Below are 126,887 nucleotides of genomic sequence, written 5' to 3'. Positions count from 1 at the left end.
GGAAGGAATAAACTGAGAATTTATAAACAATACAAAAAAGAGTTTTCCTCAGTACAATATCTAACATACCAACTCTCCCGTGGCCAAAGAAGTGCCTATGTCAAGTTCCGTTGTGGGGTGGCTCCTTTACGTGTAGAAACGGGGCGCTACGAAAATATACCTTTTAGTCAACGTTATTGTTTTAACTGTACAGATAAAGTCGAAGACGAAATACATGTTCTTTTATCTTGCCCCTTATACAAAGATGTAAGATATTTACTTTTTAAACAGTGTATTCGTACTGTGCAGGGTTTTATAAGTAAACAACCCAGGGAGCAGTTTTTATGTATTTTATCCAGCCCGGACCTTAGCTTTTATTATTCCAAAGCCTGTCATGATATTTTAAGAAAGAGACGCCAGCTTTTACATCAATAGTGTTTTATGTGTGTACATATGTGTTTTAATGTTTTGCATTGTTGTATATATTTTACTTAAGTTTTAAAGTGTCTCTCATAAATCGCTAAGCGATTGGTCGTATACAATACATGTCTTAATTCTTAATTTTATATGCATGTATCCCCACGAATGAGACGTAAATAAAATCTTCTGTCTGTCTGTCTGTCAATCTACAGATGATATGATCAATTCATATGGATTTGACCTAATAGACTTGTGTTGTTCGCTAGGTATTCACATGATGAACGGTAGGTCACAGTCAGACCCGGGTGGTGACTTTACTTGTATTGCTGGTTCGGGAGCCAGTATAGTTGATTATTGCTTATGTTCAAGTAACTTGTTTGATTTGACTTATGATTTTTGTGTATTGACTAGGTGTGATCATTTTCTGATTACAAGTACGTTTTTAAAGAATGGAAATGATAGTTACGTTCCCAATGACATTATGAGATCTACGAAGATAGCTTAATATAAATGGACCGCAGATAAAGCTTCTACTTTTGATAAAGCAATTTCTGAACTATTCTTATCATACATTGTGGACACATTTACAGATGCAATAAACAGAGATATCGATGCGGCTGAGAGGCAGTTAACATCGTGTATTACCAAAGCTGCTGATGTTTGTGGTATGACGCAACATGAATCGTCATCACGACAAAGTGTGGATGCTGTGTGGCATGATAGTGACTGTAAAGAACTGAATCGTGAAAAATATGATACCCTTAATATGTTTAGGATCACCGGTGACTTTACTTATCTTCATGAATTTAGACGTTGAGAAATATGTATAGATATTCATGTCGACAAAAGAAAAGTGATTATGAAGACAGTACTGTTATTCATCTTTTGTCGAATTTATATTACTCTAAGGTATTTTGGAGAATAATATTAAGAATCTCATGTGTCAAAGGGATAATTATACATCAACATCAAAATCAGTCATGTACAATATATTTTGAAAATATTTCAACCACTCATATGTAGATATGGATGATATTGATAATCTAAATACTGCTGAAATATTTAATTCAGAAACTTTTGATGCTGTTTGCACCTCTTGTGATGGCCGCGATATTTTGAATAGTTATATTACATATGATGAGGTTTTGAATGCTATAAATGATTTGAAAGATGGGAAAGCGGCAGGTCCTGACGCAGTTCTTCCAGAAATGATTAAATGTTGTAAAATTATTCTTATTCCATATTTAGTAGTGTTGTATAACACTATATTGCTGAGTGGACAGTACCCCGAGCATTGGACTCGAGGTCTTCTGAAACCACTTCATAATAATAAGAAAGGGAGCAAGGTTGTTTGGTTGGTTGGTTGGTTGGTTGGTTTGTTGTTTAACGCCGCACTCAGCAATATTCCAGCTATATGACGGCGGTCTGTAAATAATCGAGTCTGGACCAGACAATCCAGTGATTGATATCATGAGCATCGATCCACGCAATTGGGATCGATGACATGTATCAACCAAGTCAGCGAGCCTGACCACCCGATCCCGTTAGTCGCCTTTTACGACAAGCATAGTCGCCTTTTACGGCAAGCATGGGTTGCTGAAGACCTATTCTACCCCGGAATCTTCACGGGTCGAAAGGGAGCAAGGCTGACGTTAATAATTATAGGGGTATTACCCTTAGTGATATATACTGAGTCAAATTAAAAACTTCACATTTTTAAAAGTAATCCCATATATGATATAATTTTTTTATAACGGACAAATGTATCAGAGAAGGTAATTTTTAATCATTAATGTCCAAAGAAGGATTTTAATTAACGGTGGTAACCATAATTTGTTCCAAGCACCTACGGTATTCGGTAATAACATCAACAGTTTAAATCATAAGTCCCAAGCACGAGAATTTGATGGCACACAAGTTCAGTAGCGTGTATGGCCACCATGTGCGTTGACATCTGCCATACAACGCCTCCGCATGGACCTTGTGAACACATGATTGGGAAGAGGACGCCATTGTTGCTGCAAAATGGTGCCAAGGTCTTGCACATTCTGTGGTTGGTTCTGGAGAGTGCGCAGACTTCTGCCAAGAGCATCCCAGACGTGTTCGATGGGATTGAGGTCGGGAGACCTTGACGGCCAGTCCATGACGTTGACTCCCGCATTCTGAAGGAAATTCCTTGTCAAAATGGGGTCTGGCATTGTCGTGTTGGAAGATCAAACCGGGTCCATGCGCTGCCATTTAAGGCAGAAGTTCTGGTGCCAGTACCTGGTCGCGGTTAGCAGCAGCGTTGAGGTTGCCACGGTTGACAAGAAGCCTGGAACGTGCATTGCCACAGAAAGCACCCTACACCATGACGCATCCGCCTCGAAATCTGTCAACTTCCTGTACACAACACTGGGCGTAACGTTCATGACGGCGCCTCCACACCCTCGCCCTACCATCAGCAAATCGAAGATTAAATCGGGATTAATCACTGAAGACGACTTGGTTCCAATTCCTCTGAGTCCATCGTAAGTGTCGCTGTGCCCACAATTGACGTTCACGTCTGTGTAATTGTGTCAGAATCGGCCCGCAGTATGGCCGTCGTGCTTGAAGGTGAGCAGTTCTCAGACGGTTTCGAACAGTTTGCGCACTCAGTCTACCCCTAAACAGTTCATTTCTGGTTGATGTAGCCGTCAAAAATCGGTTACGGAGGTGACGTAAGACAATCTGACGATCCTCTGCATGTGACGTCACACGTGGTCGACCTGGCCGAGGGCGATCAGCGGTGGTACCCGTTTGCTGTAGACGCGTCTGTAAATCATAAACAGTCCGTCGACTACAACCCATCGTCCTTGCGACTTCAGCTACGGACGTTCCCGTCTGCAACATGCCGATGGCACGTTCACGTTGCACATTTGAAAGGCGTGGCATGACAAATGGCCGTAAAGACTTTTGTTTTCTTGTGTTTTTTCTATTTTTGTTAATGACTGCTAACAAGTATGGCTGAAGTATGGCACGAGAAAAACCACTTTTGCCACTATAGTGCTGTGCACATGATTTTCATCATTCACCTGCACAAAAACGGGCGTTATCTGAAGACAATACGTGGCCATTACTGTTTAATTACACAATAAGGGCCCACAATGATAACTGGTCAAAATGTAAAAAAAATTAGGATTATGAAGTTTTTAATTTGGTTCAGTATATTTAGTAAAGTTTTTACATTTATTTTGAACAAAAGACTCACTTTGTATTGTGATATATTTGAAAAGCTGGCTTCCGGACTGGATATAGCACTGTTGATAATATTTTTGTTTTGCAGAGTTTGATTCAAAAGTACTTATCTAAGACAAATGGACGATTTTATTGTTTATTTGTTGATTTTAAAAAAGCCTTTGATTGTGTTAATCGTAAACTGTTGTGGTATATTTTGTTAAGAAAAGGTATACATGGTAGAGTTCTTGGGGTAATTAAACATATGTACTCCAAAGTTACATCAGCCGTTAAGTTATCTAATTATGAAATTACATGTTTCTTTGATACTTTAAGTGGCGTCAGACAGGGATGTCCATTGAGTCCCCTGTTGTTTTCTTTATTTATTGTTGAGCCAGAATTTATGTTGCAATCTTCAGGGCAGAGAGGTATTTTTCTTGGACAGGACTTTGTTGATATGTTGTTGTTATTATATGCAGATGACTTATGTTTATTTGATGACAGCGTTATTGGTCTACAGAGAAAGATTGATATATTTAAAACATTTTGCTTGAAATGGGGATTGCAAGTAAACATGGATAAAACTGAAATTTTAGTTTTCAGGAATGGTGGCAAACTTAGAAATACCGAGAATTGGAACTTTGAAACATTAATATTAAAGTTTCTACTTATTACAGCTACCTGGGTTTAATATTTTCAAACCGTTTGTGTTGGATTTTGGGCATCAATACCCTGGTGAATAAGGCTAATAAAGCTCTCTTTGCATTGAAGCAAATAAGAATTCGTTTTAAGAATATTCCTATCTCAGCCTTATTTAAGATTTTTGATATGCAAATAAAGCCCATATTGTTGTACTCGTCAGAAGTGTGGGGTTTTAACAAAATGCCAGCAGTTGAAAAAATTCATGTGAAATTTTGTAAGTTTGTTTTGGGTGTTGGAAATCATGTAACAAGTGCAGCAGTATTAGGAGATTGTGGTAGATATGTATTGTATGTTGATTGCCATAAAAGGTGTATTAAATATTGGTTACAGTTATTATATTTACCCAATACTAGATACCCAAAGCAATGTTATATACTACTGAAGTCTCTAGATGATGCTGGTCGCATTACATGGGTCCCATATGTTAAAAAACCGTTATTTGATTATGGATTGGGATTTGTTTGGATTTCGCAAGAAGTTGGTGATTGTAAAATATTTATTGATACCTTTGTACAAAGACTAAAAAATGGTTATCAACAAGAATGGTATAGTAAAGTTTGTGAATCTCGTAAATTTATATTCTATAAAGAAGTTAAGTTACTTTTGAACGTTGAATTCAATTTAACAAATTTATCTAGCCAACGTTATAGACATATTATTTTTCTATTACGATCTGGTGAGCTACCCTTGATGAAAAATGTTGGTAGACGCTGTGGTGTGGAATATTCTCAAAGACTTTGTAATTATTGTGACATGCAAGCTGTTGAAGAAGAGTTCCATTTCATGTTAGTATGTCCATATTATAAGCATTTAAGAAACAGATATTTCCCAAAATATTATTGTCATAACCCAAGTCTCAAAACAAATCATAGACGAGGCCAAAGGCCGGCCTCGTCTATGATCTTTTTGCGACTTTTTAATTTTTTTATTGTTATAATTAGTCACATGGTTCTGTGCATAGACGTTAAGGATACCTATACTGACGGACTGTAGTGAAAAGACTCGAGACAGATTGTTAATAAAACAAATAGGGGCGAGGGGGGAAGCCTAGTCGGTAAAATGCCGAAGACCCGGGTTCGAATCAATGGGTACCCGGGTACAATGTGAGTCCGGGTCCGATGCTACATCAAGACAGACAGGTCCTACTTCGGGTACGATGCTGCACTAAGACAGCCAGGTCATTGTTCGGGTACGATGCAACCCTAAGACAGCCGGGTCATGATAAGGCTACGATGCTACACTGAGACAGCCAATGGTGGTTCGCGTACTATCATGCTACACTGAGAAAACCAATGATGGTTCGCGTACTATCATGCTACACTTACATAGCCAGGCCATGGTAAGTACAAAGCTACACTGAGCGAGTCATGTTGTTTTCCTGTACAGTGCGATACGAGTGCAATCAGCGCTTGGTTTCAGTAGATGAGCAAAGATTTGGGTACGATGCTGCATTGATACAGCTTGGCAACGGTTCGGGACAATGCTTCAATAACATGACCAGCCCCTGCTTCCGACACGATGCACATTTCCATTCAGGACATGGTTTGAGTACAGCGCATCACTAAGACAGCCAGGTTAGAGATCGGGTACGGTGTTCAGAGCCGGGGCAAGGTTCTGGAATGATGCTGCACTAGATTAGGACAGCCTGGTCAAAGTCCAGGTACGATGCTACACTAACACAGTCAACCTCAGTTACACAGAGGCAACCAGGTTAAGGTTAGGTTTCGATGCTACACCAAAACAACCAGGTTATGGTTCTGGTACGATCAATGGTTCGGTACGATGTTACGCTGAGTGATTTTATGAGTTGGATTGGGCTGTTAATGTCAGCTTAATATGGCTGGGTGGAAAGTCCGAAGTGATGCAGGTATCAGCCGTTTACCAGACTTTTGCTGAGTGCTATGCTAAGACAACTGGGGTAAGAGTTGGGTACAATACTGCACGAAGACAACCAGGTTATGGGTCGGGTGCGATGCTACACTAAGACAGTCGGGGTATGTTTGTTCAATGTTTACTAGTATATAGTATAGCTCCTCCAGTAACTTTGACATGAAAGTTTGACGAAATGTCCTTTGGTGCTCAACAACGACAAGGATTTTATTGTACATAATTGCTGCCGATTCTCTTGCTGCCTTTGTGAATAGCGGGAATGTAGCCCACCATTTGCTAAAAGCTCATATTAGATAGATTAAGTAAGCCCCCATTTCAAGGCGACTAACGGGATGAGGTGGTCAGGCTCCAGTTGTGTAGATCAATGCTTATGTCGAGATTGTCTGGTCCAGACCCCCGTCAAATACCTGGAACATTGCTGTGTGCGGCGTTAAAATGTGCATTTAAAAAGATATATTTATGAGTTCAGTTATGTTTTTCCAACATAAACAGGGGCCCAATTATAATATAGAAATAGAAATAACTTGCTGTATTTTAGACACTTTAATATAACCTTTTGTACAGGACGATCAGGTCACAATTTAATAAAAGCTGATGTGAATTTGAATTGATATTTCAAAACACAACTTTTGCAAGAAAAGATCACAAAAATGTTTTCCTATACATGTTTTCTACAGTGTGATTATATCTATTCAGTAAAACAGGGGTTTGATTATCTTTTTGAGACCCCCTACCCCCTGAAAAGCCAATGGTTGCTCCCTAAGACTTGCAAAGAAACCAAAAACACTAGCTGAATTCAGTACACTGCTTCTCCGGGGGACCGATGGGTTGATTGTTTTGTGAATGGTGCCCCAAGTCGTTCGGATCCAAATTAGGTCCCCGACGGTTGTACTTGATTGGAAGGTTCGATTCTAAGACCTGACTGTCCGCCACGTCACTGTAAACAACATATATAGGGTAATGGTCGCAACACTCGTTAGCACCCAGTCTTTCAGGCAGGACGACTGCCAAGAAGACACAAAGGATTCCCCAAGAGAAACTCTTGAGGCAGAAGAGGTTCAAGAAGTCGTCTCGAGGCAGTTGCACTGCCAAGAAGTCACCCCGGGGGCACACAAGAAGGCTTAAGGGGGCCCAGGTAGGCAACCTTTTCATATGATCGTTTGAAAAAGAACACATCGAAAATAGGCCTGAGCTCGATAGTTCCTTGTGTATAGTGCAGACCATTTCCCACAAAGTAGACAGCTGTGTAAAGAGGGTGGGTCTGGGGGCATGATACACGCAGACCATGAATTCTAATTACTTTTCACAACGCAAAGACATTATCGTCTGTCGACACCGGACATCAAATCCGCCCTGAAGTATGCCAAGGTTAGTCCTGTTATTACAATGTCTGGTTGTAAAAGTGTTCAGTGTATATATGTTGACTTATGGAATCTATTTTATTACAGTTATTCAGGACCGGTGAAGATCCGGGGTAGAATAGCTCTTCAGCAACCAATGCTTGTCGTAAAAGGCGACTATGCTTGACGTAAGAGGCGACGAACGGGATCGGGTGGTCAGGCTCGCTGACTTGGTCTATGCATGTCATCGTTTCCCATTTGCGTGGATCGATGCTCATGATGTCGATCACTGGATTGTCTGGCGTGTTTTGTTTGTTTTAATGAACTATTTTGTGCAAACACAGTGGATCACAACTTGAATATTCCACCTGGGATGACGGAGCTAATTTCAACCGTAGTTACTGACCTTGAAAGTTGTCTCCCTTGCTTCATCTGCTAGCGTAAAAACGAAACAAGCAAAGACAAAAGTTTTGATGCGATGCATCAACACGGCGACAATCTCTGTTCCACAAACTATACATAATAATAATGTCCCCAAATATTTAATCAACACAGGCATTTTTAAGACAGTATGAACAATATTGGTTTCAATTCATTTCCTGTTTTACACTTTAAACTATGCTTTTGGCTAGTATGAAATTACCTCCCTTACATGACACTGAATGACTCAAATTGTTTCCGAATGAGTCAAGAATGTCGTGGCGTATGCCGGAAACAGACAAAAACACGTTCCTATGTCATAACAGAGTGCGATTTGATGTTGAAATACTGCAAAAATAGAAAATATAATAAAAAACTCATATGTAAAACGAGAGATGACATGAGCAAAAATAATAACAAAAGATGCGAAATATCGAGAATTTTCAGAGCATGTAGACCAAATATGACATGTTATATACCGGGGTATTATGTGGGGGTTGCGTGGAGTCTTGCGATCGGGTACAGTTCCCCAAATGGGAAGCCCATTTCTAATGCCCCAACCCCCCAAAAATTATTGATTGATTAATGATCCTTTGCAAACAAAATAGTTGCAAAAGTCAAAACAAAATACTTTATAGTCCATGCTTCCAGTTCATGTTTAACGATGCTTGAAATTTGACAAAGGTACAAATAACAAATAAACATGTCAACATTCAATAAAATATACTTTAAACTGCGCCTAAACTAAGGGAGAATTTTATTCGCACATTTGCGAAATCATGGAAGAATTTGATTAAGTCCTTATGACGTGGTTTACATATATCAAAATATACTGAATCGCGAAAGAAACGTCACCATGGATAAATATATGAGAAACCTTATCTGTCCAAAAACTGTAACCAGACTTTGAGACATATTAAATAGATGAAACTTTGCAAAACTGATCATCAAGGTTGAAATTAAAGTGTCAAATGTTCTTAAAGTGAAACACAACACCAGTCTCTGAGAAAATGGCATCACAAGTCAGTATCTCGTGTGTCCGCTATGTGCATTGATGACTGCCGTGCAACGACGATACTTGGAATGGATGAGGCGGTTGATGAAGACCATAGGCACTTGAGCCCACACTCCGAGGAATGCCTGACGCAGTTTAGCTGCACTTGTAGGCCTTGGTCGGACGTCATTCAGCCACCTTTGAATCTCGTCCCACAGGTGCTCAATGGGATTTAAATCGGGACTGAGGGCAGGCCACTGCATGGTTCTGATGCCATTCTGCTGGAGGAAGTCTCTTGTTGCTCTCGCAGTGTGGGCACGGGCGTTGTCATGCTGAAACTCGTGGTTGCGGCGACGTGCCAAATGAGATATGGCGTGTGGTCTCAAGACTTGATCAATGTACCGAGCTGCTGTGACACCATTGCCTCATCCAGGACCGATGTTCTGGAAGACCACAGGGCTGACCCTCTGTGCAAGACCAAGTCCATCCCACACCATGATGCTCAGACCCCCCCACGAGTCTCTCTCAACAACACAAGCATCCGAATAACGTTCCCCACGACGTCGCCAGACTCTCTTTCTGACATCTGCTGTTGAGATACAGTAACGGCTGTCGTCTGAGAAGAGGACTCTTCCCCACTGCTGGTGGCGCCAATGCTGGTGCTGTGTTGCCAACTGAAGACGGTCCCGGCGATGACGTGGTGTCAGAATGGGTCCACGGTGTGGCCTGTGACAGTGGAGGTGTCTGCTCGTCAATCGTCGACGCACGGTTTCCGCACTAATGTGTCGCTGGTGTGTCCCTGGTGTGTCCCCATGGTCTGTCGAGCAGTTTCCGCAGCAGTAACAAAGCGATCTTGAAGATGCTGTCGGCATAATCTGACGATCCTGACGTCGGATGGTGACGTGGTCGGTCATCTGTAGTTTTGATGATCTGGTACCGTTGCTGGAGCCTGCATATGGTCCTTATGTGGACTTGAAATGCATTGGCTGTTTGTCCAGCTTGCAATCGTCCAAGGGCTTGGTGTCCCTGATTTCTTGTCAATCTTCGCATGTGGTAGCAATTCAATAACGAATGAATGTTATCCGATCTGGGTGGATTTTTATAGGGCAAGAAATGGGGGAACGCATGTGCATTTCAATTTGCAGGGAACTCACGTGCATCGGGTTACCATGGCCGTTTGGGCGATCGGTTTTATTGTCATCTGCTTTTTTATCATTAAATTTCATTTTTCCGGACAAGGTAATGTTAAATTTTAGAAACTGACAAAAATTACCCAGATATTTAAATGACAACTTTTCATGCATTGTTACTTGGGGTGACGTTTCTTTTGCGGTTCAGTGCATATAGAACGAGTACTATTCCTTGTTTGTACACGCGAATTGATCATTCCAAATCCACAGGGCGTTATTTATGATAATCTTCATAAAAAGGGTGTAATATGCTAAGTTTGTACGGCTGATTTGGTCATTCCAAGTCGAAATGGAGCGTCATGTCATTGCCATGTTCAACAGCAATGTGAAACCCAAACACAAACCACACTCTGCCTGACCAACAACTTAGTAGTCAACCCAATCGGCAGACCTCCCACCCCAGCACAGACATCCGTGTTGTCAACAGGCCTCGTTCGTCCCCACACTCAATGGCAACATTGACTACCTCCGTCTCCAGATATCCAAACTACTCAAGAACTGGACCAAGCCAAGACCAAGAAGTCTTCACTACGTCAATCCCTTACTATGCATTAGATGCGTGGCACACCCGTGATTAATAAATATAACCTGGATCTGTTGCAAAAGTATTTTTTTTTACTAATTTTTTTCTCTATCACGACACAAAACAACCTTAGCGCTAAATTGATCGTAAGATTTTAACGTTAGTTACAAACCTAAGAATGGTCTGACTCAACCCTAATTGACACAGTTTGATATATCGTATGTATTTATTCAAACTATTTTTTTTATATAAATGGGTTTATTTCGTAAGCTAAGTATTTATTTTCGAGAAACATGTATTTCTAATCAAACATAACAATTTCATGAATAAACTATTTAAACACAAATCAATCGATTTAATTATTAAAGGTAATACATGAAATTAGATTAAATGAAAACGGTATCCAGTTTTTCACAAACGAAGGCTGTAGCTAAAACATGTGTAATGCCAGTGAATGTACTGCTGGTATCGGATTAGAATTAACAACTTAAGTATAAAGTATGAGTGTTCTGAAGTATATGTAAGATAAGACCGAGTGGATGTGTGTAGTAAATTGATATATATATATTGGTTTTTTTGTGACACCCGAGATTACTAACCGTTTTTGAACATTCTCACCCTCTGATCTGCTATATACAAATATAATTAACACTAACGAGAAATGTATAATAATCGTTCAGATAAACTGTTTAAGGTTTACATAACGTCTTTTCGTCTTTCTGCGATTGGATTAATATTTTGGCAGTTGAGGTAGAACTGCTCCGACTTGTTTACGTCATGTTTATCCAGAATTGGTCGTGCTATATGTTTTACCTTGGAAGAATTAAATAAAGCTCTTAATCATATGTACACATGGATTATGAAATTATGGGTTTTTCGAGTGATGGTTTCACCAGACGATGTCATACAGCCTTACGATCGCAACCAAAGAGCTAAGGTTGACACCGGAGGTAAGGTTGCTTTGTGGAGCTGGTAGCCTGGGTTTGCAACCATTATCTTGAACTGTGAACGATGAGAATATCGTGAATAACCCCATCAAATCTTACATATCTACAATTCACAAAATAACTGATACCTCCCTTAAACAATACTATATCTATTTTATCTTCCCGAGGTAAGGGAGTTAACTGACTATAAAAGTCATGTTTCCGTGTAAACTGGACTTTTATAGTCAGTTAACTCCCTTGCCTCGGGAAGATGTATCTTTTCTAGATGCACTATATATAGAACTGAAATATCAAACAATAGTTTATCATTGTGAATAATTCTAAGAATACTACCTCTATTACATGATTGCCATAATTCCTTTTTATGCTGAGAACCACACTACAATTTTTTTTATAAATTTTCAACAAACGTCCCCTTCACTGCAAACATATCTAATAGTTGTGAGGGAAACCCTATCCCTCGCCAGGGGCGCCACTGCGCATGCGCATGCGTAAGGCGGGAATCTCCTCACTTCTTTCAACCCATTTTCCTCATCAACTAGATGCAGATATTTGGGGAGGTTAGATGGATTAATTCCTGATGTAATAGAGGTAGTATTCTTAGAATTATTCACAATGATAAACTATTGTTTGATAATTCTTGTGAATATCCTACCTCTATTACATCATTGTCAGTATTCACCAGAGGGACCGGTGGGTTCTGGTATCTAGCATCCCTTAGATATTGGCTTTGTGAAGTGGTAACCCAAGGATTGTATGCCAAAAGGGTCTCAAACGGAATATGTCTAGATTTCAAACGTCATATAATGGGTATAATATCCGTGTTTATTACCCACGTGGTGAAGATACAGGTGGTAAGATACTAAATCCGTACGTCACACGTGTGTCGTACAAGGTTGACCTTGTTTTATTCGTTTTGATTGGATAACCGTGACCTCTGTCACACCGGGACTACTTTTTTCATTCATAAAAAAATCGCGAGACGTCATTCATTTTGCGATTACAAGGCATAACTGAAGAAATTCATGAGAACGAGAGATATTTACAAACACTTTATTAAACCAAACAAGATAGTCACACGCATCAAATTCGGTTTGCATTCTATATAAGTTATGCACAGAGCTTCTACAGACATATAATCGAGCTAGATCTATAAATCGATTGACAATGTAAGACTGCCGATCGAGCGCGTCCCTTGAGCGTGACGCACCCGACCACTTTCAATTTAATTTAACGTAAAAGGATAAGCGTGGTGAAATGAAGTCTGTTTAAACTATCTGGACAGATATCTAGACTTACTTGGGATGATCCGGTTGTGCCATCGGTGTCCCCTTTGAAGCGTATATTTTGTGGCGCTGTTTCAGGTGTTGTTCATGAATGAACGAACACGACAGCACGACCAGATCACTTAAAGTTCCCAGTTCCGATACAAATCCTTCGAAAACTCCGTGGAAGTGTGCCTGACTTCTGATTTTGTGGCCCCAAACATCCCAAATGTGAACAATAACATTCCCTATCTCTAGCGTAAAACGCTGTGAGTGGATTGCGGTTGTCTTTTCTTATTCCGGTGGCGACCTTGCCCTTCGATCGTTCGAAGCTGTCACTGACATGCAAGCAGATTTGAGTTTGTTTATTTTCACGTCTTCAGTATATAGGGTGGTACAGTTAACATGAATGTCTTTGGCGAACAGTCTGATTTCCCTCTTCCAAAATGGTACGTACATGATATAAATTCAGCTGATAGATCAAGGAAACCGAACCATTTTGATTGCACAGACGGAACCCCGGCAGTGTGACCGACTGTTGGTCCGATATTCAAAGCGCGGCGCTAATGTGACATTTCAAATTTTCTTATCGGTGTCCTGCGTACTTACAACATGGCGCTTGAATTACCATAAGTTGAAGACTTTCTTCCAAAAGGATCTTGAGCGTCGGTGCTGGTTTGTTTGCAAACAGAACAGCAAGCGCATGTTGTTAATGCGTATGCATAAACATTGTCAACAATGCCCATATTTGGTCATATATCAATATTCATGCGCTCGGTCAGATACCATAGAAAGTCCACTCGTTTAGTAAAAATGGTATCTAACGAGAATGCGTGTAGTATTCTCTATATATATATCCACCATTGTGATGCTTAGACATATTATTACGTCACTTCCGGTGATGACGTCATCTGTGACGTCACTTCCGGTTGTCATTCCATGCCCACGTTGTGGTATATGTCTTCTATGATCTCTTATCACTTAAAATTATGACGTGGTTTTCCGTTATGCCCTTTTGGATAGTGATATTAACGTATTTTGACGTCACTTCCGGTGGTAGTACATCAATACATCCTAGATTATCAGGTAGATACCGTATATCACTGAATCCTTCGATCTCTGATTTCAGTGTTGCCACTTGCCTTATCCAATAGCAAACTAAGTACAAAGGTCAACTTACCCTGAGTTCATGAGGTATTCTGAAATCTTCACACACACACACACACCCCTCTTTTTCCCCTTTCTGGAAGAGGGGGGAACAATGTTACTTGGAGACTATCACCTGGGCTGCCACCAAGGGTCCCAGTGTATATAGTCCATCCAGATCGGTCTGTATGTCTCGTAAGTAAAAGTTTGAGAACGTGATATGGGACTTCCACTGGCAGCTAGCTACGACTTGTTCAATGGATGCTGTATTCCATGTGGCTAGACTTGTTGCAAGGGCTCTGATCTCGTGAGGCCTGCAGTTTCCCCAAGTTGGCGTGGAGACTTGTGCCAGTTTATAGCTATCTGCGATAACCGATCTGAGCTATCCCGCTACAGTACCCTTTGTTATGTCCTTTTGTGTTTGCAAGAGATGAAAAGGCGTTTTCTCTGCTTTTTGTGGGGTTGAGTTGATGAAATGAAGTATCTCAAGGCTCTTATGGGACAAAGTAATCTGTCCGGGAAGTCCACACTTTTACTTAAGGCTGGTATTGTATATTGCCTGTGTCCGAGTGGGCCGAAGGTTGACGACTGGTTTTTGGCAATAAATTCTGGGAGTGATCTGAACTAGAGACCATATAATATATAATTTATTATATGGTCTCTGTCTGAACGACACTGATTTCCATTCTTGGGTATGAGTTACAGTGGGAATGTCAATAGCGTGTAATTCTTATACACGAGCCGCAGTGGCCATGGCTAGGAGAAATGCAGTCTTCCTGAAGACTAATAGTAATGTCGCACTACTCATGGGTTCATACGTGGTTTCAATGCTGACAATACTATAGATAGATCCCATTTTGGAAATGTACGTGGTACTTTAATGTCTTCCAGTGCAAAGGACTTCATGAGTCGATTGAGTACTGGGTGGGTACCTATAGATAGGCCATCGTGTTGTAATACCGATGCCAGGGCTGATCTATAGCCTTCGGTAGTGCCATGTCGTAATCTCTTGTCGTTTCTCCACGTTTAACTGCTTTCTCATTCTCCACTCGACAAACTTGTCCCATCTGTTATTGTATAAGGCAGATGATGCTGGTCTCCATGAGCTTGCCACTCTTCGTGCAGCTGATTTAGAGTAACTGGCAGCTTGCATCTTATTCGAGATAACTTCCAAGCGTGAAGGTGGAGATTGTCGAGGCGGCCGTAAAATATGTCCGTTTTCGGTTGTCTCAGTAGGTCGTGACGTACTGGGAGTTTCAGAGGTTCTTCCACTAGGAGGTGTAGTAACCTTGGAAACCAAGCCCTGTTTGGCCATGCCGGGGCTATGATAATTATGACACAGTCTGTCTCCTCTATTTTCTTCAGTCCTCTGTCTAGAAGAGCCCAGGGGGGGGGGGGGGGGGGGGGGGGGGGTGGAATGCGTACGTATACATTCCCTCCCATTCCATTGAGTGAGCGTCGACCTGGAGAGCTAGCGGGTCTGGTACAGGGCTGACGTAGACTGGTAGTTTGTTGTTGAGACATAGATCTAGGTTTGGAGTATCCCATAGGTGGGTTATCCATTTGAATACTTTGGGATGTAGTGACCATTCCGTGGGTACTATCTTGTTTTTCCGGGAAAGTAATCTGCTAGGATATTTAGCTTGCCCGTATATGTCTTGCTTCGATCCTGCAACTCACTGAGTTTACCAAGGCATATAAACGTGTTACCTCCTTCAATAAAGGCTGTGACTTTGTGCCCCCTTGGTGCTGTATGTAAGCGACCATGGTCGAGTTGTCTGTAGCGATCTTTACTGACGAGTGGTGTAGACGATGTTGCCGTGCTTCTAGGGCTAAATATATCGCTCTCATTTCTAGACAATTGATGTGTAACTCCTTTTCTTGGGAGGACCATTTTCCCTGTATGGTAACTTCGTCCATATGGGCACCCCAACCCTCTCCTGATGCATCTGTGTAGAGTTGATGTAGTGGGGTGGGATTTGTGAGTGGAATACCTGGCATGACATTTTGACGAGTCAGCCACCAATGAAGTTCTGAGATTCGAACTTGTGGAGGTTGGTTTAAGGCTTCCAGCTCTAGGTCTTTGGTGGTATTCATTCAATTCTGCAGGGGCCGTAATTGTAGTCTGCCTCTGTAAGTTAGATCTTGGATAGATGTGAGCGAACCGAGGCAAGACATCCACCAGCGTCTCGATTTGATGGGCTGATCGAGTGCGCTTGTTATCATGTGCTCTACTCTTGCATATCTGTCCTCTGGAGGTGCTACTATGCCCTTGTCGAGTAGAAATCTTGCACCTATGTAGGTGATGTCCTGTGTGGGTACTAGTTCTGATTTTTTAGGGTGAACCAGGAATCCTAAGTGTGTTAGTAGTTGAATGAGGCACACTGTATTTGATCTGATTTGCAATTTGTCCTGATCGGCCGCTAGGAAATCGTCTATATATCCATGTAGCCTGATGAGCTTTATATGGGCGAATCCGATGACGGGATTGGTGATCCTGGTGAATAACCGTGGGGCTATGGATATGCCGAATGGAAGTACCCTGAACTGGTATCTCTGACCATTGACTGCAAAGGGTAGATAACGACGATGACTTGGATGGATAGGGACGTGAAGATAGGCGTCTTGGAGGTCTATGCTTATCATCCAATCTGCTTGTCTTAAGGTGTTCTTCAACTTCTTGATAGATTCTATCTGAAAACTGGGTGTCTTTTCCAGATAATCTTTGTTCAGGACTTTTAGATCTATGATTAATCGCATCTCTGAAGAATTCTTCTTCGGTACCAGGAATACTGGGGAGTAGAATCCGTGAGTGGTGTGTGACTCCTTTAAGATGCTGATAGCTCCTTTTGCAAGAAATTTTTGTATGGCCACTTCTGCTGCAATTAACTTCGGTCCTGATAGCTGGAATCGGGGTCCGGTAGAATGGATGACTAGTCTTGGTCGTTTTAGGAAGTGAAGTTTGTATCCTCTTCTTACTACTTTGAGCAGCCATGAGTCGTCTGTGATGGTCTTCCAGTTGTCTGCATACTGCATAAGATGACCTCCGACTGGTCCCGGGATAGGATGAATGCTGAACTTGGGTCGATGTCTGTGAGTCCGGCTGGTTCAACTGGATTCAATGTGGTTGTATCTTTGATCTTCTGTAGTTCTAAATCGTTGTCCGTTGGGCAGGCAATGTCGGTAGGATCTGAAGGGGTCTGCAGATTTCTGGTTGAGTCATTTCCGGCGGTATCCCCCTCAGACTGCCTCTGCCTCTGCTTCGTTTTCTCTGCGAAGTGGGATGATCATCTTTGGAGTTCCTATACTTGGGTTGAAACGATCTGTCCTTCCATGTAGAGGCTCGAAAAGAATCCAGGCCAGAATTCACATGACGAGATCTGGGATTCTGTTGTTGATGCTGGATATCTGCAGGCCGTCTCTGTATCCTGGATGCCAATGAGATCGTGGATTCTTGAAACTTCTGACTAGTTGACGATGCAATGGCTTCCTTCACTGACTTCAGTCTTCCGTTGAATATCTGTGACGCTGTAATAGGCTGTGACAGCATGGATCTTCTTAATGGTTCTGGGATCATACGATGAACTTGCTGTAGTAGATGTTTTCTTTGCATGAGCAGGAACTGTGCTGACATCCAGATTTGTGCTGATTGAAGATCTTCCTGCATCTTCAGCATGTGGTCCAGTGAGCTGTGAATGAATCCGGTCTGCTGTAGTGTCATCTCCGTGGGGGTGTCTAAGGATAGACCTTCGCTTTGGTTGTTCGGGGGTATGATGTGGCGAACTCCAGCTGCAATCCAGTTAATGTATGAACTGATATTAATCATCTGTTTGTTGATGTAATCTAAGTCCCTGGTTTTTGCCATGTCAACGTGCATTTTGGTGTTAGGTTTCTTAACCAGATCATAGAAATCTTCATCAATACTCGGCTGTTGTGCGAAGGGGGCATCGTGTGTCCTGTAAGCACTCTTATTAATGGCAGGCATACCCAGTCTAACATTATGTGCCGATGAAGCGTTCAATGAATCTTAAATTCACTTGATGACGTCATCAATATATGACGGACATGGGAGGGTATGGAATTCTTCAGTCTTACTGAGAGCTTCTTCATACCCAGCACGTTCTAACAAGGGTTTGACGGGCGTTTTGTGATTGTTATCTGGTTGTAAGGCGGGCATTAGATTATAAAGTTCTGCAATGATATCATTAACTGGTGTGTATTTCTGTGCATACTGCGATGCGATGCCCGTGATTCACGATCTACCCTATGCTGTGCGTGGTAGGGAGGTAATCTATGAGATTCTCGATCTCTTTTTATGACTCTCCTACTGTCCTCATAATGATCTGATTCAGCTTGACCTTGTGCATGTCTGCTGTATGAGGGTGTTCTGCCATATTCAGCCTCTTTTGAATCTCATGATCAATCCCTGTTTAGCCATGCCAGGGTTGTGTGACAGATTCTTTGAGATATGAGATTTCCTGAGACATTGATTGCATATGTTTGTCAATCATTACAGACATTGAATTTGTTATTTTCTCCATGAACTCATTTAAGTTAAAGGGGGAGCGTGGCATAGAGTGGAGATCAGTTGCTTCTTCCAAGCCTAGATTATCCACCTTACCATTCGCTACCGGATGTACGTTACAGGCTACAGTAAAGTCTGAAAGGTACATCGGCTCCTTAACTATATTGGGAGAGTGGGATGAGCGTCAAGATCTCTTCTCCTCACAAGGCGAGACGGCGTCCCCAGGCGACACTCGCTTGTTACCCATGTGATTATCTTTACTAGTCTCAGCAGACTTAATCACTTTTTTTACATGAAGCAGAAGAATATTTAGCTGATGCTCTAGTATTCTTTTTGTCATCCTGATCATTGAGCCATGCCTTGGAAAGTTTTTCAAACTTCTCCTTCGACAAAGGTTCGCAAAAACTGCATCTTGATTTTTGCGTGCAATTGCTTTTCTTGCATGATAGGCATCTAGGGTGAGGGTCACCAGGGTTTTGATGTTGCCCACAGCCTGAACAGACGGGATCTCATCCCACAACACGTTCTCTAACTAATTACTTACTAGATCTTTCAGCCTTCTCATACCCCCTTGTTCTCTGCTTGTAGAACTGCTCACTGCTTGTCTTTAGTGAAGCTTGAGATGGTCTAGTGTTGTAAGTGTGGAACAGCAATCATGTGTACAGATGTATGCAACAAAAATTTCCTTGTCATCTGGACACACAAAAGAGAAGTGATAGATTCCCGCCTTACGCATGCACAGTGGCGCCCCTGGCGAGGGATAGGGTTTCCCTCACAACTATTAGATATATTGCCAGTGAAGAGGACGTCTGTTGAAAATTTATAAAAAAATTGTGGTGTGGTTCTCAGCATAAACAGGAATTTATGGCAATGATGTAATAGAGGTAGGGTATTCACAAGAATTATATATTTACGCCAATAAATGATACAGTGGGTATTTGCCACATTCAGCAAGGATTTGGCTACCAGTATATATCCTTTTCCTACACCGAGAACAAGTTAAGTTAACAGTGAAGAGAGATTTTACATGAATTGAGCGTCACTTTAGAAGTTGCACATATCATATAGTCTTGTTATCACAGATATTTGGAACAGTTTTTGATCCTCATTGGACAGGGAAACAGGAGTCTGAGAGGACAGGAGACTGCAGACAAGATCATTGTCGGATCTTTCTTGGAGTTCCACAGGACCAGAGTTGATGATGTCACACCCCAGCATGTCTCGATACATGCATACAGTCTCACATTGACACAGGGCGTGTGTTAGAGGGTCGTCACTGCGTAGACCACAGAGAAAGCAGCTTCCTTGTACATTGCTGGCTTTCCAGAGGGCACATACAAAACCAATGAACGCACACTGTTTCTTAATGTTTGGATTGGCTTTTATTATGAACCAGGCTGGTCTGAGCTTTCTGGTGGAATGTTTTTCCTGAAATGTTTAAGGTTAGAGTTACTCGGATATTCCATTCCTTCTCTTTGTGGTCATGAATGCATTTCTTTACAATTTTCTTCCAGGAACTTTGCACAGGAAATGTACTACTAATCTTGAAAGCATGTAAGAAGGGTAGAAGAAGATATCTCTCCAGAATGTTCCATAAATTCGGGATGAAGCCATGTGCATTCATAGAACAGTTGCTCTTAAAAAAAGAGTAGACGAGTTAAGACAAGCTGTCCAGCTAATGAGTGAGTGAGTTTGGTTTTACGCTGCTTTTAGCAATATTCCAGCAATATCACGGCGGGTGTCTGGCTAGAAAATGGTTCGGTTACCAAGGAGGAACATTTTCTTTGTGTTGATATGAGATTCCAAAGAATGCCATCGTATTCGTGTATTACAGATGTCAGTCCTTCTTGTTCTAGGCAGGTCTTGGCACATCTTGAGCCAAGATCTTTTCAAGTGAGATTTGTTCACCTTTGGATAAGTTGGTCCAAAGTTCATAGCCAAAGAGTGCCCGGGGAAGGCTGACAGAACGAATCAGACTTGCACTCGTGAGTGGATTAAGACTTTTAGATTGACAGCCAGACTTAAAAAGCATCATCATTGAAGATTTCATTTTTGAGCAAGCATCTATTGTTCTCTCCCAAGATCTGAAGTTGGAATTTAGCTCAACCACTTGAACCAAATGTCCCCAAACCTAAAGGAATACCTTTGTGAACACGTTCTATCCGTTACAGTTCTTTGTTTATCCGCTGGAATACCAAACATCCCTTAATTGAGGATATATTTACTCGCAGAACTGGGTCCGTTTGCTTTTCAGGAATTTATCATTTTCAGGTCTTGGGCTTCCCTGGCAGACATGTTGTTTGTGTCCAGTGCCAAATTATTTACCCCATCATTCATCATTCCTCCTAGTTTAAAGGCAAGATAAAATACTTTATACATTTGGTCTCACATTCAAGAGTATAAGTATCAACACTTTCTGTATTGCTTTAGGGGGATTTGCACCTGCATTATGCTTTCGTGCCTTTACTTATGCACCATGTTAGGATTTGCACCAATGTTCAGTCAGTAGCATCAACCTAGGAAGGTGCTATTACTGTTTGGATATCTTTAACCAGTTCACTTCACCTTCACTTTCCCCCGACTTAGCATCTGATATGAAGGTCGTGTGTTTCTACTGAAGAGTCCAGTGTGGTGCGTCATGAAGGGACTGTTTCAGTGTTTTGCTGTTTTATCCTAATTTTACAAATCAGATCTCAGCTAACTCGCGAGAACTAAGATCTGATTTTAAGGAGATTGATGTTACACGAAAGATTGGTATCAATAACATGATATGTAAGGGAAAAGTTTGGAAAAAGGGCAAATGAGACAGAAATCAAGATATATACAAAGAAAACATGACTGTCTTAGTGAAAACGTAATTTCTGTCCCTTGCTCACCCTTTTCAGTATGTATGTTTAGGAGTTAAACACTGCCATTTCAGATCTGGGTGTTCGATGCTCGGAAATTTCAGCTGGAAGGACACGACAACCAGTGAAGCTCAGCATGTGTCTGCTGTGTAGGAATAACTTCATAGTTATACTTGCCCCTTCCTTACATGTCTGTTATCTGTAGGACGGTGCTGGTGTACAAGTTCTCACTGTCTTACATCCTAAAGTGAGTGAGTTAGTTGGGTTTAATGCTGCTATTAACAGTATTCCAGTTATATCACGCTATGTCAGCTTAATGCAGATCAAAACCGGAAGTGATGCATGTCGCAGACGTTTACCACTTTGGTGAAACCCAGGGCAAATGGTATGGTGCTGACAAACCAAGAAACATATAAAAAAAACCTAAAGATTTCATCACACACAAACAAAGAGAGGAGGCAGTAAGAAACAAAAACACATATTACACAATTTAAATATCTTTTTGAATTGAAAGAGGATAACATTTTCATTTCCTTACCATGAATAGATACAACTTGCGTAATGGTGCTTCATTTTCAGGTTTTCAAAGACCTTGAAATAAGTATTTGGGCTTGGACAAGGATAGCTAAAATTCAGACAATTTAAGATGTGTTGTTTTTTAAAGTATGATTTATTAGAACAATAATGATAACAAATAGTTAAAAGTTAATATGTCATCACAGAAAGGCAGCAGAGAATATATCACAGTGGAAAAGGAGGAGAATCACACAATCGGAAACATATTCATTCAGGTGGTCACTGTGACACACACACACCCACTCACCCACTCACACACACACACACACTCAAACACACACAAACGCATTAACACCCACGCACAAACCAACACAGAGTGACAGACAGACAGACAGACAGACAGACAGACAGGCACTTTTAAAACTCCTGGGACTGAAGTTGAAAATTCAAAATGTGACCCCACTCTCACCCCATAAAGTTACACCCTAACAGTTTGGAATGTCTCCTTTAATCTTTGTAATGGTCTGTTAAAGATTAAAGTTTACAGCTAAGGCTTAGGAAGGCTCAAATCCTTGTGTGAGCTTCTTGAGGTTTACGTGTAGACAAGCTTTCTCCCTTCTCACAGATGGAAATGGAAGTTGGAATTGGGGTCAAGGTGATCACCAAAGAACTTGGCGGCCAAGTCCCGGTTTGGCAGCAGCACCTTCTGTTGGTTCTCCACATTCATCTCACGCTGATGTTTATTTCTCTGTAACTGGGACGGAGTTTTTCTGTAACAATAACATACAGTTCATGAGTAGACAATTAATACCAGGAAAGCAAGACACAATGTACGAGGGCTGAGTGATAAGTTCTGAACCTCACATAGACAGAATTGCATGAAGGGAAAGCTTTGGTTGAGGACATCACATGATGTCATAGACGCATAGCCACAACACATTAAGCATATTGTTATGCTGTGACAAGACAGGTAGAATAAGCTCCAGTCTGTGACCTTTGGAAAATTGGACAAACTTGAGTAATGTGCAGCGATCAAGTACATGCAGGGCTTAACCCCCAAAGTTTCCTTGTGATTTGAGTAGTAACTGGTATTTCAGTTATGGCAATGAAGTAAGGGATGGAAGCGCATTGGCACAGGCCGTAGATGTTTACTACGTTGGTGAAACACACAGGTACAGTGCTGCCATAGAGTACTGAATGAGAAACAGCTGAGGTTTAGACTATCAGCAGACTCGGGTACGGGGATGATGCCTAGCATAAACATCTAAGGGTCATTATTATCATGGTTTCAGCTCAGACTTGATGCTTTTAAGAAAAACATTGTGACAAAAACAGATTAATTTGCTTTGTTTTCAATTATAAGAAAATTTCCTAATGTGTATGTCGATAATGAATCCCTGGGCTAAACATGCTCCTAAAGTGTCAGGTTCATACTTTCAGTCAGTTTCAATGTAGCCAAGTTAAAGTAAACACAGCTGACAGACATTGCAGCAGCATACAATAAGCTGATTGGACTTTGACCCTAGAGAGCTACAGATGTAGTTTGTGAAATGGGCTACTGACTTCATTGGAGGGAGTGGAGACACAAAGGCAGTGGACTTGGCAGCCGTGATGTTTCTCTCCACCCGTGAAGGCTGGTGTGTCCTTTCCCACTCCTTCTTCTCATACTTCTTGTAACACAAGGGACATGGCACTTCATTCTTAACTGCAACCACAGAGACACTGGTTTACCAGTCACAAACAATTTTTTCAAAACAGGCAAGAAGATGAGATGTGTTTTAATATGCTACATACATTTCCAAGTAACAACAGACGATGACAACTGACGACAGCTGAACCAAATGTCCTGACAACTGTGTGAGTGAGTGAGTGAATGCTGTTAACTACCTACCGCCAGTCATCACTATCCCCCCTTTATAACTTGTTCTGCAGCCTGTGAGTAATCTAACATGGACAGGACAAACCAGCAGCTGAAAACCTACACAACACCGGACAAACTAAATCCCATTGTTAGAAAGGGTGGTGGTGACTTGTGGTGACTGGTGATGTCCCTCACCTGCTCGTTCCATGAGTAAGGGGTGTCCATGTTTCTTGGCAGCATCCAGGACCATGTCCCCCCTGATGTTGGGTACCTGCAGGTCTCCCCCATGCTGCAGACAGCAGTTCAAGCACTCCGCCCATCCCCCCTCTGCGGCGTAGTGGCCCGGAGTATTGCCAAAGTCTGCAACAGAGTTATTCTTTTCACATAGCACACTCAACAAGCACTGTAGCTCACTGAGTTAGTACTCCTGACCAAGTCAAGTCAAATACTGACCACATCACTAATGTTCCAGAGAAGACATATATGTATAAATAAACATGGTTAAGAGTAAAATTGAATTTTGAGAAAGCTGATTTATAGAATGTTAATATGGTTAATGATGCAGTCAGCAATATGCCTGTAAATAATTAAGCCTGGAACAGACAAACTCGTGACTGAAGGTATGAGGGATGCAACACTACAAGCATGATTAAAGTTTACAATCAGCCAATTCTGACCATCTGATCCTCTTGAAGTTGGCTATTATGACTAACAAGGGATACAGGGGGTGGTTACAAATACAAAGGATAAGTAGGTTTACGAACATTCCACAAAAGTCAGGCTCAAATTAGTTATTACAGCACTGTTCTAAGTGTCTGAAATTTCAATAGTATTGAAAATTTTACATTTGTAAATCTGGGGAGAGACTAGTCTGTAATGGGATGACTTCTACATGCTGAACTACATCATCCCGTGGGGGAGCGGGGGATAATAGGCGACAAGCAGCTGACGGACGGGGTGCTCCGAGACGTATGGTAGCCGTAATCATCACTGTAGCCGGGGTAGCGATGACTATGGCCCCTACTGTGCGTTTAGCAGATGTAAGTTGTGATACAGGTGCCCTGGTACTTGACGACGACTAGGTTTGGGCGGGAAAATCTCCGTGGAGAAAGGTGTCTGAAACCATCTCGTCTTCTACCAAAAGTGATCTGATGGTAGATGTAGGAAGCTGTTAGACGATTGCCTTGGCTGCCGAAGTGATAACTGTTTTTATAGTGACACGCTTAGGCTTCTTGGATGAATTAAAGACGTCCCTTGTTCTGCATCCCGTGACTTGGATCGTTGACTGAGGGATGTGTCTGACATTTACACAAATAGTGGTTGAAGGCTTCCTCTGAGAGATGTGCACATCAGGAACGGCGGTGACCAGGGTTGCAGATTCCACAGCAGTTGCAACCAAAGTTCATGTGGACCGCAAGGTGTAAAAAGTGCAGACACTTTTACAGGTGGGGCGCTTAATATTCTGATCAGTCACCATGTGGTAGATGTTGATATATATGAGGAAACTTAACAGCTAGTAAATAAATAGCATATGTAGCACAATAAAGACAAGTCAGGGAGGGTAAAATGGTTGTTGTGACACCCAATGAGAAAAATAGAATTCATGCAGTAAGTGTTTGTTGTCTTGATCAGCTAGATCAGTTCTAAATATACTTACAGTCCTGACAGTTTGCATCTGCCCCCTTCCCATACAGCCAGTGCAGCACCTCCACCGACCCATGGCCAGATGCCTGAAACACACACACTGGCTGAACATACATGAAGCCTACACTGAACGATGGCCAGATGCCTGAAACACACAATGGCTGAACATACATCAAGCCTACACTGAACCATGGCCAGATGCCTGAAACACACACACTGGCTGAACACACATCAAGTCTACACTGAACCATGGCCAGATGCCTGAAACACACACACTGGCTGAACACACATCAAGTCTACACTGAACCATGGCCAGATGCCTGAAACACACACACTGGCTGAACACACATCAAGTCTACACTGAACCATGGCCAGATGCCTGAAACACACACACTGGCTGAACATACATCAAGTCTACACTGAACCATGGCCAGATGCCTGAAACACACACACTGGCTGAACACACATCAAGTCTACACTGAACCATGGCCAGATGCCTGAAACACACACACTGGCTGAACATACATCAAGTCTACACTGGACCATGGTCAGATGCCTGAAACACACACACTGGCTGAACATACATCAAGTCTACATTGAGCCATGGCCAGTTGCCTGACACACACACTGGCTGAACATACATCAAGCCTACACTGAACCATGGTCAGATGCCTGAAACACACACACTGGCTGAACACACATCAAGTCTACACTGAACCATGGCCAGATGCCTGAAACACACACACTGGCTGAACACACATCAAGTCTACACTGAACCATGGCCAGATGCCTGAAACACACACACTAGCTGAACATACATCAAGTCTACACTGAACCCTGGCCAGATGCCTGAAACACACACACTGGCTGAACACACATCAAGTCTACACTGAACCATGGCCAGATGCCTGAAACACACACACTGGCTGAACACACATCAAGTCTACACTGAACCATGGCCAGATGCCTGAAACACACGCACTGGCTGAACATACATCAAGTCTACACTGAACCATGGCCAGATGCCTGAAACACACACACTGGCTGAACATACATCAAGTCTACACTGAACCATGGCCAGATGCCTGAAACACACACACTGGCTGAACATACATCAAGCCTACACTGAACCATGGCCAGATGCCTGAAACACACACACTGGCTGAACATACATCAAGTCTACACTGAACCATGGCCAGATGCCTGAAACACACACACTGGCTGAACATACATCAAGCCTACACTGAACCATGGCCAGATGCCGGAAATACACACACTGGCTGAACACACATCAAGTCTACACTGAACCATGGCCAGATGCCCGAAACACACACACTGGCTGGCCATACATCAAGTCTACACTGAACCATGGCCAGATGCCTGAAACACACACACTGGCTGAACACACATCAAGTCTACACTGAACCATGGCCAGATGCCTGAAACACACACACTGGCTGAACACACATCAAGTCTACACTGAACCATGGCCAGATGCCTGAAACACACACACTGGCTGAACACACATCAAGTCTACACTGAACCATGGCCAGATGCCTGAAACACACACACTGGCTGAACATACATCAAGTCTACACTGAACCCTGGCCAGATGCCTGAAACACACACACTGGCTGAACACACATCAAGTCTACACTGAACCATGGCCAGATGCCTGAAACACACACACTGGCTGAACACACATCAAGTCTACACTGAACCATGGCCAGATGCCTGAAACACACACACTGGCTGAACATACATCAAGTCTACACTGAACCATGGCCAGATGCCTGAAACACACACACTGGCTGAACACACATCAAGTCTACACTGAACCATGGCCAGATGCCTGAAACACACACACTGGCTGAACATACATCAAGCCTACACTGAACCATGGCCAGATGCCTGAAACACACACACTGGCTGAACATACATCAAGTCTACACTGAACCATGGCCAGATGCCTGAAACACACACACTGGCTGAACATACATCAAGCCTACACTGAACCATGGCCAGATGCCTGAAATACACACACTGGCTGAACACACATCAAGTCTACACTGAACCATGGCCAGATGCCTGAAACACACACACTGGCTGGCCATACATCAAGTCTACACTGAACCATGGCCAGATGCCTGAAACACACACACTGGCTGAACACACATCAAGTCTACACTGAACCATGGCCAGATGCCTGAAACACACACACTGGCTGAACATACATCAAGCCTACACTGAACCATGGCCAGATGCCTGAAACACACACACTGGCTGAACACACATCAAGTCTACACTGAACCATGGCCAGATGCCTGAAACACACACACTGGCTGAACATACATCAAGTCTACACTGAACCATGGCCAGATGCCTGAAACACACACACTGGCTGAACATACATCAAGTCTACACTGAACCATGGCCAGATGCCTGAAACACACACACTGGCTGAACATACATCAAGTCTACACTGAACCATGGCCAGATGCCTGAAACACACACACTGGCTGAACATACATCAAGTCTACACTGAACCATGGCCAGATGCCTGAAACACACACACTGGCTGAACATACATCAAGTCTACACTGAACCATGGCCAGATGCCTGAAACACACACACTGGCTGAACATACATCAAGTCTACACTGAACCATGGCCAGATGCCTGAAACACACACACTGGCTGAACATACATCAAGTCTACACTGAACCATGGCCAGATGCCTGAAACACACACACTGGCTGAACATACATCAAGTCTACACTGAACCATGGCCAGATGCCTGAAACACACACACTGGCTGAACATACATCAAGTCTACACTGAACCATGGCCAGATGCCTGAAACACACACACTGGCTGAACACACATCAAGTCTACACTGAACCATGGCCAGATGCCTGAAACACACACACTGGCTGAACATACATCAAGTCTACACTGAACCATGGCCAGATGCCTGAAACACACACACTGGCTGAACATACATCAAGTCTACACTGAACCATGGTCAGATGCCTGAAACACACACACTGGCTGAACATACATCAAGTCTACACTGAACCATGGCCAGATGCCTGAAACACACACACTGGCTGAACATACATCAAGTCTACACTGAACCATGGTCAGATGCCTGAAACACACACACTGGCTGAACATACATCAAGTCTACACTGAACCATGGCCAGATGCCTGAAACACACACACTGGCTGAACATACATCAAGTCTACACTGAACCATGGCCAGATGCCTGAAACACACACACTGGCTGAACATACATCAAGTCTACACTGAACCATGGCCAGATGCCTGAAACACACACACTGGCTGAACATACATCAAGTCTACACTGAACCATGGCCAGATGCCTGAAACACACACACTTGCTGAACATACATCAAGCCTACACTGAACCATGGCCAGATGCCTGAAACACACACACTGGCTGAACATACATCAAGTCTACACTGAACCATGGCCAGATGCCTGAAACACACACACTGGCTGAACATACATCAAGTCTACACTGGACCATGGTCAGATGCCTGAAACACACACACTGGCTGAACATACATCAAGTCTACACTGAACCATGGTCAGATGCCTGAAACACACACACTGGCTGAACATACATCAAGTCTACACTGAACCATGGCCAGATGCCTGAAACACACACACTGGCTGAACATACATCAAGTCTACACTGAACCATGGTCAGATGCCTGAAACACACACACTGGCTGAACATACATCAAGTCTACACTGAACCATGGCCAGATGCATGAAACACACACACTGGCTGAACATACATCAAGTCTACACTGAACCATGGCCAGATGCCTGAAACACACACACTGGCTGAACATACATCAAGTCTACACTGAACCATGGCCAGATGCCTGAAACACACACACTGGCTGAACATACATCAAGTCTACACTGAACCATGGCCAGATGCCTGAAACACACACACTTGCTGAACATACATCAAGCCTACACTGAACCATGGCCAGATGCCTGAAACACACACACTGGCTGAACATACATCAAGTCTACACTGAACCATGGCCAGATGCCTGAAACACACACACTGGCTGAACATACATCAAGTCTACACTGGACCATGGTCAGATGCCTGAAACACACACACTGGCTGAACATACATCAAGTCTACACTGATCCAATGGCCAGATGCCTGAAACACACACACTGGCTGAACACACATCAAGTCTACACTGAACCATGGCCAGATGCCTGAAACACACACACTGGCTGAACATACATCAAGTCTACACTGGACCATGGCCAGATGCCTGAAACACACGCACTGGCTGAACATACATCAAGTCTACACTGAACCATGGCCAGATGCCTGAAACACACACACTGGCTGAACATACATCAAGTCTACACTGAACCATGGCCAGATGCCTGAAACACACACACTGGCTGAACATACATCAAGTCTACACTGAACCATGGCCAGATGCCTGAAACACACACACTGGCTGAACATACATCAAGTCTACACTGAACCATGGCCAGATGCCTGAAACACACACACTGGCTGAAAATACATCAAGTCTACACTGGACCATGGCCAGATGCCTGAAACACACACACTGGCTGAACACACATCAAGTCTACACTGAACCATGGCCAGATGCCTGAAACACACACACTGGCTGAACATACATCAAGCCTACACTGAACCATGGCCAGATGCCTGAAACACACTCACTGGCTGGACATACATCAAGCCTACACTGAACCATGGTCAGATGCCTGAAACACACACACTGGCTGAACATACATCAATCCTACACTGAACCATGGCCAGATGCCTGAAACACACACACTGGCTGAACATACATCAAGTCTACACTGAACCATGGCCAGATGCCTGAAACACACACACTTGCTGAACATACATCAAGTCTACACTGAACCATGGCCAGATGCCTGAAACACACACACTGGCTGAACATACATCAAGTCTACACTGAACCATGGCCAGATGCCTGAAACACACACACTGGCTGAACATACATCAAGTCTACACTGAACCATGGCCAGATGCCTGAAACACACACACTGGCTGAACATACATCAAGTCTACACTGAACCATGGCCGGATGCCTGAAACACACACACTGGCTGAACATACATCAAGTCTACACTGAAACATGGCCAGATGCCTGAAACACACACACTGGCTGAACATACATCAAGTCTACACCGAACCATGGCCAGATGCCTGAAACACACACACTTGCTGAACATACATCAAGTCTACACTGAACCATGACCAGATGCCTGAAACACACACACTGGCTGAACATACATCAAGTCTACACTGAACCATGGCCAGATGCCTGAAACACACACACTGGCTGAACATACATCAAGTCTACACTGAACCATGGCCAGATGCCTGAAACACACACACTGGCTGAACATACATCAAGTCTACACTGAACCATGGCCAGATGCCTGAAACACACACACTGGCTGAACATACATCAAGCCTACACTGAACCATGGTCAGATGCCTGAAACACACACACTGGCTGAACATACATCAAGTTTACACTGAACCATGGCCAGATGCCTGAAACACACACACTGGCTGAACATACATCAAGTCTACACTGAACCATGGCCAGATGCCTGAAACACACACACTGGCTGAACATACATCAAGTCTACACTGAACCATGGCCAGATGCCTGAAACACACACACTGGCTGAACATACATCAAGCCTACACTGAACCATGGCCAGATGCCTGAAACACACACACTGGCTGAACATACATCAAGTCTACACTGAACCATGGCCAGATGCCTGAAACACACACACTGGCTGAACATACATCAAGTCTACACTGAACCATGGCCAGATGCCTGAAACACACACACTGGCTGAACATACATCAAGTCTACACTGAACCATGGCCAGATGCCTGAAATACACACACTGGCTGAACATACATCAAGCCTACATTGAACCATGGCCAGATGCCTGAAACACACACACTGGCTGAACATACATCAAGCCTACACTGAACCATGGCCAGATGCCTGAAACACACACACTGGCTGAACATACATCAAGTCTACACTGGACCATGGTCAGATGCCTGAAACACACACACTGGCTGAACATACATCAAGTCTACACTGAACCATGGTCAGATGCCTGAAACACACACACTGGCTGAACATACATCAAGTCTACACTGATCCAATGGCCAGATGCCTGAAACACACACACTGGCTGAACACACATCAAGTCTACACTGAACCATGGCCAGATGCCTGAAACACACACACTGGCTGAACATACATCAAGTCTACACTGGACCATGGTCAGATGCCTGAAACACACACACTGGCTGAACATACATCAAGCCTACACTGAACCATGGCCAGATGCCTGAAACACACACACTGGCTGAACATACATCAAGTCTACACTGAACCATGGCCAGATGCCTGAAACACACACACTGGCTGAACATACATCAAGTCTACACTGGACCATGGTCAGATGCCTGAAACACACACACTGGCTGAACATACATCAAGTCTACACTGAACCATGGCCAGATGCCTGAAACACACACACTGGCTGAACATACATCAAGTCTACACTGATCCAATGGCCAGATGCCTGAAACACACACACTGGCTGAACACACATCAAGTCTACACTGAACCATGGCCAGATGCCTGAAACACACACACTGGCTGAACATACATCAAGTCTACACTGGACCATGGTCAGATGCCTGAAACACACACACTGGCTGAACATACATCAAGCCTACACTGAACCATGGCCAGATGCCTGAAACACACACACTGGCTGAACATACATCAAGTCTACACTGAACCATGGCCAGATGCCTGAAACACACACACTGGCTGAAAATACATCAAGTCTACACTGGACCATGGCCAGATGCCTGAAACACACACACTGGCTGAACACACATCAAGTCTACACTGAACCATGGCCAGATGCCTGAAACACACACACTGGCTGAAAATACATCAAGTCTACACTGGACCATGGCCAGATGCCTGAAACACACACACTGGCTGAACACACATCAAGTCTACACTGAACCATGGCCAGATGCCTGAAACACACACACTGGCTGAACATACATCAAGCCTACACTGAACCATGGCCAGATGCCTGAAAAACACTCACTGGCTGAACATACATCAAGCCTACACTGAACCATGGTCAGATGCCTGAAACACACACACTGGCTGAACATACATCAATCCTACACTGAACCATGGCCAGATGCCTGAAACACACACACTGGCTGAACATACATCAAGTCTACACTGAACCATGGCCAGATGCCTGAAACACACACACTGGCTGAACATACATCAAGCCTACACTGAACCATGGCCAGATGCCTGAAACACACACACTGGCTGAACATACATCAAGTCTACACTGAACCATGGCCAGATGCCTGAAACACACACACTGGCTGAACATACATCAAGTCTACACTGAACCATGGCCAGATGCCTGAAACACACACACTGGCTGAACATACATCAAGTCTACACTGAACCATGGCCGGATGCCTGAAACACACACACTGGCTGAACATACATCAAGTCTACACTGAAACATGGCCAGATGCCTGAAACACACACACTGGCTGAACATACATCAAGTCTACACCGAACCATGGCCAGATGCCTGAAACACACACACTTGCTGAACATACATCAAGTCTACACTGAACCATGGCCAGATGCCTGAAACACACACACTGGCTGAACATACATCAAGTCTACACTGAACCATGGCCAGATGCCTGAAACACACACACTGGCTGAACATACATCAAGTCTACACTGAACCATGGCCAGATGCCTGAAACACACACACTGGCTGAACATACATCAAGTCTACACTGAACCATGGCCAGATGCCTGAAACACACACACTGGCTGAACATACATCAAGCCTACACTGAACCATGGTCAGATGCCTGAAACACACACACTGGCTGAACATACATCAAGTTTACACTGAACCATGGCCAGATGCCTGAAACACACACACTGGCTGAACATACATCAAGTCTACACTGAACCATGGCCAGATGCCTGAAACACACACACTGGCTGAACATACATCAAGTCTACACTGAACCATGGCCAGATGCCTGAAACACACACACTGGCTGAACATACATCAAGCCTACACTGAACCATGGCCAGATGCCTGAAACACACACACTGGCTGAACATACATCAAGTCTACACTGAACCATGGCCAGATGCCTGAAACACACACACTGGCTGAACATACATCAAGTCTACACTGAACCATGGCCAGATGCCTGAAACACACACACTGGCTGAACATACATCAAGTCTACACTGAACCATGGCCAGATGCCTGAAATACACACACTGGCTGAACATACATCAAGCCTACATTGAACCATGGCCAGATGCCTGAAACACACACACTGGCTGAACATACATCAAGCCTACACTGAACCATGGCCAGATGCCTGAAACACACACACTGGCTGAACATACATCAAGTCTACACTGGACCATGGTCAGATGCCTGAAACACACACACTGGCTGAACATACATCAAGTCTACACTGAACCATGGTCAGATGCCTGAAACACACACACTGGCTGAACATACATCAAGTCTACACTGATCCAATGGCCAGATGCCTGAAACACACACACTGGCTGAACACACATCAAGTCTACACTGAACCATGGCCAGATGCCTGAAACACACACACTGGCTGAACATACATCAAGTCTACACTGGACCATGGTCAGATGCCTGAAACACACACACTGGCTGAACATACATCAAGCCTACACTGAACCATGGCCAGATGCCTGAAACACACACACTGGCTGAACATACATCAAGTCTACACTGAACCATGGCCAGATGCCTGAAACACACACACTGGCTGAACATACATCAAGTCTACACTGGACCATGGTCAGATGCCTGAAACACACACACTGGCTGAACATACATCAAGTCTACACTGAACCATGGCCAGATGCCTGAAACACACACACTGGCTGAACATACATCAAGTCTACACTGATCCAATGGCCAGATGCCTGAAACACACACACTGGCTGAACACACATCAAGTCTACACTGAACCATGGCCAGATGCCTGAAACACACACACTGGCTGAACATACATCAAGTCTACACTGGACCATGGTCAGATGCCTGAAACACACACACTGGCTGAACATACATCAAGCCTACACTGAACCATGGCCAGATGCCTGAAACACACACACTGGCTGAACATACATCAAGTCTACACTGAACCATGGCCAGATGCCTGAAACACACACACTGGCTGAAAATACATCAAGTCTACACTGGACCATGGCCAGATGCCTGAAACACACACACTGGCTGAACACACATCAAGTCTACACTGAACCATGGCCAGATGCCTGAAACACACACACTGGCTGAACATACATCAAGTCTACACTGAACCATAGCCAGATGCCTGAAACACACACACTGGCTGAACACACATCAAGTCTACACTGAACCATGGCCAGATGCCTGAAACACACACACTGGCTGAACATACATCAAGTCTACACTGAACCATGGCCAGTTGCCTGAAACACACACACTGGCTGAACATACATCAAGTCTACACTGAACCATGGCCAGATGCCTGAAACACACACATTGGCTGAACATACATCAAGCCTACACTGAACCATGGCCAGATGCCTGAAACACACACACTGGCTGAACATACATCAATCCTACACTGAACCATGGCCAGATGCCTGAAACACACACACTGGCTGAACATACATCAAGTCTACACTGAACCATGGTCAGATGCCTGAAACACACACACTGGCTGAACATACATCAAGCCTACACTGAACCATGGCCAGATGCCTGAAACACACACACTGGCTGAACATACATCAAGTCTACACTGAACCCTGGCCAGATGCCTGAAACACACACACTTGCTGAACATACATCAAGCCTACACTGAACCATGGCCAGATGCCTGAAACACACACACTGGCTGAACATACATCAAGTCTACACTGAACCATGGCCAGATGCCTGAAACACACACACTGGCTGAACATACATCAAGTCTACACTGAACCATGGCCAGATGCCTGAAACACACACACTTGCTGAACATACATCAAGTCTACACTGAACCATGGCCAGATGCCTGAAACATACACACTTGCTGAACATACATCAAGTCTACACTGAACCATGGTCAGATGCCTGAAACACACACACTGGCTGAACATACATCAAGTTTACACTGAACCATGGCCAGATGCCTGAAACACACACACTGGCTGAACATACATCAAGTCTACACTGAACCATGGTCAGATGCCTGAAACACACACACTGGCTGAACATACATCAAGTCTACACTGGACCATGGCCAGATGCCTGAAACACACACACTGGCTGAACATACATCAAGTCTACACTGAACCATGGCCAGATGCCTGAAACACACACACTGGCTGAACATACATCAAGTCTACACTGAACCATGGCCAGATGCCTGAAACACACACACTGGCTGAACATACATCAAGTCTACACTGAACCATGGCCAGATGCCTGAAACACACACACTGGCTGAACATACATCAAGTCTACACTGAACCATGGCCAGATGCCTGAAACACACACACTGGCTGAACATACATCAAGCCTACACTGAACCATGGCCAGATGCCTGAAACACACACACTGGCTGAACATACATCAAGTCTACACTGAACCATGGCCAGATGCCTGAAACACACACACTGGCTGAAAATACATCAAGTCTACACTGGACCATGGCCAGATGCCTGAAACACACACACTGGCTGAACACACATCAAGTCTACACTGAACCATGGCCAGATGCCTGAAACACACACACTGGCTGAACATACATCAAGTCTACACTGAACCATAGCCAGATGCCTGAAACACACACACTGGCTGAACACACATCAAGTCTACACTGAACCATGGCCAGATGCCTGAAACACACACACTGGCTGAACATACATCAAGTCTACACTGAACCATGGCCAGTTGCCTGAAACACACACACTGGCTGAACATACATCAAGTCTACACTGAACCATGGCCAGATGCCTGAAACACACACATTGGCTGAACATACATCAAGCCTACACTGAACCATGGCCAGATGCCTGAAACACACACACTGGCTGAACATACATCAATCCTACACTGAACCATGGCCAGATGCCTGAAACACACACACTGGCTGAACATACATCAAGCCTACACTGAACCATGGTCAGATGCCTGAAACACACACACTGGCTGAACATACATCAAGTCTACACTGAACCATGGTCAGATGCCTGAAACACACACACTGGCTGAACATACATCAAGTCTACACTGAACCATGGCCAGATGCCTGAAACACACACACTTGCTGAACATACATCAAGCCTACACTGAACCATGGCCAGATGCCTGAAACACACACACTGGCTGAACATACATCAAGTCTACACTGAACCATGGCCAGATGCCTGAAACACACACACTGGCTGAACATACATCAAGTCTACACTGAACCATGGCCAGATGCCTGAAACACACACACTGGCTGAACATACATCAAGTCTACACTGAACCATGGCCAGATGCCTGAAACACACACACTGGCTGAACATACATCAAGTTTACACTGAACCATGGCCAGATGCCTGAAACACACACACTGGCTGAACATACATCAAGTCTACACTGAACCATGGTCAGATGCCTGAAACACACACACTGGCTGAACATACATCAAGTCTACACTGGACCATGGCCAGATGCCTGAAACACACACACTGGCTGAACATACATCAAGTCTACACTGAACCATGGCCAGATGCCTGAAACACACACACTGGCTGAACATACATCAAGTCTACACTGAACCATGGCCAGATGCCTGAAACACACACACTGGCTGAACATACATCAAGTCTACACTGAACCATGGCCAGATGCCTGAAACACACACACTGGCTGAACATACATCAAGTCTACACTGAACCATGGCCAGATGCCTGAAACACACACACTTGCTGAACATACATCAAGTCTACACTGAACCATGGCCAGATGCCTGAAACACACACACTGGCTGAACATACATCAAGTCTACACTGAACCATGGCCAGATGCCTGAAACACACACACTGGCTGAACATACATCAAGTCTACACTGAACCATGGCCAGATGCCTGAAACACACACACTGGCTGAACATACATCAAGTCTACACCGAACCATGGCCAGATGCCTGAAACACACACACTTGCTGAACATACATCAAGTCTACACTGAACCATGGCCAGATGCCTGAAACACACACACTGGCTGAACATACATCAAGTCTACACTGAACCATGGCCAGATGCCTGAAACACACACACTGGCTGAACATACATCAAGTCTACACTGAACCATGGCCAGATGCCTGAAACACACACACTGGCTGAACATACATCAAGTCTACACTGAACCATGGCCAGATGCCTGAAACACACACACTGGCTGAACATACATCAAGCCTACACTGAACCATGGCCAGATGCCTGAAACACACACACTGGCTGAACATACATCAAGTCTACACTGAACCATGGCCAGATGCCTGAAACACACACACTGGCTGAACATACATCAAGTCTACACTGAACCATGGCCAGATGCCTGAAACACACACACTGGCTGAACATACATCAAGTCTACACTGAACCATGGCCAGATGCCTGAAACACACACACTTGCTGAACATACATCAAGTCTACACTGAACCATGGCCAGATGCCTGAAACACACACACTGGCTGAACATACATCAAGTCTACACTGAACCATGGCCAGATGCCTGAAACACACACACTTGCTGAACATACATCAAGTCTACACTGAACCATGGCCAGATGCCTGAAACACACACACTGGCTGAACATACATCAAGTCTACACTGAACCATGGCCAGATGCCTGAAACACACACACTGGCTGAACATACATCAAGCCTACACTGAACCATGGCCAGATGCCTGAAACACACACACTGGCTGAACATACATCAAGTCTACACTGAACCATGGCCAGATGCCTGAAACACACACACTGGCTGAACATACATCAAGTCTACACTGAACCATGGCCAGTTGCCTGAAACACACACACTGGCTGAACATACATCAAGTCTACATTGAACCATGGCCAGTTGCCTGAAACACACACTGGCTGAACACACATCAAGTCTACACTGAACCATGACAGAGTGCATGCAGTGTAGTTCTGACAAAGTGTACTCACTGCATGCATTGTAGTTCTTACAAAGTGTACTCACTGCATGCACTGTAGTTCTGACAAAGTGTACTCACTGCATGCACTGTAGTTCTGACAAAGTGTACTCACTGCATGCACTGTAGTTCTGACACAGAGAGTACTCACCACATGTGCTGGTGTTTTGCCATCAACCTGTATGGAGTTTATAGCTGTCCCTTGTTTGATGAGGAAGCGGAGACAGTCGAGCTTGTTGTATCGGGCTGCCACATGTGCTGCCAAGAAGCCACTATTGTCACCCATCATAGTGTCACAGTCTCGCTCCACCAAACAGATCATGCAGTCTAGAGCTAGAAAACATAGTTTAAAGTCTTGTTTAAACTCATTAAAATCAGATCTCAGTTCTTGCTACTGCTAAACAAAGATCTTAGGACATCCCCTTACAGGTCACATGAGAGTGAACTTTGATCGACCAATGAAGTAACTCACAAGAAGTCAACATTTATAGGAAGTTTATTTCTGTTTTTGTAGGCCATCGGCCCATGTACAAAGTTGTTACAATGATCCAGCAGAGATCCAGCTTCTTAAGGAAAGTTGTTCCAACCAGTAGAGACAGCACCCTCGCACAGTCGGCACGTGACCCGGAATCATGACGTCACATCAGAACACATAACTGCTTTAAACATAACATCAGGCAGTGTAGAGAAATGAGGACACTTAGACTTCATAATGCAGGATAAGCATACCAATGTTAAAAATATCTTATCCTTATCTTATCCTGTATTAATCTGTGTTTCATCTTTATCAGATGGCATCTGTCAAACAAGAGTTGATGCAAAAAGGAAAAACCCGAATAGGTGGCAGAAATAGAATGAGGCGGGTAGCCAAAAACTAGAACTTACCTAAGAGCGAATGCGGAATGTAGAAGAGCCCTCTAATCATAAGAGAGTTCGACGGGTCCCGCTCGGGGTATCGAAGATTCAGCGGCATCGGCGTCAACATCTATGACCATTCCCAAGAGTGAATGCAGAATACAGGAGAGCCCTCTAGTCTGGGGGTGATAAACATCAGAGAGGTCGACGAGCCCCACTCGAGGTATCGGAGAATCAGCAGTGTCGGCATCGGCATCACCATCGGTGTCAGCATCTACTACCATTCCTGTTGTCAGGAAACGAGAGTTGATGCAAAAAGTACCCGAATAGGTGACAGAAATAGAATGAGGCGGGTAGCCCAAAACTAGAACTGCTCTAAGAGCGAATGCGGAACGCAGTAGAGCCCTCTTGTCTAGGGTGATTAACACCAGAGAGATCGGAGTATCGGAGAATCAGTGGCGTCAGAGGAATTGGTGACCATCAGGGAGGTATCAGTCGCCAAGAACAGCCTTCCATGAGCGACTGGATGGAGCAGTTACTGTGAAGAGTCATGGTAAATGCGATCACCCTCATCTTCTGTTGGTTGATAGCCTAGGGGGAGGCTCCAATCTGGCAGCTTTATACGTTTGGAGGATGACCGCCCGGAGTATTCCAGCTTACCTCTGACTGCGACGAAGGGAAGACCGGCAGTAAAAGGTGTTTCCTATATTTGCGGCAGGCTTTTGATCGTTGTAGGAAACGCAGGCGATCTGAACATGGCTTTCTGGTCTTAAAGACGGAATGAGTGCAGCAAGGCCTGGAGTTCTCATTCTCCGATCTTCTGGGATAACAAGACGGAGTTGATGGCGACCAGGTATGTGGAGATGGTAAGAGCCATCCTGGTGTTTGTCTGAGCAGAATGCCTGGAATGAGCACCATTTCTCATCATACAGTCCCCCTGTAGACGGACGGTGGGCTGATGCAATAGCCTTGGCCGCTCTAGCTGAATAGCCCCTGGCCCTTTGAAGAACCCTGGGAAGGAGAACTGGAGGAGGAAAAGCATATGTGCGTAGGCCTGGGGAACAGATCGATGTTTGGGTGGAGCTCCCATTTGGTAGGAGACACCTAGTCTGGCCTGGATAGAGCCTGTGCCAGAACATGCTTCCTGGTGAATGCTAAACGGGAAAGAACAGGTCCAGACTGACCGCAAAGTCGAAGAAGCGGAAGGTCTGGTTTAGCAGAGATGGAGAGTTGAGAGTACCCTGGTTCCTCAAATACCACACCATGGTGTTGTTGTCCGTGGACATGATCAACAGGGCGTGACCGAGAATGCTCTGCCAGCAAGTGACGTCCTGGATAAGCTCTTTTATCTCTAGGCTGTTGCTGTGCCAATGGAGTTGATCTGTGGATCACAGTCGGTTACAACATAGGCTGGTGTGAGCAATCCCAGAAACACTAACCACTGACAAGGTGGAAGGTCAGTGGAAGACCGGGAAGTCATGAGGTCGTCTACAAGACTGCAAAGTAGAAAAGTCAGCATCAGGGGTCTCCAATTGTGTCCCGTCGGGGCAATACGGAAAGGTGATACTCAGGCGCTGGAGCATTCGTGACCAACTCATGTTATTCCGGGACAAGCCGAATAGTGACTCGTGCTCCTCTAATGGCATTTGTTTACAACTGGGTTCCGTCTCAGAGCAAACGGGCATAGCGAAAGGAATTGTCAACTCGTTGCGTAATGATTCACCTATATTTTCCCATATATATTTTCCAGATGCCATTTAAAATACATCGATATAATACAGCATGTTTGAAAACATTTAACTATATGTTGGGTATATTTTTAGATGCAAGGCATATGTAAAGTAAAAATTATTCCTGAGGGATTCTTTGACCGAAGTATTTGAAGTCAAACGCTCAGTCTGATTGGTTTGTCTTATTTTTGCACATAACATTCATCGATAGGGGGACGAGTCTTCTCTGCAGGTTATGGAAAGGGGCGAGTGGTGATGAAGGCACCGGGAATCTTGGCTGAGATACTCAGGCGCCGGGAAACTTGGCTGAGATACTCAGGCGCCAGGAAACTTGGCTGAGATACTCAGGCGCCGGGAAACTTGGCTGAGATACTCAGGTGCCGGGTAACTTGGCTGAGATACTCAGGCGCCGGGAAACTTGGCTGAGATACTCAGGCACCGGGAAACTTGGCTGAGATACTCAGGCGCCGGGAAACTTGGCTGAGATACTCAGGCGGAGACGCCGGGGAAACTTGGCTGAGGTACTCAGGCGGAGGCACCAGGGAAACTTGGCTGAGGCGCAGAAAAGCTTGGCTGAGATACACAGGCGCAGGAGGTGCACGGGAAGCTTGGCTTAGATACTCAGGCGCATGGGGTGCCGGCAGCATTGGGAGCACTGGTGAGTGCTGGTGGTGTTGCTTCTCTGGAGCGGCGGGAGTGCCGGTGGCTTTGCATCTCTGGAGCGCTGGTGTTGTTGCTTCGCAAGGGCTGTCGACGTAGATGGCAGAGGAGACGGAAGGCCGATCCCGTTACGGGTGTCACCTGAGGGGACGATGTTGTCGATGAAGGTGACGGCAAGGGAGGTGTAGAAAGACCTCAGTGTCCCAGTTGTAAGCCATATCAGGGGGTCGATGAGCACGAGTGAGGTGTGTCCTGGATACTCGTATTGAGTTGAAGGAACACAGTGACGAAGAATGGCAACAATGGCACTGCGTTGTGAAAGTACAGGGCTTCGTACAATCAAGGCAGAAGGTGCGACCCCGACCGGATTTGTTCCCGCGGCAGCAAGTGCAGCGAGGCAGAAAATCTGGAATTTAAGCAAAAACATAACCATGTGGCAAAACTACAAAGTACAGGAAGCATAATGTAACTCAAAGACTTTGTATTTTATGTAAGTTCATGAGAGCAAACAATTACGCTAAAAGGCAGCAAAAAGGCAAAGCACGCCAAAACAAAATAAACAAATTTAGTGTATAACCCAAGCCAAAGAAAGAATTCAAAACACAGAAGACGAAATTACTTGGCCACGAGGTGAATGGCAAAAATGGTGGGGAAAAAACAAAATGGCGGGAACAACAGTACGCACGTAAATTACTGTGACTAGTGCCACAAACGAGTGATAAACGTTTCAAATTACGATTGGAGAGACCCTAAAGGTAACAGCCCATAAACAGGTAACAATGTAGCAGCATACGATGAATGTAGAAATATGCAAAGTATAGAAACAATAAGCTTTAATTTCCACAAGGGATACAAAGTACGTCCGGCTGTGGAAGTGACAAAGCAGTTATGTGTTTTGATGTGATGTCATTACTTCCGGGTCAAGTGCCGAGGGTGCTGCCTCTACTGGTTGGAACAACTTTTCTTCAGCAGCTGTATCTCACACAGTTCATCTCTCTGTCAAAAGACAGCAGTAAATGCAATACAGAGTAATGCCGGATAAGTTAAAAAGATTACATTTCAGAGCTTCTTTAACAAACTTTTGTTTAGGATTGACACTGCATTAGAAGTTAACAAGTATTTGTCACAGAGTGACGAAATATCCCCCGCCTGTACACCATAGTACCAAATATGAAGACAATCCAGCGATTAGTTCTTGAGATATTGTGGCAACACCGTTTTCCAACTCCAAAAACAGATTTGCCTGCTGTGACCTTGAAAATGGGGTCAAGGTCACCAAATCTGACAGGTGTATGCGGTGTCTGTATATACACTATAGTTCCAAATATGAAGACAATCCAGCGATTAGTTCTTGAGATATCGTGGCAACACCGTTTTCTAACTCCAAAAGCAGATTTGCCTGCTGTGACCTTGACAATGGGGTCAAAGTCACCAAAACCGACTGGTGTCTGCGGTGTATGTATATACACTATAGTTCCAAATATGAAGACAATCCAGTGTTTAGTTCTTGAGATATCGCGGCAACACCGTTTTCCAACTCCAAAAGCAGATTTGCCTGCTGTGACCTTTAAAATGGGATCAAGGTCACCAAAACCGACTGGTGTCTGCGGTGTCTGTATATACACCATAGTTCCAAATATGAAGACAATCCAGTGTTTAGTTCTTGAGATATCGCGGCAACACCGTTTTCCAACTCCAAAAGCAGATTTGTCTGCTGTGACCTTGAAAATGGGATCAAGGTCACCAAAACCGACTGGTGTCTGCGGAGTCTGTATATACACCATAGTTCCAAATATGAAGACAATCCAGTGTTTAGTTCTTGAGATATCGCGGCAACACCGTTTTCCAACTCTAAAAGCAGATTTGTCTGCTGTGACCTTGAAAATGGGATCAAGGTCACCAAAACCGACTGGTGTCTGCGGAGTCTGTATATACACCATAGTTCCAAATATGAAGACAATCCAGTGTTTAGTTCTTGAGATATCGCGGCAACACCGTTTTCCAACTCTAAAAGCAGATTTGTCTGCTGTGACCTTGAAAATGGGATCAAGGTCACCAAAACCGACTGGTGTCTGCGGAGTCTGTATATACACCATAGTTCCAAATATGAAGACAATCCAGTGTTTAGTTCTTGAGATATCGCGGCAACACCGTTTTCCAACTCCAAAAGCAGATATGCCTGCTGTGACCTTGAAAATGGGGTCAAGGTCACCAAAACCGACTGGTGTCTGCGGAGTCTGTATATACACCATAGTTCCAAATATGAAGACAATCCAGTGTTTAGTTCTTGAGATATCGCGGCAACAAACAGGTGGGACGTACGGACGGACGGACGGACGGACGGTCGTGAATACTATATCCCCTGCTTCGCGCTTTCGCGCGGCGGGGGATAAAAAGACATTGCCCAGTCAGAAAGCAGTTTTCTTAAGAAACACAGTACTGGTACTAGTTTCGAACTACGCTTGAAAATATTTTGACGATATTCTCGATTCAAAATTTGAAAACCGAACAAAGGAGCATGCTGGAATGTCCATACATGGTCACGATTTCTTTTGCAGTACTTTCAACTTGCTATGCAACATCTCTTTTGTTCAAGTGTTTATCCCATTTAAGCGAGATATAAGAAGATAGTTTTGACTGATTCAGTAGTACAGACCGTAACTGTCGTTTGAAACATCCTGTGTTTATCTTTTCGAGTTTGCATGGACAGAAAACACATTCTAACTGTTACTTTCCTGATCTGGATACTGATGCTCTGATTGGTTGGATGAAAGGTAGTTCTGATATGACCCGTAATGGGATGTCCTCAGATCTTTTTTAAGCTGAAGCAAGAACTAAGATCTGATCTTAATGAGATTGGATTAGTGTCAACTAATCTTTTGATTTCACATATTCATTTGACATCTTAGATACACCAGATCATGTTTACTTGGGCAATTCCTTCGAAAAGTGAAGCTAGGTCACTGAAGTAACGTGCTCCATTCTGTACAATTTATCACAGTCATATTTATAGTTGGAAAACGTTAATGAATATAACCATGCTTCAGTGTTGTGAAAGACTGCACCTGGAGTAGGTTCTACAACAGCAGGTTCTACTACTGTACTAGGGTTGTGTGTACCTCCATCCCTCAGTGTTGTGAAAGACTGCACCTGGAGTAGGTTCTACAACAGCAGATACTACTACTGTACTAGGGTTGTGTGTACCTCCATCCCTCAGTGTTGTGAAAGACTGCACCTGGAGTATGTTCTACAACAGCAGGTTCTACTACTGTACTAGGGTTGTGTGTACCTCCATCCCTCAGTGTTGTGAAAGACTGCACCTGGAGTAGGTTCTACAACAGCAGGTTCTACTACTGTACTAGGGTTGTGTGTACCTTCATCCCTTAGTGTTGTGAAAGAATGCACCTGGAGTATGTTCTACAACAGCAGGTTCTACTACTGTACTAGGGTTGTGTGTACCTCCATCCCTCAGTGTTGTTAAAGACTGCACCTGGAGTAGGTTCTACAACAGCAGATTCTACTACTGTACTAGGGTTGTGTGTACCTCCATCCCTCAGTGTTGTTAAAGACTGCACCTGGAGTAGGTTCTACAACAGCAGGTTCTACTACTGTACTAGGGTTGTGTGTACCTCCATCCCTCAGTGTTGTGAAAGACTGCATCTGGAGTATGTTCTACAACAGCAGGTTCTACTACTCTACTAGGGTTGTGTGTACCTCCATTCCTCAGTGTTGTGAAAGACTGCATCTGGAGTAGGTTCTACAACAGCAGGTTCTACTACTGTACTAGGGTTGTGTGTACCTCCATCCCTCAGTGTTGTGAAAGACTGCACCTGGAGTATGTTCTACAACAGCAGATTCTACTACTGGACTAGGGTTGTGTGTACCTCCATCCCTCAGTGTTGTGAAAGACTGCACCAGTTTATGTTCTACAACAGCAGGTTCTACTACTGTACTAGGGTTGTGTGTACCACCATCCCTCAGTGTTGTGAAAGACTGCACCTGGAGTATGTTCTACAACAGCAGGTTCTACTACTGGACTAGGGTTGTGTGTACCTCCATCCCTCAGTGTTGTGAAAGACTGCACCTGGAGTATGTTCTACAACAGCAGGTTCTACTACTGGACTAGGGTTGTGTGTACCTCCATCCCTCAGTGTTGTGAAAGACTGCACCTGGAGTAGGTTCTACAACAGCAGGTTCTACTACTGTACTAGGGTTGTGTGTACCTCCATCCCTCAGTGTTGTGAAAGAATGCACCTGGAGTATGTTCTACAACAGCAGGTTCTACTACTGTACTAGGGTTGTGTGTACCTCAATCCCTCAGTGTTGTTAAAGACTGCACCTGGAGTAGGTTCTACAACAGCAGATTCTACTACTGTACTAGGGTTGTGTGTACCTCCATCCCTCAGTGTTGTTAAAGACTGCACCTGGAGTAGGTTCTACAACAGCAGGATCTACTACTGTACTAGGGTTGTGTGTACCTCCATCCCTCAGTGTTGTGAAAGACTGCATCTGGAGTATGTTCTACAACAGCAGGTTCTACTACTCTACTAGGGTTGTGTGTACCTCCATTCCTCAGTGTTGTGAAAGACTGCATCTGGAGTAGGTTCTACAACAGCAGGTTCTACTACTGTACTAGGGTTGTGTGTACCTCCATCCCTCAGTGTTGTGAAAGACTGCACCTGGAGTATGTTCTACAACAGTAGATTCTACTACTGGACTAGGGTTGTGTGTACCTCCATCCCTCAGTGTTGTGAAAGACTGCACCAGTTTATGTTCTACAACAGCAGGTTCTACTACTGTACTAGGGTTGTGTGTACCTCAATCCCTCAGTGTTGTGAAAGACTGCACCTGGAGTATGTTCTACAACAGCAGGTTCTACTACTGTACTAGGGTTGTGTGTACCTCCATCCCTCAGTGTTGTGAAAGACTGCACCTGGAGTATGTTCTACAACAGCAGATACTACTACTGTACTAGGGTTGTGTGTACCTCCATCCCTCAGAGTTGTTAAAGACTGCACCTGGAGTATGTTCTACAACAGCAGGTTCTACTACTGTACTAGGGTTGTGTGTACCTCCATCCCTCAGTGTTGTTAAAGACTGCACCTGGAGTAGGTTCTACAACAGCAGATACTACTACTGTACTAGGGTTGTGTGTACCTCCATCCCTCAGTGTTGTTAAAGACTGCACCTGGAGTATGTTCTACAACAGCAGATACTACTACTGTACTAGGGTTGTGTGTACCTCCATCCCTCAGTGTTGTTAAAGACTGCACCTGGAGTATGTTCTACAACAGCAGGTTCTACTACTGTACTAGGGTTGTGTGTACCTCCATCCCTCAGTGTTGTTAAAGACTGCACCTGGAGTATGTTCTACAACAGCAGATACTACTACTGTACTAGGGTTGTGTGTACCTCCATCCCTCAGTGTTGTTAAAGACTGCACCTGGAGTATGTTCTACAACAGCAGATACTACTACTGTACTAGGGTTGTGTGTACCTCCATCCCTCAGTGTTGTTAAAGACTGCACCTGGAGTATGTTCTACAACAGCAGATACTACTACTGTACTAGGGTTGTGTGTACCTCCATCCCTCAGTGTTGTTAAAGACTGCACCTGGAGTATGTTCTACAACAGCAGGTTCTACTACTGTACTAGGGTTGTGTGTACCTCCATCCCTCAGTGTTGTTAAAGACTGCACCTGGAGTAGGTTCTACAACAGCAGATACTACTAGTGTACTAGGGTTGTGTGTACCTCCATCCCTCAGTGTTGTTAAAGACTGCACCTGGAGTAGGTTCTACAACAGCAGATACTACTACTGTACTAGGGTTGTGTGTACCTCCATCCCTCAGTGTTGTGAAAGACTGCACCTGGAGTATGTTCTACAACAGCAGATACTACTACTGTACTAGGGTTGTGTGTACCTCCATCCCTCAGTGTTGTGAAAGACTGCACCTGGAGTAGGTTCTACAACAGCAGATACTACTACTGTACTAGGGTTGTGTGTACCTCCATCCCTCAGTGTTGTTAAAGACTGCACCTGGAGTATGTTCTACAACAGCAGATACTACTACTGTACTAGGGTTGTGTGTACCTCCATCCCTCAGTGTTGTGAAACACTGCACCTGGAGTATGTTCTACAACAGCAGATACTACTACTGTACTAGGGTTGTGTGTACCTCCATCCCTCAGTGTTGTGAAAGACTGCACCTGGAGTAGGTTCTACAACAGCAGATACTACTACTGTACTAGGGTTGTGTGTACCTCCATCCCTCAGTGTTGTGAAAGACTGCACCTGGAGTAGGTTCTACAACAGCAGATACTACTACTGTACTAGGGTTGTGTGTACCTCCATCCCTCAGTGTTGTGAAAGACTGCACCTGGAGTAGGTTCTACAACAGCAGATACTACTACTGTACTAGGGTTGTGTGTACCTCCATCCCTCAGTGTTGTGAAAGACTGCACCTGGAGTAGGTTCTACAACAGCAGATACTACTACTGTACTAGGGTTGTGTGTACCTCCATCCCTCAGTGTTGTGAAAGACTGCACCTGGAGTAGGTTCTACAACAGCAGATACTACTACTGTACTAGGGTTGTGTGTACCTCCATCCCTCAGTGTTGTGAAAGACTGCACCTGGAGTAGGTTCTAAAACAGCAGATACTACTACTGTACTAGGGTTGTGTGTACCTCCATCCCTCAGTGTTGTGAAAGACTGCACCTGGAGTATGTTCTACAACAGCAGATACTACTACTGTACTAGGGTTGTGTGTACCTCCATCCCTCAGTGTTGTGAAAGACTGCACCTGGAGTAGGTTCTACAACAGCAGATACTACTACTGTACTAGGGTTGTGTGTACCTCCATCCCTCAGTGTTGTGATAGACTGCACCTGGAGTATGTTCTACAACAGCAGATACTACTACTGTACTAGGGTTGTGTGTACCTCCATCCCTCAGTGTTGTGAAAGACTGCACCTGGAGTAGGTTCTACAACAGCAGATACTACTACTGTACTAGGGTTGTGTGTACCTCCATCCCTCAGTGTTGTGAAAGAATGCACCTGGAGTATGTTCTACAACAGCAGGTTCTACTACTGTACTAGGGTTGTGTGTACCTCCATCCCTCAGTGTTGTTAAAGACTGCACATGGAGTAGGTTCTACAACAGCAGATTCTACTACTGTACTAGGGTTGTGTGTACCTCCATCCCTCAGTGTTGTTAAAGACTGCACCTGGAGTATGTTCTACAACAGCAGATACTACTACTGTACTAGGGTTGTGTGTACCTCCATCCCTCAGTGTTGTGAAAGACTGCATCTGGAGTATGTTCTACAACAGCAGGTTCTACTACTCTACTAGGGTTGTGTGTACCTCCATTCCTCAGTGTTGTGAAAGACTGCATCTGGAGTAGGTTCTACAACAGCAGGTTCTACTACTGTACTAGGGTTGTGTGTACCTCCATCCCTCAGTGTTGTGAAAGACTGCACCTGGAGTATGTTCTACAACAGCAGATTCTACTACTGGACTAGGGTTGTGTGTACCTCCATCCCTCAGTGTTGTGAAAGACTGCACCTGGAGTAGGTTCTACAACAGCAGATACTACTACTGTACTAGGGTTGTGTGTACCTCCATCCCTCAGTGTTGTGAAAGACTGCACCTGGAGTAGGTTCTACAACAGCAGGTTCTACTACTGTACTAGGGTTGTGTGTACCTCCATCCCTCAGTGTTGTTAAAGACTGCACCTGGAGTAGGTTCTACAACAGCAGATTCTACTAGTGTACTAGGGTTGTGTGTACCTCCATCCCTCAGTGTTGTGAAAGACTGCACCTGGAGTATGTTCTACAACAGCAGATTCTACTACTGTACTAGGGTTGTGTGTACCTCCATCCCTCAGTGTTGTGAAAGACTGCACCTGGAGTAGGTTCTACAACAGCAGATTCTACTACTGTACTAGGGTTGTGTGTACCTCCATACTGAGCGGTGTAGTGTAGTGGAGTCTTGCCACTCTTACAACGACTGTCGAGGTCCACTCCGTGGTCAAACAACACCTTGACAACTTTAACCTGGTTCCTCATAGCTGCCAGGTGGCTGGGCTGTCTCCCTTTCTTGTCCTCAGCCAAAAGGTTGGCACCTGCATAATAAATGATCAGTTGGTATAGGTGTACAGACACAATATTACTGGTTCCAACTTACATATCTCAGAAACAATCTACTTAAAAACTAAGTTGCATCAACTAGGAGATAAAACAGGGGTGGATGCAAGTAGAAATTCAGACTTTTAGAGGCTATCCTTGTGTGTTTTCAAAATGTACCGCCACAAATACTTTGAAAACTGAAGACTACTATGATCATGCAGTTCATTGTTTCAAAATGCCTGATTGAAACAGAATTGACAATTTCAAAAATAAATTTTATATTTATATTCTTATCCTATCTCACATTATGCATTTCTTCTTTCTTCTTCAGTCCTATGTGGAAACATGATGAACAGAGATTCCAGCCTCTAAAAAATATTCACCCGAACACATGCCAGAATCACAATGGTACAACCCAAACAAATGGGTCACGCACTGTAACCCGGACCTTATCACTTCATTACCCCTGCCACATTATTCTTTTTTGTCAGAGCTAACAGGCTAGAGGAACTGTGATGTGGGGATGGTCTGGAGGGCTTATAACGTATGAGATAGGATAAGTAGGTAAATATAGAATCTATTATACAACTTCAAATTTCTAAACTTATCTCCCTATGCATTTATCCCATGGGTGGATGGGAGGGCGCAGATACCCTAGCCTGTAATAGACTAGACCCGTGAGACATACACGAGGAAGCTGGTGCTAGATAGTGAAATAAAGTCTCTAAAACATTGCCCAGTGTCATAAAAGCTATAACTTGTGAGCGGGAAAACATAAAAACTGGTGATACAATCCCGATATGTTAGTCAGACGCAACAGCATGATATAAAGTATAAAAAGTGTTTTTTTCTGCGAACATATATTGGAAAGTGAATTTTGGACAATGTGCAAATGATGCTACATTTTTACGAGAACCAGAATGAGCATGGGAACCCATTTTTTATTTGATTTGTTGATACGTAAATCTGTGCTTAACTTTTGCTGTCCAAATTTCAGTAAATTACATCTATATGCCGTTAATCACCTGTTTTTAAAGAATGCAATTGTTCAACAGACAGTTTTTAATCACTTTTTGTCAAATATTTGTCTTTCAAGAGGATATAGATAACATAGGTATTGAATTTAAAACGAAACAAATTACAATTACTTTTGCAAGAAAAATATTAAATATTGTATACAAATATTTGATCACATGTATTTCCTTGTTAAGTCAATAAATACTTCACTGTATAGTGAAAATTCAGTTATTAAAACCACCCGTCCCACACGATTTTAGATAAAAAAATCTTATGCGAAACCTTTATGGGTTTTTTTTACATTTGTAGATTGATATAACTTTATAAAATGCGAAAATAAAGACTAAAGCATTGACACAAATGCGATCCAGAAAATATAACTGCGCTTTTTGAAAACTGTAACATTGAGCAAGGTGTCCCGGACGAATACAAAGGGAAACCACTCTCAACTAGAGTTTGAACTAAGATTAGCTCCCCCTGAGTTATCAATAAGGTCACGGTCATTACTGTAGCCTTCCGTTTTTATCCTTCCCAAATTATCAAAAAGGTATGTTGTTCCACACTTCTTCAGCATGCACTTGGATAGAAATGGGTTTTTCAGATTAAAAACGATGTTTTATTGGTCTGTTTTCAGTCGTACAAATGGGTATCTCATACCTCTAGTCGCACGTTAAAAGGAAGCCAGAAGCCAGAATGTAAACAATAAACTTGTTTCCGTCAGGTTGCGCACGCACCTCCCTATGACATGTCACAAATCTCGAAGAATAAGCCATCAAGCAGGACTGGACTGGATTACTTCCCAGTGGGGATGGCTGGGTGGGAACGTACGACTGAAAACAGACCAATAAAACATCGTTTTTAATCTGAAAAACCCATGTTTTAGTCTGTTTTCAGTCATACAAATGGGTAGAATTCGAAGGAACACTGGAAGGAGGGTCGGGAAAGTAATCAGGAAGTGACCTCTTTCACGTCGAATGTACCAAGTTCCTCACCCCTGTAGTGACAATAGATCATTCAACCAGATGCATGGACAAGGCAAATTGTTTATCACGAACGCACAGCATGTTTAATGCTCATCGACACACAACTAAGTATCGATGCGACAGGACAACTGCACGCGTCAGTTGAACTGCGATCGAAGTGGTCGACGTATAGTTTAGTTACAGAGCAATGCTTAGTATACAAGGTAACTAAAACAGCATGTTTAATGCTCTTCGACCCACAAGTAAGTATCGATGCGACAGGACAACTGCACACGTCAGTTGAATTGCGATCAAAGTGTGGTTGGCTTATAAAGTAGTTACAGAACGACTCGTCGTATCCAAGGTAACGAAAAATAGCATGGTTAATGCTCTTCGACACACAACTAATTATCGATGCGACAAGACAACTGCACACGTCAGTTGAATTGCGATCGAAGTGTGGTCGGCGCATAATTTAGTTACAGAGCAACTCGCAGTATACAAGGTAACTAAAAAATACGAGCAGTACTATAAAGTGTGGGAAGACGATGCATACACCGAATAACCATAATAAAACAGCCGGAGTACTGCATGCACCAAAAACCATAAGAATGCGTACATTCACCAACAGTTTTTATTGTAACCTGTTATCTGGCACGAAGTGTCGAGCAAAAAGTCCAAAGTGAATAAAGCACAAATTCACTGTCTTTTCTGGGAGATCGGTTGTGCCACTACGAGTGGACCAAACTGTGTGCTCATGTTGAAGCTATGGCTCGAACTTCCTGCAGATGAGAGGAGGTGGGAGGTGCAAGTCCTTGCGCCTCGTAAGCTCTGAGAATGACCGCTCTCAACCAAAAGGAGAGAGAATTACGTGTAATCTCTTTCTTTGCATTGGTTGAGAGCAGCATGAACAGCCGTCGAAAATGTTGTCGTCGCTGTTCAGATCGCTGCAGGTAAATACGAAGCGCACGAACTGGGCTTTTCTGAGACAATGTCGAACGCGACCTGATCGAAAGGCTCGTAAGTCGAACTAGACAGGTAGCGCAGAACGATATCGAGGTCCCAGGCCGGCAGTCGGAATTAATGTGACTCACCTTCAACCATGAAGGCACGTAGAATTTTCTGCAATTCCGGTATTTTAGTGAGCCTGTCGCCCGTAGGAGATGGCTCGTCTAGGTAGAAGGCGACCCTGATCGCCTGCCGATGGAGCCATTGTACGACCGTCTTCATGATCCGTGTGATGAAGTCTTCCCCCTACCGGTAGCTCGTCTAAAGGTAGTAGACTCCGACGACGGTGATGGCGGGGGAAGGGACCTCACTACCTCCACCGCTGGCTCGCTGTCGACAGCATAGCAAGCGGTTGTAGCTGGTGACGAACAGCAGTGTCCATGGATCCCCAATGCCTGTCTACTACAAGAATCTTGGAGGGCGCTGGTTTCTTGAAGAGTAGCCCCCAATCCAAGTCCCTACTCATGGGTGACGAAAACGGCATGCCGCCGCCGTGATCTGGCCTATCAAAGCCGGGTTGTCCGGGGTCGGGAACGACTTGTAGAGTGGGATCCGTGTTCACTGTCGACCTATCGTCGTTGGTAGGACGAGAGACGGACCGACTGGGGACCGTAGTCCCCTTATGGTCCTCGTCACGAGCTGGTCCCGTCGTAACGGGGGTGGCGGAGTGACACTCCCGATCAACGAAGATCAGTTGTGCGGGTAGTATCATCAGCAGGCGAACGGTCACGTGTCTTGTCGAAAACATAAGTTGACTTAGGCGGGTCGTTATCAACTGATTTCTTGGGTGTGGCCGACACGCCACCCCCAGGGCCAGATGTAGAGGCTGCAGAGTCCAGGGATCCACCAGTTGACCTACTCTGCTTGAAGCGCTGGTCAGTAGCCCAGGTTTAAATTTTAGGGCTACGATCGTTTCGAAAATCTAGGCCCTGGAAGGGGTCTCCAGAAAATTGATTCTACAAAACAGGACACAAAAATATCTCCCATGGACAATGAAGTGCGCCTGCTCGGCATCTCTTTTCACGCTTAGTCAAAGCTATCAATCACGCCCGAGGGACTGAATCATCCAAAGACGAGAAGAGAATCGATCAACAATATCCACAAGAGGATCTTCAAGCCTGCACCTGACAACACATGCTCAAGGCAGAGATGACACCGTCGAAATGGACGTGCCTTGCGACAACTTAGATATTGAAGACCTAAGTCTCTACATTTGAACGAATCCAACTTCCAGTTGGGTACTCAGGCTGGGAGCCTGAATAATAAAAAAACCAATAAACACAGGAGCCAAAGTTCCAAGATTTATTCTGTGTATACACGAAGCGTAGTACGAATGAGCAGTAGTGGGTTCCTCGCATTGGTTATCTGTGCTGAAGGGCAGTCAACAGCTGCTGTGATGAAGGCCCTGGAAGTCTGTAACAGAGATGTCACGAGGATAGTGGGAAGCAAAGACCACATCTGACTTCCAACATCACCCTTTCATAATGGCAGATGGGGTGCAATTGCTGTGCAAGGCCATATTAGAGGTGACGGTGTCGAGATTGGACGTGATCTAGGGCGGCAATCCCACAAAAGTATGGGTCTATAGTATGGTCGACCGGAGCCAAAAGGAGGTGGTGGTATGGGAGACTTTGGATTCGAACGCTTTGGGATGAAGAGTCTAATCTGGGAGTACCTAAGTGGTCTCGCAGCTTCCAAGTAGACTCAATGCAAGTGATGGGTTCATAAACAGCCGATCTCGCTGTTAACATCCAGACAATGGTTCTCACATGCAGCAGTTGCAGGCCATCTTGAAGTGGTTAACTAACATGGAGCTGGCCAAAACAGCGCAACCAAAATCAGTGTAAGGAGTCTCATGGTAGTCACTTTCTGAAGGACCCAAAGTAACAAGGCATAAATGATGAGACCTTCCCATGAGATCACCAGAGCATTGTGGTCCCAAACTTGAGGATCAGGGATTGGAGAGACAAATCAAGATAACTGAGCGATGAACCTTGTTGCAAACAGATTGATTGCTGGGGTCGGTTAGAGTTGGCAAATCCAATAGAAGATCGATGAGTGGAGACACCATTCTATTGGTGACGGACAGTCTGATGGGTCAGTACAGGGAGTCGGATTTCATGTTGATGATCCCCGGAATGTGCCTCGCTTGCACGTGAATGTTGAGGGAGTTGATCAACTGGAAGAAGTAGATGGAGAGCGACAGGTGCGACATCGACTTCCTGGAAACCAGCTTGTTGATACCAGACGACCGAGACATTATCCATCTGGATCATGAGGTGTGCCGCACAAAGAAGCTCGGACCAATGGGACACCACCAGGATGACAGCCTTGAACTCGAGGTTGTTGATGTGAAGTTGCTTCTCTTTGATGAACCAGTGCCCTGCTACCTGTAGATCGTGGAAGTGGGCTTCCCTGCACATGGTCGATGAGTTGACCAGGAGGTATGGCTTTGGGACAAACGTCTGCAAAGAGACTTTGTCGCAAGTTTGATGATACCAGCCACAACTGAAAGTGCAGATGCAGAGGAAGTGGTAGCGAGTTCAGTATCTGCCATTCATCGCTCTGGATGAAGGGCTTGAAGGAGCACTGGCTGAAGGATGGCCAAGGATCTGCTACCACATACAGTGGTTGTCTGAGTGTCAGTGGCACAAGATGCTTGATCTTTGACCATCATTCCGGAGCAACGAACATCGTGCACAGATGGGCGTCTGATAAACTGGAGTGGTTGAATGGGAGTCGTCTCAGACTTGCCTATATTGACGAGACAACTATTGATGGAGAAGACATTGCGTAAACTCTAGATATTGTAGAAGGACGTTTGGATCTGCGTTGGTGTGTATGAACTTCGTAATAGCAGTCTTAACAATGTATGGGTGCCAGAATCCTCCACACAAAGCATGGGTTCAGGGGGTTCAAAGCACTCGGAGATGGGATGATGGGGGAGATGGGATGATCCAAATCTTCATCAGCCAGGGATGATCCATAATCGGAGGAACCGGTGCCAAGAGGAGCTGGCTGTGACAAAGTTGGAGAGAAAGTCAAGCTATCAAGACCAGGAGTTGCCGGTAGCCAGGAACGATGAAGCAGAACGAGATCGGCAATCCTTTACGAGCTGCTATCCGTGATGAACATCTATGAGAGGGAGAAGAACAACAAGATTCTTCATGTTGAAGGCGATTGAAAGTCGGATTCCAATGAGAGCGGTAATATACATCAGGGCAGCGGACAGGATGAAGCAATAGGAATATGAAGGTACAAGTCTAAGTTTGGGGGAAGCTCTCCCATCCAAGTGGGCGGCCCAGTTAGGCGCTGTATCAAGAGGAATCCCAACCATGGTTCCACATAGAATCAAAGAAGAAATGGATAGTGCAAGATAGAATAATTTTAAAAATGTAGTTTTTAGTTTTTAGTTTAAATATTAGCTTCTGTCATGATGTGGTTTTAAAATTGCAGGTAGTTTCAATTAGTTGCTTATTGTGGTTTGAGTATTTTCCAAATTCATGGTAGAATGTAATGTTATCATCAGTATTGCAATATGAGTAACGTTCATTGAGAGCAAATTTCCCAACTGTGAAGTTTTCAACATTTATATTCCCTCACTGTCATAATCTTACATCAGCTTCATACATGTAGATCGTTTTAGAGCCAGTGTTTAGTTCTGAATGATTACTACTATAATCAGTCTATGTTTGACAACACTAAATAGGAAACTGTCAGTTTGTCAAGGAGTGTTCACCTTTGTCGACCAGCAGCTTCAGGCACTTGAGTTCTCCATTATATGCAGCCAGATGTAGTGGAGTCTGTCCATGTGGGTCGCTCATGTCGATGCTGTCAAGATGCTGTAAGAGTATCCGGACACACTCGGTGTGGCCCCCTACACAGGCATCGTGTAGGGGTGTCCGCTCGCCACCACCACCTTGGCCAGGATCTGCTCCGTCCTGAAAAACACATTAGGACTTATCTGACACCTGTATCAACAGATATTCTAGCAACATGTTGAAGAAACAAAAGTTTTTTATGACAATTAGGAAACCATCATGTTCATTGTTACAAAATAAATTTCAAATTGAAAAATAAATAAACCCAGAAAGTTTACTTTTTTATTGTGTTGAATGCCAACCCCACCAAGTGTGCAGGCAAGAAATTACAACAGGGTTGACTGAAAGACATTGGGCTAAAAGAGGGGAAATGGCGAGACAAGCTTACTTCTGTAACAGGGCGGTGAGTGATCCAACATCTGACAAGGTGCCCTACCTCAGACTAGCAGGTTGGCACTCAGTAATGACTGCTACACTAACACCGTACATGGCAACATATTTCAACTTTTTCAAAAACAGAAAAATTACTTATTTGTTTCCCACCTGTAGGACAATTCTTGGATGTTGCCATAGACATATTATATATAGGATACTTGTCACAAATAGTTTCACATTTTTTAATCGCAGGACGACGTTGCCAATTTACATATTTCATAATTTCAACTCTACTTGTCACTTATGTAAACTTTTCCAAAAAATGAAGATATGCATGATTTTGAAAAACGCAATAGACCGGTATTTTCCAAACATATTCTGATCCATATTCATTAGTATTTCATATTGTGGTAAACAGGTAATACTGTGCACCTCGACTGTATGTTACAAACTATTTTGTCCCATGTAACACACTGACCTCAATAAGTTTCATAACTTCGGCAACTTGTCCATAGGTACATGCCAGGTGGAAGGGTGACTTTGGTAATGGGACACCAATACTAGCTGTCTCCATCATCTCCCTCATCTGTTCCACATCTCCCGTGGAACCTGCAATGCATCACGTGATATATGTACACATCCATTTGTCACATTAAGGAAAAGGAATTAACAAGGGAAAAGCTAAGGCAACATCTCAGTGCAGAATTAAGCATGAAAGTCAAGGGTCCTTGTCAGGGCCATAATGTGAAACTAAAACAATTATTGGGAACAGTTGACCTCATCTATCTGGACACTTGCTTTTTCACAAATATTGTCTGGATAAACAAATTTCCGGATATCTGAATCCCTTGTGAGTTACCTCCCCTACCCAAATTCTACAGAGGCAAAAAACCCTCTATTATATAATACATGAGATTATTTGAGTATTGCGCAGTAAAAAAGTGCATTGTATCCCATCAGCAAATTCAGATGACAACAAACTTGGTAAATTAAAATGCGAAATTGGTGATAAAACATCATTAGACATGATTCGTTTGACATTGTGATTACATGATACCTGCGTGGTTGATGTTAGGTGTCGGGTGAGGAATTGCAAAACAAACATTGTCAAGCGTAGTTGCTGTCCGGTAAGTTGGACGCAATACTGCATATTTTGCACTGCTGGTAAATGAAATTCACTGTCCGGATCTGGAAACCGGATTTCCAGAAAAATGAAGCATTTTATGTAGTATTAATTTAGTTTCATGTAAACATGGTAAATATCGGTTTTCAGATATCTGGGGTCCGGATAAGTGGGGTTCCACTGTACCTGGATTCAATTACTATAGGAGCAACCTGAAGGACCCCCTTAACTTCAAACACTGCTTCAGTCTTTTCCAGACTACTTCAATATCTGCAGCATGAGAGTCAAGTTTTACGAGTACATGTTTCCACAATGGTAAGCGTCATTCTACACTTGGCACATTTTACAGAACAAGAATAATTCTCTTGCAAAAAAACAAAACAGCATTTAATATCAGTTGGTGTTCCCTTTCCCTCTTTCTGTGTTGCCATCTGATTGATCGTCTTCACTTGATAGATATGGATGAATATTATGAGTTAGGTAATTGAATGAAATTTCAATGTTTTCATCTGCTACATTGTCTGGTCTGGTGACGCCATGGTGAATGCTAGCAATCTACCAAACACTAGACAGAAACAATAGTAATCTGCCGAACACAAGACTCTCCACTGTTACATGAGGTCATGTGAAGACAACTCTGCAACTTTACTCTCGGCTTTTAACATCTTTTTCCTACTAACATTGACTTTAGAATTTATTTTCGTCAAGATACTTTTTTTAATATGATTTATAAATAACTTAATCCCTTATTTAGACAGTACAACTCTTTCAGATTGATTTCCAAGTAACCATGATTAGTACATAAACGAATAAAAAAGTAAAATAATAGTGTCACACTTTGCGTAAATCTGTTATGCAGATTTACACAGTATGCAAACCAATTTTAATGTTTATTATGCCCCTATAGACATGATAAATACAAAATAATATTGAAGTCAATTCTTAAATGGCTCTAAACAGAACTAAATGGGCCCAACCACATTTCAATACAGCTGCCACTGCAAACTGGATTGGAATTCTGTGTGAATATTTTCCAGGACTATATTGCGTCCCAGAGATTATATACTGGAACAAGCTAATTTACCTAAATAAATCCTGTCGCTGACTTGGTTCATGCATGTCATCGATCCCAATTGCGTGGATTGAGGCTCATGATATCAATCACTGGATTGTCTGGTCCAGACTCGATTATTTACATATAGCTGGAATATTGCTGAGTGCTGCGTTAAACAACAAACAAACCAAACTGTACTTTCAGCATTGTTTTGCATGTTTTGGGGAGATCTAAACTATGAAGTTGAAATAGACACATACTGCCTTGTAGAGACACTATCGATGGGATGTTATATATCGTCAAGTCACACAAGTTCGATCGACATGTAACTTCGATCGGCCATTTTGAATGATATTTCTCGCGAAATGTAACGAGAAATTACGGTACCTGCAGCTTTGATCTTCTGACAACACCGCTTTCGTTCGCTTGGACCGGAAAATGCTTCGTGTCAAGTTACCAAACGTAAGTAATAGCTCATATTCAGCAAACAACTACTTTTTAACCCGAGATCACTAATGTAACTTGATCAGCTCAAATAAAATGTCAATTGTAATAAATGCACACGTTGTAAATCGACGGCACACCTGTCGTCTGCTTGTTGACGTTCATGGTATAAATGTCACGTGATGAGACACGTGATGTGCTCGCCAAAATTTAAAACTATGGAAACAAATTAGGGTCATTTCTTATTGAAAATGTTAGGCTTTTTGAGAACTTCTGTCTCTGGAGTTTTGGTGATATATAAAATAAACCTTTATTTTTACAGGTTTTGACCAATGGTGAACCAACCAGAAGAGGTCAATATAGGCAATATTTGTCTGCAGCCCTAGACAAGGCATATAATGCTGTTTTAGATGGAATGGCAATTAGGAAAGCTGCCACTACCTTTGCTGTTCCATTTGCTACACTGCATGACAGGATGAGTGGGAAGGTTTCTATTGAATGTAGTACCACTGGTAGAGAACCACTATTGCCCATGGAAGAAGAACAGGGACTTGTTTCACATATTGAAGCCATGGCAAATTTTAGGTATGGCTATACAAGGGCTGAAGTTACTACTATTGCCACAGACCTAGCAATATATGTTGGAAAGAAGTCAAAGGATGAACAACCCCTATCACTTCAGTGGTTCTATGGGTTTATGAAGCGATGGCCTGATCTGTCAGTGAAGAAGCCACGATCCCTTGAGATACAGAGAGCAAAAGCTACCTCAGAGGAGACGATCACTCATTATTTTAATGAGCTTGGGCACATCATGGATAAGTACAACCTGAAGACATGCCCTCATCGCATTTATAATGTTGACGAAAAGGGACTTATGGAGCATCATACCCCACCATCAGTTGTTACATCGAGTCAGAGTACTCAAGCTGCAGTCACAACATCAAGATCAAGTACTACAACGGTTATAGGTTGCGGCAATGCGTCTGGTAGTTCTATACCACCGTATTTTGTATTCAAGGGCAAGAGGATGCGGGAAGAACTCCTTTCAGGAAGTACCCCTGGAGCAGCAGGCACTGTAAGCTACTCTGGCTGGTCAAACACGGAGATTTTTCAGCACTATCTGACAGAGCATTTCCTGAAGCATGCTGTCGCCGCGTCTGCAGATAGTCCACTTCTTATTGTGTATGATGGTCATAGATCCCACGTATCTATTCCGCTCATCGAATGGGCACGTCAACATCACATTATTTTGTTTGTACTGCCTGCACACACGTCCCATGTTTTACAGCCAATGGATGTTGGTTGCTTTGGACCTTTTGCTAAAATTTACAACAACCTCCGTCATACGTATATGCGGGAAAATGCCACAAGTTCAGTTGATAAACATTCTGTTTGTGAACTTGGCTGTAGAGCTTATAACCTGTCGCTGACACCAACAAATCTGCAATCCTCTTTCAGGAAATGTGGAGTCTATCCATTTGACAAGTCTTCCACCGCCAATATCAACTTTGCGCCATCAACAGTTTTGAAGTCGACTGAACCTTTGCTGCATCCTGATACTGGTGTTATTGATTCATGTGTGCAAGTTGGAGACAAGGTTGTCACTTCACCTACTGAGGGCAATGATGTAGCAGGATTCTTTAAAGACAAGACGACTGTACTTTTCAAGAAAGCTGTGCCTACTAAAAAGAGAAACGTTCTGAGCGCTGTTGTCGGGGGCAAGGCCATCACCGAAGACGTCATTCTGAATAAAATTATTTCCCACCAGACTGTGACATCGGCACCCAAAAAAAGAAAGCAAGCACCTAAACCAAGTAAATCTATAAAAAAAAATAATACTGTCACTGCAACGAATGCAAGTACTGGAACTTCACGGTCCAACGCGCATCAGGACGATAGTTTTGATAGTGATGTGACAAGTGATGACGAACTGTGCTGCAAATGTAGCAAATTTGTACCTGATGAGGTTCGAGCTAATGTCTCCCTGATCATAACAACCTGGGCACAATGTACCCACCCTACATGTCAGCACTGGACACATTTACGTTTCTGCACGCCAGTTCGTGTTGTGCGTCGACATTCTGAGTTTTGGTGCCCCTGTCACGATGAGCCTGAAGAATAACTCCCTGCATCAACCTTGTAAATAATCTGGATATTTGTGACTTTTCATCGTTTTTTTTTCAATATTAAAACATAAAATGAACGTTTGATGGACAAAGATGTAATAAAACAACTGCGGACTGTTCTAATTCGAATTTTGACACAAGAGATCGTCCATACATGTCATCCCGGTTATGCGACAAGCCAACCAATCAAATGATCGAACTTGTGTGACGTAGCTTTCTGGGTCACTTCTGTTGACAGTAAGAGGGCGGCCATGCCGCGAGTGTAAATTTCAATGGAAATACGTGGATTTGGGAAATGTTTGTCATAAATAAACAAGTTCACAGGTAAGATATTTGAAAAAAAGATTATATGAATGTTACTATGAATATTCAGCGACTTTTCGTAAGTGATCGAACTTCCATGACACGAGGATACATAACATTTTACTTCATTAACTCTATGATTTAGCATAAGGACTCTGTGTTGTTGAAATCATTAGTTAGACTACCAGAAGACAATGTCCTCGTTGGTCTAACTTATCTAATTAATTATAAATGTGACAACAGTCCCAAGACCCTACCTACCCACCCAAAACAAATGTCCATGACCAGTACCTTAGCTAAGTGTTCACCAGACTCGACCTTCGTAAGATCTTCATCGTATCATATCTGAGTAAAAGACCTGGGGCCCGTTCCTCAAAGCGATTTAGCGCTACGATGATCGTAAACCTTTGTTAAAGTATAGGACTTACGATCATCTTAGCGCTAAGATCGCATTGACGAACGGAGCTCTGGTCTACGTTTGAAATCTCTAAAAAATAGCAAAAAACATAGTTGGTCTGGAACGGGTGAAGGGATACAGTGAGTCACCTCAGCTACATTGTGTTCTGCTGCTATCTTAGCAGCAACAAATACATGCATGTGCATCAGCTACCATTTTTATGACCTGAGTGAAATCAACTACCTGAAGAAATTGACTTTGTTTTTCTGTCAACAGCAGATGTCTTTCCGATGGTCGCCATATTGTTTACATCCAAGGAGATTCGTTTGGGACATGTCGTTCAAAAAGACTAATTTACAACTCTTTCATAAAACCATATCAAAGTGTGATTTGGGTAAACAAATAGGTATTTGGGACGGTATGTGCAACATAATTAAGTAAATATTACATAAATAAATATGCGACTGGTAGTAGAATCAAGCTCCTCACAGCGATAGCCCGTTCGCGGAGCTCTCTACACTATCGTAGAATGGTTACCGTTCGTTCCTGCGACAGACTTGGAAGGCAGAGGAAGAGCAGCGACACGAAGCGGAGGACCCGGGAACCAATCTATATGCTATCGCTGATGACTGCTATAGACTAACATTAAGTCTCTGAAATCTTATATTACACAATATCTTTCTTGACTCTAAAAAAAATAAAACAATCCCTATGCTGATTTCAGAGCTAGCTTGAGCTGGCTAGACTTGCTTTTCATAAAATAAATATATTCCACGGTCATGGTGCAGGACTAATGACTGCCTTGACGCTGAATACTCTTACTCCTGCTAAATTATTGTCTTTGTTTGTCTCTGTGAATTTCTGTTTCATTACAACTATCATGCAATTGGAATAGTAAGGGGAATTTGGTTGATTTGTCCCATTCGTGACCATTTTGGCTACTGGGTTCCGCCTGAGCACAAACTGGCGTAGCTAAAAAAATTGTCAACTCGTTGCGTAATGATTCACGTTTATTTCCCCATATATCATATATATTCATGATGCTATTTAAAACCCATCGGAACTTACAGTATCATACAGTACAGTATAATTGAACACACTTAACTGTATCTTGGGTATATTTTTAAATGCAAGACATGTGTAAAATCAATAATTATTCCTGAGGGTTCTTTGACCGAAGTACTTGAAGTCATACGCGCATTATGATTGGTGTGTTGTACTTTCGCACATAACACGAGTCTACTACCAGGTTACGGAAGGGGTGACGAATTGATTCTTCCGTTAGTCTGCAATCTCGAACCAATCTGACCCCCCCCCCCCCCCCCCCCCCCCAGTTTTATATCTTTTCAAAATGAACTATGATGGCATTCCCAAAGACATAAACGAAAGTATAAAGGTCACTACATTTTGGGTTAGAGGGCCTACGCTGGTGGCAGAGATGTTACCGAAGGTGTCATCAAGCTCGAGTTTTCAAGCTCCTCACAGCGTAGACTAGGCTCCTGTCTACCTATATCTACTGAATGCGCTAAACTTGCATCGAGTACCATCTTCCCGAGGCAAGGGAGTTAACTGACTATAAAAGCTAAGTTTTCAAAATTGCAGAACTAGACTGATATTATGGAGTTTCATTTTGGCTGGACTAACGAGTCTATGCATAGTCCAATCAAAATCGCGCAGCGAAATCGAAATCCGTTTCGTAAATTGTCAGGCAGATTTCGGTCGATTGCAGGATTTGCAAAACATGTGCACCGCCAACTCGTTGTCAACAGATATTTTCTAAACCTTTAATGTTTTTAATCAAGGTGTTGAAGTGATTTGATACACTTCGCGATGTAAGACTCGTTTTATCACAATATAGATCTTGATTATCGATCAGATCGTATTGACTGGGCGCCGCCATTTTGTTTGTAGCAAATGCAAGTGATACGAGAGGTGGAATCTGACTGGTCCATAGGAGAGGCATGGACGGGACATAACTCGTAATAGCCACAGATGGCGCTACGGTCGAGCCCAGGAATTCCAGCCTCGTTCGGCAAGGGTGGAAACTGGACTTTTGAAGTCAGTTAACTCTCTTCCCTCCGGAAGATGGCACCCCACTGAATGCTATCCAAACTTCTACGCAGTTTAATCTAAATATGGACATATAATATGGACATATATGTGATCACGTAAATATAACATTTTTTGGGCGGATTCAGATTAATGACATATTGCAAGTGACAAATTCTGCATGAAACAGCCTCGAATCAGTGCTAAAATCACTTATAAAAAATAACTTTAAAACCTATATATATATATATATGTAGATATATTCTATCCTCTGTCATGCAGCCTTGGGCAATCTCATCAAAATCAGATCTTAAGTCTTGGATTGTAAGCTCGAGTACTCAGCAATTTCAGGGAATCTACGAAAATGGAAATAAATAGGATGTTGTGAAAAGTTCCTTTTTAAATAACGTAAATAAGATCCATTGGTGTTTGTGAAGGTCACATGCCATGTACAGCGCCTCAAAGTCAAAACAGGTCCCAAACCTATTATATGTTAATCCACATGCCACAATGTCATACTTCCAGCATATCAAATGTAATAAGCACCGTGAGTGTTCGGGGATGGACCATATCTCGGTAACACGTTGGGCGTAAGAGGCGGCTACATCGATGGGTGCACAGGCTCGGCGACTTGGTTAACTGTGTGCCATCGTACCCTGCCATTGTGGATCATTGACAATAACATCAGTCACTGGGTTGTGCGGTCCAGGCCGCCGTCACAGAGCTGCAGTATTGCTGAATGTGGCGTCAAAGTGCACATTACTTTTTAGCTAAGCTTTTTGTCATATGATTCCCCACATGGGTACATGATGTAAAGCCCATCTCAGGTGTCCCCAGCCGTGATATTGCAAAAAGCAGGGTAACACCATACTCACTCAATGAATCCGATACATCAAACCTAATATATGTATCATTAAAAGTACTGACAAGGCCCACTGTACATAAATCAAACACTCTAACCATTCACCTTTCAGTAAATATGATGTAGTTGAGGAATAATATAGCTACATTTACACGAAGAGTAAATGGGGAAGGCTAGCGGTAAAGGGACCACGTGGTCGGTATTGAATTAAGAGTGGATTCATAATCTACAATGTCATCCCTCCTAAATAAAAAGAAATGAACTAAATAGCTTAACCACTGACGGTGTAGTGCCTTGTCAAAGAATGGTATGATTAGAATTTGAGAAATATGTTTACGTGAGAAAACGTGTGCTGACATTATTGTGTATTTTTTTTTACCATAAAACAATAATTATGAGAAAGTTGCCATGTGTTCATCTGCATATATCTTGTTATTAGCAAAGGTATAATCTTGCTAAATTGAACAAAGTATAACATTGCTCAAAACAACGCGCGCATGCGTAATGGTGGAAGCAGTCCCTGTATACCTAAGACCGTCAGTTTTGTATTAAATGTAATCAACTCCCAATAATAAACCATTCTACTCGCAGTTGTACCATGGTCTGTATACAGCTTGGATTTTAATTACATCATTTTATTGTCAATAAAATGCCTGCTTTTAAGAGGAGTATGCAATTAAATAGACAAACATTTTATCATGTTTTATGATTTTATTATCAAGCTGACCTCAAGAACCTGGACTCGTCACACCACCCAAACTTTCGTCATCATTATTGTAATCGCTAAACTTAAACGTTTCTCACACAAGCAGATACTTATTTAATGTTTCTTTTTAATGATACATGACTTTATCGTTTGAGCGATACATAGATAACTTTGAAATAATTATGAAAACAACGTTTTTTCGCATCACAAACATGTATCATTGACAGACACCTGAGGTATCTGGTATTAAAATTGTGTTTTTTGAATGTTTATTGAAGAGGAGCTTTCTACACGACAGAATTGTATTTTCTTACATAGACAAGGATGCCGGAGACAAAATACATCTTTTAAATTAAAGGGACCAGTTAGTCGTAATAGGCACGTTATATTTAGCTGAACGTTTATTATAAAAACAACAACATTATAGTCCTTTTTTTGGACAATGTTTGAGTTATACATTCCCTTTCTTAACATACAAACGCATTGCCGTCAACATATTGTATTATTCATGTTCAAATGTTGAGTCCCATGAACCTCCACCGGAAGCTTGGTCAGAGCAAATGTAGGGCAGGAGGAAACAGATCGCGATCGCTGTTACGCTGTGAGGAAAGTTGAAAATATTGCGTGTTCTGCAGCGACTCTGTGCTCACTTTATTCTGCATAGTTTCTAAGTGCGTCAGACTATGTGGTACCTTTATGATACCTCTAAACAATTTCAATTCTAAAGGCTTTAATGGACAGATTTAATAATTATAACAGTCCATACGTAACAATTAAGTCTCTTTTTTATTCACACAGCTCACCAAAAAAAATCATGCATTTGTTTACATACACGTACATACATGTTAGCTGATTCCTCCACAACGGTGATTGACCATGTGGTCCATTTACCGGTAGCCTTCTCCAAATATACTGAACAACAAAAGTTCCTGTGACATTGAATAAGACTTAATGCAAAGTTATGTTTTTTACCAAATCTGAAACAATTTCGGTTTGCAACAGATAAAAGACTTCTGTAAGTGTTCAAATCTTTTAATTTGCCATACTGACTTCAGAAAATACGTGATTTCATAAAAAAAACCATCAACATGCCAAAATGTCAATTTACAAATCAATAGCGTGTGTGACCACCTCTGGCTGCGATGCAAGCAACCCATCTTCGTCTCATGGAATTCGTCTCGCACAAATTCCTGTGGGATATCCGTCCATATCTGCTAGAGCATGTTTCCAAGTTCCTCGAGTGTGTGGAACACGTGGTTGACGTCGAAGGCGCCGATCCATCTCATCCCACATGTGCTCGATTAGTGAGAGATCAGGGGAGCGAGCCGGCCAGGGGATGATATTAACGTTGTTTTGTTGAAGAGAGTCCTGTACAAGTCGAGCAATATGAGGCCGGGCGTTGTCATGTTGAAAGGTAATGCCTGGGCCATGACGACGCAAAAACGGTAGAACAACAGGGCTGATGATCTCGTCGCGGTAGCGCTGTCCATTGAGATTTCCCTCTACCACTATCAAACGGGTCCTCTGTCTTGCTTTAACCCCACCCCATACCATAACCCTGCCGCCCCCGAACCGATCTTCTTCCATGACACAATTGTTATAGTGCAAACCATTTCAATACTTTTATTTAAAATTGTGCAAACCATTTCAATACTTATTTAACATTTCATTTATCTAAATACCTAACTGGTTCAATATGTTTCCAAGTGCACCGAAATTCTATGCCCTTTGTCTGTTTAATATATTCAGCAAACATTCGGCGTATCCCCTCTTATCATAAGCCCCTCCCGGCAGGACCCTTAATCTCCAGCGCTATCTATAAATTTCAATCAGCACCTCCTAACGTCGCCGGATCTTACGTCTATACATACACGTGGGACAATGACCTTGCCACACGTTACGTAATACCTCGCTCTACAAAACCCGACTGACATGGTCAGTCAGGAGACAGCCAGAAGGTAAGTGACAGAGCGAGTCTCGACACGGGAACATTGGCCACTCGGTCCCGGTGTGCGTTCTGTCACGTTATTATCAACATGTACATTTTAGACTTATTCCAAACCATCAACAATAAACATGGCTGCTGTCGTATTAAACTTCACCCCCGAGTTTTGTAATCCGTCTCCACCCTGAGCTACCATCCGAGGGCCGAAACCTACGCCCTTGGACACAATGATTAACGTAACGTTCACCTCGTCGTCGGTACACTCGAATCAGTCCCTTGCTGTGGCTGAGATGAAAACGAGACTCGTGAATAGAACTTTCCCCACAGCATAGCCTTCCAGGTAGACGCTGTCTGCACCACTGTAGACGTGCTTGACGGTGGTTTCCTGTCAAAATGGGACGTCTGGCGGGTCATCTGGCGACAATCCCTACACATCTGAGGCGACGACGTACGGTTTGCCTAGTTTTTTTTTATAGAAAACAGTTTTATTTGAATCAAATTGGGGACAAGTGATACTTGTACAAATATCCCCCCCCCCCCCCCCCCCGCCCATCTGTCAAAACAAGTTAACTACGGCTTTGGTTTGTGAAGCTATTCGTGAAAGGCCAGGAATGCTTCTTGCAGTCACTGTTGCTTGCTGGAATCGATTTCGTAGGTGTGTTGTTCGAATCCAGTTGTCTTGTCGATGATTGGCTACGCGTGGCCTGCCACTCCGAGTATGGTCTCTGACTGCATTCGTCAAATAGTGTTTCCGTGGACGTTGACTCGATTCTGCTTCAAGCATACCAATGGCTCGCATACGCTCATTTTTCGGACAGGCGTGGCATTTCGTTATGTTGAATAATTGCGTAATTTTGTTGTGTTTCTGTTTCTGAGTGGTTGTTGTCAGCACGATACTAAACAATGCATATGGAATCCCGTTAACGCACATGTTTTTATACCCCTTCTTGGGTAGTGAAATGCAAGGGGCTTGCATAAAAGTCAACTTTTGCATGGAATGCATGCTTTTCTGTAGCAGTTGCGTTTTTGTGACTTGATTCCATAATGTACTACAATATTGAAAACCAAACTTTTCTTGTTTGAAAAATGCACAAAAATATTGGTGTCACAGGAACTTTTGTTGTTGTGTATAGTTATACATAATTACCCATACGTATGACCCTCTCTGTGACATCATGAGTTAATATGCTGATTACATTTTGAATTTTCAACAAATGACAACTTTATGGTCGTATATACACTGATAACGCCATCGGTAATAACAGAGTTCACATCGAACATTACATACAGCCAGAGACCATATAATAGAGGGTCTATTATATGGTCTCTGATACAGCATAACCTATAGCATGCATCTTATTTTTTTGAGTGATGTGTGTTGGATACCTTGCAAGAAAACGTCCTACATTTGAAGTGTTTAGTACACGTTGCCAACTTAAACATGCCTAAGTTATTTCATAGGAGTATTGTTTACAAGGAACCAAAAAGTTCTTTCCTTACAGGAGGGCGTGTCTTCCCCTAGCAATTGTCCTTACATTAATATCTACATGTCAATAAGCATGGTAAAATTTGTTAAATATTTGCAATATAAACTGATCAACATGTATATATATATGTATATCTTTTTAGACAAGAACTGGAGCTTGATTTCAACGAATATGTCAAGGCAATCACATTGCTGCACGGTATTTAAAGTGTGCCCGAGTTCATGTGCACGTGTGTTTCTCTCCCCCCCCCCCCCCCCCCCCCCCCCCCTCTCTCTCTCTCTCTCTCTCAGGTGCTGCTCAAAGCTGAGGCGATTAAGTACTTGAACAGTCCGCCTAAAACTTCAAAACTTCACCAAGTCGCCTGAGCGTACAGTACTGAGCTGAGTGAAACGTATGGTGGTCACCATCTAGTATGCTCAGTGTTCGTCCCGTATAAGCATTGTATTTAGTTGTCACGTAGGTGTATGCAGCTGGGTTCTGCAACGCTCATATTTTCCTATGATAATATCATACTTTATTGAAAGAAAACATCATTTGAATTAATCACCGAATATATATAGATAACAAACATATAAAGTGTTGTACTTTATGCTTATTAGAAATAGAAAAAAGAAATATATATGCAACTAATTACGTCCTATAAATCTTAACAAAGTAAAAACGTTAAAACAATATTTGATGTGAAAAACGAGTTAGAGATTGTTATTAAATCAAACACATGTTGAATTTCTCTATAAAGTGATCTATTATTTACGGATGTTAGACAGTATTGAAACGCATTGCATAAACTTACTATCACACATTATACACTTCAGACATTATAAAACCGTATACACAGTAGATGACAGTGTCTCATTATAAGGACTACCACACATTACATAATAACATTCACGGCACATTTTTCTTTAAGTCATTATGTTTATCATCTAGTATTAATTTGTATAGTGTTTATGATGTTACAATTAAAAATTCTTTTGTAAAAAAATCTTTTCATTTATTCAGGTCAGCGTGGCGGCAGGCTCGTAGACGATTTGATGTATCACCCCAAACTGGCTCTCTGGGCGATATCGCTGCAATGACATTGCACCACAGGCCATGTGTTTAGAATGCAAACACATACAAGACATGTTTAGATGCAAACATGTTTAGGAATGTGTTTAAATCTTAAACGGAATGCACATTCGGTGTGTTCTATCTGAACACGTTTAGGGTCTAAACAATAGAAATGAGGGATCGTCTCACAAGCTAAACATCACCTAAATATAGCATACCCGTCATCGAAACTCGCTTAAAATATTCCGCAGATTAATATACTGAAAATAGATGTGCAAATTGTCACAGGCACTTGCATAACACATATACCGCCAGGAGTTACAACGGACGTTGTACAATATTGCCATAAACATATACAAATAAACAAAGCTAAGTTAATAGTTACTTTATAGGAACATTGACATTTGCGACGGCAGCAGTCTCCGCAGCACAGCCGAAGTGCTGCACATCAAGAGGTTGTAGGTTCGTATCCCTCCGAGTTATTAAAGTGTTGTGTTCATAAATGAATGAATGAATTTCTTTATTTCCTCCCGAAGTTACATCCAAAGATTTACATTGTTGCTGTATAATTAAGAGCATCTCTGTCATACAAGAACTGAAGCTGACAATGAAAGTATAACAAGGATAGAACTGTAACATGTTTTAAGTTATCCCCATACTTCTATATTCCCATTAAACGCTAAAAAAACCCATAAAGTGCCTTTAATTTTTTTTACCTACAATGAATTTCAAGAGGAGTGAGGTGGGGGATGGGGGAGACGTGTCGTTCCCAGATTTAGTTCCTAGACACAAAATGCGCTGTGGTATCTCAGTGGGCTACCATGAGTCCGGGCAAGTACAGATAGACGCAAGCACGCACGCACGCACGCACACACACACACACACACACATACATACACACACACACGTCTCTCTATGTGTGCAATAATCTTGAAAGCAACGTCAAACCTCATTTCACCTCACCTTACCACAACAATCCAATGACATACCTAAATCTCTCTGCCACTGACGCTGGTTAACCATATTAACTCTACTGTTTTACAAGCTGAGGAGGTTGGAAGAATAATGCTGGATGATAAATAGAATCCCGCCCCTCGTGTCTTTTGACATAAACTATATCAACACTCGAAGATAAAAGTTTGACTGGTGTCGTTGCTGTAACCTTTAGATGGTTCTCACGAGACATTAAAAGCATTGGCAATCATCCGTGCAGTCTGACCAGCAAACAGTCGCCATAAAGCCTGCATGGTTTCTCTGGCCTGTCAGTACAAGATTTCTTATGTTGTATTTACGTTTTTGGGATGCCGATTGTCAGAAAAGGTACAAGGAAACGCAAGTGAAAAACTGTATTGATTTTCACGGAAAGCATTCGGGACTTTGTACCATGGGCGTTTGTTAAGCTGCGTTTTGGCGACCCATTATATCATTAATCGTGTCACTTTTTGGCCGTTAACATTAAATATGGATACAGACTAATGTCAAAAACGAGATACCTCCAGACAATGCATTTATATTTCAATGGGAAACTCGTATAACTATTTTTCATGAAGTGACGTTTCATTTGCGGTTCAGGATAGTGCTATTTCGACTACGTTGCCGTTTTCGCCAGAAATTATTTTGCCTTTTTGTCGCAGTGTCGATTTAGCTTGTTACCGATTGTAAACAGCCGGTTGAATGGCAAACTCCTAACAGCGATGCATCAGGAATTCGATGTAACGAGAAGGCGTCACTCGATGACATTAACCCTGGAAAGTAGCTGACAGAAGTCCCAAAACGGAGCATGCAATTTGGCCAAACCGCCATAGTATCAAAACGGACCAAGAGCAGGTAACCCTGGCGTGTACGTCTTTATACTATTATTCATTTGTAAAATAATCATGAACGCAACATTAAACCCCATTTCACATCATGGTGATCGCCCCACACTATGAGAGAATGTATGTTTACTTAAGAATTGACTTTCACTTTGTGTGAGTTCATTGGAGTATGAACCCTCGCAGAGTGAGGACCTAACAATATGGCCCTCACTCCATGAAGGTTCATACTCAAATGAACTCAAACAAAGTGAAAGTCAATTCTTATAATTTTTATATCACAATTTCTCACCCCAAAGGATGTAGACCAAGATCTATACACAATTTTATTTAGGACGTGTGACTTCGTGTTTACACTGACAGCCAGCTATATCGCGGAATTGAAAGAGAGGTGACATGAGCGTATGGATGCACAACTTCATGCTCTTCAGAAACATCTTACGTAACACATGTATTCAAATAATATCACCATTAGATGAGAAAGGTCTGTTAAGAACTACCTCAGTAAGTCAGTCACAATGACAGCGCGTCGTAATACATTTACATCCATTTTCTTTAAGTACAAGACGTCAAAATGGCCGACACGATAAACCTGACGGGAGAGATTTCGGGAGCTGCTAATGAACCCATGGCGGTTACGTATTTTAGTCATCATTGATCAATTGGCCGATCATTGAAAGGTGATTAAAGATGTGTCAAATAGACACAAAGGTAAAGTCACAGATTTGCTGTAGACAGTCACTGCCAGCCTAGACACGGATCGAGGTGATGCTACCTTAGTTTGGATGTGCATTTCTTCGTTTTGTTCACTAGGACGGGTCGTAGAGAGGATATTCGTGAACGATCGTGCAGTCAAACTCTGACGTTTCTCAATGTATACTAAAACGCTGAGTTCAAGATTAAATAGTCTAAATGATCAGAAAGAACGCTTCTGTGCGTATTCGTGATCGGGAATTCCCAGGGGTTTCCCCATGGATGTGGCAGTAGTCTGTCAGTGTTTACGTCATTTCAAGAACACGGTCTCGTGAAAAACGTACGAACGTCAATTTCGCGGTCAGGTGACTGACCTCTCGTCCAATTTAAAAGCCATATATCGTGTAAACTTCAAATTAAAAAAAATCATATGTTCAAGAACAGACAGAATATAAAGACAGAGTTGTCTTGTGGATCTCAGCTTCTTTTTTCTTTCGTAACGACGTTTCGGCACCGGTGCCAGATCAAGGTACCAGCACCTGGCTGTATTTCGCATTGGAGAAATTATATTTAGTTTCACAATAATGGTCTCTGATCTAAAATGGCTCTTAATTAGATAGCAAATATATAAACGCATATCCCTAAGTGATGATAGGTTTCAGTAGATGATTTTTTGTTGATGAAACATGAAGCTTTGGTCATTGGCACTCGATCCTAACAATGTTGATTCAATTCAGAACCTACTATGTTTATCTGCGCTTTCATGTGACTAATATATCAGACTATATCAGACTCAGTACCACGCCCAGACCAATGCTTTTTTTACTCTTTTTAATCATAATGTAAGCCCGTTTTGTTAACGCCTTTCTCGTTTTGGCGGTTCATCTACCAGGGCGTTTTGGCCATATTTTGCCTAGCCTGCTTTGGTACTGTGCCGTTTTGGCCGGAACAGGCTACGATTGCAACGTGGAGAAGAGTTAGCTGCCTTAGCTACAGAAGGTTGTCTTTATAACTTCGTCTAACGTAACTCGGTGTTGAGGTTCGACTTGAACTAGGCTCCACTTTTTAGCTGCCTTCCTGTATTTAATCTGACTTAACCTGTTATCGCCATGAGAGGAAGAGTCTTGAATAACGCCGTGGTGCTTGTCTTGTTACTGAATCTATGTATGGACGCATGTTACAACCAAAGTCACACGACGGCCCAACTGAGTACATTGTTTCTACAAAGTGTGTTTCGTGGCATAGATAAGAATGGAACACTTTCCTACGACCAGCTGGACACATTTATAGCAGAGGAGAGGAGCCATGCTCATAGACATCCTGATCCAAGGACCACGCCCACTCCTGACAAAGAGTCCAACAGTTTAGGAAACAATTCTTCTTGTATAGCGATTGATAACGAGACCACTTTGCTGGAGTGTATGGCGCATAAGGTATGTTTTGATAATTACAGTCAAACTTGGATGTGTCAAATTCCTGGTTGTCTTGTATGTGTGGCCATCCGGTCAAAAAGTACAAAGTTGAAATAAAGGACAAACGTATGCCACAACAGTAAAATGTTACAAATAAAGAATGAATGTTACAAATAAAGCTAATTATTTTCATACGAATAATGAACTCAAAATGCAAAATGATATAGATAAACAACTCGCAAACAAAAGACGTTGTATGTAAAGATAGAATGTACTAAAGAATGTCAGTGCACAGTGAGTAAGTGAGTGAGTATGGTTTTACGCCGCTTTTAGCAATATTCCAGCAATATCACTGCAGGGGACACCAGAAATGGGCTTCACACATTTTACCCATGTCTGGAATCGAACCCGGGTCTTAGGCGTGACGAGCGAACGCTTAAACCACTAGGCTACTGACTGCCCCGTCAGTGCACAGAAAGGACGTTAAACTGCTAAAGGACAACGTTCACAATAAAGAACGTCAGATGGGCTGCAATTTCTAAAACATTTCAAATTTAATTTGTCTGATTGAGTGTCTAATAGAGTATAAACAAGTCTTTCATGTTCAGGCTGATCACATTGAGTGCCCAGACTGGCCCTGTCCTTTGAACACTTGTCACACTGTCAGAGACGCTTGAATGAGCACTAATTACTTTCACAGAATTTGTTTGATTAACTGGCTTCTCCTCTTTCACATCACTGTCACAGCAACCAATTTGGGACCACCATTGTCTGAATGAACATTTAATTCCAAAGGCGAATTATACCCTGTAGCCATGACATGTAGATGCCTTGAATCACTAAATTGCCTTTATCCATAAGATGCTAATACCAATTGTAAATCTCCATTCTACTTTATTTTGACTGTCTGCCATCCTGAACAAATGTGCAAGTATGTCACTGATTAATTACTGTTGTTTATATTTATGACTTAATCCATGTCAGGTGACCTTGGCTATATAAGCCTTGAGATGAGAATCAAAGTGAGATCTCCTAAAGCCAAGAGATGCAATAGCGAAGGCCAAACTAACTCTATTTCTGAGAGATGGACAGCTACTCGAACGTATATTAACAGAGCAGCCAAGGATAAAAATGAAATCATATCAATATAAGAAAATAGAAATCATATCAATACAAAAACAGAAAATATGTGAATACCAAACTCACAATAGATATGTGTACCCTACTCACACACAGGAGTCCCAAAGAGGGACAGGTCAGTCGAAATTGCTTAGGCAGTAGGCGACCTCATAAACACTTAATGTAACAACAACAACAACAACATCAAAGTGATTACAAAAGAAACCGCAGAACATGCACTCATCCACTGCCCACACTACAAGACACACAGTACAACACTCCAAAACATACTAAACTTAAACTCAGAGATCACTCTTAAACCCACTAAATAACACATCCAACTTAAAAGCCCTAGGCAAATACCTAATCCAAACAAATCTAATTAACCGAATATAACTCCCAAATAATCAAAACAAAACAAAAATATAATTTTTTTTAATAAATATACCAAACAATTCATACAACACTCACACCTCCCTTAGACTCTGTATATGTCGCAAGCCATTAACTCAATGTTGTCACTTCCTACCGAGAACCATATGCGTGTATTAGCAACGTCACGTGTGTGTGCAATGCACATCCAGCTGACGCGTTATCACCATACAGAGAAGTAGCATGTAACCTGGAATATGTGGACACTTTGTGCGTTGCTGACAGTCACATGATCTTTGTCCATCTTGGAGGCATCCAAAACACAAGCACTTCTGCCTTATGAACTCTTTCTGTTCCTGTAATGGCTTGTCCAGGAACAACTTACAGGTTTCAATGTCATGCTCCTTGTCACAAAGGGGACACTTCAATACATTGTCTTTCCCGTGTGGAGGTCTGACCGCTGTGGAAAACATGCTGTTGGTGCACTCTCTGTGAAGTTTCATAAGTTCAAAGCCAGATTTCTTCTTTGGCTTTCTAGTGAAGGAAGAGGTTACAGGTTCACAAGCAATCTTGGCTTCCTGAGCCCCGAAGGTCATAACCTCACAGAATGGAGGACATGAATGTGGTTGCTCCCGCCAGGCGCATACAACCCGACCCCATCTGTAGGTGCCATCCTGTCCCACTGTTTTGGGCCACGCATCTAACTTGTCTCGGAAAGGCATTACCGAACGTGTCAAGAAGCACTCTGGCCTTACCATATGCTTCATCTCTAAATAAGAGAATGTAACCCTCTACTGCCTCTTTGTCAGCGCCACCTAAGTATCGCTTCTAATAGTCGATGCACTCACATGAAGGGAATGGCTCGACCTTCTATAAGTGTCACAAATGCTCCTTTTCCACTTAGGAACATAAGGGGGTCACCCGTGAAGATACCGGTTCAGGTGGGGGTAATCTGCTTATGTTATTCTGCAAGTAGACCTGGGATAGGTCTTGAGTTTTCAGTATCAAGATTTCTACCTGATGTCTGAACTATAGAAGTGTTCTACTGAGGTGAAGAGTTAACAACTTGTGTGTGATTCAGTTGTGTGGGAATATGCTCAACATTGTTGCGAACATAATCATCCATCACATCCTGGGCCTTCGATACGTGTTGATCAACTGGTGAAATATGTTCTGTATTATCCCTGCCATACATAGCTGTATCTTCTAGATCACCCTGAGTAAAGACATGCAATCTAGCTTCTGTCATTGCTAGATTTTTCATAGTTTTAACTCTTTCTAATTCTGATCTTCCTCGATACCAACAAACTGTAACTTCAACTGTAACGCTGCCACCTCAGCCGCCGCACCAGCCTGGGATTTACGACTAGGGATGGATTTCAGACTCATTATCACTGATATCCTATCACTCATTTTGATAGTCATGCACTGTTATCAAACCCAGTCATACATATGCAATAGTGCTGTTATCATGTTCTGGAGTACCACATGACAGTCAGAAATGAAATGAAGTTGAATATGTTACATACAGCAGATGAGTCACTTCAGTCCGGAAACTATCATGTTTACAACCTGAATAATATCCCGCATGTACTCCCCCATAGATTATGGTAATTCATTACACAACTACTCTTCATAACACAGGTGAAGAAATAAGCTTTCGCGTTTACAGAAAATAGTTCACTACAAAGTGTTTGATGTAATTACTCACACCCGATAATGTTTTTACTGTTACGGTTCTTGATTTAAAGATCTTAGCCTATTTCACGTATCTACGAATGTTCCATAATCTTTGTGATTTAACCATGGACGCAACACACTTCATACAGTTTTATGGATTTATTACTGAGACCTGTTGTCGTTTGCCACGTAAAAACATTGTATGGATTCATGAGTACATCACACAGTGTCACAAACATACTGTTTCACTTGACAAGTTCAAAATGTATCCCAACCACAATCACTAAGTTCTGACACATGTCGACCATCGCATTCTTCATCTCATAACATAGCTCTCTATTTCACTTCCGTTAATAAGGGACATAACTTGTCCTCGAATACTGCTAATAATAAAATATGTACTGCAATATTGCAACACTAAAATATCAACCAGCCATTAAATCTACCAGTATATCCTCTGTTCAAGAGATAACACTTGGCTTCTTGGTGGTGATTCCTGACCAGACCAAGGCAACTGGCCATACCTCAAGTGAAAGTTACAGGTAGCCATCAAATGCTCATTTCATGTGCTGCTATTTTCAGTTACAAGGTCTTTTCAACCCGTATGTCAGTCTATGCCCATTGTGTTGATCAACAGTTGAGATCCCTCCGGTCAAAAGCTACCATGTGAAACGTGACTAGAGAGCAATCTGCATGAATTTCACAAATGGGAATACTGTAAAACAGACGTTTAAAACGACAGCCAAAATATCCCCCAAAACGAAAAACCTCACTGGGCGTTAAAATGGGTTCACAGTGTTTGACGCGTGGCACAATTTCAGTGATCAGGCTGGCCCCCAGTACTGCTAGCCGCAGATTTGTTTATTGAAACACATTACGGCCTTTTCTGTCTGATCAGTTTGCAAACTGTGTCCACAAGTTATGTTAACATATGCCTTATTAGTAACAACACTGCGGATGCCTTCAGTTGTCTACTCAGGGGTATATTCCCTGAAAGATACTCTTCTTGTGGAATGGGACCGAGGACAGAAAGTGATTGTTGGTTCCCAAACAGGATCCTAGTTAGAACTTGTGACTGATTAATAGTGTCATGATCAAAGGTTGTTTCACATGCTCAACAATGTATGCAATGTTTTTTAGTATTAACAGAAATAACAGAAACAGTATATTTATAGCAGCTAAGATTTACAAGATAAATAAACGTGGCAAGTAAGTCTGCATATCAGCCAATGAAAACATTTGTCATGTACCCCTGTGCTCATAGCTTTAGGGAACACCCCTAAGTAAACTTCTTTTGGAATTTGATTTTCGAATATGTGATTTGAGCACTTTCAATTGGAATATGATGAATTTTTCTCCCTCTCTTGAATTTGACTTAATTTAACACCAAAATTTATATTTACAACAAAAATCAAATCAAATCAGTTTACTTGTCCTTTAGCAAGATCCATCAGTCTCAGCATGAGCAGTATACCAGCAGTGTTAGCAACGAGCAGTATACATCAGTCTCAGCTACGAGCAGTATACCAGCAGTGTTAGCAACGAGCAGTATACATCAGTCTCAGCTACGAGCAGTATACATCAGTCTCAGCTACGAGCAGTATACATCAGTCTCAGCAACGAGCAGTATACATCAGTCTCAGCAACGAGCAGTATACATCAGTCTCAGCAACGAGCAGTATACATCAGTCTCAGCAACGAGCAGTATACCAGCAGTCTCAGCAACGAGCAGTATACATCAGTCTCAGCTACGAGCAGTATACCAGCAGTGTTAGCAACGAGCAGTATACATCAGTCTCAGCTACGAGCAGTATACATCAGTCTCAGAAACGAGCAGTGTACCATTAGTCTCAGCAACGAGCAGTATACCAGGAGTCTCAGCAACGAGCAGTATAGCAGCAGTGTTAGCAAGGAGCAGTATACATCAGTCTCGGCAACGAACAGTATACCAGCAGTCTCAGCAACGAGCAGTATACATCAGTCTCAGCAACGAGCAGTATACATCAGTCTCAGAAACGAGCAGTATACCAGCAGTCTCAGCAACGAGCAGTATACCAGCAGTGTTAGCAACGAGCAGTATACCAGCAGTCTCAGCAACGAGCAGTATACATCAGTCTCAGCTACGAGCAGTATACATCAGTCTCAGCTACGAGCAGTATACCAGCAGTCTCAGCAACGAGCAGTATACATCAGTCTCAGCAACGAGCAGTATACATCAGTCTCAGCTACGAGCAGTATACATCAGTCTCAGAAACGAGCAGTGTACCATTAGTCTCAGCAACGAGCAGTATACATCAGTGTCAGCTACGAGCAGTATACCAGCAGTCTCAGCTACGAGCAGTATACCAGCAATCTCAGCAACGAGCAGTATACCAGCAGTCTCAGAAACGAGCAGTATACCAGCAGTCTCAGCTACGAGCAGTATACATCAGTCTCAGCTACGAGCAGTATACATCAGTCTCAGCAACGAGCACTATACCAGCAGTGTTAGCTGTCTGGAGAACAACACTTGTTTGTTATTTGCCCCTTACAATGTTTTGATGTTGTTATTATTATAGGACTGTTTACCCACAATGAATGTTTAGTTGGAAAGTTTCAAATCACCTCAACTCATCTGATTTTGAGATTAATTTCCAGACAACTGATTATGTCAAAATTATGGATTCTCACTGTTTCAATATACATGGTATTTTGCTGTACCTACATTGGATGATACTGATATCTCCAACTACAGCAAGGTCAGTGACCTAACCACACTGAGGCTATGTGGTCAGTGACTGTTGTGTGCCTTGTGCTTTTCATACATCTGTTACTTTAACAGAAGGTGACAAAGACAGATGAGCATCTTCGCCAGATACAGCCCAGTGACCTGATTCAGTCGTAGGGGAAACAACAGTCAAGTTTGAAAGTCTTGAAATATGGACGGGTATTTGCATGGGCCGCTTATTATTGATTGCGACTGGTTCGACTTGTGTTAGATACTATTCTCGCTGCGCGAAGCGACACCTATCAGAGGATAAAGGAATGAGAAGCTGTATATCAAAACAAAGGTATACCATAAAGAACTGCAGCTAAATTGACAAGATAGTATCCTTTCAGAGAATTATATAAAGATTACCTTGTGTATTTTCTTGTAAACTAAACTAAGCCGGAAATAGCAATCAGCTGTATACACATTTTGTTCCAATCTACCGGTTAAAATATGCACAAAAAGTTGAACTTCAAAGAATTTTGATGCAATGATGAGATCAATAGTATCTGAAACTATTATTTTATAAGATATAAAATATTCCAACATTGAGTTATTTTAGTTGCAGCTTTTTACTCTATACATGTAAATTAATAATAACCATAAGTGTAGTAGTTTGGAACAACTGATTGCTATAATCGGGTGTCTTTTATGTCTGGAACAGTTTGATCAGTTACTGATAAGGCGACCTGTGAAGATCCGGGGTAGAATAGGCCTTCAGCAACCCATGCTTGCCCTAAAAGGTGATTATGCTTGTCAATCGAGGCGACTAACAGGATCTGGTGGTCGGGCTTGCTGACTTGGTTGATGCACGTCATCGATCCCAATTGTGTGGAGCGATGCTCATGATGTCAATCACTGGATTGTCTGGTCATATAGTTGGAATATTGCTGAGTGCGGCGTTAAAACAACATACAAACAAACAAAACCTTTCATGGGCCTACGACTCTTCCGATGACAACATTCCGTTCTTCTACGTCGACAGCGCTGGCGCCAGGGCTCCTCTAACCTTCTCTAACACTAGCGTTCCTCATAGAGCCTCTCCTAACTTCTCCAGTGGCTCCTAGCCCTTCCACAGCACCAGCGGCACCTTCAGTGTTCCTCACCTCTTACATGTTGCCAGCGGTGCCTTCTGGCTACGGAACTTTACCTGGTCTTCCAACACAGTTATGGTCTTTCGAAACAGCGCCTCTCCTGTTGTCATCAGCACTTGCCTCACCGGCACCACTGGCGCCTCCATCTACTACGGACTCTCATCGGCCTAGATCGTCTCATGCCTCGTCCTCTCCTATATCCTGACACAGCTCCACAGCATTTCGATCTACCGCTCCAGTAGCCTAACCTGTACCACAGCGGGATCGTCACTGTCGTTTGGATTCCTCTGAGGGATCCTTCCAAACCAAACAACATTTTGGTCTGAATCAACTTGCCGACTGGATGGCTGATCTCTTGACCTCTGTTGGGCCGTCACCAGGCCCTGATGTTGATAGGGCACCCGATCTGGTCATTTCCCACGTCCTTACTTCCAGACCATGGTTATGATGTGTGATGCCCATTTCTGGTGTCCCACGCCATGATATCGCTAGAATATTGCGAAAAGCTAAAACCATACTCACTCACTCCTTACAGACCCAATGCTGACCGTTCTCACTTCGGCACTGGACAAGGATTTTGCAAAACTCTCCTTAAACCTGTTGTTTAAAGCTTCCCGCTATAGGGGAGGTGACTTTCCTGTTCACCCCTTTGATGTGGCTGATAGAGCTCACATTTAAGTTGAAGACCTGAATCGCATGACCAGTTCTTCAACGATCCGCTTGGATGATACTCGCTTGGCTTTCATCAAATCGGAAATTTGTCGCTCTACGTAAGCTAGGCCTCATGGTTAGGGTGTGATGAAAATTCCCGCCTTTTCTCTTGTTTCATTGGTAAACGAGCCCACGGAGAGGGTGATAGTTCTCTCGTTGAACTGTGTTCATGTGGCTGCTGGAAGACGTCATCTGTACCAGACCTTGCAGATCATTACTTTTCACGCTCGTTTTGCCTTTTGACATCTTCATCACAGACTTCGTCAAAGACTACATATCGGGTACCAACCTCTCGCTTATGTGACGCTCAAGGGATGAGGGGGCACGGGTGGCCCAGTCGTCTAAGGCGCCGCGATTCACGGTGGTAAACGTCTGAGACCTGCATCATTTCGGCCTTTCCTCCCACATTAAGCTGACACGCCACGATATAACTGGAATACTGTTAAAAGCGGTGTTAAACCCAACTCACTCATTCACTCACTCACTCAAGGGATGAAAACACTCGCCTTAATTTGTACAGGACAATCTTTCAGACCAAGAACTTCTATCTAATCAGCTTTATCTACTAGATAACAGCTTTGATTTTATGGTTCCTCCCACGACCGTTCCGTCTATCTCTGATGACTACACGCAGTGGACAAGGCATCTCCGTCATCACCTCGATATAAGAACGGGAGTGCTTATATAACATCCAGGGGATGGAAATGGTAACCTACTTAGTACGATGTGATCTTTCAGAACCACAGTTTTACAGATATTGAAGCCTTATCTTTTGGATACAGCTTTGATTTCCCACTAATCAGTTACATCCATGCCTCAGTGACCGGTTGAGGAGCAGGATTATTTCGTCTACATGGGGTTTGGCATTGGTTCACAGGTGAACACACTTTACCATGTTTCGTCAAGGCATGACACGACTGGAGACCCCCCTCCCTTCCCCCCCTGCTGTTGATCTTTCAACTTTACAGTCTTGTAGACAGCTTCATCTAACATCTGCTACCCACTCTTCTACTACTGCTTCCACTTCTTGAGTGGTAAGTGTTCCTGAGATTGTCCCAGGATGTGATGAGTTGAGGTTGACTACACTTATGTCCGATCCAACAGTTCATGTGACCTACCTTAAGATGGTGGACGGTGGAATGGTATATCTTCGGCGTTGTCTCATTGACCGCGCTTCACCCCGCGCTCCAGCAGGGCTTGCAAGATCACCTGGTGACTCAGACGGTCGCAGGGCTGTGGTCCCGAGAGCAACAATGCTGGCACAACACCAACCTTGACCTAGAGGCTCTTATTATGGCCATCTCAGTCTGGCAGAGTATTTTGCATCACGCCCAGTTGACATCTCCATGGACAATATCACCGTGGTGTGGTGTTACCGAAATCAGGGTACACTCTACTCTCTATCCCTGCTAAACCAGACCTTCTGCTTGTTTTACCTGGTTGACAGTCTTGACCTGCAATTCATCATTAACACCTACCGGGTTGCGAGAACGTTCTGGCGGATACTCTGTCCCGGCCGGACAAGGTAGCTCCCACCAAATATGCCCGTAATATTACTGCCAAACGAGCAAGAAAACGTTATTATATTTGAATGGGAAAACCATAAAAGGCACAACACACAACAGAATACAACACATAAGCAAATGATGGTGTGTTAGAAACAATAACATTTATTCCACCCAGGATACATGTCCATTCGTGGAGCTAACAAAGCAGTGATGTGCTCTTATGTGACGCCATGGCTTCAAGTGACGTGCCGACTGCGTAAGGCTACTGCCAGTCAACTAGTTGGAACACCTTCAGCAGCTGGATCAAAACCAACAGTTAATGCATTAAGGAGTAATGTAGGAAAAGTATACAAATGTATAAAATATTTAGATTTTACTAATTTAAGTGAAACTTGGATATGGTCTCTGACCATGGCATGCTTACACATTATAAAGGGAGCTGTCCATACTCGTTACGTTGAAGATAGTGAACACACAGTATCTATATTATTTCAGCACTAATTTCCCCCACTAATCCATCCAACCATTGAAAACCTCCATATGTTGCATAAAACATACATTGATTTACAGACATTTATTTTGTTAATAATTGTAGACTGTGAGATAAATAAGTATGGCCTTATTAAGCTCCCTGCTTCAGTATCCAGCTGCACGCTACAGCTTAATGTCAGAAATTAGCACTGGTTCACTGCTGGTGCTTATGGAAACTGGATCACCAGGTCTTCGTATATCGAAATTGAGAAGGCTTGGAGGTCAAATTGTGCAATAAATTATCAGAGCTTGACACAATCTTAGTTATTGTACTGTTTCAGCAGGAATATATGCTAAATTCCAAAATAACTGGACCTGAGATTTGGTGGCGTTGGCGCCAGTAAAAATTGATGATAAACCTGTGTTGACGTGACAAGGGGTAACACGTGGACGTTGGCTGTGTAGGCAACTCAGCTCACTGTTTGTTTGTGCGTTACAAGAAAAAACCCGGAAGATCATAATGCTTAGTTTTGTGTTGAATGCAATGTTAAGATACAGTTTTATGATACATGATTAAAAATAGTCCCAATTTTGAACAAAATAAGTATGTTTTCCCTATGTACGTGCTGAGGCCGCTTAGTTTGCATAGATTTATTCTGATAGAGAAATGTACTTGTCAGAGATGTTGTGTATTTCTAGACAGATGATAGACAGCAGGAGATAATGATGTTGTAAACACTTCAGCATGTCACTGGGTCAAGGCTTCAATATAATATTCACAGTATGCCCAAGCATTGTTATTTCATATTTCAGCAAGGACTGTTTTAAATTAGTTGGTTTGTGAATTATTTTTTCTCAAAAGATGAAGCCTGTGGTTGAAAAAAACAACAGAAAAAGGCTTTTTATTTATTTATTTATTTTTTTAATGAAAATATAGGGTTGGTTGCAGAATCGAACTAATTTTAAATATTTTGTGATAATTCGATGTCGGGACATGCATGAAAACAGTGTGTGATATATTTTATTGCTAAATGTTGTCCGTTGACAAGTTACCATAGTTACAGCGTCTTGGAAGGAAGATCAATACGTAGACACTCGTTGTTACGTAATGGGGAAATCATGCCCATCTGCTGATCTACTTCCAGAGTCAATAGATTCAAGTTATTTCTATGACAATGCTTTATTACCCACAAGGGAATTCTTTTTTTAGAAGTGAAAGTGCATGAACTTTATGATATATAAGCAGAGACCATATATGGTCTCTGATATAAGTTAAGATACACAAAACCATGTGTAAAGAAACACACGATACGCACAGGACACAACGTTATGAAATATTAAATGACAGAGTTTTGCAGCACTAACAACCATTTAGAAGCTGAATACTTGTGTGGCTAAAAGTGTTTTGGTATCTGTTTCTAAATGTGGCTTGAGATATGCCCATCTAGAAGGTCAAGGTAAATATTCTGAACTTATGTGGCTGGGTCAGATAAAGTTATATTGAAAGACTGAGAACGTAGGTGTCGAAAAGGAGAGATAAATGATCAAACAGAAGACTGGAAGTTTTACAAGCTATTAAGACAATTTTGCTGAGGCAAGCTTTGTTTTTGACATTAAAAGAGCAATACTAAAGTTGAAAAGAAAAGGTTAAAATGCTTCTAACAAGACATTCTATTTTCGCTTACATTGCAAGACTTAATTTATTCGTAAAATGTAATCTTGTCATCTCCTAAAAATACAATCTGTGTTAGAAGTCCAAATACAGTTATTGTCCATGATTGTACCTCGATACTTGTATTCAGCAGCATTTTCCACGTTTTCACTATTTATCTCAGCTGGTGCAACAGCACTTCTCATGCTTCTGAAATTACCAGTTAGTTCCTTTGTTGTGTTCACAGATGACTGAGGGTAATTGTCTTGAAGCCAAGTAACCAGACTATTGTGTCATGTCTGTTATGTTGTTCCTTGTCTGTAATCAGACTGACCAAAGCTGCATCCTCCGCATATTTCAGTCAGGCCATCTGAGTAACGGGTTATGCAATCATTCGTATACAGAATGAAGAGTATGGGCAACTGCAGTGTTCAAAAACACAGAAAATGAATTGGCATGAATCACATGTACGATTGGTGGCCTGTTCATCAAGCAAGTTTTGATCAACAATAAAAGATTTGTTATCATTCAGGGCTATAATAAAGTTCAGTAAATTGGGAGGAAATCAATAAAAAATAATTTGTGTGTAAGATTTGGACACGTTTATTTGTTTGTAAATATATAAGTTATATATTGTGATGGCTGATATATTAATTTGCCCATTATTTTGCAAATCAGATAAGAAATAACAGTACGTCATCATACTGGTTTAATGAGATATAATATATTCCTCCATCTCAGTCACATTGCAGTGCAGTTTTAATCTGTATTTGTTTAAAAACTTACTACTTAGGCTTTATCATTGACTTTCAATTAGAAGATAAACCTACTGTGCCTTGAAATTTGATGTAGTCCCACTGTAGAGTAGATGCCTCTTTATTTTAAGTTGGAACCTCGCGCTAAAGCACTAGGTTCAAAATTAAAATAAAGAGGTATCTACTCTACAGTGGGACTACATCAAATATCAAAACACAGTAGATTTATCTCCATTCTACCATGACGGCAACAACGCTTTGAAAACGGTGCTCTCTTGCAAGGTGTAACAACATAGGTACACAGGTCTGCAGTCTTAGAACATTCCGAAAAGTGGTCACAGGTAGTTATATATGAAAAATTATTACTAAAGTTCAAGATTAAAAACACCATAGTCGTGAGTAGTTCAAAATAACTGTTCAAAAGTCATAGTATTTCAAAAGAAGTTGACAAATAACACTCCAAACTTTGTTCAAAGACAGATGTTTTAATTTCTTCCAACCTGTTGGAATTTAGCAAGAGAGGTCATTTCTTGCAAATCGAACATGATATCATTTCTATTATAGGGGTGACAGGTTGTAGCAAAAGGTTTTAAAATGCTAAACGAATATATTTCAACAACAAACTTTATGAATAAACATTCTATTATATATTTAACATGTGTAAGTGTTATTAGTTAGTTAGCAATTACCCCCAGTAAACAATAATAAAACAAAAAAATGCCTCTCTTTGATGTGCCAGAACTTGACCTCCATGACGGTTACTCAAACCACACAGCTGTCAATGGCTGACAATCTTGTGTTTACATTCTCCGTAACTAGTTAAAAGAAGCAAGATGAGGTTCAACATTAACCTGTAGATTTTCTGGGATTGATCGAGCCTGCTGGCACAATATGATTACCGATAGAACTGAGTATGACTGAACAGCCGCTTTTTAGCCTGCAGACGAGCCGGACATTTTGACACCAGGCGGGGCCTATCTTAGTATCTGCATGAGTGTGAATGGCATAAGACATTTGTGGCCCAGAAATAGTGGGTCGTGTATGATTTTCTTAATTGTGCTTGTTCTGAAAAGAAATTTGTGACTTCAATTTATGTCGGGACATTGTTTTCGTGGATTTTTGAATGGACAAGTGTTTTCCTGAGATATGGACTTTCAAATCCTCTTCTGCCAAATCCTTACGATGGTGGTTGACGGAGATGGTAATTAATATAGATCATAAAAAGGTTTGTAAACAACATGTTGGCATGAATAAAGTTTTTTCAAACAATTTTTATAATGTTATATTTTACTTTCATTGTCGGTTGTTTCAATGAGGAAATAGCTTAAATTGTCACAGAACATTTCCCAAACAGTTTCATAAACATTTCATCTGTATGCAAAAGATATGCCTTCGGTAAATCTTTTAATGCCATCATCGACGCAGTCAGGGTTGCATCCAAGCCAACGCCCAAAACATCCGATATCAAACTACCATATTTCCTCTATTTGATGCTATGCTGTCTATTTATTTCGTGAGAGCCCTTGAGTCAGCGTGTATTAGAGGAAATATGGATACGTTTTATAGTTCATATGGGGTGATCGATCGGCAGCCATTTTCTATTAATCGATTTGTAGGCTATCTATGTATTCATACGCACGTTTTTTGTGAAAAGGCTTAAATATTTGAGAGGGGTTTCCGTAGCAAAAAGGAAAACTCTTTTTAACCAATCAGAATGAAGAATTCATCAATGTCATGGTAGAATTTGGCTCTTTTAATTTTCTTCAGGGACCTTAACCTTTTTCCATCCATTGTTATTTTGATTTCAGTGTCTGACAGTGAAAGATGTGCTTGCGTTATATGGCTTTCATCCAACATTCTCGTTCAACATGACCTCCATCCAAGCTATGGCACCAGGCCTGCTGTATATGGTCACACAGGACTGTAGCAAGATCCTTGACAGGCCAGACCACACCAGTACAAATTCACAAGCAGCAGGTCAGTATGTTGGGATTCCGGGATAGAATCCATTCCATGGAACTTTTACTGGCAAGAGGTGTCCTTTTCCTTCTGCTCTGATAGTGTGATCCTCAGTTCATTGTACCAAACACTGGTTGGTCAGATAAAGTTTGGACCAACTGACATTGGGCAACATTTACTCACACAATACATTCCACACCAGCATCAGGTCAGTACATCACACACCAGCAGCATCAGGTCAGTACATCACACACCAGCAGCAGCATCAGGTCAGTACATCACACACCAGCAGCATCAGGTCAGTAAATCACACACCAGCAGCAGCAGCAGCAGCATCAGGTCAGTACATTACACCAGCAGCATCAGGTCAGTACATTACACACCAGCAGCATCAGGTCAGTACATCACACACCAGCAGCAGCAGCAGCATCAGGTCAGTACATTACACCAGCAGCAGCATCAGGTCAGAACATTACACCAGCAGCAGCATCAGGTCAGTACATCACACACCAGCAGCAGCAGCAGGTCAGTACATCACACACAAGCAGCATCAGGTCAGTACATCACACACCAGCAGCATCAGGTCAGTACATTACACACCAGCAGCAGCATCAGGTCAGTACATCACACACCAGCAGCAGCATCAGGTCAGTACATTACACCAGCAGCAGCATCAGGTCAGTACATCACACACCAGCAGCAGCAGCAGGTCAGTACATCACACACAAGCAGCATCAGGTCAGTACATCACACACCAGCAGCATCAGGTCAGTACATTACACCAGCAGCATCAGGTCAGTACATCACACACCAGCAGCAGGATCAGGTCAGTACATCACACACCAGCAGCATCAGGTCAGTACATCACACACCAGCAGCAGCAGGTCAGTACATTACACCAGCAGCATCAGGTCAGTACATTACACCAGCAGCATCAGGTCAGTACATTACACCAGCAGCAGCATCAGGTCAGTACATTACACCAGCAGCATCAGGTCAGTACATTACACCAGCAGCATCAGGTCAGTACATTACACCAGCAGCATCAGGTCAGTACATTACACCAGCAGCAGCAGGTCAGTACATTACACCAGCAGCATCAGGTCAGTACATTACACCAGCAGCATCAGGTCAGTACATTACACCAGCAGCAGCATCAGGTCAGTACATTACACCAGCAGCATCAGGTCAGTACATTACACCAGCAGCATCAGGTCAGTACATTACACCAGCAGCATCAGGTCAGTACATTACACCAGCAGCAGCATCAGGTCAGTACATTACACCAGCAGCAGCAGGTCAGTACATTACACCAGCAGCAGCATCAGGTCAGTACATTACACACCAGCAGCAGCATCAGGTCAGTACATCACACACCAACAGCAGCATCAGGTCAGTACATTACACCAGCAGCATCAGGTCAGTACATTACACCAGCAGCATCAGGTCAGTACATTACACCAGCAGCATCAGGTCAGTACATTACACCAGCAGCAGCAGGTCAGTACATTACACCAGCAGCATCAGGTCAGTACATTACACCAGCAGCAGCATCAGGTCAGTACATTACACACCAGCAGCAGCATCAGGTCAGTACATTACACACCAGCAGCAGCATCAGGTCAGTACATTACACCAGCAGCAGCATCAGGTCAGTACATCACACACCAGCAGCAGCAGCAGGTTAGTACATCACACACCAGCAGCAGCAGCAGCAGCAGGTCAGTACATTACACCAGCAGCAGCATCAGGTCAGTACATTACACCAGCAGCATCAGGTCAGTACATCACACACCAGCAGCAGCATCAGGTCGGTACATTACACACCAGCAGCAGCATCAGGTCAGTACATCACACACCAACAGCATCAGGTCAGTACATTACACACCAGCAGCAGCATCAGGTCAGTACATTACACCAGCAGCAGCATCAGGTCAGTACATTACACACCAGCAGCAGCATCAGGTCAGTACATCACACACCAACAGCATCAGGTCAGTACATTACACACCAGCAGCAGCATCAGGTCAGTACATTACACCAGCAGCAGCATCAGGTCAGTACATTACACACCAGCAGCAGCATCAGGCCAGTACATCACACACCAACAGCATCAGGTCAGTACATTACACACCAGCAGCAGCAGCAGGTCAGTACATTACACACCAGCAGCAGCATCAGGTCAGTACATTACACCAGCAGCAGCATCAGGTCAGTACATTACACCAGCAGCAGCATCAGGTCAGTACATTACACACCAGCAGCAGCATCAGGTCAGTACATTACACACCAGCAGCAGCATCAGGTCAGTACATTACACACCAGCAGCAGCATCAGGTCAGTACATTACACACCAGCAGCGGCATCAGGTCAGTACATTACACACCAGCAGCAGCATCAGGTCAGTACATTACACACCAGCAGCAGCATCAGGTCAGTACATTACACACCAGCAGCATCAGGTCAGTACATTACACACCAGCAGCAGCATCAGGTCAGTACATTACACACCAGCAGCAGCATCAGGTCAGTACATTACACACCAGCAGCAGCATCAGGTCAGTACATTACACACCAGCAGCAGCATCAGGTCAGTACATCACACACCAACAGCATCAGGTCAGTACATCACACACCAGCAGCAGCATCAGGTCAGTACATCACACACCAGCAGCAGCATCAGGTCAGTACATTACACACCAGCAGCAGCATCAGGTCAGTACATTACACACCAGCAGCATCAGGTCAGTACATTACACACCAGCAGCAGCATCAGGTCAGTACATTACACACCAGCAGCAGCATCAGGTCAGTACATTACACACCAGCAGCAGCATCAGGTCAGTACATTACACACCAGCAGCAGCATCAGGTCAGTACATCACACACCAACAGCATCAGGTCAGTACATCACACACCAGCAGCAGCATCAGGTCAGTACATCACACACCAGCAGCAGCATCAGGTCAGTACATTACACACCAGCAGCAGCATCAGGTCAGTACATTACACACCAGCAGCAGCATCAGGTCAGTACATTACACCAGCAGCAGCATCAGGTCAGTACATTACACACCAGCAGCAGCATCAGGTCAGTACATTACACACCAGCAGCAGCAGCAGGTCAGTACATTACACACCAGCAGCAGCATCAGGTCAGTACATTACACACCAGCAGCAGCATCAGGTCAGTACATTACACACCAGCAGCAGCATCAGGTCAGTACATTACACACCAGCAGCAGCATCAGGTCAGTACATCACACACCAACAGCATCAGGTCAGTACATCACACACCAGCAGCAGCATCAGGTCAGTACATCACACACCAGCAGCAGCATCAGGTCAGTACATTACACACCAGCAGCAGCATCAGGTCAGTACATTACACACCAGCAGCATCAGGTCAGTACATTACACACCAGCAGCAGCATCAGGTCAGTACATTACACACCAGCAGCAGCATCAGGTCAGTACATTACACACCAGCAGCAGCATCAGGTCAGTACATTACACACCAGCAGCAGCATCAGGTCAGTACATCACACACCAACAGCATCAGGTCAGTACATCACACACCAGCAGCAGCATCAGGTCAGTACATCACACACCAGCAGCAGCATCAGGTCAGTACATTACACACCAGCAGCAGCATCAGGTCAGTACATTACACACCAGCAGCAGCATCAGGTCAGTACATTACACCAGCAGCAGCATCAGGTCAGTACATTACACACCAGCAGCATCAGGTCAGTACATTACACACCAGCAGCAGCATCAGGTCAGTACATTACACACCAGCAGCAGCATCAGGTCAGTACATTACACACCAGCAGCAGCATCAGGTCAGTACATTACACACCAGCAGCAGCATCAGGTCAGTACATTACACCAGCAGCAGCATCAGGTCAGTACATTACACACCAGCAGCAGCATCAGGTCAGTACATTACACCAGCAGCAGCATCAGGTCAGTACATTACACCAGCAGCAGCATCAGGTCAGTACATTACACCAGCAGCAGCATCAGGTCAGTACATTACACCAGCAGCAGCATCAGGTCAGTACATTACACCAGCAGCAGCATCAGGTCAGTACATTACACACCAGCAGCAGCATCAGGTCAGTACATTACACCAGCAGCAGCATCAGGTCAGTACATTACACCAGCAGCAGCATCAGGTCAGTACATTACACCAGCAGCAGCATCAGGTCAGTACATCACACACCAGCAGCAGCATCAGGTCAGTACATTACACCAGCAGCAGCATCAGGTCAGTACATTACACCAGCAGCAGCATCAGGTCAGTACATTACACACCAGCAGCAGCATCAGGTCAGTACATCACACACCAACAGCATCAGGTCAGTACATTACACCAGCAGCAGCATCAGGTCAGTACATTACACCAGCAGCAGCATCAGGTCAGTACATTACACACCAGCAGCAGCATCAGGTCAGTACATCACACACCAGCAGCAGCATCAGGTCAGTACATTACACACCAGCAGCAGCATCAGGTCAGTACATCACACACCAACAGGATCAGGTCAGTACATTACACACCAGCAGCAGCATCAGGTCAGTACATTACACACCAGCAGCAGCATCAGGTCAGTACATTACACACCAACAGCATCAGGTCAGTACATTACACACCAGCAGCAGCATCAGGTCAGTACATCACACACCAACAGCATCAGGTCAGTACATTACACCAGCAGCAGCATCAGGTCAGTACATTACACACCAGCAGCAGCAGGTCAGTACATCACACACCAGCAGCAGCATCAGGTCAGTACATTACACACCAGCAGCAGCATCAGGTCAGTACATTACACACCAGCAGCATCAGGTCAGTACATTACACACCAGCAGCAGCATCAGGTCAGTACATTACACACCAGCAGCATCAGGTCAGTACATTACACCAGCAGCATCAGGTCAGTACATCACACACCAGCAGCAGCATCAGGTCAGTACATTACACACCAGCAGCAGCATCAGGTCAGTACATTACACACCAGCAGCATCAGGTCAGTACATTACACCAGCAGCATCAGGTCAGTACATTACACCAGCAGCAGCATCAGGTCAGTACATTACACCAGCAGCATCAGGTCAGTACATTACACACCAGCAGCAGCATCAGGTCAGTACATTACACCAGCAGCAGCATCAGGTCAGTACATCACACACCAGCAGCAGCATCAGGTCAGTACATTACACCAGCAGCATCAGGTCAGTACATCACACACCAGCAGCAGCATCAGGTCAGTACATTACACCAGCAGCATCAGGTCAGTACATTACACACATCACACATCATGTCACCAATGTCCACTTACCACCTCAGTAATGTGTTCTTCATATTTTCATCAACTTGACATACTCTCTTCAACATGGAGGTAATGGTAACAATATAGAAAGATCTATTTCTGTGTTGCAGTGTGGGGCTACGGCTTTTTGTTTGTGACACTCATCAACCTGTGCTCACTGGTGGGAGTGATTGTGCTGCCATTCATGAAGATGGCGGCCTACAAGCAGATCCTCATCTTCATGGTAGCCCTGGCTGTTGGCGCCCTTGCAGGAAGTGGGCTGCTCTTCCTCATTCCAGAGGTGGGCAAAATCAGCTTTTAGTGAAAAGTCTGTCAGTTTGTCCACACCTTGATGAGTCTGTATTGAGTTGTCTCCCTTCCATGATGATCCCCAGGACATTTCTGTACCATTGCTTCATAGTAAGCCTCATTCCACATGATTCAATGATACAATACTAAGAATAGCTTTCAAATGTTGAGTCATTTCATATCAGTTCATTTGTGGGCCTTTAGTCTTGTTCCACTAAACAAATGTTTTCCTTAATTGAAAGTTATCCAAAAAGTTAATTAGGTAGAGGCAATAGACAATTTGCATTTTAAGTCTTTGTATAAAGTTGGTGTCTTCAAGATCTAGACTGATGTGTCATGTCATCTGCTTAACTTCCTGTGTATTCCTTTGAATCAAGACCAAAAGGCATCAAACTTGAATATATTGGTGAGTTCTGCTATTGCCTAATTGGCTGAATTCTGAATGCTCCATAATACAGTGATACCTTGCTATAACACTACCTTTGGGGGTCCAAAGAATTATTGACCGTTATAGACAATCATCTGTTTAACCGAGGTGGTGTTGTAGGGGGTAGATGACCAACACCTCACTACATGCTCTGCCTACCTCAAAACGATCTATGCCAAATGTTTCAGAGTTTGAGTAAAGATTAGAGTAGTAGTTGTTTATGATTATAGTGTAAACAAAGATTTGTCCAGTGTTATGACCAATTACAAAAAACACATTGTATCTTGGTTGAATTCAGGTGAACAAACACTTATAGTTTGATAATGAATATTGAATAGTCACAAGGTAAATGTTTGAAATTAGACACATTGATTATAGTTTGTTTTGGTGCATGGGTAGCCAAGTCATCTATGGCACGACAGAAACCTGTCATTGCGTGTTCGTATCCCGGTTTGCCCGGTATGTTTCTAGGTCTGTCAGCACCATACCCGTGCTCCTGGGTTTCACTAACTTGGTAAGTGTCTGAAAACGGCATCACTTCGGGCCTTGCTCCCAAATGAAGCAGACACACTGTGATATGACTGGAATACTCTTAAAAGCGGTGTGAAAACAAACTCACTCAATCTCTAACTATTGTTTGTTTAGCACTCCTTCAATGGTTTTTTCATCCAAAAACAATGAGTTAGATTAGCGAAGGGAATATTAATTTACTTTTTCAGATAAAACTGATTATTATTTTCTGGAAAAAAATGGGAATTGTAGAATATCTAATAGCAGACATTATTACCCATACGGGCAGGAAGAACTCGTGTAATAACTTTTGGATATTTGCACATGTGCATTTTAATGATTCTCGGTGTTCATTGGTTTGTTAAAGTTCTACGCTATTTCATTGGCTGACACTGACTGCCGGAACTACTTTTGAGCTTTCACATTTCATTCACAAACCACACATGCTTTCATTCATGAATTATATGCTGATGTTGTTCTCGCAAATGCGTGACTTTGACTTGAACAATATACAGTATCTTTTTCAAAATAAAAACAAAGTACCAATATTGTATTACTTTAACATCTCTTTAATGCACAATCTTTTAACAATCGATCAAATTTCCATGCACAACTTTGATACGTCTGCTTTGTTTGTAAACAAACATGGCTGCCCACTTGACACTGATAAAGGTCAGTGACCTGATCAAAGTTGATGGCGATCTCACTGGACGTGTAGTACAGATAGTTCAACCACTTAATACCTTCAATGTCTATGTGGTGAAGACTATGTTCACCACTATGTGCAAGTTCCCCGATTCCGATTGAGATTACTACCAGAAACTGTGTCAAATGCACCACTGTCATGTCCGTCAAGTCCGTCCTTTGGTCTACCCCAAGCAGTCGTGGATGACTTAATGAGTGATGACTTTTTCGATCCCCCCACATAAAACAATTCTACAAACTTTGCAATAAATGAAATTGATATTGATGACTTTTTGGCAAGTAATGAAAATGAAAGTACCATGAAGAAAACAAAACTTGTCATGAAGTTTGTTCACAATTTTTTTTAGCAAAGTTTGCAAGAAACAAGGAAAGTTGAAGAAATCCCACCCAGTGAACTCAATATTCTCTTGTGCAGGTTTTTCATCTCCCCGCCAAAAAGTCGGATGGAACAGAATATGAACCATCGACATTAAAAGGGATAAAGGCCTGTGTTGAGCATTATCTGAAGAGACATGACTATAAACACTCGTTGTCAGACTCCATGCATTTCATTAAACTACGAGAAGAATTAAAATCTAAACAAAAATCCCTGAAAAAGCAAGGTAAAGGCAACTTACCCCAGCGGGCCGATCCCGTGTCAAATCTTGAACTAAATAAACTCCGTGAATCTGGACAACTTGGCACAAGTACACCTGATGCAATCTTAAACACGTTATGGTGGAACAACACCATCTACTTTGGTCTGCGTTCTGCCACCCCTCACAGGCGCATGCAATGGGGCGATGTCATTCTCAAAAAAGATACTGAAAACAATGAGTATCTGCAGTATATTGAGAGACGATCGAAAACACGTCAGGCTGAGGCATGGGCACAGCCTAGTGATTTGTGCTGTCCGGTAGCTCTTTATAAACGGTACCGTGATCTGAGACCCGCAAATTACTGTGATGATGATCATCCCTTTTACCTTGCAACCAACACACAATTTGGGGTCAAATCTGGAGACACATGGTTTAAACGCCAGCCTGTTGGTCCTAATAAACTGGGGTCCATAATGAAAAGGATGGCTGTCAGGGCTGGGTTGTCAGCTGACAACAATTAACAAATCACAGTGCAAGGAAAAGGATGATTCAAACTCTCTCTGACAATGGCGTTCCCGCACATCAGATCATGCAGGTGTCTGGTCACAAAAACATCAAGTCCATCAATCATTACTGCAAAATAAATGAGCACCAGCATCACAATATAAACAACATCCTTGCACATTCCAGCACCTCAAACTCCACTGTAGCCATGAGAAATCCCCAAGTTCGTGAATCACATGTTGATAGATCTCACGACATGCCACAAGCCCACCATGTGTCACTTAGTACATCACAACAGAACCGAGTTTCACATGACACGAAATGTGAAGCAGTTCACACACTTTTCGCTGGGCCGATCTATGGTGGGGTATTTAACATTACAATTTCCCCAAATGACACTGGGGCTACGGCAAGACAACCAAGTCCAAAACGACGAAGAATTAAGGTCATTCATTCCGATTTTGATTCCGATTAGTCCCAGGTTATCATACATCCAGACAGATTCTGCATAGAATCGATGATAGATGTAAACATCCTGCTCCCAGTTCAGCAATGCACGCTCTGAAACTTCGGCCGAGATCTAGGTCAAACATCTCGCACTGCGACTGAGTTGATTCTTCTTGTATGACATTCCCACCTGTTTTCGTGACACACATGTCCTTTAACTATTGACTTTGTGACTTTGTTTAGCCAGTTTTCATTGTTGTTGAAGATGACAGTTTAAATTACTGACATATCGAGCGAAATTCGTCGGTAACAGCATCGGTGCATTCTCGGCACCTCTTGCTTCCCAGACTGTTTGCAACGGTCTTACCTAGCTTTGACTGTTTTGTAAATTTATTTGTCTCTGATAACTAAAAGTTTTATCAGTAACATGTATTATCAATTGTTATAAATATAAACAAAGTCATGAGTTTGCAGTTTTTAATGAGAATTCTCCATTTTCTTGTACATTGTACTACATTGCATATCGTTTGAATTTGACTTGGTAAGAGTGAAGTGGCTAGCAGTAAAAAGCCGCTTGTTTTCCTGCGGATGAATACATTGGAGATGGCCGGGTGGAGCTCGCTTATATAGCAACACGATGCAGCATATTTTAACGACGTAAATCATCAAAATTGAGTATGGGTAATAATTAGAATAACCCACTCGATACGGGTGATTACGGAAAATATGTCCCTCGTGAAATTAACGTTCTCAGGTCCTCGCTTAAGCTCGGAACTGGGAACGTTAATTTCACTCGGGCCATATTTTCCGTAATCACCCGTATCGAGTGGGTTACCCTCTAAATATTTTATGATTGTAATTCTGTTTTGCATGGCATATTTTTAGTTGAATATGTTTTGAACAACATTCTCTTGTCTAGGCGTTCGGGCTGGTCCAGGAAAGTCATGGCAACATAGATTACATCTTTAAGGCCTGCACAATCATGGGAGGAATCTACTTGTTCTACTTGACAGAGAGAGTCATGCGTATGCTGACAGACTGGAAGGAGGTGAGTATATGTCCACCTAACAGAGAGAATCATGTGTTTACTGTAAGATGGAGAAAATCGTGTGTTTACTGTGAGACAGAGAGAGTCATGCGTATGCTGACAGACTGGAAGGAGGTGAGTATATGTCCACCTAACAGAGAGACTCATGTGTTTACTGTGAGATGGAGAGAATCATGTGTTTACTGTGAGATGGAGAAAATCGTGTGTTGACTGTGAGATGGTGAGAATCATGTGTTTACTGTGAGATGGAGAAAATCATGTGTTTACTGTGAGATGGAGAGAATCATGTGTTTACTGTGAGATGGTGAGAATCATATGTTTACTGTGAGGTGGAGTGAATCATGTGTTTACTGTGAGATGGTGAGAATCATGTGTTTACTGTGAGATGGTGAGAATCATGTGTTAACTGTGAGATGGAGAAAGCATGTGTTTAATGTGAGATGAGAGAATCATGTGTTTACTGTGAGATGGAGAGAATCATGTGTTTACTGTGAAAGGGTGAGAATCATGTGTTTACTGTGAGATGGAGAGAATCATGTGTTTATTGTGAGATGGAGAGAATCATGTGTTTACTGTGAGATGATGAGAATCATGTGTTTACTGTGAGATGGAGAGAATCATGTGTTTACTGTGAGATGGTGAGAATCATGTGTTTACTGTGAGATGGAGAAAGCATGTGTTTAATGTGAGATGAGAGAATCGTGTTTACTGTGAGATGGAGAGAATCATGTGTTTACTGTGAGATGGAGAGAATCATGTGTTTACTGTGAGATGGAGAGAATCATGTGTTTACTGTGAGATGATGAGAATCATGTGTTTACTGTGAGATTGAGAGAATCATGTGTGTACTGTGAGATGGAGAGAATCATGTGTTTACTGTGAGATGGAGAGAATCATGTGTTTACTGTGAGATGGAGAGAATCATGTGTTTACTGTGATTGAAAGAATCATGTGTTTACTGTGAGATGGAGAGAATCATGTGTTTACTGTGAGATGGTGAGAATTATGTGTTTACTGTGAAATGGAGATAATCGTGTGTTTACTGAGTGACAGAGAGAATCATGTGTTTACAGATTAATGGAGAAAATCATGTGTTTACTGTGAGATGGTGAGAATTATGTGTTCACTTAGTGACAGAATCATGTGTTTACAGATTAATGGAGAGAATCATGTGTTTACTGTGAGACAGAGAGAATCATGTGTTCACTGTGAGATTGTGAGAATTATGTGTTTACTATGAGATTGTTAAAAATTATGTGTTTACTGTGAGATGGTGAGAATCATGTGTTTACTGATTGACGGAGAGAATCATGTGTTTGCTGTGAGATTGTGAGAATCATGTGTTTAATTAGTGACAGAGAGAATCATGTGTTTACTTGAGACTGAAAAAATCATCTGTTTACTGAGAAACAGACAGAATCATGTGTTTAAATACTAATTAAGAGAATCATGTGTTTACTGTGAGACAAAGAGAATCATGTGTTTACTGTGAGATGGTGAGAATCATGTGTTTACTGTGAGACAGAGAATCATGTGTTTAATGTGAGACAAAGAGAATCATGTGTTTACTGTGAGATGGTGAGGATCATGTGTTTACTGTGAGACAGAGAATCATGTGTTTACTGTGAGACAGAGAGAATCATGTGTTTACTGTGAGACAGAGAATCATGTGTACACTGATTGATGGAGAGAATCATGTGTTTACTGTGAGACAAAGAATATCATGTGTTAACTGAAAGATTGTGAGGATCATGTGTTTACTGCGAGACAGAATCATGTGTTTACTGTGAGACAGAGAATCATGGTTACAGTGAGACAAAGAGAATCATATGTTTACTGGGAGACAGAGAGAATCATGTGTTTACTGTGAGACAAAGAGAATCATGTGTTTACTGTGAGACAAAGAGAATCATGTGTTTACTGGGAGACAGAATCATGTGTTTACTGGGAGACAGAGAATCATGTGTTTACTTTGAGATGGTGAGAATCATGTGTTTACTGTGAGACAGAATAATGTGTTACTGTGAGACAAAGAGAATCATGTGTTTACTGTGAGACAGAGAATCATGTGTACACTGATTGATTAAGAGAATCATGTGCACGCTGATTGATGGAGAGAATCATGTGTTTACTGGAAGACAGAATCACGTGTTTACTGTAAGAAATGAAAGAATTGATTGTCGATACCGCCGTGATGATGTGGAATATGTAGCATTGATAAGCATCAAGGAATCTGTGTAGGTAGCTGCCAGGAGTATGTGGGATTCAGTGTAGGAAGCAGCCTGGAGTGTGTGGGATTCAGTGTAGATAGCAGCCAGGAGTATGTAGGATTCAGTGTAGGTAGTAGCCAGGAGTATGTGGGATTCAGTGTAGGTAGCAGCCAAGAATGTGTGGGATTCAGTGTAGGTAGCAGCCTGGAGTATGTAGGATTCAGTGTAGGTAGCAGCCTGGAGTATGTAGGATTCTGTGTAGGTAGCAGCCTGGAGTATGTAGGATTCAGTGTAGGTAGCAGCCAAGAATGTGTGGGATTCAGTGTAGGTAGCAGCCAGGAGTATGTGGGATTCAGTGTAGGAAGCAGCCAGGAGTGTGTGGGATTCAGTGAAGGAAGCAGCCAGGAGTATGTGGGATTCAGTGTAGGTAGCAGCCAAGAATGTGTGGGATTCAGTGTAGGTCGCCGCCAGGAGTGTGTTGGATTCAGTGTAGGTAGCAGCCAGGAGTATGTAGGATTCAGTGTAGGAAGCAGCCAGGAGTATGTGGGATTCAGTGTAGGAAGCAGCCAGGAATGTGTGGGATTCAGTGTAGGTCGCCGCCAGGAGTGTGTTGGATTCAGTGTAGGAAGCAGCCAGGAGTGTGTGGGATTCAGTGTAGGTAGCAGCCTGGAGTATGTAGGATTCAGTGTAGGTAGCAGCCAGGAGTATGTAGGATTCAGTGTAAGCAGCCAGGAGTGTGTGGGATTCAGTGTAGGTAGCAGCCAGGAGTATGTAGGATTCAGTGTAGGTAGCAGTCAAGAATGTGTGGGATTCAGTGTAGGTAGGAGCCAGGAGTATGTAGGATTCAGTGTAGGTAGCAGTCAAGAATGTGTGGGATTCAGTGTAGGTAGCAGCCAGGAGTATGTGGGATTCAGTGTAGGTAGCAGCCAAGAATGTGTGGGATTCAGTGTAGGTAGCAGCCAAGAATGTGTGGGATTCAGTGTAGGAAGCAGCCAGGAGTGTGTGGGATTCAGTGTAGGAAGCAGCCAGGAGTGTGTGGGATTCAGTGTAGGTAGTAGCCAGGAGTATGTAGGATTCAGTGTAGGAAGCAGCCAGGAGTATGTGGGATTCAGTGTAGGAAGCAGCCAGGAATGTGTGGGATTCAGTGTAGGTAGCAGCCAAGAATGTGTGGGATTAAGTGTAGGTAGCAGCCAAGAATGTGTGGGATTCAGTGTAGGAAGCAGCCAGGAGTGTGTGGGATTCAGTGTAGGTAGTAGCCAGGAGTATGTAGGATTCAGTGTAGGTAGCAGCCAAGAATGTGTGGGATTCAGTGTAGGAAGCAGCCAGGAGTGTGTGGGATTCAGTGTAGGTAGCAGCCAGGAGTATGTAGGATTCAGTGTAGGAAGCAGCCAGGAGTGTGTGTGATTCAGTGTAGGAAGCAGCCAGGAGTGTGTGTGATTCAGTGTAGGAAGCAGCCAGGAGTATGTAGGATTCAGTGTAGGTCACCGTCAGGAGTGTGTGTGATTCAGTGTAGGTAGCAGCCAGGAGTATGTGGGATTCAGTGTAGGAAGCAGCCAGGAGTATGTAGGATTCAGTGTAGGAAGCAGCCAGGAGTATGTGGGATTCAGTGTAGGAAGCAGCCAGGAGTATGTGGGATTCAGTGTAGGAAGCAGCCAGGAGTATGTGGGATTCAGTGTAGGAAGCAGCCAGGAGTATGTGGGATTCAGTGTAGGAAGCAGCCAGGAGTATGTGTGATTCAGTGTAGGTAGCAGCCAGGAGTATGTGGGATTCAGTGTAGGAAGCAGCCAGGAGTATGTGGGATTCAGTGTAGGTAGCAGCCAGGAGTATGTGGGATTCAGTGTAGGAAGCAGCCAGGAGTGCGTGTGATTCAGTGTAGGAAGCAGCCAGGAGTATGTAGGATTCAGTGTAGGTCACCGCCAGGAGTGTGTGTGATTCAGTGTAGGTAGCAGCCAGGAGTATGTAGGATTCAGTGTAGGTCACCGCCAGGAGTGTGTGTGATTCAGTGTAGGAAGCAGCCAGGAGTGTGTGTGATTCAGTGTAGGAAGCAGCCTGGAGTATGTAAGATTCAGTGTAGGTAGTAGCCAGGAGTATGTAGGATTCAGTGTAGGTAGCAGCCAAGAATGTGTGGGATTCAGTGTAGGAAGCAGCCAGGAGTGTGTGGGATTCAGTGTAGGTAGTAGCCAGGAGTATGTAGGATTCAGTGTAGGAAGCAGCCAGGAGTATGTGGGATTCAGTGTAGGAAGCAGCCAGGAGTGTGTGGGATTCAGTGTAGGTAGTAGCCAGGAGTTATAGGATTCAGTGTAGGTAGCAGCCAAGAATGTGTGGGATTCAGTGTAGGAAGCAGCCAGGAGTGTGTGGGATTCAGTGTAGGTAGTAGCCAGGAGTATGTAGGATTCAGTGTAGGAAGCAGCCAGGAGTATGTGGGATTCAGTGTAGGAAGCAGCCAGGAATGTGTGGGATTCAGTGTAGGTAGCAGCCAAGAATGTGTGGGATTCAGTGTAGGTAGCAGCCAAGAATGTGTGGGATTCAGTGTAGGAAGCAGCCAGGAGTATGTAGGATTCAGTGTAGGAAGCAGCCAGGAGTATGTGGGATTCAGTGTAGGAAGCAGCCAGGAGTATGTGGGATTCAGTGTAGGAAGCAGCCAGGAGTATGTGGGATTCAGTGTAGGTAGCAGCCAGGAGTATGTAGGATTCAGTGTAGGTAGCAGCCAGGAGTATGTGGGATTCAGTGTAGGTAGCAGCCAGGAGTGTGTGTGATTCAGTGTAGGAAGCAGCCAGGAGTGTGTGGGATTCAGTGTAGGTAGCAGCCAGGAGTGTGTGGGATTCAGTGTAGGAAGCAGCCAGGAGTGTGTGTGATTCAGTGTAGGTAGCAGCCAGGAGTATGTAGGATTCAGTGTAGGAAGCAGCCAGGAGTATGTAGGATTCAGTGTAGGAAGCAGCCAGGAGTGTGTGTGATTCAGTGTAGGTAGCAGCCAAGAATGTGTGGGATTCAGTGTAGGAAGCAGCCAGGAGTGTGTGTGATTCAGTGTAGGTAGCAGCCAGGAGTATGTAGGATTCAGTGTAGGAAGCAGCCAGGAGTATGTGGGATTCAGTGTAGGAAGCAGCCAGGAGTATGTGGGATTCAGTGTAGGTAGCAGCCAGGAGTATGTAGGATTCAGTGTAGGTAGCAGCCAGGAGTATGTGGGATTCAGTGTAGGTAGCAGCCAGGAGTATGTGGGATTCAGTGTAGGTAGCAGCCAGGAGTGTGTGGGATTCAGTGTAGGAAGCAGCCAGGAGTGTGTGTGATTCAGTGTAGGTAGCAGCCAGGAGTATGTAGGATTCAGTGTAGGAAGCAGCCAGGAGTATGTAGGATTCAGTGTAGGAAGCAGCCAGGAGTATGTGGGATTCAGTGTAGGTAGCAGCCAGGAGTATGTGGGATTCAGTGTAGGTAGCAGCCAGGAGTATGTAGGATTCAGTGTAGGTAGCAGCCAGGAGTATGTGGGATTCAGTGTAGGTAGCAGCCAGGAGTATGTAGGATTCAGTGTAGGTAGCAGCCAGGAGTATGTGGGATTCAGTGTAGGTAGCAGCCAGGAGTGTGTGTGATTCAGTGTAGGAAGCAGCCAGGAGTGTGTGTGATTCAGTGTAGGAAGCAGCCAGGAGTATGTAGGATTCAGTGTAGGAAGCAGCCAGGAGTATGTGGGATTCAGTGTAGGTAGCAGCCAAGAATGTGTGGGATTCAGTGTAGGAAGCAGCCAGGAGTATGTAGGATTCAGTGTAGGTAGTAGCCAGGAGTATGTAGGATTCAGTGTAGGTAGCAGCCAGGAGTATGTAGGATTCAGTGTAGGTAGCAGCCAGGAATGTGTGGGATTCAGTGTAGGTAGCAGCCAGGAGTATGTGGGATTCAGTGTAGGTAGCAGCCAGGAGTATGTAGGATTCAGTGTAGGTAGCAGCCAGGAATGTGTGTGATTCAGTGTAGGTAGCAGCCAGGAGTGTGTGTGATTCAGTGTAGGTAGCAGCCAGGAGTATGTAGGATTCAGTGTAGGAAGCAGCCAGGAGTATGTAGGATTCAGTGTAGGTAGCAGCCAGGAGTATGTAGGATTCAGTGTAGGTAGCAGCCAGGAATGTGTGTGATTCAGTGTAGGTAGCAGCCAGGAGTGTGTGTGATTCAGTGTAGGAAGCAGCCAGGAGTGTGTGTGATTCAGTGTAGGAAGCAGCCAGGAGTATGTGGGATTCAGTGTAGGTAGCAGCCAGGAGTATGTAGGATTCAGTGTAGGAAGCAGCCAGGAGTGTGTGTGATTCAGTGTAGGTAGCAGCCAGGAGTATGTGGGATTCAGTGTAGGTAGCAGCCAGGAGTGTGTGGGATTCAGTGTAGGAAGCAGCCAGGAGTATGTAGGATTCAGTGTAGGAAGCAGCCAGGAGTATGTAGGATTCAGTGTAGGTAGCAGCCAGGAGTATGTAGGATTCAGTGTAGGAAGTAGCCAGGAGTATGTGGGATTCAGTGTAGGTAGTAGCCAGGAGTATGTGTGATTCAGTGTAGGTAGCAGCCAGGAGTGTGTGTGATTCAGTGTAGGTAGTAGCCAGGAGTATGTGTGATTCAGTGTAGGTAGCAGCCAGGAGTATGTGGGATTCAGTGTAGGTAGTAGCCAGGAGTATGTGGGATTCAGTGTAGGTAGCAGCCAGGAGTGTGTGTGATTCAGTAAAGGTAGTAGCCAGGAGTATGTGGGATTCAGTGTAGGTAGTAGCCAGGAGTATGTGGGATTCAGTGTAGGTAGTAGCCAGGAGTATGTGGGATTCAGTGTAGGTAGTAGCCAGGAGTATGTGGGATTCAGTGTAGGTAGCAGTCAAGAATGTGTGGGATTCAGTGTAGGAAGCAGCCAGGAGTGTGTGTGATTCAGTGTAGGAAGCAGCCAGGAGTATGTGGGATTCAGTGTAGGTAGCAGCCAGGAGTATGTAGGATTCAGTGTAGGTAGCAGCCAGGAGTATGTGGGATTCAGTGTAGGTAGCAGCCAAGAATGTGTGTGATTCAGTTTAGGTAGCATCCAAGAATGTGTAGGATTCAGTGTAGGTAGCAGCCAGGAGTATGTGGGATTCAGTGTAGGAAGCAGCCTGGAGTATGTGGGATTCAGTGTAGGTAGCAGCCAGGAGTATGTAGGATTCAGTGTAGGTAGCAGCCAGGAGTATGTAGGATTCAGTGTAGGTAGCAGCCAGGAGTGTGTGTGATTCAGTGTAGGTAGCAGCCAAGAATGTGTGTGATTCAGTGTAGGTAGCAGCCAAGAATGTGTAGGATTCAGTGTAGGTAGCAGCCAGGAGTATGTGGGATTCAGTGTAGGTAGTAGCCAGGAGTGTGTGGGATTCAGTGTAGGTAGCAGCCAAGAATGTGTGTGATTCAGTGTAGGTAGCAGCCAAGAATGTGTAGGATTCAGTGTAGGTAGCAGCCAGGAGTATGTGGGATTCAGTGTAGGTAGCAGCCAGGAGTGTGTGTGATTCAGTGTAGGTAGCAGCCAGGAGTGTGTGTGATTCAGTGTAGGTAGCAGCCAGGAGTATGTAGGATTCAGTGTAGGAAGCAGCCAGGAGTATGTAGGATTCAGTGTAGGTAGTAGCCAGGAGTGTGTGGGATTCAGTGTAGGTAGCAGCCAGGAGTATGTGGGATTCAGTGTAGGTACCAGCCAAGAATGTGTGGGATTCAGTGTAGGAAGCAGCCAGGAGTGTGTGGGATTCAGTGTAGGTAGTAGCCAGGAGTATGTAGGATTCAGTGTAGGAAGCAGCCAGGAGTATGTAGGATTCAGTGTAGGTAGTAGCCAGGAGTGTGTGGGATTCAGTGTAGGTAGTAGCCAGGAGTATGTAGGATTCAGTGTAGGTAGCAGCCAGGAGTATGTGGGATTCAGTGTAGGTAGTAGCCAGGAGTGTGTGGGATTCAGTGTAGGTAGCAGCCAAGAATGTGTGTGATTCAGTGTAGGTAGCAGCCAAGAATGTGTAGGATTCAGTGTAGGTAGCAGCCAGGAGTATGTGGGATTCAGTGTAGGTAGTAGCCAGGAGTGTGTGTGATTCAGTGTAGGTAGCAGCCAGGAGTATGTGGGATTCAGTGTAGGTAGCAGCCAGGAGTATGTAGGATTCAGTGTAGGAAGCAGCCAGGAGTATGTAGGATTCAGTGTAGGTAGCAGCCAGGAGTATGTAGGATTCAGTGTAGGAAGCAGCCAGGAGTGTGTGTGATTCAGTGTAGGAAGCAGCCAGGAGTATGTAGGATTCAGTGTAGGAAGCAGCCAGGAGTATGTAGGATTCAGTGTAGGAAGCAGCCAGGAGTGTGTGTGATTCAGTGTAGGAAGCAGCCAGGAGTATGTAGGATTCAGTGTAGGAAGCAGCCAGGAGTATGTAGGATTCAGTGTAGGAAGCAGCCAGGAGTGTGTGTGATTCAGTGTAGGAAGCAGCCAGGAGTATGTAGGATTCAGTGTAGGTAGCAGCCAGGAGTATGTGGGATTCAGTGTAGGAAGCAGCCAGGAGTATGTAGGATTCAGTGTAGGTAGCAGCCAGGAGTATGTGGGATTCAGTGTAGGTAGCAGCCAGGAGTGTGTGGGATTCAGTGTAGGTAGCAGCCAAGAATGTGTGTGATTCAGTGTAGGTAGCAGCCAAGAATGTGTAGGATTCAGTGTAGGTAGCAGCCAGGAGTGTGTGTGATTCAGTGTAGGTAGCAGCCAGGAGTGTGTGTGATTCAGTGTAGGTAGCAGCCAGGAGTGTGTGTGATTCAGTGTAGGTAGCAGCCAGGAGTGTGTGTGATTCAGTGTAGGAAGCAGCCAGGAGTATGTAGGATTCAGTGTAGGAAGCAGCCAGGAGTATGTGGGATTCAGTGTAGGTAGCAGCCTGGAGTATGTAGGATTCAGTGTAGGAAGCAGCCAGGAGTGTGTGTGATTCAGTGTAGGAAGCAGCCAGGAGTGTGTGTGATTCAGTGTAGGTAGCAGCCAGGAGTGTGTGTGATTCAGTGTAGGTAGCAGCCAGGAGTATGTGGGATTCAGTGTAGGTAGCAGCCAGGAGTATGTGGGATTCAGTGTAGGAAGCAGCCAGGAGTATGTAGGATTCAGTGTAGGTAGCAGCCAGGAGTATGTGGGATTCAGTGTAGGTAGCAGCCAAGAATGTGTGGGATTCAGTGTAGGAAGCAGCCAGGAGTGTGTGGGATTCAGTGTAGGTAGTAGCCAGGAGTATGTAGGATTCAGTGTAGGTAGTAGCCAGGAGTATGTAGGATTCAGTGTAGGAAGCAGCCAGGAGTATGTAGGATTCAGTGTAGGAAGCAGCCAGGAGTATGTAGGATTCAGTGTAGGTAGCAGCCAGGAGTATGTAGGATTCAGTGTAGGAAGCAGCCAGGAGTGTGTGTGATTCAGTGTAGGAAGCAGCCAGGAGTATGTGGGATTCAGTGTAGGTAGCAGCCAGGAGTGTGTGTGATTCAGTGTAGGTAGTAGCCAGGAGTATGTGGGATTCAGTGTAGGTAGCAGCCAAGAATGTGTGGGATTCAGTGTAGGAAGTAGCCAGGAGTATGTGGGATTCAGTGTAGGTAGCAGCCAGGAGTGTGTGTGATTCAGTGTAGGAAGCAGCCAGGAGTATGTGGGATTCAGTGTAGGAAGCAGCCAGGAGTGTGTGTGATTCAGTGTAGGTAGTAGCCAGGAGTATGTGGGATTCAGTGTAGGTAGCAGCCAGGAGTATGTAGGATTCAGTGTAGGTAGTAGCCAGGAGTATGTGGGATTCAGTGTAGGTAGCAGCCAAGAATGTGTGGGATTCAGTGTAGGAAGCAGCCAGGAGTGTGTGGGATTCAGTGTAGGTAGTAGCCAGGAGTATGTAGGATTCAGTGTAGGAAGCAGCCAGGAGTATGTGGGATTCAGTGTAGGAAGCAGCCAGGAATGTGTGGGATTCAGTGTAGGTAGCAGCCAAGAATGTGTGGGATTCAGTGTAGGTAGCAGCCAAGAATGTGTGGGATTCAGTGTAGGAAGCAGCCAGGAATGTGTGGGATTCAGTGTAGGAAGCAGCCAGGAGTGTGTGGGATTCAGTGTAGGTAGTAGCCAGGAGTATGTAGGATTCAGTGTAGGAAGCAGCCAGGAGTATGTGGGATTCAGTGTAGGAAGCAGCCAGGAATGTGTGGGATTCAGTGTAGGTAGCAGCCAAGAATGTGTGGGATTCAGTGTAGGTAGCAGCCAAGAATGTGTGGGATTCAGTGTAGGAAGCAGCCTGGAGTGTGTGTGATTCAGTGTAGGAAGCAGCCAGGAGTATGTAGGATTCAGTGTAGGAAGCAGCCTGGAGTATGTGGGATTCAGTGTAGGTAGCAGCCAGGAGTATGTGGGATTCAGTGTAGGAAGCAGCCAGGAGTATGTGGGATTCAGTGTAGGTCACCGCCAGGAGTATGTAGGATTCAGTGTAGGTAGCAGCCTGGAGTATGTAGGATTCAGTGTAGGTAGCAGCCAGGAGTATGTAGGATTCAGTGTAGGTAGCAGCCTGGAGTATGTAGGATTCAGTGTAGGTAGCAGCCTGGAGTATGTAGGACTCAGTGTAGGTAGCAGCCTGGAGTGTGTTGGATTCAGTGTAGGTAGCAGCCAGGAGTATGTTGAACATTGTTATCTGAAATGTGAAGTTAACTGATTTGATGTATTTGAAAGCGGCGGAACTTGAAGAGAAAGAATCCCAGTATCGAGAGTGGACAAGACGATGCTCCCCATGGTCTGATGGACATCATCTGCTCTGTGAAGAAGAACACTCCTGTGAACCAGGACCAGCTGTACAAGGAGGCGTCCACCCTGCCCAGCACTGTGTCCAGCAGCACGCAGCAGGAACTCTTCGACAAGAGCAGTGATGAGTCCACGTATGGACATGACAACAAAATGGCGGACATCCAGGAAGATGAGGTATGCAGGAGTCGCTGTACATTGTACCAATACAAAACAAGAATATTTCATGCAATTAATGATTGAGGTCATTAATCAATAGTGAGGATTTTGAAAGGTTAAGATGAATGCTGTGCATCCTCTGTACTGGACTATGATGACCAACTTGCAGAATATGAAGTGGACATTGTGACCTAACTGTTAAGGAAGTTGTGGAAGTTAGCTTGAAAATGAGGCTCCTCACATACCTTGGCCACTGATAACAAAGATATATTTTGCTTTGGATCAAAATGCCTCAATAAGTTTGTCATATAGGTTGTGTTTATACACAAAATCATTCAATGTAAATTGTATACTAAACAGAATGTCTTTTGTCCCCAGAAATATGAAGAATCTATGCCAATGAAGTCACATGGTCACAGTCATCACACCATCAAACCCCTGGCCTGGATGATTATATTTGGTGATGGACTTCACAACTTCATTGACGGCCTGTCTATCGGAACCGCCTTCACCCAGAATACGCTCTCTGGCATCAGTGTGTCGCTAGCTGTCATGTGTGAGGAGCTGCCCCACGAACTTGGTCAGTGTAGCATGCACTCAACACATTGCTTACAAGTACTGGTGCAGCATGCACTCAACACACGGCTTACAAGTACAGGTGCAGCATGCACTCGACGACTTCCTTACAAGTACTAATGTAGCATGCACTCAACACATTGCTTACAAGTACTGGTGCAGCATGCACTCAACACATGGCTTACAAGTACTGGTGCAGCATGCACTAAACACATTGCTTACAAGTACTAATGTAGTATGCACTCAACACATTGCTTGCAAGTACTGGTGCAGCATGCACTGAACACACGGCTTACAAGTATTGGTGCAGCATGCACTGAACACATTGCTTACAAGTACTGGTGCAGCATGCACTCAACACACGGCTTACAAGTAGTGGTGCAGCATGCACTCAACACATGGCTTACAAGTACTGACGTAGCATGCACTCAACACACGGCTTACAAGTACTGGTGCAGCATGCACTGAACACATTGCTTACAAGTACTGGTGCAGCATGCACTAAACACACTGCTTACAAGTACTGGTGCAGCATGCACTGAACACATTGCTTACAAGTACTGGTGCAGCATGCACTGAACACACGGCTTACAAGTACTGGTGCAGTATGCACTCAACACATTGCTTACAAGTACTGGTGCAGCATGCACCGAACACATTGCTTACAAGTACTGGTGCAGCATGCACTGAACACATTGCTTACAAGTACTGGTGCAGCATGCACTGAACACACGCTTACAAGTACTGGTGCAGCATGCTCTCAACACACGGCTTACAAGTACTGGTGCAGCATGCACTGAACACATTGCTTACAAGTAGTGGTGCAGCATGCACTCAACACACGGCTTACAAGTACTTGAGACACTGCTTACAAGTACTGATGCAGCATGCAATGAACACCTTCCTTTCAAGTACTGATGTAGCATGCACTTGTCAGCAATCTCATTAAAATCAGATCTTATTTCACGCTATCGCAAAACAAAGATCTGAGGACATCCCATTACGGGTCACGTCAGAACGACATTCATCCGACCAATCGTGATGGTTGGAATGTGTTTTCTAATCATGCAACCTAGAAAACGTTAACACGGGGTATTATTCCCAAGTTGCTCTTACTGATTGCCCTCCATGACATTGTTGTAGGTGACTTCGCCATCCTGCTCAACTGTGGCATGACTGTGAAGAAGGCCCTGATGTACAACTTCCTGTCTGCCTGCATGTGCTACCTGGGGCTGGGGATCGGCATCCTGCTCGGGGAGAACTCCTCCAGTCATGACTGGGTGTTTGCTGTGGCAGGGGGGATGTTCCTCTACATATCACTGGCAGACATGGTGAGTCAGTCTACAACAAGCTTGCTAACTGATAGCTTGACTTGATAATAATAATAATAATAATAATAATAATAATAATAATAATAATAATATTGCTAATGCTCCCTGGAGAGTTACAACCCAAGCTGCCTGTGAGGCGCTAGAAGGTTAACAGCCACATTGCCATCACATCCTACTGGGTACCCATTCACTGCTTGGTGAACAGAGGCACATTTCGAACAAAGTCACTTAGCCTAAGGAGACTCTACATGTGCTACATGTGTTTCAGTGTGGGGCAGGACCGAAGCCCTAGAGACTCTCAGATAGAGTCATGTCAATCTCATGTTCCTGAAACAGATTTATTAGATGTTTAGGAATGTACTTACAGGAAGTATTCAAAGCTTTTATATAACTCTCATTAATTAAATGTTGAAATGGACCCGTGAAGATCCGCAGTAGAATCTTCTTCAGCAACCCACGCTTGCCATAAAAGGCGACTATGCTTGTCATAAGAGGCGACTAGCGGGATCGGGTGTTCAGTCTCGCTGACTTGGTTGATGCATGTCATCGATCCCAATTGCGTAGATCGATGCTCATGATATAATTCACTGGAATTTCTGGTCCAGACTTGATTATTTACAGACCGCCGTCATATAGCTGGAATATTGCTTAGTGCGGCGTTCAACAACAAACCAACCAACCAACCATGCTGAAATGAGGCTGTTGACACAGTTTATGAAAACATAATTCATACAGCTCTCAAAAGAACAAGACAATTTATTGTCTGTAATTTATTTGCTTTGTTTCTTGCTAAATCTTCATCATACAGAGACATCAGGTCCTAATCGGTCCACCCTTGTGTTATGATCATAGGTGTGTAGTCACTCACTGTAACTTGGTCTATTGTCTTCTTACTTTGATTCCAAGTGTGTTTTTGCATGATGCTGTGAGTGTGTGTTTGTGTTGCAGATGCCGGAGATGAACAGTGCGTCGGAAGGGGAAGGCAGTCGCAGATACGGCACTGGCCAGATATTCTTCCTCCAGAATCTAGGCTTGATATCAGGGTTCGGCATCATGGTTATACTGGCTATATATGGAAGTGAAATTAGCCTTATATGATTCGAGATAGTCGCCAACAATACCAATAGAATAGTTAGACATATAACTCAGGTGCTAGTTAACGAGTGTCTTACACTGATGAAGAATACATGCTGCATTTTATTGTAGTACTGATGTCACATGAGTACCTGTATGTGCATGTTACTGGAGTGAATGTGTACCTGTATGTGCATGTTACTGGAGTGAATGTGTACCTGTATGTGCATGTTACTGGAGTGAATGTGTACCTGTATGTGCATGTTACTGGAGTGAATGTGTACCTGTATGTGCATGTTACTGGAGTGAATGTGTACCTGTATGTGCATGTTACTGGAGTGAATGTGTACCTGTATGTGCATGTTACTGGAGTGAATGTGTACCTGTATGTGCATGTTACTGGAGTGAATGTGTACCTGTATGTGCATGTTACTGGAGTGAATGTGTACCTGTATGTGCATGTTACTGGAGTGAATGTGTACCTGTATGTGCATGTTACTGGAGTGAATGTGATCCTGTGGTGAGGAAGCTGGTTGGTGTGTGGATTATTGTGAGAGGTTCATGTCTTGTTGCATGGACTGCTGGTACGTGTTTCCAGTTGGACTGAGGAGTGTGTAAGTAAGTCTCAGGGTTAACACAAGCAGTTGTCTTTGAAGAACAATTAGATTCTGAACATTCATTCTAATCTTAGAGTCAATCTTTCTTAATCAAATGAATTTCAGTCTTGACCAAAAAGACTTAAATTAGTTAAGAATACTTGTGTGACATCGTCAGCTTGTTGATGGAGGTAACCTGTTTGTACATGTGGTCTTATGGTATTGATCTCTGATTTGAAGGGCTGTGGTTCGAATTCAAAGATTGGATTCTTTACATTTTGTGGCAGCTGAGTCCAGTATTGGGCTGAACATATTCCTGTTGTATACGGGGGAAATTAGCAACACTACCTTTCCATGTTGCCTTCAGATGTGGTTAACCTGTTCGGTCATGTGGAAAGAGAGTGTGTGATTCAAAGCCAAGCACAATACAACAAACCAACTTTGTGACAGATATTTACCAGGTACTACATATTTGTAAGACCGACTGTCTCATCCTGTATTCACATAGTATTATTTGAAATCCAATGAAGCCATAATTTGTAGCTCACCTGAACTGAAGGTTCCTGTCAGCATATGTTGTGGTATGTTATTCCTCATCTGCCATCAGTCCATCTGTCATACAAGTTTTAGTTTTTGAAGAGCTAAGTTTCATCAATTCATGTATCAATGTGGAATTGTAGTCAGTTGATGGCATTATGTTTACACGTGTAGATACCTGCTTGGCCAGAATATGGATGTGTTATGATTCAGCAGACTGGACTCAACTTGAAACATGCTCCTTAAGCTAATGCTTACAAGTTAGGGACAACTCTCAGGACTACTGTCATAGGCATCACTGGATCAAAATGTCCAAACAGTGTTGCTTATCCAATGTCATTATTCTGCAAAAATTCTAGGAAGCAAGGTGCTATGTTGCCATTTGTCTAAATTTGGACAAAATTATGTTTCGCGTCCATATGCCCAAATCAGGTTTTTGACTATATTAAATCATCACGTGTAGCGTTTATACATTCAATCAATATTTACCATGTTGTACACTGACACATTGTCTTGTACAGTAACACATTGTCTTGTACAGTGACATGTTGTCTTGTACAGTGACACATTGTCTTGTACAGTGACATGTTGTCTTGTACAGTAACACATTGTCTTGTACACTGACATATTGTCTTGTACAGTGACACATTGTCTTGTACACTGACATATTGTCTTGTACAGTAACACATTGTCTTGTACACTGACACATTGTCTTGTACAGTAACACATTGTCTTGTACACTGACATATTGTCTTGTACACTGACACATTGTCTTGTACACTGACACATTGTCTTGTACAGTAACACATTGTCTTGTACAGTTACACATTGTCTTGTACACTGACACATTGTCTTGTACAGTAACACATTGTCTTGTACACTGACACATTGTCTTGTACACTGACACATTGTCTTGTACACTGACACATTGTCTTGTACAGTAACACATTGTCTTGTACACTGACACATTGTCTTGTACAGTAACACATTGTCTTGTACACTGACACATTGTCTTGTACACTGACACATTGTCTTGTACAGTAACACATTGTCTTGTACAGTAACACATTTTCTTGTACAGTGACAACTTCTCTTGTACACTGACACATTGTCTTGTACAGTAACACATTGTCTTGTACACTGACACATTGTCTTGTACACTGACACATTGTCTTGTACAGTAACACATTGTCTTGTACACTGACACATTGTCTTGTACAGTGACATATTGTCTTGTACACTGACACATTGTCTTGTTCACTGACACATTGTCTTGTACACTGACATATTGTCTTGTACAGTTACACATTGTCTTGTACAGTTACACATTGTCTTCTACAGTGACACATTGTCTTGTACAGTAACACATTGTCTTGTACACTGACACCTTGTCTTGTACACTGACACCTTGTCTTGTACACTGACACTTTGCCTTGTACACTGACACCTTGCCTTGTACACTGACACCTTGTCTTGTACACTGACACATTGTCTTGTACACTGACACCTTGTCTTGTACACTGACACCTTGTCTTGTACACTGACACTTTGTCTTGTACACTGACACTTGTTGTTACCCTGTCTGGCGCTCGGCATAAAGGGGCTGAAACAAGGACTGGTCAGCTTGGAGTCAGTATACTGTGTCTGAGTAGGGTATTCATGTTAAACTGTGGCATGGTATCTCAGTGGGCTAGCACTATAAATCGGCATCAGTCCGGACTAGTACAAGCAGCCACAAAAACACACACATGTACATGCACGTCGCTATTTAAGTGCATTAATCTTGGATGCGATGTTAAACCCCATTTCACTTCACCTCACCTCTTGTACACTGACACATTGTCTTGTACACTGACACATTGTCTTGTTCACTGACACATTGTCTTGTTCACTGACACATTGTCTTGTATAGTGACACATTGTGTTCTACACTGAAACATTGTATTGTTCACTGACACATTGTCTTGTACACTGACACATTGTCTTGTACACTGACACATTGTCTTGTACACTGACACATTGTCTTGTTCACTGACACATTGTCTTGTTCACTGACACATTGTCTTGTTCACTGACACATTGTCTTGTATAATGACACATTGTGTTCTACACTGACACATTGTCTTGTTCACTGACACATTGTCTTGTATAGTGACACATTGTGTTCTACACTGAAACATTGTCTTGTTCACTGACACATTGTCTTGTACAGTAACACATTGTCATGTACATTGACACATTGTCTTGTACACACATTACCTTGTACACTGACACATTGTCGTGTACAGTGACACATTGTTGTGTACAGTGACACATTGTGTTCTACACTGACACTTTGTCTTGTACGGGGCCACGGGTGGCCCAGTCGTCTAAGGCGCCGCGATTTGCTGTGCAGAGTTGCGTCCCTTGGGCACGCCAGAAACCTATGATTGTGGGTTCGAATCCTGGTTCGCCCCAATTGTGTTTCTAGGTTTGTCAGCACCATACCCGTGCTTGTGGGTTTCACCAAAGTGGTAAATGTCTGAGACCTGCATTACTTCGGGCTTTCCTCCCACATTAAGCTGACACGCCGTGATATAACTGGAATACTGTTAAAAGCGGTGTTAAACCCAACTCACTCACTCACTCACTTTGTCTTGTACACTGACACATTGTGTTGTACACACATTACCTTGTACACTGACACATTGTCTAGTACACTGACACATTGTCTTGTACTCTGACAAAATGGTTAAGTACATATTTTTTCCAATAATGATGTATATATTTGTCCAACACGACTAGACACAGCTTGTGGGAGTGTCATTATCCAATAATGATGTGGGTATTCCTTTATTTTATGTAAACTGCATGTAGTCAAATAATCTTAATAGTTTTTATCGCACTGACATGAAACAGACTATTGCATTTAGTATGTTTAGCTTGTTAGTGATTGACCTGTTAATGACTGAAAGAGGTGGATGTGTCCTTGCACTGTGGTAGAAAACTTCCTACAGGTTCTGTGAGCAGTTTTTGAAATAAGCCGCTGCCAGTAGGCCCATGACAGGTAGATCTCGTCTCAGGGCACATAGTTTCAAATTTGAATGGGTCATTATAGCCTGCAGTAAATTTATGTGGTGATTTATAAGCTGTAGTCAGCTGCAATATTATTTACAATAAGCTGCTGTTTTTTAAATGAGGACCTGCAGAGTATAGTCCAAGCCTGCATCTCCTATCGTCTGTTTGTCCTGATGGCAACCTGGCAATTTATTTATTTCAAACACTGTCTGTGACTGAAGGGGCCAGTGGTTAAACACTTTCCACAGGTTCTGTGAGTGAATGCAGGTTTGAATCCTAATGTGAGGCTGGTCATTTTGTGACTACAATCATGTATTTATATGTCTGCCATGCTTGGATAAGTTATTATTTATGTATGTTGCCTTTCTTGTGTTTAATGTTTGCACACATATCACACTGGTGTGTCCCTTGGTGAGGTTCTTGGTCATCTTGTGTTTAATGTTTGCACACATATCACACTGGTGTGTCCCTTGGTGAGGTTCTTGGTCATCTTGTGTTTAATGTTTGCACACATATCACAATGGTGTGTCCCTTGGTGAGGTTCTTGGTCATCTTGTGTTTAATGTTTGCACACATATCACACTGGTGTGTCTCTTGGTGAGGTTCTTGGTCATCTTGTGTTTAATGTTTGCACACATATCACACTGGTGTGATTCTTGGTGAGGTTCTTGGTCATCGGTTTTGGTATTGCCATGAAACTGCTGCCAACAAGATCTGCCTTGGAGGAGACCCAGGAAGCAGACCAGGATATACAGTGATACAGCCCACCAGCCTGGTCACTGGGCCTCACTCACAGAGTGGTTAATTGGCTTGTTTTTCCTCCACTGCGCCTCATACAGGTGGCTGTTAACAACTGACTACACAGCAGATAAGATCTCAGTTTGTTTGTTTGTTTGTTTGTTGTTTAATGCAACACTCAGCAATATTCCAGCTATATGACAGTGGTCTGTAAATAATCAAGTCTGGACCAGACAATACAGTGATTGACATCATGAGCATCGATCCACGCAATTGGGATAAAGCAAAGTCGCCTTTTACGGCAAGCATGGGTTGCTGAAGACCGATTCTACCCCGGATCTTCATGGGTAGATAAGATCTCAGTGTTAGTCTACTCCTCATAGACATGTCATATGATATTATACTTAGCTGTGACTGTGTCGTGGGACATAAGCACATAATGACAAATGATTACAAATGATCATAATCCCCTTGCAATGATTACCATCTGGCTTGATTGTTTTCTTCGTATGCTTTAAATCCAAGGATGTCTGACACGGTCCTTTTTAATGATGGCTTTGAGGGGTAGTTCTAGGTTGTACCTCTAACTTGTCTGCTTGCATATCGTTTTGTCAGCTTTGAACGCCGCAGCCACACTGTCCGATTTCACCATTTTATAATGCTATATGATTGTATAATTTCTGCCATATGTCTATATTTGTGGTCAAAACTATCAAGACATCACATGCAGACTCTGATTTTGTTCTGTTGCCCTTGGAAACCTGACTATATTTGGCTTTCTTCTTTTAGCCTCAAGAGTAAAAACCAAGTGTTATTTTGTATGGGAAGTAATGTGTATGTAAATTGAGGATGAAGAGGGATTTGATTGGCTATATAGCGAAGATTGCCAATCTGAAGTGTACCCCGGTATATGAACAGAATGTAAACATGCACATTGTGCAAAATGAAACTTAATTTATTTCAATATGTTTAGATCTTGTATACATGGTATAAATTTGAAGAAAGTCATAATTATTAGCCTGCTTGTGGGATATTTTACCGACTGCACTTGTGTTCCACGTATCTGGGGGTGTGGTCACCTAGTGTTCCACATATCTGTGGGTGTGGTGACCTTGTGTTCCACATATCTGTGGGTGTGGTGACCTGGTGTCCCACATATCTGTGGGTGTGGTGACCTGGTGTTCCACATATCTGTGGGTGTGGTGACCTTGTGTTACACATACCTGGGGGTGTGGTCACCTGGTGTCCCACATACCTGGGGGTGTGGTGACCTTGTGTTCCACATATCTGTGGGTGTGGTGACCTTGTGTTACACATATCTGGGGGTGTGGTGACCTTGTGTTCCACATATCTGGGGGTGTGGTGACCTTGTGTTACACATATCTGGGGGTGTGGTCACCTGGTGTTCCACATACCTGGGGGTGTGGTGACCTTGTGTTCCACATATCTGGGGGTGTGGTCACCTAGTGTTCCACATATCTGGGGGTGTGGTGACCTTGTGTTCCACATATCTGGGGGTGTGGTGACCTAGTGTTCCACATACCTTGGGGTGTGGTGACCTTGTGTTCCACATATCTGGGGGTGTGGTCACCTAGTGTTCCACATATCTGTGGGTGTGGTGACCTCGTGTTCCACATATCTGGGGGTGTGGTCACCTAGTGTTCCACATATCTGGGGGTGTGGTCACCTAGTGTTCCACATATCTATGGGTGTGGTGACCTTGTGTTCCACATATCTGTGGGTGGGGTCACCTAGTGTTCCACATACCTTGGGGTGTGGTGACCTTGTGTTCCACATATCTATGGGTGGGGTCACCTAGTGTTCCACATATCTGTGGGTGGGGTCACCTAGTGTTCCACATATCTGGGGGTGTGGTGACCTCGTGTTACACATATCTGTTGGTGGGGTCACCTAGTGTTCCACATATCTGTGGATGTGGTGACCTTGTGTTCCACATACCTGGGGGTGTGGTGACCTGCTGCACATGTGTAACTGTTGGTATGCATGTGGTGCGTGATGTTAATATAGAGGTGTGATAAGGGGTACTTGTGACTGCCTGAACTGTTCCTATACTCCATGACCAAGTCCACATTATCAGGGTTGGATGTCCTGGGCATGTTGACATCCAGTAGGCTGGGTCTCCGAACAGATGGAGTCTGTCAAGGTTTCACTGTGTCCACCTGCAGGGCTGTTGATTTTGTTTGTCATTATTTTCAAATAGTTGCCGTAGTAACATATTTATTCCCTAGGGAATAATGCGATTTGTTTATTTATTTAGAAAAAAACATTGGGAGATAATCTATACAGCCAATTTGGCCTCACAAGCACTGGTATATGTCATATCTATTGTGAATAGAAGCATATGGAAAGGGCAGGAAGATATGAAGTGTCGTTTTACGATTTATTTTACAAACTCAATTTTGAAATATCAATAAAAGCTTATGTATTTTTACTCTCAAGTTATTAATATTTAAAATGACTTGGTGATATCACAAATTTGATTTTTTTTGTAATCTTTGAATAAATTTTAGTGTATTTTTATATAAAAAAGGCCAAATTTGTCATATCAATAATTCACTTCTTGGTTCAATTAAAGTCATAACGCAGTAAATAATCTATTTACTTGTCAGAAATATTGTTTGCCACACTAATCACACATAAATTATGTTGGATATGTTTATTTGGAGTAGTGAATTATTTGAAATAGCTTTAAAGATCTTATGCTGTTCAATTAAGCTTAATATGTCATTTTGATAATAAGTTATATTCCCCCTAATCCTTTTTTGCAACCTATTAATCAAATTTGTGATATCAATTAATCATTTTATGATATCTATGAAATTACAATTTGGGATATTAATAAATCATTTTATGATACTTAAAAAAAGAATCATCTACCGGGGTATCTATATATTCACTGAATCTTGTAGTCGAGCAAATGTCTTTGAAAAGTCGTTTAAATAGAGAGAACGATGTGCTGGTTCCCTCAGAAAGTTGGTTCATCTTTGCTATAAGTTTTGACAGTATATTCCTCTAAAATAGACAAGGGTATGCTTGTGATACGTAAACTGTTACATGATGTATTCAAGCCATTTCAACAGTGCCATGTACTAACTATACAGAGCAAAAGAAAATAATTTGATGGAGATTGGAACTCCACGAACCCTCCTGATTCTGTAAAACTTGAAAACTCATACAAATGACTGTACAGAAGACATACACAATATAGTCATTAACTATTCACTACAAGAAGAATGAAATAAGAGATAAGATAACATAAGATAAGATAATACTTTATTATCCCAAAGGAAATTCATATTGCAGTTGATTAGCACTGATAACTTGCTTGATAAAGGTGTTAGGATCTACACTGAAACGTCGCACTAATTGTAATAAAGAAGTTGTTCATCCATAGAACTTGTCTTACTTCATTAAAATATATTAATTAGAAAATGAGACTGTTACTAACATAACCACAGGTAAATGCATGACAGTATCTCTTCTCACTGTGCTGGGAAGGCAGGTGAAAACATGTTGACCAAGCAGAAGTGCATGGCACTAGCTAGCACCTGTTAGCGACTAAATAGAACATACCAGTAGGAGTTATGTCCCCTTGCATCCCTTTGTTGAGTTATCTCCCTTACACCTAAAAGCAATTTAGGCAAAACAAATGAACCCCTTAAGGCTAGAGCTGATTAAACTCCCATAAACACAGAAACAACATAAAATGCTATTTTAGATTTTAATAGAAATATGGTTAATAATATGTTAATAATAATATTATTATTCTGACTGTTTCAAATGCTTTTGGGGAAGATGCACTGAGACTGGTGGATATACTTAAAAAAACATTATTTGAAGGCAAGAAGATGAGATAATTTCACAATCTTTATAGTATGAAAGTAATGTTGTATCAGGTTGGTATAATGTAGGTGAAAGATTACATTTTATTAATGATATTTTGAAAGAAAGGTCTGTAATTTTGATGAATTAAAAAAGAAATATGGTATTAAAACCAATTTCCTCAAGTTTCAGGACAATAAAAATGCAAAACTTTAGCATTGTAAGAAAAGAGAGGAACATACATTTAAAGTACACATAAAAGGTAACAAACTGTTTTTGGTGACTATTAGATCCAAGTTTTACAAGAACACATTATCCTAGTAAATGGGAAGATGTTTTTCACAAGTGTTATGAAGTTTAAGAACTGGAGAATTTTAATTTTATTCCAAATAGATGTATACAAAGCAAAAGCATGACATGGCCCCAGTTCAAAATCATTTGTTCATATCCTTATAACCTTTGTGTTTTGCAATATTATACATGAAATAGTTTTACATATTTTATGTGAATGTATGAATAAATAGTAAAACGGCACCTAATGGGAAGATTGCAGTGCACAATGTAATAGATGGAGCCAGCTTTCGTCTTCTGATTGTTCTAAATATAGCAACATTGTGTATCAAATAATTTGAAAATATGATCAAAGTCGTTCAAAGGTTCAAATCAAAATGTGCAGAAATGTAACATAACGACATCCACTGAAAACTATTCATTCTTACTCACAGATAGATCAGTGAATGTGGTATCAATAGGACAAAGTGATATGTTCAACCTCCTTGCCTGGCTTCTTCAAAGTACATTCAGAATTTTCTGATCAAATTCAATGACACCACTGTTTGGAACATACACAAACTTTCAGCTGTATCAACATTGCTCTATAAAATAATGTTCTTTCCATATGCAAAATGTTCACTAACCGATATATGAAACTGGGGTGATACTGTAGGCTGAAGTCAGGTGTACACATCCATCACCAGATGTAGGTTACATTGGTCGACATGACGGCCTGGTTAGAATACCTCCGTGTGCTACACCATTGTTAATGCCTTTACATTGTCTTGCTTGCCATAGTGACATCACTTGATTGTTAGCCTGAATCGTTTGTAATATGTTCATTCTATTACGTGCTGTATATCACTGTGTAACACAGGGAACAGCCATGTTGCTCACTAAGTTAGGGCTACCAGATCACTTAGTGGAAATCAAACTGGCTAATAAAGTATTGTTTTCTATTTTCTTTGTTTGTATTTGTCTTACATTTTTGTTGAGAACAGCATGTATTTTTGCATTTAAATACAACACCCCTCGGAGAAGTTGCTGTTCGACACCGCTGTGTGGCAGATGAAGGGGGAGAGAGTTTGACAGTCCATGATGGCAGGATGCCCGTGTCATACTGACAGGGACCACTTGAACCATCATGTACCCACAGGATCTTAAGGTTTTCATAATTAAGCACATTCAATCGACGTACTGGGCCTACCCCAATATTTTGAGTGGATGTTAATTTCTCAGCAAAAATGTGCCTGAAACTCATCATCAACTTCATTCAACATTTCTGCTCTGACAGAAATTACATTGTATACTAATCCATCCATGCTCACCTTTGCTTATGGGGTGCCAGCTGTGTGCATGCGTGAGTTAAGGGATAACCCGAATTTTTGTAACATACTTCGGATATATACATACTGTGTTTTCAATGTAGAGCTAGATTACCAGTAGATGTCTCCTCGCTAAACTGAATTTGGAACCGAACGGTCAGGGTGAGGTTTCAGATGTTAAATTCAGCGTGGTTAAATCTGCAGGTGACACAGAAGAATTTGCGGTTCTGACTAAAGGGGGTAGCTTAAGGGGCTAGCTTAAGCTACAAGCACACAAATAATGGGAACGCGTTGCAACCTCTTGGCGACTGATCTCTTTTGCGACCGACTGGCGATCGCTGAGACCGGTGCAACTACTTCTGCCCATATTTGGAATTAGGGTATGATCGCCGATGAGTCAGTGATACGTTTTGCAACTCAGTGATTGATCGGCTACTGTTTGCCACTAGTTGAGACCGATCGGTGACTAGTCAGCGAATCTTCGGTGACGTGTTGCAACTGAACGGGGACTGGTCGGTGACTAGTTGTTGATCGATCACCGATCAAAACATAATGCATATAAAAAAAAGGTGTTTTTCTTAATCAAATAATTTCTGTGCAAGTTGTCACCGATGAAGCGCTGGTCGATCACCGCCTCATTACTGATCAATCACCGATAGGTTGCCACACACATGTCGACGAGTAGATGAAACCGATCGCCGCCTTGGAAAACCAATCTGCGATTAAAATAACACCACTTGGAGAGCCCTAGGAGACCAATGAAACTAAATAGGTCGCAGTCAGTGTTTTGTACATGTTAAAAAAACTGGTTGCGACCCAATGGGTTTTGCGACCGCTCTGAGACATTGAAGCGACCTCAGTAAAACCTTTAAAAAAAACCTGGAACCTCATTGCGATTGTCAAATATTTTGGTCGCAAGTAGGTTGCATCGCGGTCGGTGTGACAGGCTTTAACCAGGTAGATCAAGAGACGACTAGTACAATATACACAGATTTATTTACATGAACCTATAAGTAGCTAACAGATACATACAACAGTGGTGACCAACGATAGACGTCCAGGTACAGAGCATGTACATTGGAAGGTGAGAGCAAGTCTGTTGACGCTGCTTACTTCTTTTGGCTTTTAACGTGTGCTTTCCGACATATGCGTATTTCGCGAACGGGCCCGCCAGGCCATTTTGTGTTTGGTCGAAAAGGGAATGTCTGATCGGTAAGGCAACCTGGAGGGGCTTTGTGGCTGCTTAATTAATTTTGGCGGAAATTTTGAATTTTGAAATTTGTCATACCTAAAAAAAGGAGTTTGTGAGGTTGTGTGGTTGTGCCTTTTTATGTTTAGGATTGATGTTTTATTTGTAACCTTTTTTTAAGATGCAGCCGAGTAGGCCTGTTTTGATTAGATAAATGCAGAGTGCTTTATAGGTTTGTAAGTTATTTAAGGGGTTGAGTAGAGTTGCTAGTGTCATTTTGTTGTTGTAGTTTAGTGTGGATTTGAGTGTTTTTCTGTGTTGTTGGTAATGTGTGCAATGTAGAATTACGTGTTCAGGGGTTTCTATTTGGTTGCAATGTAGGCATTTACCGGTTTGATGGGTTTTTTTTAATTTGGTGCAGATGTGAGTTTAGTTTAGTGTGGCCAGTTTGTAATTTGGTTTTTGCCCTGTCGATGTTTTGTTTTTTATGATGTCTTTTTTAGCAGGTGCTTCAGTTTGCAGTTCGATTTCTGATAGTTATTTTGCCACTTTTGGAAAAGTTTTTCCTTAGTAATATTTCTAATTTCGTTTTTAGATATTGGGAGGTTGATGCACACCGACGTGGGCAGGGATCCTAACAGTACCTATGTCTTTGCCTAGTTTACGGAGATTGCTGGAGCTTTTAAGTATCTGAAGTATTACTTTTGGACGTTTGTCTTGTAGTTTTGTTTATTATAACCAGGGGCACACTAAGTGAGTCTGTTAGGATTAGTGTTTTTTGGTGTGTTTTAATAAGGGCGCTGTGTAGGGCTGTTACTATACCCATTCGTTCGGCTGTGAAGATTGATTGGTTATTGAAGAGCCTATAGGATTTTGTTTCCTTTGTAGGTGTGTTGATGTGGATACCGAATCCTGTGCGTTTTGAGTCTGGGTCAAAGGACCCGTCTGTGTATATGTGACACCAATTTGGCCATTTTTCGTGTATGTATGCTAGTGTGGTGGATTTAGCGGTGTTTGGGTCGGTTTCTGTAATTAGTTAGGTGGAGAGAGATATGTCGATTTTGGGACTTTGGAGTTAGATAAATCATTTAGGCCTTGCGTGTTTAAGTTGTTAAGTATGCGTTGAGAAATTGGTACCAATTGAAGATTTTTCTGAGCTAGCGTTTGGAGTCTAGGGCTTAGGTTATTTTTGAGCGTTTGTTGGATTTGTGGGTTATCTTGGGTGGAAGCCCAGTAATTTATTGTTAGTTGTTCTCGGTGTAGCTTCAAGGGGATTTTGTCTGTTAGTGCCTGCAGTGATGTGCACGGTGTGCCCTGTTGTGTGCGTGTGATTAACCTTAGTGCTGGTATTGTATTGAGTTTAGTTTATCGTTTAATGATGAGTTTAGGGTGTTGTATATTTGGCATCCATAGTCTATTTTGGATCTATACACATGCACAAAAGTTTAGCGCCACCATATTCATAGTCTCTTGATTTCACGTGTGGGAATCAGAAATACGAAATATGATGATGTATGACTGAATTAGGCTTCCATAGTTTCATGAACCCAAATTTGGCCAGATACCACAAGGAAAGCATGCTTTACGTTTTGCTGCTGTTCCCCTACCCTATAAATAGTGAAATTCAAGTTTCAGACACGTGGTTGCATTTTGCTCCTGTGTGAGATTCCCCTTCCAATAGAGATGGAAATCAGCCATGGTGAGGAGAAAGTTAACGAACGCTTAAAGATGGCAAGTGATAGGCATGAAAAATGCTGGCATGTCATACAGGGCCATTGCAAGACAAATGGGTCGTCATCACAGTGTTATCACTCGTTTGATTGTTAAACATGGTCAAACCAATGATGTCAATGACAGGCATAGGTCTGGTAGGCCAAGAAAGACCTCTAACAGAGAGGATAGACGTCTTTTCAGGATAGTCAGACGAAATCCATTTGCCACTTCAACAGATTTAAGACTGCAGTGGATTACCCATCAGATACTCTCGACGATGACCGTAAGGCATCGCCTCAGAGCTCCTGGTTATAACGCCAGAAGACCAGTAAAACGTCCTCAACTGACTAAGAGGCACATGCGGAATCGTCTGATATGGTGTCGTGCCCGTAGTAGATGGAACTTGGCCAAATGGAGAAGGGTCCATTGGTCTGACGAGTGTCTAATGCTGCTACGAACTGTTGATGGTCGAATACGTGTTTGGAGGCAAGGTAACACTCGTTTTGCACCAAGGAACATCCAGAAGACCTTAGCATGTGGCGGGGGGTCTGTCATGATATGGGGTTGTGTTCCCTTCGGCTGCAAACTTCCGCTGGTGACAATTCGTTGAAACCTGAATGGCCAACAATACCAAGATGCCGTTCTTCGTCCAGTGGTAGTCCCTCATTTTGACAACCATCCTCTTCACACATGACCTGTTTACATGGACGACAATGCTAGACCACACAGATCTCGGGCAGTTTTGGCTTATTTGCGTCAAGAAGCTATTGTCACTCTTCCTTGGCCGGCCTGTAGTCCGGATCT

The 126,887-nt window shown here is 43.1% G+C and overlaps 2 protein-coding genes across 2 annotated transcripts; one reads left to right on the top strand and one right to left on the bottom strand.

Moving 5' to 3' along the window:
• Positions 1-22,033: 22,033 nt before the first annotated feature.
• LOC124142951 (serine/threonine-protein phosphatase 6 regulatory ankyrin repeat subunit B-like) lies at positions 22,034-63,224 on the bottom strand. The gene is made up of 9 exons (XM_046511719.2): positions 63,090-63,224; positions 57,878-58,008; positions 56,943-57,144; positions 50,048-50,212; positions 38,992-39,173; positions 25,417-25,489; positions 23,955-24,119; positions 23,462-23,603; positions 22,034-22,668 (listed from the first exon to the last, which is right to left on the bottom strand). Exons 1-9 carry the CDS (start codon positions 63,145-63,147, stop codon positions 22,518-22,520), a joined length of 1,269 nt encoding a protein of 422 aa, XP_046367675.1. The 5' UTR covers positions 63,148-63,224; the 3' UTR covers positions 22,034-22,517.
• Positions 63,225-74,406: 11,182 nt separating this feature from the next.
• Positions 74,407-113,001, top strand: LOC124142952 (metal cation symporter ZIP14-like). The gene is made up of 8 exons (XM_046511720.2): positions 74,407-74,888; positions 88,786-88,954; positions 94,386-94,555; positions 98,654-98,782; positions 109,604-109,849; positions 110,210-110,411; positions 111,551-111,738; positions 112,687-113,001. The coding sequence occupies exons 1-8, from the start codon at positions 74,565-74,567 to the stop codon at positions 112,834-112,836; spliced, it is 1,578 nt and encodes a 525-aa protein (XP_046367676.2). The 5' UTR covers positions 74,407-74,564; the 3' UTR covers positions 112,837-113,001.
• Positions 113,002-126,887: the final 13,886 nt, after the last annotated feature.

This window comes from Haliotis rufescens, unplaced genomic scaffold, assembly GCF_023055435.1.
Source record: "Haliotis rufescens isolate VD_foot unplaced genomic scaffold, xgHalRufe1.0.p SCAF_6, whole genome shotgun sequence".
Taxonomy (NCBI): Eukaryota; Metazoa; Mollusca; class Gastropoda; order Lepetellida; family Haliotidae; genus Haliotis; species Haliotis rufescens.
The sequence above is the reverse complement of the archived record's forward strand: the minus strand, read 5'-3'. Positions and strand labels throughout refer to the sequence as shown.

Coding starts and splice junctions, on each gene's coding strand:
- LOC124142951 (XM_046511719.2), bottom strand. CDS start 63,147: ATGGCGACCATCGGAAAGACATCTGCTGTTGACAGAAAAACAAAGTCA. Junction 57,145..57,877: donor AAGTTATGAAACTTATTGAG/GTCAGTGTGTTA, acceptor TGTGTTTTTCAG/GACGGAGCAGATCCTGGCCA. Junction 25,490..38,991: donor GCAAAACACCAGCACATGTG/GTGAGTACTCTC, acceptor TGTGTGTTTCAG/GCATCTGGCCATGGGTCGGT.
- LOC124142952 (XM_046511720.2), top strand. CDS start 74,565: ATGAGAGGAAGAGTCTTGAATAACGCCGTGGTGCTTGTCTTGTTACTG. Junction 74,889..88,785: donor TGGAGTGTATGGCGCATAAG/GTATGTTTTGAT, acceptor TTTTGATTTCAG/TGTCTGACAGTGAAAGATGT. Junction 94,556..98,653: donor TGCTCTTCCTCATTCCAGAG/GTGGGCAAAATC, acceptor TCTCTTGTCTAG/GCGTTCGGGCTGGTCCAGGA.